General features: G+C 40.3%; 5 protein-coding genes across 5 annotated transcripts; 4 read left to right on the top strand and 1 right to left on the bottom strand.

The window, feature by feature from the left end:
• Positions 1-3,680: 3,680 nt before the first annotated feature.
• LOC309668785 (desmoglein-4-like) lies at positions 3,681-24,804 on the top strand (the record flags this gene model as incomplete). The annotated part of the gene is made up of 16 exons (XM_082479281.1): positions 3,681-3,728; positions 10,443-10,478; positions 10,844-10,972; positions 11,658-11,813; positions 11,960-12,107; positions 13,002-13,165; positions 13,430-13,564; positions 14,296-14,481; positions 14,664-14,923; positions 15,848-15,990; positions 16,144-16,362; positions 17,507-17,962; positions 19,836-19,984; positions 20,487-20,547; positions 22,141-22,349; positions 23,833-24,804. 16 exons carry the CDS (start codon positions 3,681-3,683, stop codon positions 24,802-24,804), a joined length of 3,471 nt encoding a protein of 1,156 aa, XP_082335407.1.
• Positions 24,805-39,981: 15,177 nt separating this feature from the next.
• On the top strand, positions 39,982-61,805 carry DSG2 (desmoglein 2; the record flags this gene model as incomplete). Its single annotated transcript, XM_082479283.1, has 15 exons — positions 39,982-40,026; positions 46,126-46,161; positions 47,101-47,235; positions 48,492-48,650; positions 48,924-49,068; positions 49,888-50,048; positions 50,892-51,026; positions 51,171-51,356; positions 52,329-52,588; positions 53,472-53,614; positions 54,289-54,516; positions 55,813-56,043; positions 57,071-57,199; positions 58,308-58,639; positions 60,783-61,805. 15 exons carry the CDS (start codon positions 39,982-39,984, stop codon positions 61,803-61,805), a joined length of 3,348 nt encoding a protein of 1,115 aa, XP_082335409.1.
• A 21,984-nt stretch (positions 61,806-83,789) lies between these two features.
• Positions 83,790-92,791, top strand: LOC309668928 (transthyretin-like; the record flags this gene model as incomplete). The annotated part of the gene is given in 6 exon segments (XM_082479469.1): positions 83,790-83,834; positions 83,837-83,879; positions 85,280-85,314; positions 86,122-86,261; positions 90,613-90,748; positions 92,684-92,791. Coding segments are annotated over 6 exon segments (507 nt in total).
• Positions 92,792-94,956: 2,165 nt separating this feature from the next.
• Positions 94,957-101,569, top strand: LOC309686745 (transthyretin-like; the record flags this gene model as incomplete). Its single annotated transcript, XM_082499493.1, has 4 exons — positions 94,957-95,025; positions 96,796-96,926; positions 99,544-99,679; positions 101,462-101,569. The coding sequence occupies 4 exons, from the start codon at positions 94,957-94,959 to the stop codon at positions 101,567-101,569; spliced, it is 444 nt and encodes a 147-aa protein (XP_082355619.1).
• A 4,710-nt stretch (positions 101,570-106,279) lies between these two features.
• Positions 106,280-136,364, bottom strand: B4GALT6 (beta-1,4-galactosyltransferase 6; the record flags this gene model as incomplete). The annotated part of the gene is made up of 9 exons (XM_082479447.1): positions 106,280-106,427; positions 107,673-107,774; positions 108,653-108,775; positions 111,043-111,230; positions 112,462-112,578; positions 113,113-113,237; positions 122,368-122,481; positions 122,856-122,972; positions 136,250-136,364. 9 exons carry the CDS (start codon positions 136,362-136,364, stop codon positions 106,280-106,282), a joined length of 1,149 nt encoding a protein of 382 aa, XP_082335573.1.
• Between the last annotated feature and the right edge of the window lie 7,815 nt (positions 136,365-144,179).

Below are 144,179 nucleotides of genomic sequence, written 5' to 3' on the forward strand. Positions count from 1 at the left end.
CAAAAATTTTTATCAAGTGAAAGATTTTATCATGTTTTGCCATCTACATGAGAAACAAAAGTCGTACTTAACCATCTAAACCTTAAGATAGTTTCTGTTGAAAGTCTTGGAGGCTTAAAAGCTTACGCCTCATTTTAAAAAATGACTCAAGAACAGTGTTTTAAAAGTAATGAGACCACTGCAGTAGGAAAAGGGTGACTTCTGAAGCACTCAAACATTTTAGTTACCTCGTGCAAACGGAAATCAGTGAGAAGTGGACTCTTATCTGGCTTTGCATTATCAGTAGATGCCTGACTGAATTTTTAGACACCAAAATATGTTTGAAAAATCTTTCCATGAAAAGTGAAATTATAATTAACTGCATCATATGCCAATTATATTTTGAATTGTCATAGAATAGTAGAATTGTCTAGGTTGGAAGGAACCTTTAAGATCATCGAGTCCAACCATGAACCTAACACTGCCAAGTCCACCACTAAACCATGTCCCTAAGCACCACATCTACCCGTCTTTTAAATACCTCCAGGGATGGTGATTCAACGACTTCCCTGGGCAGCCTGCCCCAATGTTTGATAACCCTTTCCGTGAAGAAGTTATTCCTAATGTACATCCTAAACCTCTCCTGGCACAACTTGAGGCCTTTTCCTCTTGTGCCATCACTTGTTACTTGGGAGAAGAGACCGACCTCCTACTCTCTAGAACCTCCTTTCAGGTAGTTGTAGAGAGCGATCAGGTCTCCCCTCAGACTCCTTTTCTCCAGACTAAACAACCCCAGTTCCTTCAGCTGGTCCTTGTAAGACTTGTGCTCCAGACCCCTCACCAGCTTTGTTGCCTTTCTCTGAACACACTCCAGAACCTCAATGCCTTTCTTGTAGCAACGGACCCAAAACTGAACACAGTATTATGCAGCTCTGTTTACACAATGATCTGTTTACACATTCTGCTGCTGTTCTGTAAAGTGCTTACAAGGGTAAAAGAAAAAACACAAAAATCTTCATGCAAAATCTAAAAGACGGAAAAGCTCCAAGAGCACAAAATGAGTGTTAGGTGGATGCCACCTTTCTGGCATTTTCTGTCTTAATAATTCCAGTATTCCCAAAGCGTAACGGTCAGGGGGTTAGGATTTCTCCTTCAAGCTAGATCAAACTACTGTACCTTTTTTGGTAATTTTTGCTTAGACTAAACTTTTTTTAAAAAAATATATTAATGTGCAAGTTATATTTTTGAAAGTCTGAACATGTGTTTTGAAATCCCATTTGAAATTACATGATAAGTTTTCTCATTGAACAACTGCTCTTATTTACCTTTTCTGACGAGTCCATTTGCACTCTTCTTCATAACGAGGTAGGGAACAGCGTAGCAGCTGGGGCTTTTGTTTTCATTTTTGTTGGGACTATTATTGTTGTTTTGTATTATGTATTGTTGTTTGAGGCATTTTATCATCTTCTATAGATCAAATTATATCTTCTGTTGCAATAAAAAAATTGACACAACAAAATTGAGATATTTTGATCTGTAAAAGAACATGCATATTTTACATTTGCAAGAAATAACTTCTATCCAGTGGTCAAAATGGAAATTCAGAACTGCCAGGAGCAACTTTGGAGTGGTACACACTTTCAGCCTTTCTTGGCTTTTTATCAAGGCTCCTATATAGCTTTCACATGCAGTGATTTCTCAATAATCTAAACATAATAATTTTTATCAATGTTCTTTCAAGGATACTCCAAAAATAGCCAATTGCCCCATCTCTCTGAAGATCTGTAGAGAAGTTTGAGTACTACTTATTCTGAAGCCATTATTCTGCCCTTATTCTACGTATTTCCCCTACGCAGAAAGTATAGATCTAACTCTGAAATGTCAGAATACTGGCCCACTGACTTCAACCACTGACTATTGCATTAGTAATATGGATATTTTACATGTTACTGCAATAAGGATGACATCAGTATGTTATGAAACATTAAAAAACATACAAAAATAATGTTAAAAATTCTGAAAAATAATTAAAAAAACCCTCCAAAGCAAATTTTTGAAAAGTGTAGAAGGAAAAACGTTTTAAAGTTGGCATCTTTTGGAATATTTTATTAAGCAAAAGTTCTGAAATAAGATGCTTTGGTTCATAAAAGAATACACCTATTTTATACGCACGACAAATAACTTTTCATTTTTACTTAATCCGAAAGGAAATTTCAGATGGTTGAAAGTTTCAGGAAAATTTCAGGGAAAATCTGGATGTGATCCATTTAACGTTCCGTGTCCCAGTTTGCCCCTCTGACTCACTGCTGGGCATGTCGAGCACAGTACCAAAAGCTGAGTGACAGCAGGGACATGCACGACTGGCTTTGGCAGCCCCAGCCAGCTGCAAGGCAGCAGAGCGCCCGTGCTGAGCGGCGTGTAGGCACGGCATGCTGCGGAGCTGCTTACCCAGCAGGAGCATGAACCCTCATCCCGGGAGGTGTTGAGTAACCCCAGAGGTGCTGAGCCCTCCCTTCCCAGCTTGAGTTCAGTCCTGGGAGATGCCCAGCACTGTGGTGGGCTTGGCAGGCTCAGGAGCACACCAGTTGTGTTGCGCTTTCAGAGACGAAGCGTGCGCCCTCCTCCCGGGCCCAGTGGCAGAGCAGAAGCTCACTCTATCTTTTTATTGCCCATTATGGGGCGGGTCAGGTGTCCCAAGGATGCAAGGAGGGACTTGCAACGCCTCTGCTGCAGAACGGAGGGACCTATTGCTGAGCAAAGTGGGGAATCCTCTTTGATTTCTCAGTCCCTCACATATTTGTGCTCTTGCCAGCCAAAATGAGGCCAGAAGTGTGCTGTGCAGCACATCCTCCCTTTGCTGGTGTTTTGAACAGCTCTCCAGTTTTGCTGGCACGGAGCGTGGGTACATCGCCCTCTCCACCGTGTCAGCGAGAGCACAACCCATAGGAAGGGAAAGGTATGGCATAAGGAGGCTTTGCAGTTGGTGAAAGCAGAATGTCTCCGTCCTCTGCTTCAGATATTCTTGTGGCCTAATGAATAAAACACTACTTTCCCCCCCCCTTAATATGTTACCTCTTTAATGCCAAGCCATTCTGCTCTGAGTGCCGCACTTCAGTGAACAGCGCGCATGGAACTGACTTCTTCGTGCCTGGGAGTAAACGAATGGACTTACGTTTTAATTCAAACTAACCATTTCCTAAAGTCCGTATTCTTTACAGCGATATGCATTAAGCTCTTCTATTATAGTTGGTGCAAGGAGAAAACTGGTAATTGCATTCGAAGCAATGATAAGTTACCATTTTAATGATTCCTTATGTTGTGAGTAATTTATAAATCACTCGGTATCTTCTCAGCAAAGCTTGCCTTCTGTTTTTAAAACGTACCCTTGCGTATCCAACAAAGGGTTTCAGTGCAATAAGAATTAAGGTGTGTCTCTCAGCTTTTACCTGCAAGCAATAATGATGTTGTCAAGCGTTTCAGGTGAGACCAGCCCAGGATTTTGGGGTGGGGAAAGACACTCTGTTATACAGCATCTTCGGTGCTTCCCTCAGAGGGAGGCAGAGACACCGTGAAGGGCTGAGTATAAGGACATCTACCGAGTGTCTATTTAAATAGACACCGTAGTTGGGGGGGGGGGAGGGGAAAAGGAACAGGCTTGTAACCATAACTCAGTTGGACTTGTATCCGAGAAGTCAGATGCCATGGATTGGCTCCCTCACCGAACGGCTGCTTTTCTGTTCCTTTTATTGGTAAGTCAGATTTTAAAACAGTATTTGTAAACTCTGTGATCAGGCCAGTTGAGTCTTCCTTGGCAGACCATTACATTCTACAGTGTCAACTACCCCCCAAAAAATCCTGTGAAATTTAGCATAAAAAAATAAAGCCGTGCTTATTTTAAACTGCACTTTTGAAGGTTCTATGTAAATAATTTAGTTTTTCATGAAATGCTGAAAAATGTTTCTTTTGATTATGACTTTCTGCAATCTGTTCAATATGTGACTTTCTATGTTTAATGCATGACTTTTCAGGTGAATGTTGTCTGTGCCTACTATTTAAGTAGTCGCAGCTATTAATAAAAATCTTATAATTATAAAAATCCTAATAACTAGACTGGATATTATTTAGTTCTATGTCTTTATTTTTTTTTAATCAATTGAGGAAATATGAAGAGCAAATCTCTTTTTCTAAACTGATTAGCAAGAGCTCTTCAGAGCTGGCCAATTCCTAGGGCTATATTTAATAGAAAAACATGAAATTTAATGCAGACCTTAGCTGAGTAAAAATGAAGACTTGGCCTATTATTTCCCATTACAAAGAATTCCTGTCTTGTAGTGCATTAGTGCCTGAGCCGCCATGTGCTGAGCAAGTGAACGCATGAGGAAAGTGTTGCTCTTCGGATTTGTTTTTCTCGCTGTAAAAGGAAAGTTGTGGTTGTAGTTGTACAATGTGTTCATCAAGGCATGGAGATTACCCAGAAAGGATTTAAAAGAATTATGGAGGACCTTCTACTCCTGCAATCTGATTTTTGTGTGGATTATTTTTACTCATCAGTGCTGCTTTTCTAAAACTAGGTAGAGGTTTAAGGCCCTGAAGATTGAAAGGAGTAGGATTTCTATTATAGCTGTGTCCTTCTGTGACTTTCATTTTACACAAGGTATTAGTAAGTGTAAATGTTTGCAAACTGCTTGTTACTGATCCCTCTAGAAATGTTATAGTCAGGGAAAAAGTATTTGTTGCTATAGAATATGAAATCCTAACACTCAATTTGAAAAGATAATCCATTAATTTTAGGTGACAGCTCTGCAGTCAGTAAAGCAGAACTAATCAACGCAGGGCAGCTGCCAAGCAAACAATGATAAAACTTGGCAAAAGCACGTTATGGTTCGAATGAGTTTCTGCTCGTTTAATGCAGCGCAGAGGTCTCTGAGATTGGTGTGTTGCACATCACATTAACACTTCTGGATTTTCGTGTAGCATTCGTGACTATTCATTTTACTTGGTTACCTGGTGATGCATACTCCTGATGTGTCGAAGTTCGGAAAAAAGTTGACTGCGGCGTATCTAGGATCTGTCCATTCCAAAGAGATTTTATTGCTTTACTTCTCTCGGCAACTCTGGAGCCATTTTCATTCTTTCAGTATATTATTATTACAATTGTGACTGATGGAAGGATATGTGTTGGGTCAGGAAAAAGGAGCTATTGTGAATACTTCCATTGTGTTTTGATGACTATCAAATATTTGAACTTTTACTACCCAGAGGAAACAATTGTTGTCCTTACTATGCCTTCCTCTGTGTCCTGTACAGCCTAATAGCATCTTTCAGCACTTTATAGAAAGCTGACGGATAAACTGTACAGATTAAATAAATTATAAATCATGTAGCCAATTTTAGTGCATTCGGAGAAACAGCCTTGGTTTTCAGCTTGATTAATCTTTCATGAAAATCACCTGCCTGAATGGTGTGTCTGGTTAGCATATTGCTAATAAGTTGTATCAAATAAAATTGCTGTGGAGTTATACATATTTTAGTACGCTACTACACTTTCAAAAAAAACCCCAAAACCCTACCAGCCCTGAAACTAATAATTTTCTATATGCATTTCACCACTGGTGGGACTGATTCTGCAACCCTTGCTCACGTGACTTCAAAGGCGTTATTCGCCTGAGTAAGGGAGTTCTGTTTGTGATACTTGCACAGACACGTTTTATGGAAATAACCTGTTTGATCAGGTATGACTCTTCTCCTGCCAGCTATCATGTGACGGCTAATAATTTTAAATTCACCGCATCTCTTATATGCGCTTTTGGCTGGCTACATTTTCCCATGTGTTATCTATGCTGCTCTTTTTTTTTTTTTTTTTTTTTTTTCCAGTGTTAGGCTATGGTTACACCTCTTACTCATAACTTGGTTGCACATAAAAATATTAAGAGGCCAAATCCTCTCCTTGAATATGCATCTGAAACCTCTGCCAGGATGCAGCCAGGAACCTGCAGGCTCCTCTGCCAATGAATTTTGTTGTAGAAATAGAAACTAAAGCAATTCTGCGTCCAGGAATTCTCACCTAAGATTAGGTTCTTAAGTCTGCAGTTTTTCATTCCTAAGTAAAAATGGGCCCTAAGCAAACGTGCGTTTGCAGCTAGAGCACTCTAAGCCATATCAGAATTCAGGTTTTATTGAAGAGATTTATTGAGGAGACTTAGCATGACGACTAATTTGAAAACCTCAAATTTTAATCATAATGGCATACGCCCTGTATTGAAACTGCTTTTCTGTTCATTTTTCTAATGGTTAAGATCAGTTACTGTATGGAAATTCATTCTGTCTGTATGACTCAGCAGAACAGAAAAAATCACAGCGAAAACTTTCCCAAAGTGGTCAGTTCTTCGAATAAACATATTTTAAAATAAATAAAACTTTGGAATATATTCTTCTGGCTGGCTTAAGTATTGTCATACTTCTGCTGAAATAGCAATGGATTCTCCATCCTTGGTGCAGTACAAAATATTGACATCAGTTGCTAACACAGGAAGCAATAGAAACGCCTGACTTCCACAGAATAAGAAAACAAAATGCCAGAAAAATCATCCTGAAAAACTTCCCCTTGAAATTGGAAGAAGCACATTCATTAGTGGCCTACAAAAATGAAAAGTATAGACAAAACCACATTGATGTTTCGATTTAAAAGTGATCAAATAGCTTCTTTTTTAAAATATCAGGTTTTGTCTTACGTTTCAACTCTGCGTCTAATTATTTCATCTGCACTTATTTATCATTTTTTAAAGAGATGCAGAATGAATAAAGGGAAGGCTTTGTTATTTCCACCCTTTACTAGTCAGAGCTTTGGCTGAGTAAGAAAGACGTAAAGTCCCAAAACGCTGACACAACCAGAGCTACCATGGAACCCTGATGACTAATACAATATGTGTGAATTCTCAGCACTCCTCCCATCCAGGCCAATAGCAATAGCACCGTTGACTTCAAAGAGAGAGGAGAAGCAGATCCAATATGAATAATGCTGGGAAGATGTTAAAGGCGTGTTCAGTCATTTAGATTTGAGTAGGTGGAGGAGGGAGGATTCCATAATTGCGTATAATATTGCTTGGCAGTCAATTAATGATTAGTTAATTCTTGTTTGTAAATTGCTTTGAAGGTGCAAAGAACTATACACATCCTATGGGCCTAATTCTGTTCCCAGTTACATCAGAATAAATCCAGAATAACTCCAGTGTGACTCTAAGGCGTCGTTTGGGACATAAGGTTCAGGCTCTGTATCATTACAATAAAAGACAAGCTTTCAGACATGCCACTGTGCAAATGACAGTCACTATAAACGCGTTTCCTGCCTGCACCTCTCCTAACCCAGAGCAGGAACAGCTTGTGCAAGGAGCTTCTAGCTTCTCCGCGGTTTCCATTTCTTCACAGTTTCTCGGAGACTAACAGGACAGCAAATTCTGATAGGCTTGCCTGCCCCGAGGTCCTCGGGATACATCCCACACATTCCTTTGGCTCCAATTACTTTAATTATTGCTAATTGCCGAATCTGTGGGAAGTACTGTACTCGGATACCAGTTTAGAAGGGAAATTTGTTCACTACCTAGAAGTGTGCTGGAGTTAGCTGCTAGGAGACAGTACTTCTCCACTGGAAATAGCACTAGATAAAAAGGGTTTGCATCGCAAAGCCTTCTAACTGCTGGTGATAGTGGAGAACTGGAAAACACTAGTTGAGGAGGCAGAGGAACCTCCATCCCTGGATCAAGTTAGATAGATGTCACTCCAGAATTGTTGATGTTTAGCTGGTGAACTAGACAACTTTGTCTGGTGTCTGCCTGCCTTCCTTCCTCTAACACCGCAGTAACTGAGAGAGACATATCAAATGCAGACAAGGAGTTCATCAGATCGGTCTTTTCAAATAATATCACAACAACTGCACTAAGGACCCTGGCTTCAAAACCATCAAGACTTCTTTCAAGATCTTCCATTAGCAACACGTAGCAGAATGCGTTTTTCCCTTGTTAGCACGGGACAAGTGTAGAAATACGGGGCCTAAACATTTAATCCCCAGGATTACTGATGAACTAGTTCCTGACATTCCTATTATTGCTGCTCAGAAATAAACATGAAACTCCAGTGTAAAATGAATATACTTCGCTACTGGAAAACTGAACTCCCTATAGGCTGAAATCAAGTGTTTTATGAATATTCATGTCCTTAGAGAGCAGCATTCTTTACAGGCATAATTCTTATTTCAGAGGCGCTCAACACATTTTTTCAGTTCGGCCTGATGAGCAGGAGAGCGATGTGGCTGGATATGAGATATTCGTTTCACTCTTAAATAACAGAATAGGCCACAGGATGCAGACAGCAGACAAGATTCACTAACACTGCACTGGGAGGTGTATACCCATACTTTTCTGGGTCAAGACAGTTGCTCGCATGCCAGAAGGGATTTCAGCCTAAGGGTGGAGACGATTTCGCTGTACTCGCCAAAGGAGGCTCTGCTCTGCCTGTGGGATCAACTGATAAGAGACAATGAATGAGTGCTATTTCTGGTGGGCTTCGTTACTCAGCTTCTCTGGCGAGGGTGTATTCTGCCCTTCTACTGTCCCATGTTTCACCAAGCTCCAAGGGGGATTATAAAAGGACAGGCCTGAGCTCCCACTGGACTGAAAAAAAAAACAAACCAGTTTAAACGGAGTCTGATATTGTCCCTTCTCTAAGATGAGTAATGGCTGCACATGAATCTGAACCCCATTCTGCAGCTGAAGATTTAAATAGTCACCAAGACATAAACTCAGATTAAAGACGTATTGATGCTTTTAGCAAAATATGAACATATTGTAACGATTTTCCTGCAGAGTATTTTTCTTAACCATTTATGTCAATAGCTTGCTCAAAGAAACAAGAAAAAAAAAAATCCTTACTCCAAAATCCTTACCCCATTAATAGTCTGATAAATTTCACGGTATATGCACTCCAAATGGGCATATCCACAGTCTAAATTCCCTCATTCAGAAGCAGATTAGGGCAGCCATTATGTGCCGAGGTCAAGGGAATGTTCTGGGGGAGATCAGATCATTGGAGACATCACTTTGTAAGTGACAGATGGTGGACCTCTTATGGCATATAGGTAAATGGGGAAAAGGAGGAAGAGAGAGGAAGGAGGGTGAAGCTGCTGTTCATTAATCTGTTGCATGTAAGAGGTTGTTTTAACAGGAAGTAAGCGGAAAAAAGTCTGTGCCCTTCTTCCAGCCTGACAGAACAATGCAATAAATTTGAAGTGAGGAAAGTCCCATGAGGTAAAGTTACCATAGAGAAAAAGCTTGTTACAGATTTTATCAAAGTATAACTGACATAAAACCCACCAGATAAAACATCAGACAAAAAGAAGCTACTGAACAGTACTGGGAAATGATAAGGAAAGTGGAAAATTAATAACTACAGCTGTTAACCACATTTGGTGAGAAAAGACAAACTCTGCAACACTTTTTGAGTCACTTGGTTATTTTATTTCTCCCAATGATGAATGAAACAACCATCCATTCCTGCAAATCCCATATTTTTCACCCTTTATCATCTGAAGAGAGCAGAGGCAGGTTCTAAACCCAAAAAAGATGTTCTGAAGAGGTAGATTCACCAAGTGAGCTTCATTTTCACACCTTACTGAGGAACAAGGTTAATTAAAGTGTGCCTTCTTTTAAGTTGTGCTAATCAAGATATTGGGGATTCTCAGTTATTTTAATTTTAATTTTAAAGTAAGTACATATTGCATCTGATCCTGCCACCTTTATTTAGTCAGGACTTTGGTTGCATAGGTGGACCTCAAATCAAAGCCCACTGCACTCTAGGGAAATCTGCCTCATGACTGCAGTTGGCTTCCCATCTTACATTGAATCTCTACAACCTCAGGGGGAAGTTTCAAGAAAACATTTTTGTTCTTTTTGGTTAAACCACATAGTTAAGTACTCCAGATCTACTGTGGTCTTCCTAAATCAGAAAAAAAAAAAAAAAAAAAAAAAAAGAATAAAGAACAAATTCTCTAGAATAAATAAATACTCCTTTCCTAGTTTCCTCAGCTTACTTTTTAATACCAACCCTTGCAACCAAGTCTCTCTTCAGCTATGGTGTTGCAACCTAAATATCTCTGTGAAAGTTGTATTTTGATGTAGGTATAACTTGAAATTTGCTATGGCACATCCATTCAAATTCAAAGTTCTGCCTTGAAAGACCGAATTAATTTTTAAGGTGTTAACTGTCAAGGAATGCAAGTGATGGATATAGAAAAAAAAATAAATGAATTGCACAAGGTAATTTATGGAAATCCTGTAGCTAGATAGATTATTGCAATAGACTTGAGAAAAAGTACTGTTCCAGTCCTGCAGTATAGCCATGTATGGCAGTTGGGTTTTGCTATCGCATTTTGTCCTGCATTTTATATGCCAATCTTCTTATTGTTCTTGCAGGTACTCTTGGATTTCAGCACAGGATTTCATGTAGAGGTAATATATATTTCTTTAGAAACTGATTTTGCAAACAAAATTCAACCAATGCGAGAATGAAATGGAAAATACTGAACTAAGACATTTATGAACTTGAAGATTGAAAACATATTTAAATATTACACAGTTGCAGGTAATAACCTGCTCATCCTCTCAAGAGAAGTTCTCTTGAACCTAAATAAGTATCTCATACACAGGAATAATTTTAAAGTATACATGTACAGTCTTAGAGTTTGGGACTCACATACATATAAAAAAGCATATGATCTATAAAAATCCCTTTTCTTGTTGGAAATTATAAATGTCTATTAATTTAAAATGGGTTGAGGTTACTGCTCATACGATACTGGAACTCTCTGTCAAAGGTAAAAGAATGGGATGAAAATGGAATGGCAAGATGGAAAACCTTCAGAAGACAAAAACGTGAATGGATCAAATTTGCTGCAGCTTGTAGAGAAGGGGAAGATAATTCTAAGAGGAATCCTATTGCCAAAGTAAGTAGAAACAAAAAAAAATGTTCACTGACAAATAATTTTTTCTAAAGACAGGCTGCAAAAGCAGAGAGATTTAAAAGTATATTTGCTTAGAGTAGTCAAAGCAAGGAAAGAAAGATGATGCAATATTTCCATCTCTGCTGAGACAGCCTCATAAAGTGAACCCGTGTGGCTGCTGAGAAATGACCAAAGGCTGCCTAGAACATTGCCATCAGTCTGCTTCCTGGACAGCTTCAACCATAGTCTCTTTGTGTGCAGCATTTGTGCACTACATCGCCATATTTTTCTTTTCTCTCTCACCCTGAGAAACCCCTGAGCAGAAGTTCAAGGATAGTGCACGACTCCTGTGGGCAGTAGAGCAAAGAAGATGTCTTCCTATCCTTCTCCTATCCTCCCCTTACTGAGGTCCAGCCATAGTGTGACACTCTTGGAAGTTTCTCTCTCCACTTCCCTGCCAGAGGATTTAAGAGAAATAGAAAACTTGTCCAGCAATTAAGGAGAGATGAATCTCTAAGCTGACTGTTTTGTAGAAGAGCCTTCCGTTGCTTCTGTCAATTGAACTTTGTGATATGTGGTTGAGAAAATGAAATTATACAGATTTTTTTTCAGGAACTAATAATAGGAAAACAAGCCCTTCAGGTGTCCTCAGTAAACTGGCATAAATTATTATCATCTATTATTGTAGATCCGATCAGATTGTGAAGAAAAACATCCAATCACATACAGCATCTCTGGAGTTGGAATTGATCGTGCCCCTTATGGAATATTTGTTGTTAACCCAAGAACGGGAGAAATTAATATAACATCGATAGTGGATAGGGAAGTAACCCCAGTATTTGTTGTAAGTACTCCCCTTTTTCTTTGACCTTTATAATGATGGATCCAGGGTGGGGCAGGGAGAGCAAAAGGAGACAAATTCCTTTATTTCAGATTGTTACTTTGCTTACCTCACTTTTGGTTTTAAAACGAGTAAATCTCTCTATCTAGATACATTGCTTTGCTAAACACTCAGTGACGGGTGTAGATTTGGAACCACCTCTTGAACTTCGAGTCAAAGTTCTGGATATAAATGATAACCCTCCTGTATTTACACAAACTGTATTTACAGGATCTGTGGAAGAAAGCAGTATGGACAGTAAGTAACTATGTTATGCCTATTACAGTACAGTAAACGAAGCTCACAGAATACAGTTAATATAAAACTAGGGTGCTCGTTCTACCTTTTCTTAGGCAGTGACAGATATTGGCCAGGGCTACTGCAGAGGAAGGAGTGGCAGATGGTTCTCCAAGTGCTATTCGAGCCAGGGCCCAAGCTCACTGCCTAAAATTAAGCAGTGATTCTTCCTTCCCCCTTTCCTCCCACACATGAACGCTGAATTTCCCAGTTTCCAATCATAACTTCATGCAAATTATTTCAGAAATGAAAATTTAAAATAAATCAGTTCATGCCTTCTCATTAAAAAAATTAACATTGCACTTAACACTTATTTCCTTTGGGGGTATATAAAATATGTTTTCTCCCATTTTTTCTATTTCAAATATTTGTATTTGTAGCCTGAGTATCACAGTTGCAGTAGAATATAAACCCTTACTTAAACCACTAAAATGGTTCTTTTTACCAAATGTACAGCAATCCACATTAGATATGCAAATAGCACTGATGCAATGGTGCCTAACACTCATTTTCTACTTTCTAGAAATTCTCATTTAAAACTGTGCAGATTTCTTACAGGAATATCTACAAGCTCAGTACTTAATGTTTTTATATAATCCCTATGGTGACTTAAAGATCAGTGAAAATCTGCGTTACTCTATCTGACCTTAATTTTAGATGCATTTTAAAGTCATCAACCTTCAGTCAGAATCAGTACTAGAAAATTAAACTTTTGTTTTTCTTTGTAAATGTCAATGAATAGATAGCATTCTATCATTTTTACGCACCAAGATTTAGCATTGTCTTGATGAGTTGTTTGCAGGAACAAACCAGGTTTTTTTATTTGTCTTTTTCATCATTATTTTTTATTTTTAGACACACTGGTGATGACAATAATTGCAACAGATGCAGATGAACCGAAGCAGTTGAATTCTAAAATTGCCTTCAAGATAGAGAGTCAAGAACCTTCAGGTCCACCCATGTTCATTATGAACAGAGATACTGGAGAACTCCATATTGCAAATTATCTTGACAGAGAGGTAACATTTCCCTTTCCAAAGTTAAGTAACATGATATTGTGGTGTATATGTGTTGGGAGGGGGGGAACGGAGGGAGGGAGAGAGGGAGAGAAAGGTTGTGGCTTTTACAAAAATTAGAGGAGCAATGCATTTTCTTCTATATGTTACAATGAAATGTCTAAGGCAAATTCCTGCATTAGGAAATAGTAGCAAGACAAGAGTGTTTATAACAATTAAGATGTACAGGTGGTCCTTTTAACACACTTATTTCTCTTTCTGTGACAGCAACATAGTAGCTACACTCTTGTTGTGAAGGCGTCAGACCGGAATGGAGCTGCAGATGGAATGTCATCCCTTTGTAGCTGTAACATTAAAGTTATTGATGTCAATGACAACTTCCCAACTCTTGCTCAAAGCTCTGTAAGTTTTTAATACCAAAAGCAACATCACTGTTTTAAAACCCTGTTCAAAAACCCTACTAACCCGTAGAGTGCTTTCACATTTGAATACTCCGCTGGATTAACAGGGTTGTTTCCCTCAAGCGTGCTCAAAATCCAATCCACTGCTTGCATAACAATTCTGATAACATGCACACAGAGTATTTTTGTATTCAGAGAAGTCAATCCTGACACTGAATTCTCTGTATTCAGAGAAATCCAGCCATTCAGGTGTCCAGACCCATGCAATACAGGCAGATTGCATAGATTAACCCAGTCTTTGTATGATCTTCTCTTATAGAAAACACAAATCCATTTCCTCTAAGTTGCCTCTGCAAACGCTTGAGGTGACACAGCCTTCAGATCTGCAACTAGAACCCGAGGGTGGTGAGACACCAGAGCAGGTTGCCCAGAGAAGCTGTGGATGCCCCATCCCTGAAGGTGTTCAAGGCCAGGCTGGATGGGGCTTTGAGCAACCTGGTCCAGTGGAAGGCGTCCCCGCCCAGGGCAGGGGTCTTGGAACTAGATGATCTTTAAGATCCCTTCCAACTCTAACCATTCTATGATTCTATGATGGCCACAATTTACCCAGAACACATGATTTTTTTTGAATTGGCATGGACTCTGGGCAGGACATCCTTCAAAAGAATCTCTGCAGTCAGCTTACATTGTAAATTTTAGTGTTTGCTAATAGGTATTTATCTGTCATTCCAGTTTTCAGCAAGTATTTCAGAAAATTCACTCAGTTCAGAACTGCTACGAATACAAGCTCTGGACGCTGATGAAGAGTTTACAGACAATTGGTTAGCAGAGTTTTTCTTTATATCCGGTAATGAAGATAACTGTTTTGAAATTGTTACAGATCGAGCTACAAATCAAGGAATCCTTAGAGTAATTAAGGTATGAATAAATATTGTGATTAAACTGTTGAAATAATAACCTTAAAATAGTTTTAATTAATTGTTAACAAAATTAAACAAGCAGTAAAAACACTGTCACTCAACCATTCAAAATAGAAAATATTTAAATAAAATTAAAGGAACTTTTATTTATTCTCTGGTTCTCTCTGGTTTATCTTTTAGGAACTGAATTATGAATATATCCAAACTCATTCACTGATTATTGGCGTCAGAAACGTAGCTGCCTTCCACCACTCTGTTGCACATGACTTCCGAATTTCTGGAACACCCCTCACAATAGAAGTAAAAAATGTGATTGAGCCGCCCAGATTTCAACCATCTTCAGTTGTGTTTTCTGTATCAGAAAGCACAAGAGCAAATTATGTTGTGGGAACATACACAGCCTTTGATGAGGACACAGGAACTATTGCATCAAACGTTGTGTAAGCTCTGCTCTGCTTAACTCCCTGTATGGAATAATTCTTTTAATTGAGATTTCAATGGGATGAGGAATAGGTATTTTAAAGGGTGCTTTAAAAAACAACTTAAAAAATGTAAATAGATTAGCAATAGAATAATAACAAGAGAATAGTATATTCTTCAGCCCGTTTTTATGCTATGATTGCTTTTGTTTCCTGAGCTTCTTTCCTTAGATTTGTGCACAAGACAAAGAAAATATAATTTTTAATATCAGGCTGTAAATTAAGTAAATCAGAACAGATTTTTTTTCTAACCCAAACTAAGAATATTTTATCTTGAAATGTTTACTACAAATAGGGAATTTGTTAGCATCTCTAAAAAAGCAAGCAGAAAAAACCCACAACTGGCAATATTATACCATCAGAATAGAAGAGGTCACTACGACTCATTCAATAGTAAAAAATAAAAAATAAATTGACATTTATTTCTGCTGAAATTAATGATGATTAATGGAACCATAATCTCCTTTTTAATATGTGCAGAAATAAATACATCCAATTTACAAAGGTTTGAAAAGTTTTCATAAAACAGAGAAATATGTTAGCAAATACAACTGTAGAATGTTAGAAGAAGAGCTGTGGATTTAACTACTGATATCAACAAGGGTTCTAGTAATGGTTTAATTGGGCCAGGAAGATTTTACTTTTAGCCTGTGATACACTTTCAAAATATAATGGATTTCTACGCATTTACTTTATTCCTAATTGTTTTTCCGGTCTGTATCTTTTGAAGTCTCCAGGGATTTTGCTTGAGCAGGTTGAAATGCAATAGGACCTACTGCGGCCTAAAGAAAAATACTGCAAAGTGACAAATATTATTTGCAAAATGGATATGTAATACATATATTCATAACATAATGCTGAGTATTTTTACTTCACCAAATACAGATATAGTATAGGACGTGATCCAGGTGCCTGGTTCAGAATCAATCCAAACACCGGTGAAATCACACTGAACAAAGTTATCAACCGGGAATCAATCTATATAACCAATGGGCAGTACAAAGCAGAGGTTCTGGCCATCACCAGAGGTAAGATGAGAGACTAAGTTTTCCGAAACAAAACTCTGTCCCAGCTTTCTCTCCTTTTTTTTTTTTTTTTCCTTGTTTCTAGTTTTCCCACCGGAACTGCACTATCTATAGTACCAATATTCCCTCCTGACCACAAATATCTTCTTCTTACAGGGGTTCCTCGATATACTGCTACTGGCACCATTGTGCTTTCAATACAAGACATGAATTACAATTGCCCAACTATTACTACTGAATTAAGGAAAGTATGTATGCATTCCCCATCAGTGATTATCACAGCCAAGGGTATGGATGGTGATTCGTATGCTTTCCCCTTTACATTCAGCATACACGGTGAACCTCAAACCACATGGATTATCAGATCAATAAATGGTAAATTAGCCTACATTTTATAACAGAATAAACCATAGTAATAAGCTCTTATCTAAGATAACAGATTAGGATAACCTTTTAATAACAAACAAAGCAGTTGTTAGAATCTATTCTAATCTCACTTAAATGTGATTTTATGCTCATATGAATCAAAGAAGTTGCTCTGGATTTACATAATATGTAAATAATATTAGAATTAGAATCAGAATTCTTACATTTTTTATCAAAAATAAATCAGCAAAACTGTACTGTACTTGAGTGTAGCTATGATAAGCACTTCTATTGGTCTAAACCTAATGAGGTAATTCAAAAGCAGTAGTGTGATACATTTTATTTTTATATTACCTAAAAAGTTCTAAGCATATTACAAAACTCCCAAATTTATTTAGTAGAGCATAAAGTTATTAGTTGGCAGAGCTTTACTTTTATGAGATTCATATTAAAATGGCAAATAAAGATGACAGTTTTTACAATTTATTGTACGAATTGTATTTACTTGTATTTCTAAGAAAAACATTTTAGTCAGTGCCCAGTGGAGCTTTTCCGGTTTCCTTCAATAGGACACAACAAACCAATGAATTAATCAAATATCATACATTCCTAAATGACAGAGTTTAAATAACTTACTGTATGCATAGAAGACTATCTTAAATGGTAAATATCACAGTTACAACTATTCTTGTGTCTCCTATCTGTCCTAAACAGATGCAAACGTGTTACTTTAACTATTTTAAAACTACGGAAAAAACTTTTGATAAACACATGTCAATTCCTTGTGATAGAATAAAAAACCTAGTAGAACTTGCAGTTTTTATGTTCACCATTGTGTGAATAAAAATCAGGAAAAGCAGTAGTAGATATTAAAAAGTGTATTTGCCCCTTTTATATTTCTCGGGTTAAGAAGTGATGACTAGATTGATCTGGCTCAGGTTTTCCAAAAGAAAGAACTAGCATAGCTGAATATCATAAGTTTCAGCTTTGAATAAGTACTGTAGACACATAAGTAACTGAAGATCTTAGAATGGGAAAACCTAGTCTTCGTTCTGTTCTATGAACATTATTCACAAAAATTATAGATTTGTACAGTATTTATAGTCAATGCACTTTAACCTAAATATTTTTTCTCTTTTTTTTTCCCCCAAAGCTTCCTCTGCAGAACTAGTGAGTCAGAACATTGACTTTTACATTTATAGGATCTATGTCAGTGTAAGAGATAGCCAAGGCCGATACTGCCCCAAACCACATATAATTCCTGTGCAAGCTTGTCAATGTGATAGTCGCAATTACTGCACCAGCGGGGCCACGAAAATAATTATCATCGGTGATGGTGGCAGTGGTGGTGATGGTGGCGATGGTGGTGAAGAAGAAAAAGGTGATGGACAAGAAGGTAGTGATAATGGTGGGCCTAGACCTGGAGACCGAGAACCTGAGGACTACACAGATGGGCAAGTTTACACGAGTGGATACAGTGATGGTGGTGACGGATATGCTCCAGTCACTGATTATGAATATGGAAATGGAGGCAGAAACACCCTATCTTCTACCACACTTAGCGGCGCTGCCATTGGCCTGATGTTTCTCGGTGGATTAATATTTGTTCGTAAGTGTAAAATTAAGAAAACAATTCTATTAATTTTCTAATGGTATTTTTTTAGTTCTTCTACAATAAGGTGACTTTCCTGGTTGGTTGTTAACCTGTTGACTCCCATGAGCCATTTGACAGAGAAAAAATTGTCTTTTAATTTATAATAATTTCTATATATTTTATATTCTACATATTTAATTCAGAAATAACTATTTCCTGCCTAAGACTTAGGGTTTTTATTTTCCTAAGGTGTTATCCTATTCTCAGACAAGCGGGCAAAAATGTTTAGTAGAAAATTCAGAAAATTTTGGGCAAGAGCTGTCACTTACACTTTGCAATTCGTACTTCTGTTATGGTACTAAAAGAAATGGACAAGTATCAGCTCCAAGTTGGGTATGAAAAGATGCAAACAGCAAACTCCCTTTGAACTCAAAGCCAAATTTCGGTAGTAGAACGGTAAATGTAATCATCTTAAATTTTCAACCTTCTGGTTATTGCTGCCAATCATTACATCCATTAAAAACAAGTTGCATTTGCGATAACAGGATCAAAACAGGCCATTCATTCATATGACCTAGTATTTTTGAAGAAAGACGAGTTTCAGGGATAAGAATGATTCGAGTCAGACTTTATGCAAGCAATTACTTCTCAGACTACTACAATCGGATATGATCATCTTTCTTTCATGGCCTGGGCAGCAAGCAATCCACATCTAAAATTTCCCAATGCAGAAATACTGCCTACAAAACCAGAGGAAACGGATTTTTTCCCCTCATTTTTTGGGGAGGGGGGTTTGTTTGGGTTTTTGATCTTTGATTAGTACAAATCAACAAACACAAAATTTTGAAGATGCAAAAGGCTGGGTTTTTTTGTAGTTCCCAGGGGGTTAATGTTACAGCGCAGACTCTTTTCCTGCCTTTGGAAATCTCTTCTAGTTGTGGCCTGGAGTAAACATGTCCTTAGTCATGCTGTGTGAGGTACCACTTTGGGCACTGTGTAGCTCTTTTCCCTTTTCTCTTCAGTTCACTTTGACGTTAAACCGAGAGTTTTAGATGCTCTGCTTAGTCTGGTGTAGGCAACTGTCTCCCTGCACTCGCTAGGTCACAAGGTTACTAACTTCGCCATCTTGGTTAAGGATGTAAAACCAGCCAGAAGTAATATTGCGGTGTCTTTCCAAAACGAGAAAAGTTTTCAATGTCGGCTTTTAAAGCATCCAGCAATTTCTAACACAGTTCTTGAAACAACTAAGCCTAATACGGCACACCTGACTCACTCTATGTAATCATTTGTTAGAACTGGGGTTTGGGGTTTGCCTCTATTGTGTTTTTTTTTTTTTTCAAATCAAGCATTTTGTATATGTGATGTGAAAAACTCAACTGGAGCCTTAGCCAAAGATCACTGTAGCCAGATGGATATCTCTCCACTGATTCTCATGTGTCTATTATTACTATAGTGTATTTCTTTTCAATTACAATATCTGAAGAGACAAATGTATGCTTATATATCAGTAATGAATATCACTGAATGCTATACTTAGCAAGACTGGTTCTGTTTGTTTAATTTTCATATGTATGCAATTTATATTCATTCAGCTGGGATAGATCAAAGTCTGTTCCCAGGTGTATAGACATAAATTTGGAGTTACAGCCCTACTCCACCCCCGCTTTGCTCTGTTAAAACTAAAAGTACAAATTATTCTGAATTCCCAAACACACACATTTCCAAAAGCAGCTCATGATTCTGAAAGCCAGACTTTCAGGCTGCTTGGTTTGAAACATTTTAAGACATGTTTTCAAAAGTTCTTGAGCACCTGCCCTCTGGGAAAACCAGCTATTCCTGTGAGGAAGAGATGTCCTAAATCCCTGTTTCCTGTTTCTTTCCTGTTAAGTGATTCCAATTTTGATGTCAATGAGTGACTGTTGTGGCTGTGGACCTGGCGCTGCAGCTGGAGTTGGAACTGGATTTGAACCTGTACCTGAATGCACAGAAGGGGCAATTCATCCATGGGGAATAGAAGGTGCCCAGCCTGAAGACAGGGTCAGTACATCCCATGTTTCTAAAAGCCACAGTAGCTCATATTTACAGAAAAGACTGCATTTGACTGGAAGCATGAAAGCGATCGTAGAACTGTGTCATCTTCTAAAAGAAGCCTGGCACTGTCAACAATTACCAGGCAGATATGAAAGGTGATTGATTGTTAATTAACACTTGCAGATGGCGTTTGTGTGTTTTAGGTTGTGTACAGTTAGCTTGGCCCTAAAGTTTGGTGTTACTATCCCTTCAGCTGAAACACAATAACTAGCAAGATTTTTCAGTGCGAAGTAGGACAAGGTAACACAAACTTTCTTCGCTTATCACCCATTATGTTGACAATGAAAAAAGCTTGAATGGAGGTTGGTTTTTTTTTTGATAGGGATGGTAATTAATAGCTATTGTTAACAGTTTAGACTGCTAATTCCTTAACATGATTCACAAAGTCTTGGTCTTCATATGGCAATTTCAATGTCATCATTCAAGGAGTCAAAATGTTGTTTTCTAGGATGTCTCACACATTCTTGCTCCAACGACAGCTGCAGGAGGTGATTTTGGTGAACCCTCTGGTAAGCGGATCCTAAAATTTTCTATGTGCACTGTCATAAAGCAATCTTTCAGACTTTCATGTCTTCTGATTCAAAAAGCACTTCGGTTTCACAGGTATAACCCAACCCTTCCAATCTTACATCTGCAGATAGTGAAACCGATGCTATTAGGACTTCCAGTGTGAATAAAGGATCTGAGGTTTGAGCTTTTGAGCAGATTCATTTCTGCAAAGTACATTTATTTTGAAATATCTGCCAAGGCTTCCAAATCTTAGGCAATTTTTCTTTATTATTCTCAGCTAGTGACAACAGTTTTAATAGAAATCAATATTGAGGGCAGAATGAGGAAATTTACTTTCATAACTCAGTGGTGAAAGGTTCAGTCCTACCCAGTTTCCCGGCTCTGCTTCCCACAAGGGAGAGTAGGACCCATCAAGTAGTCAGTTAATTACTGACCACTTGTGCACTAGCATAGACAGAAAGCTGGTACATAGCACAATAAATTTATGCTTCTGAGATAAGTTTCTCCCAGGAATTCGATGGCCATAGAGAGCAAGTCAAGCTGTGCAGTGTCACCTTCTCTTTTTCCCCATTCCTCACTTCACGACAGGAAGGAAGGATGCTGGCACAGATCTATTTGCACTAGCTTTTGACAGGAAGAAATGTCATTCTGCAAGACAACTTCTTTCATGACTACTGATTATTCAAAAATGTTCTTATCCTTAAGGTAAAATCAAAAGAGAACATTTTGGGGCACATACGTGAATTCAGTCTTCATTCTCAGGGAAGTTCTGCTGCCATGACAATTGAAGAGTTTAAGACTAACCTATGTGATTTACTTTATTTCCACGGTTCAGGACCATTGTGGTGAAAGCCCTTGGTTCAAATTCTATAAACGGAGGCTAATGAGATTAAATGAAAAGAACAATATAATTTAGCCTATGTTTCTTAATGTAATCATAGTTAAGACTACTGTATGCAACTGGTTTATTATATTACATGCTGGTATTTAAGACCCCTCATATCTTGTTATCATATATGAAAAAATCTGGAGAAGATAAAATCCTGTAAGTATGACTTTATAATTTATTGTAAAGGTCACTTTCATTCTCCATTATGAACACTCCCATATCCCCCCTAATAATCTAACAACTAGAAAATGTGAAAGCAGTTACAAAGCTATTTCTTTTAGAAATGAATTTAAGGCAAAACAATTTTAACCCTCATGTGATCATACATACACATTTATGTTTTTGCATAAATATGCATAAGCATTATCTCATTTTTGAATGCAAATCCTGTGACAGCATTTATGTACACCAGACAGAGGAATATCTCCAGTCAATTATACAAGTAGATCACTGATTTTCAAAAGCACATAAGCACATGCTGCCTGGCCTCAGGAATAAAATCAAGGTCTTAGGTGTCTGCTAATATGCATTTAATTTTTATTGCAGTTTCAATGTTTGGCACCTGTGCGTGGATCTGTGACTGAAATTAGTCTGAAATATGATTAGAAACTTAGTACTGTCATTGTACTAGTTGTAAAAACCACTGGCAAATTCTATGTAAATTTTCACAAAACACAGGAAGAATAACTTTTTCTGTTTTCAGACATATATACAAACACATATGGAGGAGGAGGAGTAGTAGCTTCTGGTGTTGAAGAAACTACAGGCGTTGGCTATGGCACTGGTACTGGTTACGGAACAGCTGGAGGAATTTCTGGAACAGGGGAAGTAAAAGGGTCAGTTGGAGGAACAATAAAAGAGTATCGAGAAGGAGGAGTGAACATGGCCTTCCTAGACAACTACTTCTCTGAGGTAACCACCTGATCTTCTTTGCATTATATCTGTGAGCCTACTGTTAGACTCTCCTCCCCAGATTACATGGTGGAAATCCCAAATAACTCCACTGAAATTGAAACTTCCGTAAGATAAGACTGGTGTGAGAGTAAAGCTGACCGTATCAGTAGGAAAAACTACGACACTAGTAGTACTGCTTTTGAGCCGCTGCCATCGTCGATTTGATTGCTCAATAGCCTGTGTGTAAAACTGATGGACACACCACAGATATGGGTAGCAAGCAATTAAATTATTTCAGTTTCATAACTGACCACCAAATTTATATACTTCCACCTTTTTCAGTGTATAAATAGATAATAACTTTGTGAAATTGTTCACACCTACTTCCTGTACAGCTTGTTTAAGTAAGTGACTTTAACCCTTTAAGAACTGTGAACACCAGTTCACTTTCTTCCTTATTTTTATTGCTATTTCTATTCCCTAAAAGACTTGTGAACTACGAGAGATACAAATACGCAGTTTTGTAATTGGCAATATATTAATTAGCCTTTACATATGGGATTAAAAAATGCTATGGAGTTTACATGATTCATGGATTAATGGGATATATTTTCATAATTAGCATGAACTGTGAGGCATAAATACTATAACTGCATATGTCACCAAAATATCAATTAATATATAAGGATTGTTGTATTCTGAAGTCTAAACAAGACTCATTGGAGGAGAGGACAGAGCAGTCCTGAAGTCCTGAGCATGGACTTCTCCCGAACTGCAATCTCCCTGCATGGGCTGGGAGCACCGCAAATCAATTGTCTGCCAGCCACAGGCCTCCACAGAGTACTCTCCTACTGACCATCTGTCTCCAAACCCTCTGCCTCTTCTTCCTGGGCCTCCCCTTCCGTCCTTCCCTGCTTCTTCCAACTTCACCCCACACTCACTTTAAATTCTCCTCTTTACTGCCCGATCCCTCCGCACTGGGCACCCCACCACCCCCAACTCCATCTCAAATCAGTGATCTCCATCCTGCTCAAAATGGATTCCCCTCTGGGCTCAATAAGCCTTCCCCATGGTGGCCAAGCCTCCCTCCCGTCCCTTCTGTCCTGGCCTCCCCACCGGTCCCCTTGCCATCCTGCTTCACTCTTCCTACTGCTTTGTTCAGATATTGCTGCCCAAAGGGTACATTTGTTCCCCAATCACTTTCGCTCTCTCCCTTCACCCCACAGTCAGACCCACTGACAACAGACCAAATTTGAGATGCTAAGTGTTGGCAGAAACAAAAATAAAACATCAGTAACGTTTGAATAAAACTTATTTCAAGGTTACAAAAATTTTGACGATATAATTTGTCCTGCTGATGTCCTGTTTTTCAAGTCAGCTGGGTCTTACTGTGATTAGGGAAAACTTACTGTTGTTTGAGTCTTCATGGTTAAAAACCCGATGAAAAGTCACTCTGTTCTTCCTTTCTTTTCTCTTTTGTGTGTGTTTTTGCAAACTACAGAAAGCATTTGTGTATGCAGATGAAGATGAAGGTCGGCCAGCAAATGACTGCCTATTAATATATGATCATGAAGGAGTCGGTACTCCTGTTGGCTCTGTGGGTTGCTGCAGCTTTATTGGAGAAGATATAGATGAAACGTATTTGGATACATTAGGACCAAAATTTAAGACCCTGGCAGAGATCTGCCTGGGCAAAGAGATCGAACCTTTCCCTGATGTCAACCCAACCTGGCCATGCGTTAACATCCCCTTTCCCAACCCTGAAAGTGATCTAAACCTCCCGCCACCTGGAACCACCATCGTTGTCAACGGATGTGCACCTATGCCTCCCCCAGTTGGCACCACAACGGTTGTTACTGAAAACACCTACACATCTGGGTCAACTATACAGCCCCCAAGGCCGATGCCAGATCCTTTGCTCCATGGCAACATGACGGTGACTGAGACCTACACCTCTGGCTCCCCCTCTCTTTGCGTTGACCCTCTGCGTGCATCCAACGTTGTTGTAACAGAAAGGGTTGTCGGTCCTGCATCTGCCTCTGATTTGCGCGGCATGCTAGATATCCCCGATCTCACAGATGGGTCCAATGTTATCGTCACAGAAAGATTAATCGCGCCTAACTCCCGGCTCCCGACCTCTTTGAGCATTCCCGATTTGGTAGACGGGTCGAATGTGGTGGTGACAGAAAGGGTTTTCAGGCCTGCCTCCGGCATGCCGGGCAGCTTAATAAATATTCCCTCAGAGTTATCGAATGCCCACAACGTGGTGGTCACCGAGAGGGTAGTGTCAGGGTCTGGGATGGGCACCCTGGGGGGGACAAGCCTAGGGGGAACAAATCTGGGAGGCCTGAGCAGCACAGGTCAGATGCTCAGCGCTGACTGTCACCTTGGCCAGGCAATGGGCACAGCATCCCCCGGCACCTCCCGGAGGAGAGTGACAAAGTACAGCACCGTGCAGTACTCCAATCAGTAAGGCCTCTGCCGGCACCCCTTCCTGCCGAAATTGCCATCTGCACCAACACTCATTAGCTGCCACCCACCAAGAATATTGTTATTATTTATAACTAGGAAATAGCGCTAAAGTTTCAGGGATTCCTACGTGTGTGAGGATCTCCGAAGGGTGCCCCGTTTCAAGGTCAAATGCAGGACTTTGTCAGTGAAGGGAAAGTTGAAATTAGCTTTAAATTTATTTCTTTCTCTCCACCTAGCACTGCAAGTGTACAAACAGATACGAATGTTTTCGGAGAGAGATGTGGTTAAGGAGCAGAGCAGTGAGAGGGGACCCTTGTGGGCATACAGTATCAGCATGAATTAATGTCATATAAAAAAGTGTTAAAATACTGTACTGCTGAGTGATCCCCCACAATAAGTAGATATGGGTTAATAGGCCCTCACTGACAAGACAGGAAAAGAATGTAATTAATAGTTAGTCACTCAAGACTAAATAAGCACTTTCAAATGCATCACTTGACTTTGCATGTAATTCAAGGAGCGCTACAAAATGGCACTTTCAATCATTTCTCCCATCACCAGCAATAGTTATAAATAATAATCATATAAACAGAATACATTTTCATCGCCTTCTGAAGTTCTCAGTATAACAAACACTCTGCCACGGTCTCCCATGTTGTTACTCTCATGGCGAGGAGCGTGACCAGCAATTCGCTGCAGCCAGCGCTGCTGCAATGACACTTTTCCCAAGGATGATGATGGCTTCATCTTTTATCCATTACCATTACAGCTTTACTTAAATCTGAAAGGACTTCAGTGACAACCAGGAGCGCTTAGCCAGATTTTTGTGCCAAACTATGGCTACCTTTTAAGTCTCCAATGTCAGGTTTTGTTAAGAGGGCTATAATATACCGTGCCAGTTCTAATACTGCCAAGAAAATAGAAGCTTTGTGATGAGGGGAGGCAATAGCAAGTATTGTATCACTGACACTGGTAGCTGAAGTCCTTCATGAAAAGAAAAAAAAAACACTTGGGAGCAATATAAATTCACTAATAAGCAATGTGGAGAATTGTTATTTCATATGTCAATGTATTTTGCATTGATATTTTGAAAGTTTATTTGAGTGTGTTAATTGAAAAAGACTTTATGATTCTATAAACTTAATTAAATCTGGCTTTTATTTTCCCACAAAACCAGCTCTACTGGACTCTGTTATTCTAATAATACCTTAACATGGCTTAGAATATGATCTGAAGGAGCAAAATACTGAAATATGGTACCTATCTCATTTTACTTCTGTATCATATGTATAGTAACCATAGCGTAGGCAACATCGCTTCAGTGTAAATACAATAGAGTTATACAGAGGGACTAGGTTTTTTTGCTAGACCACCAACTCAGGAGTTTTCCCTCAAATTTTGCTTCTTCACCTTTGATGGATAGGTTAGTGAAAAGTTTCAGAGTTGTCTGTCAAACTCCCACGCTATAAAATGGAGAAGAAACTTTCAGTTGTGTATCCAGGTTAACTCATCTCAGAAGAACTGGATGACAAGTTTCTGAGTCCAATATCAGGAAAAGGCTTTTGAAAAGATGCTTTTGGAAATGCGACCAGATCCACCAGCAAAGACAACCTGCAGTGCCCTCTGAGTCAATGCCACAGCCATTAACAACAGTAAGCCCCAGCAGTCATGACCAAATCCAAGGCTACCTCAAGAAAGGGTCCCTTCCATGGCTTCAAGTTTTTTTCTGAAGGGACTGAGCATGCTAGATGCTCTCCCTGTAATATCTGAAGTATGTTGTTTTTACTTCATCCTGTAGCCTTGCTTATCTTTAGTATCATTAAAATTGCATTGACTTCTGCGGGATAAGTCTCTCCTATACGTTATGTACCAACTGTAAGTACGGTTTCTGAAACCACTCTTTAAAGAAGGAAAATAGGTACTAATATATAAAGCTGTATTCGTTTATATCTGGAGAATTTGTGCTGAAATTCACTAAAATGCTGACAAGCTCCCTTTCATTTTGCTAAACACCTATTTACATAAAAAAGCAAATATTTGAAATATGTATGACTCTCAGGACATTTAGAAAGCCTATGCAATATAGCCAAAGCACATTAGATATATTTTTTAATGTAAAAAAAAAAAAATGAAGTCTTGTGTAAATATTTCCATAATCATCTTACGCAAACCAGAAATATTTTTCCTAATTGTGCTTCATAGTAATATCTAGTCTTCAGAAGCACATGAGGAATTCGTGACCCTCTTGAACAGGAATGCTGTGCGAAGTATGAGTGTCTGAACTAACTATGGTGTCTTGCATGCTTAGAAATAGAAAGGGGAAGAATTAATAGAAAAAAATGTTTTTTTAAAGTACAGCTTTTGGTTATGTAGTGGTTCTCTACTTCTAGTACTATCTTTTACCAACTCTTTAAAGATAAGCAGTGTATTATTTAATACAATTTCTTGAAATATCTCTAGCATTTTTTAATATCGGTGTCTCACATCAAACAGCAATAACAGCATTATCTCTCAGCACTTTTCGAGTGCATTTCTGAATATTAATTTCTACTGCTGTCTAATTTTTACAAACTTTCCTGGCATTGCTTTCTTAGTGAGATGTGGACATTTTTAGGTTACTGCAAATCGTGGAAGAAAAATGTATCTGAAGGTGTGAACAAATACTTTGTTCATTAAAAATTCTGTGCAAATTCTTTTTCTAGCTTTATTCTTAAAAAATAGCATATAGTTTAATCCTGACTAACAGACATTAGTTTTGTTTCTTTTGCTTCTGTTGTAATTTAGAAGCCTGCTTGCTGTCTACTTTTAATCATGTTGTTTAATAGTGAAGAATGAATGGTTTTCAGGAAAGAAAGGCAACTTTGAGTAGTGATATTAATCCTGCTCTAAACCATTCAAGCAAAAAACTCTTATTAAAGTGTCAGCAACATGCAACACCAAGTCTATGGCTTTCTTTTTTTACTTGGGTTTTGTAGAGCAGGATCCTACAATTTTACAGAGGCTCCCTGAGATCTTGGCAGCGTGAGAAGTATATTGCCATGAAAGAAAACAGAGCCACAAGCTGAGGGTCTCATCAGATTTCTATTTTGGGAACACTGTCTGAATTGGAACTGCAGGTTTTGATTCTTTTTACTCAGTCCTGATTTTGGGGTAATAAATAGGATACATAAACTGTTGTGAGCAGCACCTACTACTTGTAATATGAAAAGACCATACAATTTAAGCAAAATTTTTTTTAAGTCTGCTGTTTTGCTTGAATACAACTACATAATTCAAATGCTCCTCACTATTGAGTAACCAAATGCATCATTTTCATTCTATTTAAAATATAATTAATATTACAGTGTTATTGTGTTTTCATAAATAAAAATATTAGAGATTTGTTTGTAATAATTTCTGAATGGCACTGAAAAAATACAATAAATGATCATTTGGAACATCATGATTTAAGTAGAGTGGCTCAGGATATTTTTTTTTCCATTTATCAGTGGAAAATGTAGTTTCCTTAAAACTGCTGCTTTGTGCAGGAAAATTCTAGTTTTAATTTTCTTTCAGAAAAAAAAAAAAAGAAAAAAGAAACAAAAGGTCTTGATTTAGACAGCCAGGGCATCCCAGGGTGAAACTATTTCATGTATCAAATTGACTAAGATACTTGGGGTTACGTTGTCAAGGAGAAACTTGTGTCAGATCTCACAAGAATTACAGTACAAGCCATCCTCAAGCCATCATTCTCTGCGTTGTTCTTTCTCTTTAGAGGGCCTTTTCTGTGATAGCCTTCTGTTCTGCAGCTCTGAGTGCCTCAGAGGAGCTACAGATTAAGACTGGAGTACAAGCCACAGAGAAGAAAGAGAGCAAAAGACACTTGAATGACAGTATTTGGGCAGCACAGGCATCGCAGATACATTCAGTGCATACAGGTCAAGCTGAGCTGAGCCAAGCAAAACCACTTCGGTTCTAAAAGTAAAAAGACTACATTTTGACATTTCTGTATCAAATTTCTTTCTCATGTTCCAGGCCAGTATTCATGATAATAATGATTTTTTTGTACAGAGATTTTTCGAAAGGGTTTATTTGAATGCAGTAAAATATTGCTTTTAAAAAGATAATCATAGATTTGCTTCTAAGTCTAATGTATCATTTTATTATGCCTTAACATTTTGACATCTTTTTTCTCAGTACTTCATACAGCACGATTTTTGGCACTCACACATGTCTCAGATAATGATTTAAATATCTTTTCGGGAAGTTAAGTTAGAAAAAATCATTGTCCATCTTCCAAATTATAGCAATGATATTGCCATCAGTCTGATGACACTGCTAACTCCAATGCAACAAAGATAAGTTATCATTTCTTTTCTGCATATTTAGAATCTGCTTAAGTGGAAATAAAGCAAAATTCTGTTAAACAAAACCATTTGTTATGCCCAAGCAACTTTTGTTGAAATCTACAGGAGTGCACGTACAAGTCAAAAATGGGTCAAAAGACATAAAGTTCTTTCATATTCCAAGTGCACTGAAATTTTACAAAAAGGACAACAATGACAAAATTACAATTGTTGACAGTTTGGCACTTTGGTTTAATGGCAAATCTGTCAAATTTTCGTGTTGCGACCAGTAGTTAAACAGCATCTTGTAATTCAGGACACAGCACAATAAGGTATGAAGTGGAATAGTCATGAAAAGCCAGTTTAGGAAACAAAAGCTGCTTAACCGACATCCCTCATGTACCCTGACCTTTGATATTACTCATACACTGTTGGGCCTACCTACAAATTTAATTAGCTTAGCCATTCAGACCTTTTATTCTTCCTATTTTTTTCTTTAGGAAAGCTCTAAAAAATACCTTAAAATGCATACATTACTTCCAGGCTTTCTTCCAACTCATTCAATAAATATTTGATACAAGTCAGTCAAAATCTAGGTAAAATAAATAGTAATCTTGTACCCGTAGGCTTTGATCTTACAGTGATCCAGTACCAAAGATCCGGGCGAGGGTCTGTCCGTGTGCCAGTCAATGCAGGCTCAGGTTGTCAGGGAGGAGAAACGTCTTGTGACACTGGACCGGGACTCAGGAGACAAAGATGTCCCCAGGATTCCTTATGGGATGCCGGTAAGTTGTTTAGTTTTTCTGAATTTTCAATAAACTGTCTTTGAAAAGGGGAATGACAACTTAATCTCTTCCCCTTAGGAATATGATTATAAATTCATCACCTTTTGTAAGATGTTAAGGTGTTTTGGTAATATATATAAATACACTGCCCGCAATGTGCCTGTAGTATGCATACAGAGGACACTACTTGAGCCTCTGATGCTGAATGTCTATTCAAATGAATGCTATTTGACTGTAAAATCCACTCTAGATCAATTATTCATATATAAATAGCAAAATAACAGCTATTGGACATGCAACTTTTATTAATAATAGCAGGAAAGTAATGTTTTTCCTGTGTTGTTCCTGGGTATGTAAATCTGACTTTTATCTCCTTGATGTCCTTAGTTAATATATGACTGAATAAAAATGACCATGGTAGGCTGTAGGTGCATCATCAAGAGGCTTAGAAAGGGACTAGAGAAATTCATGTGTAACACATCTATCAATACAAACTGGCCTCGTCTGGTTGAGTACCAGGGGATGGGCTGCAAACAATGGCCAGGCTTGCACACCCTCACACGCTTTCTAAATGGCATCTCCCATCGCCATTGTTGGAGACAGAATGGAAAGCAATACACCCGTTTTTCTCTTAAGTCATATCAGTTACGCTCCACCGTCATGTGAGGAGGTGCTTTCAATTTTATTATGCCCAAGTTCAGAGTCTAATCCAAAAATTCAGCGGGAGTACTGCCAGTGATTGCAAAAAAGCCTTCTTTTTCACTTTTGAAAAGTTGCCTAGTTTCAGTTCTAGGAGTTTGTATGGGATCTATACTTTTCACAGAGGAATCGTCTGAAAGCATGTAAAATAGGCAAGTCTTAAAGGGAATTTGTTAAAATGGTTTGCACTTTCTCCCATTCATAGCTGTGTAACCATTAGGAACAAAATGTATGCAGCCCTTGGGCCATTTGGGATTTTTTGCCTTTGCCATCAAAATCGGAACACATTTTGATTCAACAGAATATCAGTGGTCTCAAGGTGGTGGGATATACATCCTGTAACCATCCCACACAAAAACATGCATGTCCACAGCCCACTGACAGAAATCTCACCAGAGCCAGCTCTTATATTGTGCTGTCACCATCTGTGATTCAGAGTAACTCTGTAATTGTTTTTATCAATATATTTTTATATTTCAAAAAGAAAATATTATTAGGGTGTGTGAAAACTACATTGGCATCACCCTTAACATTTCATTCCTCTAAGAAAAGCCTAGGTAGAATGGCTGTATTTTTAATAGTTGCATAAGCCCACTGGGGAATAAAAACGACAGGTCCAAAACGTGACAGACTTGCAGCACTTTACAGTACTTCATATGTGTGCATTTCAGTGTAATACATCACAAGCTGTGCCATACCACACACCATGAATGTCGCAGACAGAATCGTCAGCAAAAGTTTCATCTCAAAAGTTCAACTGGCTTCATTATACACACCATGAATTCAGAGCTTGCAGGACAAAGTTAGCTGATATCATGAAATATCTGAATACAACGTGCCCTGACTTTCCTCATACTGAGGTACCAAAAAATGTTAACTATGTCGAGAGCAGATCTTTCTCCCCTACAAAGCAAACTGTTGCGGATCTTTTTAACTTTACATTCAATTGAGCTCTCTGTTGAAATCAGCTGTGACTACATTGACTCACTTGATATTTTAAGCTCTTGAAACTATAGCTTGTTACTTCCTCACTTATCCTTAAAATAATTTCCTTGATTAAATTTAGCTAAGATTAAAGTATTTTCACTTGTGACAGGCCTTTGACACTAATATTTGATGACAGCCTTCTTCACAGCATTACTTCTTTCCTCTTTTGTCATCAGTAAGTACTTTTAAAGAGGGTCGGCCATGTGAAACCCCCACAGTATGAACGTAAAGAAGTGAAGAGTGAATCTAGGATTTGCAATAAAGCCCACAAGCAACAGTCAAGAGAACAGGGCCTGAGGTGCAAAGTTCACTCAAAACCAGGCAATATGGCAAATTCTTGGCAATATATATTCTTGTCTTGATTTGTAGGTGAAAAGAGAAAGAGAAGGTGAAAGAGTATCCAGACCTTTTCCTTGGTGGGAGTGGTGTGAGGGGACAAGAGGGGAAAAGAGAGGAGAAAAAAAAGTCAAATTCTGGGAAGTGCTTTAGACCTCAGCACCATCCATTGAAGTAATTACAAGAAAAATCAAGTGCACACAAAGTTATAGGGTCAGATTCTACATCCCCAATAACAAATGAACAGCACCTGCCTACACCAGCAGCCCCTCTCAGGTCACCTGGAGATGCTGAACAGGAAAGCCCAGTGGTTTAAAGGACAGGACCTCGCAGTCCCATCTAACTTGTTTGTGTTTTATTCACTCGAATTGCCTTTTGTTAATGAAAATGGGAACAGAAGGGACTCAACACAGGATCAACTCTACTGCTATCTTTCCTGACAAATGGTCATCCTAATCCTAAAATATTCCAGTAATGAGAACTGAACAGCCTCCTAGCTGATACAAGTCCTTTAATTACCACTGGAAAGTTCAACTGGTAGCTTACTTAAATCTTCCTTTTTGCAGTTTCTCATCCTCCGTAAATGCAGAGAACATATAAGCCCTTTTTAATGTACCTTTTAAATACCATGGAATCATAGAATGGTTTGGGTTGGAAGGGCCCTTCAAAAATTATCTGCTCCAGACCATGGGCTTGTGATTCATCCTGCCTTACTGAAGGTTCCTGGACTCTGTGAGGACATGGGAACCAAGATTTCCTTTTATCTTCAGATTGACCGGTTTATCTTTATTAGCTTGAATCATGTTACTCCTCCTGAGTGTCCTTCTCACTTTATAAATCAAAGACTTAGAAAATTTAAGAATATGTATATAGACTGTGTCCTGAGTTTTTTTGAGTTAACTTGGAATTATTTTTATTAATATATTGTTATATATTAATTATTAACTTCTTAAATATTGGCTTGGCCAAAGATGCATTCTCATTTATCCTGTGTAAAGCTTTTAGAAAACACTAGTAATTTTTTAGTGTAAATGCAACTAATTGCACTGTATTCCAAAATCAAACATTTCTTTGATAGTTTAGCTATGCAGAGCACCTCAGTGAAAAGAACAACCCAGCTAACTTCACTACAATGACTAACGTAAAAGCCAATTCATAAAGTACTGCAACAGTCCTTTAGGAAATCTTAAAAATAATGACAGAACAAATTTCAATTCCATACATTTTTTCAGCCTTGGGTATTTTCTATCATTTTAATAGATTTGTTTCTCATAAATATTTTACTTTTTTATGATGAACACCACCATAGATACATGTGAGGTAATTTCCATGTAAGGTGAGAGTGGTTATCTTTGCCAAGGCTTTTCGGGTGGTCTTAGATGGCTCTTTGCAGCTGGCATGAGATGAGTTATTTTAGGACTTTTTCTTCCTGGGGGCTGTGAGTTGATTTCTGGACTCATGTAACAATTTCAGGGTGGGCATTATAAGAGCATCAGCTCCAAATGGGTTAGTCTGTAACCTCACTGCAGCGCAGATAAATTACTAGGACAATTAAAAGCACAGACAGAGGTCAAAGTATCCTCTCCACTATACCATCATTAGCATAATTTAATGAGAGGTCTTTGCACTTGGATGGTATTGTGGTGACTCTCAGCTAAGAACATGAGTTAAATGTAGTGAAAACATATCCTAACACATCAGCCAGCTGCTACGCTTATGGATATGACAGACATGCCCTCTCCAACAAGCTAGCCAACGCTTGTAAAGAGGATGTTTTTCAGCAAGGTACTCTGCGGTGAAACGACCAAGGGTGAGGTTTTAGTCAGCATTCAGATGTTGCACACCAATGGAACTTTCAAACAGCCTTTTAAGTAAAGGTCCTTTTAGCAGGGCCTGTTCTAATAGGACAAGGGGTAAAGGTTTTAAACAAAAAGAAGGTAGATTCAATCTAGATACAAGGAATAAATTTGTTACGATGAGGGTGGTGAAACACCGGTACAGATTGCACAGAGAGGTGGTAGATCCTCCATCCCTGGAAGAATTCAGGGTCAGGCTGGACCTTGCTTTAAGCAACCTGATCTAGTTCAAGATGTCCCTGCTCACTGCTCAATGACTAGATTACATTTAAAGGTCCCTTCCAACCTAAGCCATTCTATGATTTCGTGATTCTATGATCCTACAATTCTATCAAAATTTGACCTTTCTTTGTTATCACACCCAGTCCATTGATAACTAGCAACCACAGTACAGAATCTCTCTTATGAGCTGACTGAAATCTGCCCCAAAAAACCAGCTGAGTTCTTGTCCCTGCATTTCCAAATGAAAGTCACCCCAAACCCCACCAATCTGAGGGTTCACTGTTCTTCTAATTTACAGCCTAAACTTCAGATCAGTTGATATCTGGTTTTGTGCCTGTGTTGTTCTTCACTTTTCAAATGCAGACCTCTTTTTTTGCTAAGCCAACCCCTTCTAAGGTTATCTGCTAACTTCGTGTCGAGGCATACACAATAATTTTAAGTGTATCAGCTCATGTACCTCAATTGTGACAGGAAAAATCATCACAAAATAATACTCTTTTTCTCCTGAGATGGGGACTGCCACATTCCTGTATCTATGGTCCCCAAAAAACTTACACTGTACTGCACCATTGCTGCTGATGCTGGACTTGACAAATTACAGCAAGAACAGCAGAGATTGCTCCCATAGCCCAAGCTGCAACTTTTCAAAATAATCTTCCTGTTGAATACAGTTCAGTTGTCCAGCATTGATTAAGATTCATGGACCAAAAAAAGGCTAATATTTCTACTTATGCCAAACACAAGTATAAGTTGGGAGAGGAGTGGCTGGAGAGCAGCCCTGCAGGAAGGGATCTGGGGGTGCTGGTTGACAGCAGGCTCAATGTGAGTCAGCAGCGTGCCTGGGCAGCCAAGAGGGAAAACCGCATCCTGAGGTGTATCAAACACAGCATAGCCAGCTGGTCAAAGGAGATGATTGTCCCACTGTATTCAGCCTTGGTGCAACCTCACCCTGAGTACTGTGTGCAGTTCTGGGGCCCACAATTCAAGAAGGATGTGAAGGTCCTTGAATGTGTCCAGAGTAGGAGGGCAACAAAGCTGGTAAAAGGGCTGGAAGGAATGTCCTATGAAGAGCAGCTAAGGACTTCAGGTTTGTCCAGTCTGGAGACAAGGAGACTGAGGGGTGACCTACAGCTTCCTGAGGAGGGGAAGTGGAGAGAGAGGTGCTGATCTCTTCTCCCTGGGATCCAGTGATAGGACACATGGGAATGGTTCAAAGCCACATCAGGGGAGGTTTAGAGTGGACATTAGGAAACATTTCTTTACAGAGAGGGTGGTCAAACACTGCAACAGGCTTTCTTGGGAGGTGGTCAATGTCCCAGGCCTGTCAGTGTTTAAGAGGCATTTGGATAATGCCCTTAATAACATGCTTTAACTTTTGGTCAGCCCTGGAGTGGTCAGGCTGTTGGACTAGATGATCGTTACAGGTCCCTTCCAACTGAACTATTCTGGTCTAGTCTAGTCTAGTCTGTCCTACCAGCTACACAGCTGAATCTGAGCAATTACTTGTATGTACCTAAATGCTCTGTCATGTCAGTTTTCCCAGAAAGAGAGTCACACTACTCTGAAAAAAAAAAACAGTCTACAGGCAACTTCAGAGCCGCCTTGGTTGCTAGGCAGAGGAAAACAACAAAAGAGTGGCTCTGCCACTCCTTGTTTTGTACACATAAAAGACGTATTTCATGCTGCGTTAGGGGAAGGATCTGGACTGTCTTTTTTACAGCTCCGCCAATCCCACAGCTCGCGGCTCGGCAGGCGTACTCATTTCTACAGCTGCAGCTGGCACCTGGCAAATTAAAAAACCCAGCCACACCGGAAAAGGCAGGCAGCAAACAGGAGAGTGGATTTAGGGAAAAGAGCTGAGGAGAGAAAGATAAGGAGAAAGCAACCGAGTGAGAGAGAGGAGGTAACGCAAAGAAAGGGGGGGGATTATTCCCGGTGGTTATAAGGCACTAAACAGCTTGTATTTGTCTAAGGAGTGTGACAGGAGGCATGGAGAATCAAAAACACAGTTAACGCACGCGGGAAAAAAAATGGCTCCATTCTGAGAGTGACAACTGTTTACTTAAAGTATCACACCCTGTCACTAATGTACGTCTCTCCTCAGACCGTTCATTTTTGCACCCCAAGGGCCCTGGTCCTGCAAGCACTTCGAAGCTGGTAACTGCAGCTAATGCAACCGCTCCACTCCCAAGAGCTGTCTGGGGGTTAGGAACCCTCTCTGTCACATGCATATTTTTTTACAGAATATGCACTATCCATTACATATTTGGAATAACTAAATGGAATGTTGATATATTCATGCATAGCCTCGATACATTGCTTTCTACTGGGGTCTTTTTCCCCAAAACTTAGCGGCAGCTGGGGCCACAGTGCAGTAAAGAACCTTTAAACAATGCAGAAAAGATCAATGACATTCATTTCAAACAATGTGAAGTATTTGCATATTAGCTTCATATGAATCATAAACCGATTTCAACATCTTCTTACTATGAATATACACTGGATTTTCCACTTTAACAGCATTAGTTAGATACTTCGCTTGTCTCATTTGGTTGTCTAAAAGAAGAAACTACTTTTCTAGAAAAAAAGAAAAGAAAAACAACCACCAAAACATACAGCTGTAGTAAAGTTACCTTTGCTTTTGTACGAAGCAGAGGTGGACTCTGCTGGTCTGATCATAGAATCATAGAATCATAGAATGGTTTGGGTTGGAAAGGACCTTGAAGATCATCGAGTTCCAACCCCCCTGCCATAGACAGGGACACCTCCCACTAGACCAGGTTGCTCAAAGCCCTTTCCAGCCTGGCCTTAAATGCCTCCAGGGATGGGGCCTCAACAACTTCTCTGGGAAACCTCTTCCAGTGCCTTACCACCCTCAAAGTGAAAAATTTCTTCCTAATGTTCAATCTGAACCTGCCCTCTTCTAGTTTAAAGCTTTTCCCCCTCATCCTATCGCTACATGCCCTAGTAAAAAGTCCTTCCCCAGCTCTCCTGTAGGCCCCCTTTAGGTACTGGAAGGCCACAATAAGACCTCCCCAGAGCCTTCTCTTCTCCAGGCTGAACAGCCCCAACTCTTTCAGCCTCTCCTCATAGGAGAGGTGCTCCAGCCCTCGGAACATCCTCGTGGCTCTCCTCTGGACATGCTCCAGCAGGTCCACGTCCTTCTTATGTTGGGGACTCCAGAGATGGATGCAGTACTCCAGGTGGGGTCTCATGAGAGTGGAGCAGAGGGGCAGAATCACCTCCTTTGACCTGCTGGCCACAATTGATCTAAAGCATGTCCCTGTCCTCCACCCCAGGGAAGCCAGCAGTTGCCTGGCACTGCTGTAGAGCATTACTCAGCATAAGGAGGGAGTGGCGGGCAGAGCTGGGGACAAGGCAAGGTTTCAGGGGAGTCACCCAGGGCTGGCCACTGTCCCTTATACCATGGCCACTCGACGCTATTGTAACTCACGAGAATACTTGTGCTGACAACTATTATACCTGAAAGTAAACTGTCCCCAGAAAAGTTAGGTTGTTTTAGATGGTCATTTATTTGCTGTTAAAAGTTTATCAAGAGAATTTAGACACTTGTTTGTACTCTGAGAAAAGAGCAACCCTGTGCGCACATCACACCTTGGAAAGCCCTTTTCCTCACCAGGCACCGAAGAAGGGCTCGGCTGCTTTTATGGTTTGAAAAGCAAAGATGAACTTCCTCTTTGTTCTGCGGTGTCAGTGACTCTGAACTGCTTCTGTCTCCAGAGGGAAAACAAAGATTGAGTGCTCCATGGATCCTCCCATGCAAACCGATTGTTGGGACAGAACTGCGGCTTGGTTGTGGGGGGAGCAGGAGTGTTTCGCAGCTGCCAGGTTAAAGTGGAGGAAAGCCAAAAAAGAAATTTGACTTTAGTGGTCAGTGACGCAGCTACTAGCTGTGTCAGAAACAAATTGATAGTTTGACATTTTTTCATAACTTTAGGCAAATTATTTCTGTAAGATATGAATAATAAAAGTTTTCCATACAAGGGAACTAAGTAAAAAAAAGCCCCCAATTTTTAATGGTGACTGAGGGTCTTGTGAGATGTGCAGGACATGTAGCTGACCCACATGAAAGTTATAAGCAACATAAGAACAGACATCTAAGTTCTGGCAAAATAATTTGCACAACAGCTTCTGTCTCTCTGTGGCCATTAAGCTCTGTGAAGAAGAGATGATTCTACTCATTCCTCCCGTAAACATGTAGGTAACTTCAAAGGAAAATCTGTGCTAAGGATTGTTCAAAGGAAATTAAATTAGCTTCTTACTCTATCATATCAGCATTAAAAAAATGGCAAATAGTTGTAAATATATATATAGTTGTAAATATATATATTTGCCAATATTTCATTAACTGATAGGCAATTTTGGATAGGCAACCAAAAACTTTTCCAGAATTCCAGGGAGCTAACTTCCAGTTTAAGAAGAAAGTCGCAAATAAAGGTTCTTCTCTTGCAGCCTTTTGATGTAAAGAAATACTTTCAAGTTACGATCAACCATCAGGCTAGGAAATGTAATATACACCTAGAATCAGAATCTACTTCTTAAATCACCAAATTAAAAGTAGTGTAATATGAAGGCTCTCCGATGCATGCTCTGCCTCATTTATCTCAAGGAGGAATTACTAAAAGAGATTTTTTTACTAACATTTTTTCTTTTACTAACATTAGCTGCACTAGCTCCATTGGCTGTTAAACCCGTACCAAACAATGCCCCTGCCCTTGAGACCCTGAAGAAGATCCTCAGAGGATCTCAGGGTGTATTCTTGTGCAAAAGTACACATTTCTGTTCGGTTACAAAGTGATCAGTCCAGCCCAGTGACTCAGTGGCAGAACCAAGAAAGAACACGGAAGCCCTTAATACTGTGCATTTCGTGCATAATGGCTTCTTTGTTTCTGCCTTTTGCTTTCTTTAAATTAAGAAAATTGTATTAATGCAAGGGTATTGGCAAACTTTGTAAATTCTGATATTCTAAGTAAATAATACAAACAGATGTACATAACTGCAGAATAAACTGTGAGGTGAAACTGTTTCCCTTGAGTTCCCCATACAAACTAGAATTGTTGCAACTGACATCACCTGCAATGCGAAATTATTTATCGCGCAGGGTAACAACGGTAACAAGGGGACATAATGTAAATGGAAAGACTCCCGCAAGGCCCGTTCCCTCCCCGAGTATCACACACAGTATCATAACCAGCCGCTTCAGGAGCTATTTACGACAACTGAGTGTGATCTTAGAAAGATTAATTAGGTAAGTACCTCAAAGAAGAGAGGGTGTACGGGATTTAATTGTTTTGCCATCGTGGAGAATCAGTTATGCCTTCATAAGCATCAATTAATCAGGTGTATCCAGGAAAGATCTCTGCCAGATAAGAGTAGGAAGGATATGGCTCGGAGCGCCTTAAAAAGAAGATTACAGGGAAGGTTATGCTAAAACAACTCAGAATTTTATTCTCCCACAAGACCGTAACACACCACCCCCCCATCAACTACTCGTTAATTTATCGTTTTGTTGTCACAGTGGCTTTGCACCACCTCCTACACCCTCCACTTCGCTTTCCTGAGCGGGGGACGGAGGGGGCGGGGGGGAGAAAGGGGAATAAAACTCAAACTTTGGAAGCCCTGGGGGAAATGGCGGCCGCCCGCCCGCCTGCCCGACGGGCCCTCAGCCGCCGGCGCGGCCTCCCGCGGGCGGGGCTCGGCGGGGCGGCGGTCGGGGCTCCCCGCCGCGGGCCGGGCCGGGGCCAGGCGGGGCCGGGGCCGGGGTGGGCCGGGCGCCACCTGCCCTTTCCCTTCCCTTCCCGGCGCGGCTCCCCGCCCGGCACACTCCACCCACCCGCGGCTACTTGTGCGCCCCTCGGCGGGCCGCCTCCATTTCCCCGTCGCGGGCGGCCCGAGGAGGTGACGCACACCCACACACCCCCCTCCACACACCTTGAGACGGTCGGCCATGTCGCGGGGTCCCGCCGCGGCCGTGCGGCTGCTGGCGCTGATGGTGAGTGCGGGCCCCGACGGGGCGCGCCTGGACGCGGGCGGCGGGAGGGGTGCCCCGGCGGTACCGGGGCGGGGGGAAGGCGCTGTCCTGCCGTGGGCAGCCGGGGGGGAGCTGCGGCGAGGCCGCGCGGGAAGGAAGGCGGGAGGGAAGGAGGGAGGCGAGGAAGAGCCCCGCGGGGCAGAGCGCGTCCCGTCGGGGCTTGGCAGCCCTCCCGCCGCCGGGCTGGTTGGGGCTGGGAACGGGTCTTCTCCCTTTCTTTGGAAAGTGGGTAAAAGCAGTCGCCGTTTGCTGTCCGAAAGCAGGTGAGGGTAGAAAAAAAAACCGATAAGAACGGTATCTCGAATGGGTGGGGGGTTTGCTTTATTTTGAGGCGCCGGGGAGGAACAGCAACACAGTGGAGCGTTAGTATTGTTGCGGTCTTTGTGTTCAACTAATTATATGTACTAATAAACTGTTTTACCTTTTTGAACGAATAGTGCCAGGAGGGAAAAATGGATCGTAAAGTGTCATTTAATGGAAGTCTTAATTGCCTTAGAAAAATGATCCCAAATTCTTAACAATCCAAGATATTTCAGGCTTTCTCCTTCTTGGCCCTCCCTCATTTTTAGCCATCAGCCTTTAGACCTCCCATCCTATGAAACACCTTTTCAGGCCAAAAGCAAGGAGTATTTCATAACAAACCGAGCGAGACCCAAGCGCCTGTTTTTTTTTTGATTTAGACCGATGCTTCCTAGCTGTTTCAAGATATTTTACAGGAAGCTCTCCTTCATATCTCCAGTGTTGCTCTTTAGCTCTTCACCTTTCCAGGCTGGCAAAATGCCTGCGGAAGTCGGGCCGCCGCCGCCGCTCAGACGAAGGCGAGGGTGGAGGCCAGGCCATGGGCTGCGCTGGGGAGCTGCCAAGGAGCTGGGCAGGGGTTCAGGAGCAGTTTGTTGCATGGTCAGGCCGGCAGGTTGCTGGAGATCAGCACCTCGCTCCCCCAGCTCCAGATCCTGCAAAATCAGGTTTGTTAGCTGTGGTGACCTGTTGCCCGAGAACTGTAATGTAGACTTGTGGGTGGCCACATGTCCGCCAGCAACAGTTAACCCTGTTCTTTGCAGCAAGCTGGGAGTTATGGTTTGGTTGGAAAATGTTTTATCCTCATTTTGCCCAAAAGAGCGATGAGGATTGCTACTTGTACAAAAGTTTTCACTGATTCTTTCTGTGGTACCTGAAGCTACAGCACTGTCCATTTTGGTGGGCTTGCACTGGCTCAGGATGCTCTTCGTTTTGCTTGAAGAAAAGAAGAAAATTGTTTTTCTCAATCCTCATCACCCTCAGTCTCAGCTAAAGCTGCGTACGTATACTAAGGGTGAACTCAGTTTGGTGGTTAAATGCCTCATTGTCAGATAGAATATGAGAGCAAATAAAGCTGCCTTAGTTGATTGATGTCAGAAGAGAGAGAGGCATTGCTGGGCTTTGCCTTTTTTGTTTGTTTAGGGTTTTGGTTTGTTTTTTTTCCCTGATCTGGACAAAGCCATGTGGCAGAAAGTCTAGTTGCTTGTTTAAGAGCATCGGATTAGGGTCATGTATGTCTTATGACATACAAAGATGGCACTGGTAACTTCAACACCTTAAGAAACTACTGAAAAACAAAACCAGTCTAAAAGCAGTGTTCCCCCAAAGTGTCTTCTACCTTAGAAGCATTGAGAACTAAAAGTTCTTCCTTTCCCTGTTTTTCCTGGAAGTACCTCTTGGTCATCTGTGCTCTCTCCCTGCCTGTGGGCTGCATCCCTGTATGGTCATCCCTGCATACCTTGCAGAGTACACAGCAGCTTTCCCCATGTCCCTGCCTCCGACCCTTTTCCAGGGATGTCCAGGCATGCCAGACAGTAGTGTACCCGTAGGGCTGGGTTTGACATGGCATGTGTCCAGGGAACACACCCAGAACCATGGGCCTGCCGGGCTGGCGCGGCTATCGAGGATTATTAGACTGGGAGGTTCCTCGGTCATTTCTGAAAGTGGTGGATATCACATCTTCAAGAGAGGAAGTTTTGGAACACTTCCGATGTTTGAGTGAAAAAAGAGTTGACAGAGATGTATGAATCTTACTATGCGAGTAGCAAAACTTATTTTTTCTCTGAATGTCATCACAGATTGTACTTCCTTGATGTTTGGGATGTTAGACTTAGGCTGGGTATGCTAAAATTCAGTCCAGAATGTGTTAGATCACTATTGTAATGTCAGAGCCAGTGGCAATTACTTTTCAGAATTCATAGAAACAAGTTACATTTAAAAAAAAATCAAACCACATGATGCTTAGTTTTAGAAAGAGCAAAGGTGAGATAATTTAAAGCAGCCTAGCTTCTATTGCCAGTAACATGCTGAAACACAGTAAAAATATTTATAAGCATCTGTGCCTGTATCCAGCAACTTAATACTGTTCCAAAAAGGTGGGGAAAACTAGCGCTATGGTGAGATATGAAAGCAAATGAGAAATACATAAGACCTAGTATTTTATCCATCCTATTGAATTAGAGTAGTGTATTATTTTGTACAACATACTTCAGAATAAAGTGAATCCACCCAGGAGATACTAGACGAAAGCAAATAATGCAGTGTAAATTCAGGAAGTCCTGTTTTATGGTTCTTTAAGTGAGATTAAAGAACTGGGAACTGAGAAAAGAAAGTGGGTAAGATGCATGATAAGTTCTCAGATATTTGAAGGGTAATTGTGAAGGGAATTACGGTGTTCGATGAGCGGATTATCAACATGGCGAAGAGGGAGGTCCAGTTTGAGGTTAGGAGATCTCAATATAGGTGTTGGAGTTTCTGTTATGATAAATGGAGATGCAGTGGAAGCAGGGTGCGCCTATTTGGTTGGATCAAATTGTGCTTTCTGAGCAAATCTCCAGAGTGTGTGAATCTGATCCCTCCTGGGTGAAACTGCATTGGGATATGCATCCGTCTGCTCGTGGGTGTTTGGTCTGTGGGATCATTCTACTTCTAGTCTGGAGTAAAAACCACAAAACACGGGTTGTCTAATGTTGGGTTCTCGGCAGCGACTGCTTTGCTCTACAAATCCTCTTATATTGGGCTTACAAACTAGACATAGCTCCAGTCAGTGAAGCCCAGAGAGAAATAGATGTGGGCTGGCTTTGGGGCAAGTTGAACTGCTCTCTGATCTCTTTGTCTGTATTGGCTGTATTTCTGTTGATTGTAACGGAAGTCTAGGTATTCATTTAGGCATGTAAATTTGTGTGCCTTAATCTGAAACTGAATCTCATCCAAACAGCAATATGATCAACTTGCAAAGAGCTAAAAATTAGGAAAATAAAATGAGGATAAAAATTAACAAAGACTTTCCATCTGTAAGACTATCTAGGCACCACCTTAGGTTAGCTAGTGAGGCTGTGGGACCTCCATCACTCATGTTTTTTACGAACAGGCTAAACAGTTGTCAGGAAGCACGTAGGTCATCCTGCCCCAGGGCCAGGAGATAGACTAGTAGATAACCTTGGATGGTGCCTTCAGCTTGCCTGTCTAAGTGTGGAAGATCTTCACTTGACCATCGTCTTCAACACCAAACTGACTCACAGGAGGCGCGAGATCCAAATCTCCCAACACACAGCATACATGGAAGACCATATTTTTAGGGCTTACTGTTTCATAGCGTAGCAAGTACAGACACATACCTTCTTGCTTACTCAGTTTTCATCTTTACAGTATAAAACTAAGCTGTGTGTTTAAAGTCTGTCCTTTAGTCTCTTCCTGACTGTACACGAACAACCGATTTGGGCAAGAGCAGCCTTGCATTCCCCATACATGGCAGTCACTCCCTTCTTTCCCCTGCCCTCTCGCCTAGTCCTGCTGCTTTCCTGTAGTATTTCATTCCATTTCCATTACTTCTACCTCATTTTCTGTAACCATCCGATTGTCTTCTGACAATGCCTTCTCAGCTCTGTGTCATCAACAGATATAATCAGTAGATGTCTCTTTTTTGGGCCAAGGCTATGACCCACGTCAAATGACAAGCAGGTTCTTCCTACTCTCACTAAGCCATTTAATAGAAGGCAGCTCTAGGATACTAAAAAAAAAGGTAAATTAAGAATGTATTTATTAATCTCGTAAATAGAATTGCTACTCTTAAACACCTTTTGTAGATATCTTAGAAGTCCCTTAAGGGATTCCCTGTAGACTATACATTGAAAAATCCAAAAATCTGTTTTAGCAATAAAACAATGTTTCAAGGCTGCTTGGCTCCTAAGCAAACAAATTGATTTTTACTTTTAGTTACCTTAGTGAAAGACTTTCTGTTTATAATGGCTAATGGAATTTTCTATGCATTTCAGTGGAAGACTTGCTTATTCTTGGAGTTCAGGTACTTTTGTTTATACTGCAGTTCTCAGGTTTCCAATACAAGGAAACTTCTGACCTTGTGCCTCTTGTCTCCATTCAGTGTGTTGACAGAAACACTTTTCCCATCAGTTTACCAGTAAGAACAAACAAGGATATTCATGATGACATCTTGTTAACTATTAACCTTCCAAAAGAGTTGCAGCTTCTATTGGAAAACCTTGACTATAAACCAAAATTCTCCTGTTGCTCTTGCTGGTACAATCTCGTTAATCATAAAAATAAATTTTAAAAATCCATATAACTAATAAAAACAAGCAAGATTAAGAATATTCATTAAAACAACTTGGTCTAAGATGTAAGGTCCTGTAGCTCTCACAATGCATGTCCATTAGGGAACTTAGTGCTTGCTGTTTTTTGTCTTCAGAATATATACATTAGGAAAATTGCCCTTTGAAAAACAGTTTTGTTGTGCAAGTTGAAACAGCAGTCTGCTGCATTGCTCAATACCATCCACTGTGTTGCTGCATTGTGTGGGAAAGAGATAACGTCTCTTTTTTAAAAAAAAAAAAAAGCTGTCATCGATACAGCAATCAAGGCTGAGTCAGAGGGATGAATAGGGAAAACCCAGTCAACAGTCCAGAAGCCAGTTAAAGAGGATATAAAGAAATACCCCCTGACTTATTTCAGTAGGAAATCACCTTTTCTGTGCCTGCTTTGCCTTAGGCATTAGAATTAACAACAAAAAAAAAAAATTACCCAAGATGCAAAACGTAGGTACATATAATAGTTCTGAAAACAAAAAAAGTATTCTCTTCCCTGCCTGTACAAAGCTCAAAAGCTTTATTTGTTGGTTTCACATGTTGTAATAACCTACTTTTTGTTATTGTTGTTTCCCAATGCCTGCATTTTTGCACTGTTTGAGGGTTTTTGTTACCTGCGGAGTCTTTGGCGCCTGAACAGTGGACGTAAACTCAAGGTCTCTGATAATTTGGCTGAGGCTCCAGTTCCTTCCAGCTAGGATCAGGCACCTAACTGAGGTGTTTAAGGGCATGCATAGCTGTCCTGGGCTGTCCTGGTGCATGGGCAGTCCCAACGCTGGATGTTGGCATATGAGACTTTGTCAGAGCAAGCATGATTTGCTTGTTAACATGCACATGTCTCAGCCTTGTTTAAGTAAGGGATGCATGTATGTCATTTATCCTCCCAGCAAGGCACTAAGTAGAGGGCTGCTTCTGTCGCCTATGCTTTAGCAGATGTTTTGATTAGTTTTTGCTTTTAAATGTTATTTAACCTGTTTTGTTCTCTGTTGTGGTTGGTAACCCACCACAGTCTGTGTAATCCATGATTTGCCCAGAGGAGGGAACTTCTCCAAGGTGCTGCTGGCAACCAAGACTTAACTTCCAATCAAGGGCAAATTCTCATTGCTTTGGAATACTGAAGCATTGTTCAGCACTAAAAAATGGTTGTTTAAAAATGACTATAAAGTCAGCACTTATTGGGGAAAATAAAAGTTATTAATTGCTTATGATCTGTTTCCTGCTGGGAGAAAAGGGCAAAACTTAATAGTGTGTGTTTTTAATGTGAATGGTTATGGGTAAATTTTTCAGAAGCTGTTACGGGTAAACAGTAAATATTACTTGGCAGAGGTCAGATGCCCTCTTCGTTTTTTCTTTGCTGTTCTTATGGGGAAGGTTATGTCAGTTAAGTTTTAGTACTGCTAAAGTGGCATAGAATTAATGTTTATCATAATTTCCATTGCAGATCTGTTTGAATTATGGAAATGGACTCTATGTGAAGGTAGGAAATAATGGAAAACTGCTTTTCTTTATCAGTGTCTGAAGAATGGTTCTCTGAGCAAATAGCAAGTGACAAAGGCATCTTTTAATTCAGTTGATATATATCTTGTTTTACTATTTTCTGAAACGTGAAAGCTGAGTGATGAATAATGAAAAGATGAAGTGTAAGTGAATAGATTCCTACATCCATCAAACTGGATGGCATTCAACTTTGAGAAACTTACTCTAAAATACTGAGTTTATAGATACCAGGTTTTTTAACTCTCTGTAAATGAAATCAACTGCTTTTTTGTGGAAGATGTTAATTGTTGAAACATTTCCAGATGTTAATCTGGAAGCCAACAGACGCAGTAGGGACTAAGCTGGACAGAAGAATGAAGGGTCTCATGCAGAGTGAGAATGAGGGGTGGTTGAGCAAGGATAGCAGAAACAGTGGATGGGTTGATTAGAGGCCTCCTGCTTCATGTATTCTGTTTCAGAGAGAAGGTTGAGTACAAGGCAGTGTTGGTGGGATGGCTAACAGGGTAATAAGGCAGAAACAGTGGTTTAAAACAGCCTTAGTGCCAAACCTCTTCCCACATCTAATGACAAGCACTTAAATCTTCCAGAACGGGTGTATTTTCACCAACCCACCATGGTGTATACACTGGTGTATTTTCACCAACCAATACAAGGGATCTTCCTCATGTGTTTAAAGCCTGTCTTACCTAATTCTGTCTTGATGAAAAGACTAGTGTAGTTTTCCTCTTCAAACGACTTGAGGAACATATAGCTCTTAGATCATGGTTTGGAAGGCTAATGCTGCTCCATGATTTCAAAGTTACCAGCTACTGAAAGAGCAAAAGCTATTCAGAAGTCTGGGCTACAGCAGCAATGAATCATACGTCTGAAATGGTTAAATGTAATGCTGACATTCAACTTTTTTTTTTTTTTTTCACAGGTTTATAATCGAAATGGCAGGAGTGGCGTGTTGTCTCACCCCAACAGCTTAGTCAGACAGAAGCGAGAATGGACAGTCCCTCCAGCTTTCATACGGGAAGAGGAGGACAATTCCTATAAGAACCCAATTGCTAAAGTAAGCCGAGAAAAGAGATAAATACAGAATACACATAAAAAATAGAGATGAAAATGTAAAATAAGGGCACAGCTGCCCTAAACACATGCACAAATTTTTCTTTAAGTTTAAAGGACTATTGAATGTCAGTTGAAGATTGGCACATTTCTTTCTCTTTCCTTCCACAGATGAGTTGCTCTTACAGTCTGATTTGGCTTAGTCTCTCATCTTTTCCCAGCCACCAGTTTTCATAAAACTTTTTGGAATGCAATATCTTTTTGATTTTTTTTTCACTCCACCACCCCTACACATCTGTGGTTGAACTTGGCAAGTGGGTCCCAAAACTGCTGGTGGTGACTGGGCAGAAGGGTGTACATGGAACATGATTATGTATGCCTAATGTTTTAGGAAAGAGAGTTTAAAAATAACCGAGGTGTTCTCCTTCGTGCAAAAGTGATACGTATTCGGTTCAGCACCAGTGTTGAAACCTGAATTCACCACACCTGTCACTTTGGCATATAAAGTAGCTACAGATGGTAGGAGGCTGTCACCCTCTGCTTGGGCTGCCCCTTGATGGCGATGCTGGCACAATGCACACCTGCTTTTCCAGATGTTTCAGATATTTGCTGACAGCAGAGGAAGGGTATGATCCCTAGTCTATGCAGCTGCTTCTCTCCAGCCCGTTCCTCTCCACATCTGACCTTTTTTCTTCCACCCTATTGTTTCCTCAGTCCTGGTCCTACTCATTAGCTTAGGTCTGATCTCCCTTAAAAAGTTATCATATTTTATTTCCAGGCTTTGCTGAAGTAACTTCAATCTCCTCTGTTCAACTGATTGTTCCAGACTTTTTTTTTTCCCCCTTGGTCTTTCTCCACATTTTATTTGTCCCCATCTGTTTTACCAGCCAGTTTCCTTCTTCCCTCACTCCAGCTTTTCCACCTTATCATGGTGGTTTTCCAGCCTTTCCTTGCGCTTGTATCCTATCCCACTCTCTTTGTCCAACCAGTCCCAATTTTCTTCTCCCACAGACCTCTCCACTCCACAGTTTTCAACTGTTGCACTGCCCATCATGTTACTCATCTCCCTGCACCGGATCCTCAGACAGAACATGCAGCTCTTCCTGCATTCATCTCAACGACTCCACACTCAAAGGAGTGCAGGAAAATGTTTACTATTATTTTTGCTTTTCATTACAAAAATAGCAAAAATATTCTCTTTGCGTTTTTAAATGTAGTTTTATTTACTGAATGCTATTTAATCTGTTGTATTCCTGCTAGATACATTCTGATCTTGAAGATACAGGGATAGTGGTAACTTATACTATATCTGGTCAAGGAGTAACAGAGCCCCCTTACGGATTATTTGTTATCAATGGAAAGACTGGAGACCTGAACATAACAGGAAGAGTTGACAGGGAAAAGACTCCAATGCTGCTTGTAAGTTGAATAGTAGCTTTTACCTTATAGGTGCCCTCCTATCCATTTTTTATTTATTTTGTTCAAATGTGTTTGCTTCAATTAGTTTTAATTCAGTTTCTGGATATTTGTGTATTGTATTTGTGCTTATATTTATAAGCGTATTATATGTGCTTATATAACGCTTACATTTTGTTACATATATCGTATATATTTCTATTTTCCATATGCATTTATATATATATTACAGTTACTCATAGTATTTGCTTATTGTTTCTGTGTCTATTATTTCAGCTCAGAGGTCATGCACTAGATAAGACTGGAGCAAAACTGGAAGAGCCAATAGACCTCCCAATTAAAATTGTGGATATAAATGACAATTTTCCAGTGTTTTCACATGAAGTTTTTGTTGGTTCAGTTGAAGAATTAAGTAAAACAGGTAACATTATATTTAAAATTGTGTTTTTTTTCATTTATCTTTTCCCCAACACATGCAAGGGGCACAAGTGAATGTACCCTTTGCAGCAGTATATCTGCAGCAACAAGGATGCATTCTCTTCCTTGCTTAGGCCAGGTTATCCACATAAGAATGCAAATTTTTATTCAGGGCTAGGTTGCGTGGTGTGATAGAGGGAAAGCGGCCACATAAAGGCATCAGGGAATAATTCCTCTTATGGAATTTATTGATCATCCGCTTCAGTGAGATAGTGAGTTCCCTCAGCTGTCTTTCAAGTCAGTAGCAGCTGCATGGTAATTGCTTCTTTGCCTGAATTCCAGCTAATGTACAGGCTTGGACACTGGATGCTGAGATACACCCTTTCCCAGAGGACAAAATCCTGTGCCATGAGTTATAGGGAGTTACACCATGGGGACCACCATGTATTTTGAGTGAAGCTGTTGGGAAATGCAGCTTGTTGTTCAAAACCAACTTCTTTCTTCTCTGTATGATATCTACAGTTTTCTGACAGAATTTTTGTGAGAATTCAACCTGTTGTGTAATCTTTGTGCATTGGTTTCTATGAGTTACATATATGCTGATACAGTCTTTTTGTTTGCTAGAGGATATACTTGTAACATATATTATGTGGATTTTAGGAATGTTTCTCCAGCTCTATTCATTAAATAAATAAAGGCAAGAGCATGAGAAAATTACGCAGCGCATCTGACAACTGTCTCTTAATCTGTGACATTGCAGTAAAAATACTTGGCAGTGCATAGCAGTGTAAACATACCATATTTTTTTTTTGCTTTTTTCCAGGTACAATTGTAATGAGGATAAATGCAACAGATGCAGATGAGCCAAATAACCTAAATTCCAAAATTGCTTTCAAGATCATTTCCCAAAGCCCTAGCACTGCATTCAGTATGAATAAGGATACCGGCGAGGTTCGAGTAGCAAAAATAAACCTTGACAGAGAGGTAAAAAAACTCTCCCGTTTTTAATCTGTTAACAGCGGTCTTCTGATGCCTGTTGTGTCACCTTCAGCTCATCCTGCCACGTTGATGAGCTGGCCCTCTTGCCTTCCTTCACCTCCCTTAGGATTAAAGCCTTGTCTGGCTGATACATGTTTTTCAGGGATTGGGGGGAAAGTTGTGATGGGATCAAGATTGTATTCCCCTGTCACCTTTCTAGCACAGCACCAGCTGTTGCTTTCTGGCCCTCCCATGCAGCCAGGGCAGCAGTTATATGAAGCGAGAGGTCATTTCTCTGTGCTGGAGAGCATATGGCAATGACAACAGAGATCACCATCTGCAAAGCTGCCCACTGCATCTGGATTTTTGTAGCCTGCTTTGCAAATCACAGTGCAAAGAGTTAGAATGGGTGCTGCTGCAAAACAGCATTGAAAGCCGCGTATTACCGGCAACTTTACCTGTGCTTGCATGAATTTTCACTGGCCAGCAGATGGTGATCTGGATGTTAGCTCTGCAGCTGAGGGCAACATCTCTGCCTCTAGCCCTGTCCTGACATGCAGGTGTCACTGGTCCTGGCTCTGTTTATGGCCACTGAAGTTTTTTCATTTGTCCTGTAAGTACAGTCTAACTCTTTGTGGGAAAGATGCAAAAGTCCCAAATCCTTTTCAGAGCCTCAGTTCTACTTCAGCAAAGCCTGTGAAGGTAGTTGCATGTGAGTTTTACTGCTAGCTAGAGAGAAGAGGAGTTATATTTGACTATGAGAGCGATTACCAAAATGTAATAGAGTTAATAGAACAAAGGCTAATTATTTTTTTTCCTGGTTTAAACACTCTTTTCTTATCATGGCAGACACAAAGTAGCTATTCTTTGGTGGTGGAAGCAAAAGACCGTGGTGGTGAATTAGGTGGGAATGCTGCAACATGTTCTGTAGAAATCAAGATTTTGGATGTCAATGACAATCTGCCTGTGGTCGAAAGTCGTGCAGTAAGTACATTTATCGCAATATTTGGCATGTTCCTATACCTGCCAGTATCCCTTTGCTTAATACGAGGTTGTGCAAACTTTCTGGCACTGATGAAATGAGATAAATCATGACATCTTTTTAAAGAAGGTGTTTTTTGATTCCAGTTTGAAGGAAGCGTTGAAGAAAACAGAGCAAATGTGGAAATTCTGCGAATAAAAGTATTTGACAAAGATGAGGAGTTTTCTGATAACTGGCTGGCAAACTTTTCATTTGTTTCTGGTAATGAAGGCAACTTTTTTCGTATAGTAACAGATACCCAAACAAATGAAGGAATTTTGACTCTTGTGAAGGTTAGTATATTCTTTAGAGAGTCTTCTTTAAATATTAGAATAATTTGTTCCCTTTAAGTTGACATACAAATTATTTATATTCAGTCAGTATGTAAATTGGAAATTTACATGGTGGACACTCCTCTTTTGGCATATTCTTTGTTGGTGTATTTAGTAATTCCAGGCAAAATAATAATTTTGTCCAGGTTTGCCACTTATATTCTGTGTAATCTCGAATATATCTAGTGAGGCAGAAGTCCCCGAACTTTTCTTGACGTTGGGCAACCGTGCTAACACATAGGCTGTAAACTTTCCCATATTTTTGCTTTCCTTTCTGGTCTCAGTTTAAATTTCCCGTGGCCACAGATACCGTTGCAGGCAGCACCTACTCCATGAACCACAGGCTACAGACTATCTTGTGAATTTCCATAAACTGAAATTATGAAAATGTTTTCCATAATTTGAAATGTGTACTTTATTAATTTTACTCCCCTTTACTCCACAATAACCGAAGATGCATAGTGCCCTAAGTAGTTTTTTTTCTTTTTTTTCTGCTCTGGTTTCCTTATCTGAAAACTGATAATTTGTAAAAAAAATTGATAAGCATTATGAAGTAAATGAATTGGTTTAAAAAAAAATAAAATTGGAAGAGCCAAGTAATATTGAGCACTGATTCACTGAAAGCAAAGACAGAATATATGAGTAGGACTCATTGCTACTTAACCTTAAATTCATTTAAATTCAGTAATATAAAGACATACCTATGTTGCCATCCATTAAAAATAAGAAGAGCAATCTTCTTTATGTGCTTTTAGAGAGTTGAACCATTCTGTATTGAGGGTAACATGTTAACCAACAGTTCTTCTTTGCACGGTAGCATCTTTATTATTTAAATTATTTAATAATATTATTTAAATATTAAATTTATGAGTGTTGTCTAGGTATCAGATTTGTCAAATTGTGAGTAAATTATTTTTTTTTTTATTGCTCTAGGAACTGGATTATGAAAAAATGCAAAGCCTAAACTTGGGCATTGTTGTTACAAACAAAGCAGAGTTCCACGAGTCAATTAAACACAGTTATAAAGCACAAACAATTCCAATCAAAATTAATGTGATTAATGTGCGGGAAGGCCCTATATTCCCCGGTGGCACAAAAATTATTGAAGCAAGTGAGAAGCTGCAGATAAGACAGGTTATTGGACAGTATCAAGCCTATGATGAAGACACTGGAAAAGTAGCAGAGTACATTAGGTAAGAATCTTTTTATAGCCATCATAACTGAGTATGTCAGAAATCACATCTTGCTGTAAAAATGTGTATATTGAACTGACATAATTTCAGAGGCAATCATTTTCTACTATGCATAATTCAAACCTAAAACAATGTCATCGTCACCGATATTCTGTTATGCAGAAAATAGCTGACTTGCAAATCCTACTTGTTCAGTCATATATGGCGAGACACGGGTGTTTGTGCTGAAATTGTCCATGCTTGCATGCTGTTTGTCATGCCTGTCTACTTTTGAGCGCAGATTTATTTGTCTGACTTCATCGTCTGCAGAAATGTTATGAAAAAATACACAGAAACATCTGGCAATTAGGCAGAAAGGGTGTAAAGTAGATAAGTCTGCATGTGCGTGTGTGTGTTTAGCTTTTGAGTCATAGCTCTTCAGCTAAAATGTTGTTGATCCACCACCATGGCTTTTACAAGTGGAGCAGAGCAGCAGAGGTGCATACCCAACGGTGGACCCCTCTCCCCCATGCCTGTAAAACAGTCCGGCCCAGGTGGCTGCTGCTCAGCTTTTGCTGGGAGCAGGGATGGAGGGGAAGAGGATGATGACTGGCAGCAGAGCTCCCTCTCCTGCTCCGTTCTCGCTCCCTGAATCTTCTTTGTGTAATACTCCACATCTAAGTCCTGGGTCTAGAGGGAAAAAGCATGTTTCAACATTTAGGCTAGGTTTATAATACTAGGTTTATAGTTGAAACCAATTCCAGCAGCAGGAGTGTCAGACCTCAGACCTAGGGATTTGTTCTCTGCTTTAAATGAAGCGTAAACATACTGTCAAGCTGCTTTTTCCGCTAATGGTTGTTTCTTCATTATAAATCTGTACATCTTTATATGCAATTTTAATCAGATACGCAAAAGGAGGAGATACAGCAGACTGGATCACAATAGACTCAGTCACAGGTGAAATTCGACTTGCCAAAAATCTTGATTACGAATCCTCTCATGTAGTAAACGGTACCTACACTATCACCATGTTGGGTGTAACTACTGGTAAGTTGAGAGCGTTTTGGTTTTGCACTAATTGGTTTGTTTAGGGTTTAGTTTGCCTTTCTACAGCTATAGTGGGCATAACTTCCTTATCTTTAACTCCCTAAAAGTTAGGCGCCTAGTGCAGTTTCCCATAGGCTGTGTATTTGGAGGAGAGACATGGGCAACTAAGTGAAATAGGATGAACCTTGGAATGGGTTCCCAAGGTGCCCCTTTCTCTTCTTTGACTAGATGGAAGTGAAATTTTTGTAAAGGTTTTGCAAAGACTGAATCTGATACGACCATCCCTTGTCAAGGTGGAAATTGCCGGTATCTCAGTATGCTAATGGACAGACTTCAGAATCTTAAGTTTTCTTGAACACTAAACAAGGCTCCCTGAACTTCTTGTGTATCTAATTAGAATTCTTCTTTTACAATCTGCATGTTATCATGTAAACATACACAAGAAATACTTTTTTTTTAAGTTAAAATAGTAAAACAGCTCGCATTCAGAAGAACTTTGTCAGTATGTTTATTAACATTAGGAATGAAATACTGCTGCCATAAGCTCCAGGGAGAGCTCTTTCAACTTATTTCAGCAATGTGTGTGTGTTTTGGAAAATACCAATTTTTTTTATTTTAAGATTAAATTTTTGCACTTTTAAATCAATTTAATTTTTCATGTTTTAAAATCTTAGATTTTCCTAAGAAAACAGTCACCGGCACAGTCGTTATTCAAGTTAAAGACGAGAATGATAACTGCCCAGTTATTGTGAACCCTGTGCAGACTGTGTGTTCAGATGCAAAATTAGTTGATGTTACAGCCAATGATTTGGATGGTTACCCAAACAGTGATCCCTTCAGCTTTACTGTCATTGATGAGCCAGAAGGAACAGCAAAGAAATGGATGATTGCATCCAGAAACAGTAAGTAAATACATTTTAATTACTTTCAGTTCTTTAGAGTCCTGGTGTTGTTACTTCTTAATTTCAGTCAAATTGACAGTTTGGCTGATCCAGACCAAAAAACCCCATGTATACGGAGTCAGGCATGAAGACACATCACTTGTGTTCTGCTCCCTTCTCTCTAGTGGCTATAAAAGCACAGTCATGACTTCTGGAGCCTGTCACCTTCCCTCAGTTGGACCATTTTTGCATAGCTTGATGACCCACATGAGGTGACCGGGGTTCTGTGGGTAATGCTGGGATCAAGCCGTTCTCATCTTCCCATGAAAAGCATGCACTGATGGAGGATGCTTTTTGTTAAAACTGAGCTTGGAGATGTGGTTGTGTTACTGGCTTAAGTTGCTCTAACTTACAAATAAATACATAAATCTGTCTGCACAGTGGGCCTTGAAAAGGGGAAATACAGTGTAACCTGTATAAGGTTGTCCAGCACGGTAGGAACAAAAATAGGTCAGAAATCATAAATAATCTTAATTAGTATTTCAAACTGAGATAAGAATTTTCTTTTTATATTTCTGCTCATATAAGCCTGGGAAATGCTTGAAGGAAATGCCTCAGGTAGACTGAAGGCACCAGAAACCACTTTTTTCTTCTCAGACTTGTTATCCTGTCCTCCATAATCCTACAGCATAACACTGCAAAGCAATTAGCAGAGTCATCCTAATGGCCAGGTTTAGGACCAAGAAGGAATCTTCTTAACTTTCCTCAAGCTGCATGCAGCTAGACCAGCAGTAATTGTAGGGAACACAACTTTTCCAAAGAGGGTGGCGTTCCCCAACTGGGAACATCTGTGCATCTCTTGCCTAGTTGTGTCCTTGACATGACATGGCCAGAGGAGCAGGTGGTATGTTGGTTCTCTGGTCTCTGCCTGTGGCCTACGATAGATTAATCTCCTAAAGACTGAAGCTGGGGTTTTTTGCGAATTCAGCCTTTAGCTATCTGAGTGACGTGAAGGTTAACGCTATATAGGTGGTTGGGCTGTATTCCACGAGAAGTCTCTGCTGGTGTGAAACTTTGCAGTTATCTGAGACTGCAAGTGAGCATGGCTGCTTTGTTAGCATGAATTAATTGATAAAAATAAGAGCATATACACTGTAGCAGCAGCTAGTTAAACTTAATTCCATTGCATTGGGTGGACTTAACTGGAGGGGGCTCGTTGGGAGGCTGTGAGGGTTTTATTTCCATTAGTTTACAGGAGTCAGCTTTCTCTCTACTCATTTCCTATTTGTCTTTTTCTTTCACCTCCTGCTTCTTCAGGCACCAGTATACAGCTGGTACCACAAAACCTGAAGCCGGGCAGAACTGAAGTTCCCATCCTAATAAAGGATTACCAAGGGTTCAGCTGTGCTGAAGCACAGTCTCTGCAACTGACTGTTTGTAAATGTGAGGATGACGGCGTATGCAGAGATAAAATGACTGGCGATAAGTCAGTGGGTCTGGGACCAGGAGCGGTTGCACTAATCATCTTGGCGTTTTTACTTTTGCTGCGTAAGTAATTGTTTCACATTATCTCAGAAGCACTGTAAGTATGGTCTGCAAGGCATCAGGAAAGAAACAGTCCGGCTCCTGGGTTTTATCATCTTGATATATTCTGTGTAAACTCCTAGTCTGTGTGAAGTCATGGCAAATCCCCAACTAATTTTGGTAACATCAGCATTTCACCCTCAAAGGATTTCAAGCTGTGCATTTTAAAATTAATTTGTACAACTTTAATATTTGTTTATGGTGCTGTAAATAACAGGTGGGGAAGCAGTAAGGAATCCTTTTGGTGTTTCCCACACCTCCCCATGTGAGCCCTAACTCTTCCCACTCAAACCGCAGTGCTCTCTCCACTCTCTTCTCCCTCACTGTAGACCCAGGTCTGGTGCCTTGCTCTGAGCAGCATGTGACATTGTTCTTTGGTAAGACAAAAGAGAAGCTTGAAAATAAGAGAAGAATGCTTGTAGTCAGGGCATGGCTGTGTGTACCAGTGCTGCATTTAAAATGGCAATAGTTTTTGGCTTGTACTAGTAGCAATCTAGCTACAAAGTTCATGCCACTCGAATATGCTCTGCTCCTGAAACTGGATTGTTTTAAGTTCCCCAGGCAACGCTCTAGACTGGTCACAGGAGTGGTGAGGTGGAATTTACATGACGCCATGTCGTTATCTAGTAGTAAAGGAACAGGAGGGGTTAGAAATGCTGAGGTTGTACAGTGATATTTAGGGCTTGGTTGTGGTGTATGAGATCTTCAGTAGAAGTATAGCTATATATATGTGTGATCATCTGCAGGATTGAGGCCCTAACAGGTTAATTGTCAGTTTGGTATCTAGAAAACCATCCTGGTATATATGTATATCAAGGAAATACCTTGAATATTTGGAACGCGTATTCAGTCGTTATCAGCCCTCATACTGATGACTAGCTCACTACAGGTACGTTTTTATATGAGAGCTAGCCAAACTTCAATACTGACTGTTAGCATGCTTTGACCCTAATCATTGCATAGTTAATGGCAAACCCGTGTTTCCCTGTAGTTCTTCCGCTGTTACTGCTGCTGTGTCCCTGCGGTTCAGGAGCGAAGGGATTTGCTGCGATACCAGACTACAGTGAAGCGATGTTGCGTCAGTGGAACAGCGAAGGGGCAGCTCCTGAGGAGAAGGCATGTATCCCTAATAGCATTTCTCTTTGATTTCTATCCAAGTGTTCAGTTTGGCACTTGGCATCTCTTCCACATTATGGACTGATGTTTCAGGGCTGTGAAACCACACATGAACATTAATTAAAATTAACCCTGTGAGGCTCAGTGAAGGATGCAAGGAAGATGAATTCCACCAGCAGCTCTAGAAACACCAGCCATGGTGTTTAAATCCCAAAGTAAGGGGAAAGCAATCAAGCAAATGTCGATGGTATCTGAGCAGGGGATAGGAGTGTGGGAAAAGCATTGACGCTGTAAAGAGTGAAGCATTTGCATTTGCAAGCCTGGAATGTTCTGCGCCCTTTTGGGAGCACGGTAAAGCAGCGAAAGAATAGCTTGTAAATCTTAGCTTCTAGTTTAAAGTTTCAGGTTGCATTTTAAATTACTTCCCTGTGCCTTCTTAAACAGAGTAAACTCTTTTAAAAAAGTGGGCAGAAAAAAGTGCAAATCTGTAGAGGGAACAGTAAATGGCAGTAGAAGTTTGCCCTTTCTTGTTATGCTACAAAACCCAGTTTTCAAAAAATAAGGGCATGACACTGGCATGCTTTTGCGTAATAACAAAGAAACAGAAGTAAGGTAAAAGACTTTGATTTGGGGCCAATGCTCACACCAAATTCTTGATAAAAGACAATTAGGTGGGAAGCCAGACTGCTAGAAAAGAAGAAAGGGCCAGGCAACACCACAGAGGCAGCAGTCAGTGCATGCTCCCCCACTTTGTGTCTGGGGAAAGCTGGGCAGAGTCTGTCTTGGAACAGCTGAGCTCCCTTTAGGTTTGGAAGACTTTTTTGGTGTTTTTTTTTTTCCTGTTTTCACTCCCAACCCTTTCAGTTTCAAGGAAATAATGATCTATAGAAGCATTTCTACGATCCTCCTTGGGAACACAGTTGTGGAAGCTGCACCCTGTTTCAGGGGGCCCTTTACTCTTTGCAGCAACATGTATAAGTGCAAATTCGAACAAGTCCTAAGACGGCACACTCCCAGGTCCCACCCAGCCCCGCTGCTGGTTTGGTGAGTTCCATGTGCTAGACAGCACCGCTTTCATGTCACGTTGTAATCTGTGTTATTTATTTAGCCAGTGCTAAGCGTCATCCCATCCACTGCACTGGGGAACTCGAGAGGAGCAACCAGCGGAGCAGCAACAGCAGCAGCAGGAATGAGTGGAGAGGAAACTGCAGCAGGAGGAGGCAGCTCTGCCTCTTGTGTAGGAGACTATCGCAACACTATGACCAAGGAAAGATGGGAAGAGCAAAGACATCTCCTTTCTGGTGCTGAATATGGAGCCATGGCAGCTGGAGTGGCTGGAGCCATGGCAGGTGTAGAAGGCAAGACAGTGGTGGCTGGAGGAGGAGTCACAGTGGGAGCGGCAGGAGCCATGAATGAAGAGTTTTTAAGAGACTACTTCAATGATGTAAGCATATGACCCGCGAGTAACAGTATTTTGATATTTACACTTAGTACCATGAAATGCTGTTCATGTTATTACAAACACAGATGAGTAGATATGTATATATAAACAGTCCTGATACAGTGGCCAGTGTTGTGTGCATGTGGAGTTGGGGGCATTAAGGACGTCCTCACATGTAGGACTGAAGAGCATTGCAGCGCTTGGTCTTATAGCACCGGCTGCTTAGAAAGTCTCCCACAAGGAGACCCTTCTCTCAAAGGAGGTACTTGGGAATGGGATCCAGAATATTCGGCAATAAGCAAGGCGCCCCTTGCCCAGGAAGAAGCCACAAGAAACACTCTGTGATATAAATCTCAGGGACTTAAGCACATTAAACTGGCCTGTAGGGAGCTACCTATGACTCATCATGAGTCACAGCTACAAACTATAATGGAGCAGGTTTTTGAAAGATAAGCCATAGATGTCAAACGGTAGAGGGTGGGTCTGCATTTTCAAAGTAGCTGATGAAGTAAGCGGTGCTGGACTTGTCTCTTTGTCCAATAGCCTGGCTGTTCATCAGAAGTGTAAGAGGCACATGTTGCAATCCCCTTTCTGACTGTTTGTTTGTTTGTTTGGGGTTTTTTGTGGTGACCTAACCATTGACCAATAGGCTATACCTACTCATTGCAGCTATTTCTCTTTGCATGATGCACATCATTAGTCCTTAGGCTGGTGAACTCCTTGTAGTGGAAGTTTAACTTCCATATGGCAGGGAATGTACGTATTGTCCGTCACCCGTAGAAATAAAACATCTTCACACCCTACAGCTGGCTGATAACAGGGCTCTCTAGAGGAGCAGCTGTGCAGCTTTGAATCACCACCTCAGGCCAGGGAAGGATTTGAGCTTATGACACTTGTATGTCTCCTGAGTGCTCTAGCTACTGGTCTTCTGGGTGAACAGATGCAACAGTAGCAGTTCTACTTTCCTTACGCTCTTTGCACTTCCTAATATTAAGAGATACTTTAAACATAGCTGCGTGCTGAAGTCCTGCAGGAGGGCTTTGTAAAATCATACTAGAGTAAACTTTACAACTTTTGGGAAGCTAAACAGACTACAGGAAAGAAAAGAAAAAAAAAAACCAAACAAACAAACAAAACAACAACAACAACAAAAAAAAAACAACAAAAACCAACCAACCCAGGCAAGTTACCAAACCACAGTTTCAGATGTGTGCTGATTTTCGTAGAAGCATATCAAGTAATGTGCCTATTTCCAGGATCAAACACAGATAAGCATACAGAGTCAGTTTGGGTCTGGATATATACCACATTACACAGATGCCTGTGCTAATATACACTCCAAAACTTCAAATGTGGCAGAAAAGTGGTTCTGACCACAAGCCAGCAACTGTATTAGGTAAAGCTGGTTCAGCAGGTCCAGAGGATTTGTCTGTCTTAACTCCTGGAACTGGAGCTGGTGCAAGCATGTACACGGATATTTGTGCTAGCACTGGCAGCAGCTCCATTGCAGACACTGCTTTCAACCTGATCTGGCCCTGGAAGTCAGAAGCCATGAGCCCTCCGTGTTGCAAAGTGGCCTGCATAGAGCCTAAAAATGTATATGCTGGACTATGTTCTCATACTTATAAAGCCATTTAACTTGGTGATTTGTTTGCTGTTGGGCTCCTTGGGTGTGATCCTGCAGGCTATGCTAGTGAAAAGGGCCATGACAGGTGATGACATGTCAGCATGTACTCATTAAATGTATGTTTAAATGTTAGGATACTCTCAGGCTTGGTTTTGGCACTCTCCCACAAACACCTAGTTACAGGTGAAGGTCATTCACTGAACTAAAATAAAAGCAATCTGTGAGGATGGAGCAGTATCACAAATGGCACAGTTCCTGATAGGAGTAGCAGCAGGTGGTGATAGTACCCAAGGTTTTCAATTTCATTTCAGATTTTTCTTCTCATCAAGTGTACTGTCAAGTTCAGACTAACTTCAAAAAAGCAAAAAGCACTTTTAGGAACTGCCCTTGGTTGGTTGACAGTTTCTGTGGGTTAAATGTTCTTATTTTAACCTTTTTGACCAAGCATTCCTGATTTTCAGATTTATTTAGAGCTGACATTAATGAACTTTTGCTTGCTTTTTTGTTTTCTGTCTGTAGAAAGCTGTCTCTTTTGCGGATGAAGATGAAGCCCAAGCTGCAAATGACTGTCTGCTGGTTTATTCCCAGGGAGAGTCAGGCTCTCCCCATGGCTCCATTGGCTGCTGCAGCTTTATTGAGGGTGATCTTGACGACCACTTTCTTGATGATTTAGGAGACAAATTTAAGACTTTAGCAGAAATATGCATAGGCAGACAAATCAACATGAAAGACAATAGCTCCAGGAATGAATCAGGTTCTGGTCTTGACACAAAGTCATGGTTCTTAGATCAGCAAAATGCTTCCAGCTCGGAACAAGCCTTTGCCTCAGGCAGCCACTTCCAGACCACCCCACTGGTGCATGCAGGTGGTGGTGGCGCAGTAGAAGACACCGTGTCCAAGGAGGTGGTCACAGAAACAACTTTTGCATCCCGCTCTGGGCAACATGACACCCGGCCCCTTCCCAGGACCCATGCAGAGACCAATTTCACCATGACGGAAACGTCCTATTCTGCAGGGGCTCCTGCCCGCTCGGCCACTGTCTTCCTAGACCCCCAGTTTAAGGAGAACGTAGTGGTAACAGAGAGAGTGCTGGCACCGGCGTCGAGCTTGCAGGGTATGGTGGAAATCCCCGATTTGCCTCACGGAAGTAACGTGGTGGTTACGGAAAGGATGGTGAAGTCGGAGGGCACTGGGCCAGGAGCCCTGGTGGTTCAGGATCTACCCGACTCCCAGTATGTTGTGGTGAGGGAGCGGGAGAGGGTGCTTGTGCCCGCTGCAGAGCAGGGCTCTCTCAGCTTCCCCACTTCAGCAGAGGGGCACAATGTGGTGGTGAACAAAAGAGTGGTGACAGCCTCGGGGATGCAGAGCAGAGCCGAACAGGTGGTGGGTGCCGGCTCAGGAAGGCAAGAGCATGTGTTAATCACAGACTCCCTGCTTAACCAGGCGGGGTCCAAATTAGAGGGGCCGCCTCCTGCCAGCACCACTCTGAGCAAGTCTTCCAGGGTCACCAAATACAGCACAGTGCAGTACACTCGCTCATAGCCTGGGCCCCTTGCAGGGATGGTGGTGTCCGGCACCCTTGTGTCCGCCTGCATCTCACTTCAGGCGTTTTTCTTGAAACCCAAATTTGCTGGAGGTTTCAGAATGACATGGACTTGTTTGCGGTAGTTTGTATAAATAAGGATTGTTACCAAGAAGTGAGTGAGGAAAACTGCTGTTGTTATTGTGTAACATTTCGCAGTGATGTTTTTGAAGTGTAAAGATGTGGGAAATACATATTTTTTTTTCCCTGTTTGCAATTTTTGTAATTGCTTTTTATTATTCAGTTAGTGTAATAATACCTCATAACCACAGCTGCATAACTATGGGAAAGCAGAAAAAAAACCTAAATGTCGTGATGGATAGTAGCATATATAGCACAAGTTGGGTTTTCTGAACTGCTGTTTGGTGTATCTGCTGAAGTCACCCCTAAGGGGGACTCCCTGCAATTTCTCATTGCGTGTTTCCCATCTATTACTTTGTGGGCCAGGGCAGCTCCTCCTGAGCTGCAGATCTCTGCACCTTGATGAATTGATAAGAAATCTCTCCTGCCTGAGAAGCCCAAGCCACCAAAGTCAGTACATCCTCAGGGCAGTGGGGTGTTGATCTCCTGGGAGGATGTCACAATTCCGGGTTATCAGCATTTGTACCTTAAGCAATCAATACTTGCACATCAGCACAGGGGTTAAAGAGAGCAAGTAGCAAAAAAGCTGAGAACTGAAATTTTTTGGTACCTTGATGTAAAAATTCCATTACTTGGTGTGGGTCTAGGCTGACGTGTACAAGTAAGCATTTGCATTGTATAGATTTTTCACTGGCTCCTAACCCGTCCTTTAATAGTTTATGAGAAACAGCCAAAACTTACCTTAGCTTTAGAGCCAGAGATTCAGTCAGTGGCTTTGCTAGCAGAGTTTATGGCCCTTAGACATCTGTAGGATCTGATTTACTAATGCAATTGACTGAGTGATATTAATTCTGTTTGTGAACTCAGAGATACAAGAGCATAGAAATGCAGCCTGGTGTGTGTGTGAGTGAGGTTCTGCTGGCTCCAGTACCAGAGCTCGGCTAGCCCATGTGGTGCTGTATAATGGCACCTTTCCTTAGCACTGACAAGAGAAAGCTCCCTGTACTTGTGCAACACTTAGAAATTTCACGGAAAGAAAAGTAATTTTGTGGTAAAAGATGACAACAGTACTGCACTGTTTGGTGCCATGTATATATGCATATGTAAATATTTATTTGTATGCAGTTGGAAACATTTTAAAGTTAATTTTATAGAGGAAAAACTGCTATACACTCCTCATGTTTTCTCAGAGTAGAAAGAAGCGGTTTAGGTCAGGTATTGATACTGTGTTTATCAGCAAGCTGGTCATATGGGAATGCAAAGCCCATGCGCCTGCAGAGCTTTCTGGTTGTCTCCATCCCTCTTGGAGTTTTCCTGCGTCTGCAGTGTTATGTTTTCCACTGATATGTTTTGCCTTTCACTAGACATGCTTTCAGTATATTTGATTTGAGTGATAAGGATGTAAAAGTTGATTCAAAAACTTAAAACATAAAAAGTAGGTACTATGGTGGTGCTCAACAGGGTGTACCCAGACAGATGGGCCGTTACATTAAGTGGAGGAGTACTTCCAAGCAAGTCAAAACTACTCACTTGCTTGGACCTGTTGTTTTTTTTTATGTCTTGAACTTCATTTTGAAAGTACATGTATTTACTTCTAAGCAAGCATGCAGTTTTAAGTGGTGACCATGCAGTAAGAGGGGGTGAACTTATTTCTGACCTTTTAGTGGAGTACTTCTGTGGTTTTATGCAACCTTACAATAAAGAACTCTACTGTATTTTTTTTTCATTCTTCATTCTTCACAGCTGCCCCGGTGAAAACACTGGCTTTCCTACTGCAAATGAAAAGCTCAAAGGTAGAATGAGGACTGGGATTTCCCAAACAGCCTCAGGGAATATCTGAAAGATACAGGTGTAATAAAAGTTGGTGTCCTGCTAATTTAAAGATTCTGAGAAAAATGTGAATTCTGCCTGCTGGTTAAGCACATCATTAAATTTTGTAAGAACTTGATGCAAGACAACAGCATCCCATCCACAGATTTACTAGGCTTTGAGTCACTTTTCTAATCAGTTTACACATCCAGAGTACATTACAAACCACAGGGCATAAAATATTGTCTCAGTTTTATAGTTGTTAAAACTGAGACCCAGAAGAGGATGTATGAGTCAGGACTGTGTCACAGAAATCCTGAATTCTCTGTGCATTGTTTATATATAACTTTTATCACAGATTTGCTAATGCTCTAAAGAGTCTATTTGAATAGATTTGTTAGGTGTGAATCTCCATTATTTGGCTTAGTCTTGTTCCAAGACTTCAGATGGTATCAGCATGTGCTACTGCTGGCAGAACATTGATCAGATTAAATAGGTAGCTTCTAATGGAGATGTGTTCTGCAAATAATGGTGGCTGGTGGGAGGAATGTACAGACCCAAAGTAATGGAAACGCCTGGTTAGCATCCAACCACTAGGTAACCCTGACACAGGGACTAGCCCTAGACACTTATCTTTGTGAGAGATGCCTCATTCTGACTTCAAAAGTAAAAACAAAGTCTGTAATTTTCTTATCTAAAAATAACAGAACACAATTTTGCTGAAATACCAGTGTGACAGGGACTGTATCCATGCTATTCTGCCGTGATTTGTGTTTCCTGCAAATCCTTGCTAAATACATCAATCTCCAAGAGTATGAACCAGTGTGCCACAACAAGGATGTGGCTGTCCCCAGCAGGACAGCAAGTGGAGCACCTGTCCCAAGCGCCCACAAGAAAGTATTTCCTTTGTCATGCCTTGGCATATACTTGGAGCCAGGCTAGACTTTGTTAGACAGGACGATCTCTTCCAGGCTCCATTCTTTCTGGGGAATTGGACCATCGCCCACCATCAAAGGCTTGAAGCTTGTTGGGGTTATCAGTAGTAAATCAGTTTTTAAAAAGTTAAATAAATCAGCTGCTCTCCATAGGAGAGTGATGGTAAGTGTTTATGGCCCTGAGGCATCCCAAAAATGCATCACTCCCTCTGCTTGCGCTGTGGTAATAGAGCTAGTAGCTCTGACTGTCTCCTCTACAGGCCCCTCCTCCCTCCTGGTGGCCTTTGAGCTCCCCTTGAGCTCAAAAGGCAGGGACAGCCATCTGTTCTTCCCACCTTGTGGGCAGGAAAGCCGCCCTCTGCCTGGCATCGGCACGGGCTTTCAAATGTGTTCCTCCAGCTGAACCAACCTGGGGGGAAAGCAGGAGGGGGTTGCAAAAAATCGGTTTTAAACTCCTTTTGTGTGAGGATGTGGGGCTGGGCTGGCCAGGGCCCCCAAGGGCTCTGAGTGCCAGTCGGGTGCTGTTTGTGAGCCCATCTTGAAGCACAGGAGCTAGGAAGGTCAGCCCATAGGTGCCTGAGGTCCTGTAAGTGATTAGTGTATCATGCATAATTTGCCAGTGCACCCTGAGCTGCAGAGCAGGCCACCAGACAGGATCTCGTTTTGTTGGCACAACAGGCAAAATGGCTCCTGTCCACCTGGGCCTGTTCAGGCTTTGGCCCAGAGGCCAAAAGACCGCAGCTTGCAAGCATGCTTATCCAACCCTGCCCACCCCGACCATGGCTGGAGCCTGGTGGTGGGGCCGTCACTGGGCTGTGTTGTTGCTGGGGGTGGTGGCGGGCAGAGCACAGCCAAGGACTCAGGATTTTTGGCCGTTCCTTGAGGAGTATGAATCCACTGATCTCCCATCCTGGGATGCTCCATGTGGGAATGGACAGCACATCTTCTGCCTCCACAGTCCACACCAGTACCTGAAGCACACCCTCCATTACAGAAGCTTCTGTGAATGACAGAGTTTGTGCACATTCAAGGCACAAGCATATGGAACAGCAAGCCATCGGGGGTTACTGAATACACGAAATGGCTTCCAGCTCTGGAAAAAACTGATAGCTGAGAGTCCTGGTGGGAAGACCCTCTTTCCTAGGCATCACCTTGTGGTGACTGCTGATGACAAGATACTGGACTAAAAGTACTCTTGGCATGATGCAGGAGAGGTTCAATGTCAGGGGAGAACAGGACAGCATCCACCTAAGGCAAAAGGACAGTAGATTAGGGAGGTGACTGGATGAGGAGAAAGAGGGTGTTTTGCTCTCCCTGCAGAGACAGCAATCACTGAACAAAAAACGGATGCGGGGCAGGGCCCTGATTGCCAGATAAGCCATGCCCATTGCCCCAACCCTCTGGTGAGAGTGTCTGCCAAGAAACAGCTGCGCAAACGTGACGGTTGTGACCCTTGAACCTCACAAAGCAGTTGCAGTCTCCAGCTCCCAGTTTCTCAGGGTGGCCTCACCTCAGGAGCCAGCACTGCAGGTGGTCAAGTCTCCTGCACAGCACCCTGGCAGCTGAAAATCAAACTCAGGACCGCCACCCCAAGAAGGGGATAGATGGCAATACAGTCTATGAAGAACAGTTGCTGAAGGCTGCTCCCAAAAATGGGTACTTTATTTAACATTAGGTGCTGCCTCACAGAGTATCGCCATGTCCACAGCTCTGCTGACTGCCTGCCACGAAGGACAACTCCCTGAGCAGTACTGAGTGCTGGAGGGTCTCAGGTTTCCCAGTCCAAGAGGATACGGACAAAATAAGTTGTACTGGTAGTTGGTACCAGTCGCCCATGCCATCCTCTTCACTGCACCATGTCTTTATTTCTACAGCTGGAAAAAACACCAAAGTAGGCAAAACTGCAGATGTAATTCTGTGGCAGAGCAGGGCTGGGTACCTCTTCCCTTGCTGCATGGGGCGGCGGGGGTGACAGGAGGTGTCATCCTCATTTTTACAGCTCCTCATACATAGACCCACTGAGGCTGTAATGAAAGGGGGCATGAGGGCAGGAGCCACAGCTGAAAACTGTATTTTTATTTAATACTAAGCAATTTTTTTTTGACGTACCAAATACTAAGGGAAACGTCCATCATTACCTTGTATTAGCCAGGGAAGCCCAGGGAGAGAGGTATTCAGGCTATGCAGATGTTCCCTCTAGTTACATTATTTTCTTTTAGTTACTGAAATACGCACACAAAGTTGTTAGCACTGGTTTTAAAATTGCCGTGAAACCCATTTCCTTGAAATATATAACAGAAAGCGTCTTCAGCCGAACCAGAAGGTGCTGCAGACCTGCTGGGGGAAAACCGCATGGCAAACAGTTTGTTCTGCCGGGCGCTGGGGGCGGGAGGGTTTATAGCCCTCCTGCCTCAGCTCCAAGCTGGTTTCTGACCTACTATTCAAACGTTTCATCAGAGTACTCCTCTTAGATCTGTTATCTCTAGCAAATAAAACTCAGAGATGAGATACCACCTCCCAGTGATTAAGCAACAAACTGCGTTGATTCCCTGGCTAATGATTATCTGAGATATTTGGAGCGTGGCTAAACTTTAAGCCCTGGGGAAGCGCAGGAGTGTGAGAGGACAGTGCTGGTACCAACAGAAGGGTCTCCCTCAGGCCTGGAATCCAGCCTCCTGAAGCCGCCAACTACCCTTCTCCTGCTGGGGATGGGATATCTGGGGGCAGCTGTGGGACATAGGATGGTGGCAGACACTGAGCTGCTGGGAGTAGCTCGGTGGCCATGACGTGGCTCTGGGCAGCAGGAGGTCATGGGCTGCAGCAGTGCCCTGGGCTGGGTACCAGGGGCAGGGCTGCGATAGCCTCCCTGGGTGACCTCCAGCCTGGCTGGTTGCCTTGGCTGCCTTCTCCTGCCACCCACGCTGGTCAAGCTGGTGCTTTCCTCACGTCCCTCGATTTCTTCCCCTTGTGAAAAACTCTCTAATGTAAGGCAGATTTTATTTTCTTTTTTAAAATCTGCAAGCATTACCAATTACTCCTTTCTTGAAAAGAAAAATAAAGCAGAGCTTCCAAGTAGAAGGAATTACATACTTAGGGCATCAGCTTTTAGATGGAGCCAAATCCATTCTTCTAGATGATGCGTTGTGCTTGATGTGAGGCACATCTGACCACACAGCTAGTGCTGGTGGGGCGAGACTTGCTCTGTGTGCAAGGGTGCTCACTGTTTTGCCATTTATCATCCTGTGATACACCCAACACTTTTGTCCTGTAGCCAGCAAGCTTGACTTTTGCATCAGCAGGAAAGACAGAAAGCCTCTCACACTCCTTTTGAATCAGGACTCTAGAGAGGCACTGTCAAAATAATAGATCTGTTAAGGAAAAGCTGCTTTGTCGTCCATTCTGCCTTTGTTTTCTTCCTGTAAGAGGGGGAGAACTGAAATACAGATCCATACAAATATTTAATTTTCCATAGTCCTGGTAACTTGGAGAGGGGCTGTTCCTCCTTCCTACACTCTGCCTCACTGGAATAAAATATTTTTCCATAACACAAACCAAACCATGTCCATTTAGAGTTCTATGAGAGGTTTTTCAGGCATCTCTTAAAACAAACAAGCAAAATAGATGTGATATCAGATGGGTAAAATTGTGGTTGCCTCCTAAATGCCTCAAATACCCTTTTCCAGGTTAAATACCACCCTAATGAGTGGGGATAGTGGAATTAGTAGTTGAGCTTCCTGAGCTTTGGATAAATGGCTGTCAGCTGGGACAGATGAAGCCCAGACTACAGCGGGTGAACAGCTGGAGCAGATCTCAAGGACGTGTTCTGAACAAGGGGTGGAGGATCATTCTCACACCCCCTATTCTTTGAATTAATGAGCATTTAAATATTTTATATCCTGTGAAACGAGTCCAAGCAGAGTGACCTTACAGCATCCTTGAATCTGTTAGTTTGGATGCTCTCATCAAGGAAAGGGAGGATAGGATGGAACTGAACACAGGTCTTCTCTTACATGAAAATCTCCCCCACAACTTGAATAGAGGCAACCATCATTACAAATTCTGCTAATTTTTCTGGCTCACTCTGCTCATGTTACTTCATAAGATTAGTTCAAAATACTTGTGAGACATTCAGAATCAATTTTTTTTAAAACATATAGTTGAAAAAAAAACCAAACCTTAGCTGCCTTTAAATCCTCACGCCTTCCTGTTGTGTTTGCTTCCTTTCAAATCCAAGAAAATTCCTGCAAATTGGTTTAAAATTAAAAGAAGACGTAAGTACCTTGCTCCTGTTGAGCATAACACAGTGTTAGGAGCTGGGAAAGCAACCACAATAAAACTGGACTCATAAATTAAGCCAGGTCAGTATAGATGTATAATTAGCTGCTCAGGATTAAGTCAGTCTTTCAAAGGAGATATTTAAGCAAACGTCCTGCTAAAAAATCCTGAGCATTCAAGGCCCCCACTAAGCCACTTGTAAGAGCCATTTCAGTATAATTTATGAAAAATCTCACCATTTCATTGTGATCCCCTTCCTACGAATCCCACTGGTAACTTCTAGTGCAGTCTGGCATCCCACTGTACTGGTTTTGGCTGGGATAGAATTAACTTTCTACATAGTAGCTCCTATGGCGCTATGTTTTGGATTTGTGCCGCAAACAGTGTTGATAACACAGGGATGCGTTAGTTATTGCTGAGCAGTGCTTGCACAGCATCAAGGCTTTTTCTGCTTCTCACATTGCCCGGCCAGCGAGTAGGCTGGGGGTGGACAAGAAGCTGGGAGGGGACACAGCTGGGACACTACTCCCACAGTGCAAAATCCAAAAGGAAGGGCAGAATATGGTGCTGTTCCAGAGTGTCTTTACTTACTTTTGAGCTATCCTATTGAGGTTTTTCACTGAGAAGGAGTATCCTGCCCTCTGATAAAACAAAAAGAACAGTACTTTTGAAGCATATGAATGAAACAGAAACATTCTTTATGTGATCTGATGTGAGGCGCAAGAAAATAATTTGAGGTAGAAAGCTCCAGAGTACTGAGGTTCTGCTGTAAACATGATTTTAGGCTCCTGAAAGCTGATTTGTTGCATCAGCTGAAGTTTGGGATTAGCAGAAAAGGACAATGTGACACAATATGTGATGGCATGGAAGAAGGAGAGAAGCTGTTATTTTAAAAATTGTTTTTGGAAGAGAATGTGCTGAACGTACCGCTCAGTCTGAGCTTCTAAAATTATCTGCTGCGTGTTAGAGAGAAATAATCTATGAGGAATGTTTACTGCACTGGAAGGAGTTTGTACCACAAATGAATTAGCAGTCAGTACCACCAGGGTTCATTTCAGAGAGAGCCTCCTTTGAAAAGCCCTGCCCCTCAGATAACCCCTCTTTGTTTCTCTCCCACCTCTACCTTTTCCTGCTGTGTTCTATAGCCGGATTAAGGGATCAACAGGAATCGCAATACTCCACCGTGTTGCCTACTCGTCCAGCGGACTCGGTGCTTTTTTGTTTAGCAGAGTTGGAGTGTGACAATATCTGACCTATCTGAGTGCATTGTTTGTTTGCGGCGCATCAGGAAAGCAATCCTGGCTTTCAAAGGGAAGGGAAATCTGACTTCAGCATTTTTTTTTCTTTGTTTACCTTGGTGACAGAATGATTTTTAGGGTTTTTTATGGCTGGCTCTGTCTGCCACGACAGATAAGCTTCTGAATCACAGTGACAGAGGAACGGCAGGCCTTTTCCCTGGTGTCTTTGAGAAGAGAATTGGTTTATTATCTTTACTACCAATGTATGACCAGCTACTTCCCTAGAGGGACCAAGGCTGTAACACATTTCTTGGAGCAGAACCATTAAATCTTTCCTTCTGTACAGGAAAGCAGGACACCCGCTTCCCTGCCCGACGGGGCGGCCGGCAGGCAGCAGCCCCGGCGCTTCCTGCCGCACCGCCTGGGAAAGACGGGATTTTTCCCGGAGCTGGTGGAAAAAAACACAGTGGTGGGAGGTGGAGGCGTAGGGACGCCTGAGGCCACCAGGTGGCAGCCTGCGATCGCGCGTGTCCCCTGCCTCCCGGCGCGCAAAAATCCCCAGTGACATTAGGGATGCTGAGAGAGGCTCAGCCAAGCCGGGGGCGTGGGCCGGGTGACACGGCGGTACCCGAAAACGCGGTGTTACAGAGGCTCCTGCAAGGGGTGGGCAGCAGAGCCGCTGGTAGAAGCGCCTTCACTCCCAGCAGCGCGATGGGACCGCCAGCGAGGTTTTTCCAGCACCACTGCACCTGAAAGATTTTTGGTTTGGTTAGAAACAAAAATCTTTATTGGCATTTGTCCTGGTTTGAAGTAAAACAGAACCAATTTTCTGTTCAGTAACTTTGCTTTTTAGCTAAGCCTCTTCTAACTACTAAAATTAACAGCATATTGTGCAGAAAACTCTTCGCACTCAGAGTGATAAGACCTGTGTTTATAGTTGATGCTAAGGAATGGTATTTATTGCTATAACAGCCAAGGGCAGCTAACTTTTGTTATGTGCCCTGTTGGGGTCAGAAGCAGAAAAGCATAGAGGGGTCGCACCTGTCGGGAGGTAATGTAACCAGTTGTGCTCAGTAAAGCTCATGGGAATAAAGAACAAGGTCCTGGACTGCAATACAGCCTGTCTTTTCTAGTGTTTCATGTAGGTAACAAATCCCTTCCAAAGAACAATGATTTCCCAGCTTTGTCATCGATCTCTTAAATAAGATGTACTCTGGCAAGATACCAACACTTTCCTGTTCTCAAAGGACAAATCCCTTAGGAAGCACTTATGGCATTTTCCTTTCGAAGTTTTGACAGTTTTTGTAATCAAAATATATTCAACCTGATTAACAGAACTGCAGCTAACAAAAGTGCCCTGGGAGAGCAGTAAGTTTCCTTATTGGTCATATTCATCGAGTAATGCTGGAGCAAAGTCTCCAGCAGCGCCTCTCCATCCACCTTTTCTTTTCTCTTCTTCCTCTCAACTTTGCATGGTTTTAACCTGAGGCAGCTCTACCAGTGTTCTGGGCTTATACAGGGGATCAGTCAAGCTACAGCGGGGGGCGAGGGGGAAAGACATCCCAGCATCCCAGTTCACTGTGTGATGGTTTCCGCATGACTGTCACCCTAACTCAAAGGGAAAAACCAATCAGTGACACCTTTAAAAAAAAGACCTATTATGGATGTATTTTTTTTTTTAACAGCAAAAATTAAGATGGGAACAAAGCAAAAAATTACCCAAAGCACCACAGGAGGTTCCCTCCCTCAGAAAGCTAACAGTCTTCTTATGTGTTATGCAACACAGTATATTTTTCACCCCTTTTCTCTCTCCTTGCTTTGTAGGTTTTTCACAGAAAGCTGCTTTTCGTGGCCCATCCTTTCCGTTCTACTATGCTGGAAGAGTGATAAGAGGAGACTAGACTTGACCCAGGGTCAAGACTAGACCCTATTTGCCACGAAAGGCACTATTGCGTTTGCTTCCTCAGGGTTCACTTGGTATTTTCCTCAGCATCTAGGCAAGGGCACCACGGGAGAGTCCAGCAATTCCTTTTCCTTCCGAGCAGAGCTCAGCCTGGGGTGAAAGGCAAGTGTAATTCTAATGGGAGTCACTTTGTTAATCACAGCAGTCATATAGGGAAATGTACATAATTATGAGGTCAGGGACAAATCAGTCACCCTGTCATAAACGGATATTCTGACAAATAGTGAGGCTGCCATGGTCCTTTTTCATGGGTGCAAGGAATTTAGTATTTGACAACTCTGGTCAAAGGTGGAGTTTAGACTGCGAACGACTAATCACAAAGACAGTAGGATGTCTGTAGGAGTGAAAAGAGAATGCTCTCTGTTTTCATCCTTCCAGAATTACTTCAGATGAAGGGCCCTCCCTGATCTGAGGCAACGCTTTTTTTTCCAAAAGCAGACTGCTCATTGGGGCAGCAGTCAAAAACAGAGGCTGTGCATACCACTGCTCAGAAGTACACACTGGTCCCCCTGCCTGCTCACTTCTCTGCTTTCCACCATATCCATGTTGCAAGCCCTCCCAGGCCCCTGCTTCTGGAGCAGTCCGTGGGCACTGCCGTGATGAAGTTGACACTACCCCTTCAGACTGAAATCCCCAAACCTATGACTCAGAGCTGAAGGTCCAAATGGACTCAGATGGGAAGGAAAGAAAGGGAGCAACCTTCTGTCCTCATCTCCAATATTGTGTGCTGTGCCAAAACAAAAGAGCCGCAAGGGCAGCAAACGTGTCCTGCAGCTTGCTGGTATGGATGAAGAGAAATCAAAACTGATTCTCCTCTTCGAGTCTGGAGACCTATTACATACACAGGGAAAACCTGTTCTAGAGTGGGAACTGCAAAGTGAATGTTTGCCTTGTGTTTGATCAGCTGAATTAGCATGCGCCAGCAAGAGGAGTCCCATTTTTGGACCCACTAGTCTAGTCACTAGCTACCCTGGTGTGCCCGCTGAGCTAAAACCTATCTTAGCAAAGACAGTGTCCTGTTTGAAAACAGCACAGCTACCTCCAAAGAGAAATCACATGCAAAGCTAAGGCAGACTGGGGAAACAGGAGAATTACACAAGCTCTTCAGAAAAAAAGGACAGTGCGTATTCATTCCTTCTAAAATTTGACACCAAAAGAAATCCCCAGTCTCCTTGGCAAGGTGCTCCATCAAGCGGGATGTCCATCAAACACAAGGCCTTGAGTAAGCACACGGGCAGCACATGTTTAATGTCAGCTACAGTTTGAAATACAGAGACTGCCCCAGAAGATATTATTTCAGCCTTGTTTCTTCTTATGTTACTGCTTCCCTGGGACACTCAAACATAAAAGACATTGAAGATACCAGTCCCCTGGAAAGCAGGTGTATTGAACTGCCCACAGAATTGCTTTTCTATGCATTGCTACTTTCTGTTTCTGTGTTTCACTTGCATGACAGTCTGCATCTATCACATCTGTCATCCTGAAAGTGTATCCTTTTGTTTACCTCTCTCCCTCCACACATCCTTCCATTCTGGTGTTTTTGCAGCTCTTATTTCTCACCATCCCTTCATGCCGTTCCTACCTTTTACTTCCTTTTTAGCCAGGCATTTCTTCTCCTCCCCTCCTTCCCCACTCTTAATAAATGCTCAGCTCGCATTCCTTCCTCCTCCTCAGTCCCAGGGATGGGTCCTTGCGCAGCTCTGCCCTTCTTCCTGTCTCCTCTTCATCGCATGGTTCTCCTTGGTGCAGCTTTTCTACTTAAAATAATGTAAACTGCTTTCCTACATGAGGACACCTTTGGTCCTCATGCTTCTGTGAATGCACGTGCTGTGCATGACCATCCCCTCCTCCCAGCTGAGAAATTACATCTCCTTCCCAGACTCCCTTTCTGTCTGTGTCACCAACACCAGCCAGCTGTGCTGTTTCCTTATTTTTCTGTGCCCTTTTCACTGCTTCCCTCTCAAAACCCTCTCTAAGCAATTTCTGCCAGAGGTTCACCCTTAACATTTAATAATTACCTTTGCCACTCAGGTTTGTTTCTTCTTCCACTTTCTGAAGCTGCTTGACCACTTTTGCTTGAGAGAGTGGAACTACGTTGGCTGGGAAAAGAGAAACAGAAAAGGGGAATTTCTTGATGAAGGAAGCAAATGGGCGACCTCTGAAAGATCTGAACTCTCTAAACCGTTTTATACACTCATTCCTGCTTTCTCCCAAAATAAAACATTCAGAAGGACTAGAGAAGAACTTTAGTTTCTGACACCCCTCTAAGAGCAGAGATCTTTGGGGTACCCCAGGAGGCAGAGCCACCCCAGGGCGCAGAGGCTGAGCACGGAAAGGAAGGGCAAGTGGTTCCCTGAGGGTCCTGACCAGCCCCTGAGGAGAACAGATCTCGGGGGTGGGTGAGGGTGGGGTAGCAGTACAGCAGCTAAAAATCAGTTCTCAAATAAGTAATTGAAATGTATAATTACACAAGAGCACTGAATAGAGGTTTCTGTTAATCTGTGATCCGATAATCTTCTTTTGTTGCCACTTAGCAACAGAATTACAAACTGAGGATGGAAAGCCAGGTTGACTTAAAATACCTCTTGTTGCTGAGCAGAGAGGAGAAAAGGTCCCTCTCTGGGCAGGCACAACAGGTTTTCCAGGTACTGCCTATATTGTGCCTTTCAGCACTCTTATGCAGACACCTGAATTTCAAGTTGCCCAAAGTCCAGATCAGCTGGGCAAATAAAATTGTTTATAAGAATTAGCAAACTTTACTCACAGAAACACAGTATTAATCCAAACAAATACATCCACAGACTGCATTAAGATCATATGTTGTAAACAGGAGGAATGTGGAAGAAGGCAGCAGTGGGCCAAAACCGCTGCACTGGAAATTACTCCCAACTGGTGGGTGTATACAACAGTCATCACACCTTTTGGGCGATTCTCAATGTCACAGAGATGCCCAGAGAGTGGCGCAGGAGGGTTTTATCCTACTGCAACCATGCCTACCCAGAGCCACTGGCCCTCATCATCCTATCTTTGAGAGACACTGTGCACCAGACAGTGCCAGCCTACCTCAGCCCTCTCCAAGGTTCAGCTATTTTCATGAACATCACAAGAAATATTGGATTTAGGTGCCTACCACCACACTCTTTACATCTCAGCCTCTTTTTTCCATCTCCTTCTTACCTTTTTTTCCTTCTTCTTCTTCTTCTTCTTCTTCCCTTTTTTACTTCTCCTGTGCTTTTTACCTAAAGCAGCCAGACAAGCCATCATCTTTTGTAACGTTGTCATGAATCTGGGGGCAGAGAGGCAGGTAAAAGACATGCTATAAGCTGCCTGACTGCCAGGCTCAGCCGCATCTCGGAGCAGCTGGTAAGACTGCACGCCCTGCTTGTCATTCAAACCATCAGCAGATTCTCCCCCATAGTCCAGCTCAGATGCCTTTTTCTTTGCATGCGTTGTGATCCTCAGGGACAAGACTCCAGCATCGAGAGCTTCCTCCCACCTTGAGCAACTTGCTCCCAGTACTGCAGGCTCCCATCCTGGCGGTGCTGCCCATCAGCAGAGGAGAGAAGAGAGATACTCCAGCCAAAGGCCAACAGACCCAAGGGTGCGGTTAAAATGAAAGTTTAATTTAATATTTACATTTTAAAAGGATTAACTTTGTTTTGCTGGGTTTGTTTATCTTCAGTCAAGGACATGGCTTTTTTTCATTTTTACAGTCATGTTTTGCTCTGAAACTGAGCAGCCAAGGCCTGCCCATGCCAGACCCATGAACCCTGTTCAACAGAGTCTCTTTGTACCACGACACAACACTGCTCCAGGTTGCTGGAGCTGTTTATTCCCAGGCCAAACTCACGGCAGTGGCATGGGTCTGGCCGAGGGGGCTGCAGAGCTCCACGACTGCTGGGTGCCCTCCTGCCACGGGCCACGGGACAGGGTCCCCTCGGGAAGCAGCTGACAGGCAGGTAAATGGGAAGAGCAGAATGAGGCACTCTGCTACCTCCACTTTTGGGGTTGTTGGGTGGAAGGAACAGCCAGAGGAGTTCTGGCTTTCAGAAGAGCCCGGAGGGTCATTTCTCAAAGCAATTACGCTTGTGTTGGTAGATGTTACTAGAGTACTTACAGACCTCTGCAGGAAATAAATCCACCATCCACAAGCCAGCTGTGTGTATGCGGCGTGCAGCTGTGCATGCCGCTTCAGGCAGTAGGCAAAAAAATGTCTAATAAGCCATGTATAGCCCAGTGCTTTCATGCACTGAGTTTTTCCCGACTTCTGCATGCCAACCCTGGGTTTAAAAAAAAAAAGACAAATTGCTCAACAGAAAGGAGTGTGACGAGCAATTACACACTTTCCCTGCTATTTACAGCCTTCCTCACATAATGGTACAAAGAGGGAGCAAAATTAGCATGTGTTCATCTTTTTATGTGACTCTGTACTTTGTAGAGGAACTTCAATAGACTCATCAAGCTGGTACTAAGAAAAGATCTACGGTTCTGCCTACAGTCAAATATTCGCCAGATAATAGTAATGGGCTGGAGTTATTTGCTGGTTTTGTCCATCTCAGGCTATGCTTCTTTTATCATTTTTCAAAGACTAAAGCTCTTGTTGAGTACCATCTTTAAAGAAAAAGCTAAAATTCACTTTTTCCCAGTCACCAGGAGCCCAGTAGCTAACAACGTCAAGCTCATGGGAAATCATCAGTACAAAGTAGTACCTGATAGTGTTGAGAAGTCTAACACTGAGGACAGAGGAAATCTTTTAGATTGCATGAGGGAAAGCAGAATAAAGAAAATAATCCAGAGTGCATAAGTTTTTGTGCTCTGCTGGGGGAGAATGCTAATTAGCAAGGGTGGATAAGGACTTCAATCTGACATTTCAAAGAATTTTGAGGCATCCAAGGACTTGTCTATTTGGCCACAGTTGAGAGTTACTTAATGCAGTATGCGAATGTAAAGCATGGTAACTATTTTGCTAGGTGCAGACAAGTTTCCAGCCTTGGTGCCTTTTCTGGCCTACATGAAAGGGGATTAAAATTCCTTTGAAACACACTTAGAGGGGAAAATCACATAGATGAAGAGGATTAAACAAATTTAGTTTACCAGTACATATTTCCCTAAGCTGGTTTCCAGTGGCTCCAATATTATGGGCTGAGATGCAGTTTCAGGAAGAGGTGGGGTGCTGTGCACTGCGTCGTGTAGTAGCGAAGGGACTGTAGTGCTGCCCTACAAACAGGGAGGGCACTGCCTGGCAGATGCCTTTGGGCAAGAGGCCTCGTTCGGCCGCCAGATCAGCTCTGCATGAACGCTGGGGCGATGAGGAGCAGGAGCGGTCCCTGAGCTGTGGTCTGAGAACTGCTGTTAGAAGGGCCAGTACAACAGTCCCAGTTCATACTGTAAGGACTCCAGAGTTTCTTGGAGTAGTTTAGCCAAGCAACACTGAATCTCCTCAGTAATTTAAACAAACAAACAAACAAACAAACAAAAAACCCCCAAAACCCCACCCCAACCTCAACCTCTGAGGGAAAAAATGTCCCAAAAGGTAAAACACGACCTAGGCACGTTTCACTGGTAGGTTCTACAACACAATCTGCATTATAGAATTTATAGATTTTAGAGCCAAGCGAGGAGAAAGGTTTAGGCTAATGGTCTGAATATGAAAGACCTGTGGGCTTACATTGAAGTTAAATCATTGATATATAGCATTTAGTGGACAAACATCCATCAAGAGTGGACAGCTCTGCTACTAACTTGAATTGCTGCAGGTCTTGGCTGCTCAGTTTCAGAGCAAAACGTGACTGTAAAATGACAATGGGACAATGAGCCTTCATAGAAGGTTGCTTGAGACCTCCACATCCCGTGACAGTGGGCAGCAGGGATAATTTTCCAAAATAGTCCCATGCTCATCCAGCACCGTGGATCACTCCTCTTGCACGGTGGTTTTTTGCGCATTTAAAATCACTATGTGGACTCCAGGTTTGTAAAACAAGCCGGTGGACTCAGGAACTCAAACTTCCTGCCTCTCTGACTTGAGTACAGGCTTACTTCTCTTTTCCTAACTATAGCAGAGATCCGACTGGCTGCTGCACGCCAGCTACTCTTTCACCCCTGGACACTACGTACTGCATGACACAAACAGGATCTGCTGGATAAGGTGGCTGTTGTTCTGCTTGAGTTTTACCTAAACACACAGCAGACCTCTGCTTCATTATTGTTATTGATAAAGCATCCCTGGATGCAAAACAAGTCCTGAATAGTCCTGTGACTGAACAGTTTCTCAGCAATGGTATGTGGTGGGCCCATATACTATGCAAACCAAGGAAGAGAAGCTATACACTCCTCAGGAAGAACATACACAGACACAGAGCAGGGGTAAAATGCATACCCCAACTGCAAAAAGCAGCTTTTATAACAACTGCGATTGTAGATCTAGAACAGTGGCACAAAGACCATACATAGAGCTAAGTTGCAGCCTCAGCCACTATATTTTGTGCTGCAAGAGGTGTTCTGAACCTAGTTCAGAGATAGTGAGCAAAGACACTGCTATTTTTGTTCTCAGCAAGTGCTGCGTGGAACTATTCACAAGCTTGCACTCTATACACCTGAGCATGTACCTGTTACGTGATCAGAATTCAGTCTCCCAGCTTGGCTCGCAGTAGGTAAACGGAGTTGTAACCACAGAGGCTTAATCAGAAAAAAATATACACATATTGCCTCTATTCATCCATTTAAAGCAGAGATCTGTGTTTGCAATTATGTAAAGTGGACAGAACTTCATAAAGAACACATACGGGAGAGTTTGTGCATTTACATATACAAAAACGCAAACAAGCTAAATTTGCCCTTACAATATAAGAAGTCACGACTGCAGGCTCATGTAGCCCACACCGTTGCAAAGCGTACATATGATTTTTGTCCCAGGTAGTACAAGACTAGCTCGATTTACTGGCAATGTGGTGAGAAGCACTTAGGAATCTCAGAGCTACTCATACTTTTTATAGTGCACCTCCACCACGGTCCAACACGTTTGTAGTACGCTCACGGAGTTAGCTTTCACATCTACTACAGGTATAACCAGCAACAGCTTTTGGCTCAGGTAAGCTAGTCTAAGAGCAGTGGCTGGTCTACAACAGCTATTAACTCTTTCCTTCTGCTTATGCATCACACTGGTTGCTGGCTCTGCAACATAGAATTGCCCAGTCCTTCTTCAACAGTTTTTCTCTTTAAAATGCGGTACACTTTGTTCTTGTTCTTAAGAGTTGAGGAAGAGCAAAAAGACAAAAGCAAAGGAAGTCTAGGTGTTATTCCTGTATTGTACCTAAGGGTCATAAGCTGCCCTGTTCCTGCCCTTTTGAGATACCTCTTTCTTTTTGTCCCTCAAAAGATACAAGGTTGTTTCCTCTCAGATCCATTTTCATGTGGTACACGTTCGTTTTTGCCAGACCAGTGACACTGGCAAATGTACTTGGAAACTGATGCAAAAGTTCAGTGAAGGCCGTGGTAGATATAGGAACGCTGTTTATGAGATGAAATGATTAGTACAGCGTTTCCTCCGTGCTTTTGGCAGGCAGCAGGCACTGGTTCAATTGATAAAAAGAAAGAAAGGCATAGATGTGTGACTGTCACTGTAACTTGGTAGCTTCCCACTCAACGGTATGCCCAGTGGATTTTATTCCAGGGCAGATGGGGATCTTACTCTGAGGTGGGGCAGATGGGCAGGAGGGGTATAGGGGCTGTGCAGCCCAGGACACATGGCAGAGCATAAAGGCACTCACAGGCACTCCACCGACAGTTTACATCCCAACTGCATCCAGGTGAGTCCACATGGTGAGCTCCATATATTGATCTCCACTAAAGAAAGAACTGAGTAATTTAAATGACATTATAGGATGATTAACCATTAACCAATGGCTAATTTGGACCTGTGCAAATTTGAAGAAGCTCTTGAAGAGACTACCCAGGTGGCCCTGCATGCTGGAAAAACAGGCATTTCCACACACCTATTTGTATTCAGGTACCAGAATGAAGTGCCTTAGACTCAGCATTTTACAATCTTGAACAGCAAGATGCTGAGCAAAGTACATAGCTGCAATAGCTTTAGCAAATATATATATAACCTAGGAAAAGATTATAATTTAACCCTACAGAATTTTTTTAATGGTCATAATAGCTAGGGGAAGATTTTCATTGTCATGGCTGATCTAATTATTCATTTGACATCTGCAGTCCTTTGAGAATAAATGGGGAATTTATGAGAATAAATGGAGAATTTATGGAGATTCCCTTAAAAAATGTCATACACTCCCAAAAGAGCCTAGCCAGGACCGTAGGAAAATAGTGGCCTCTGGTAGTGTTTCTTACTATATCAGAAACATTTGCATCAAGTTGCAGATTTACTGTGTATCTCTTAGTGTAAGAAGGGGACAAAAAATAAATTTATTACCTAAACCATCTAATCATTTTGCTAACAAAGAATTTGACCTTTAAAAACATCGATCTCATGGCAAGTTCCAAGCATCTTTCAGCAATAGGAAAGGTTAAGGCATCAGGGCTGGCACCAGGTTATTCAGTGAGCTTTGGGTATACATTGATTTGGGGATTTTTTTGCAATCGCTTGTCTAGACTGATGGATTAGTACGTAGACATGAATACATATTAAAGCTGAAGAAGAGAAGTTTGGTTTAGAGGGATCACAGGGCCTACGGGGGCAGCTAATGAAGTAGTACCTCATAGTGATCAGTGCCCAGTGACCTTGGAGTTTAAACACTTCAGAGCAAACGCCTGCTGAGATGAGCAGGTGCCAGGTGAATTCGTACATTACAAATGCCCCAAAGCAACAATCATCTATTTAGATGTTTCTTTTTTTTGGACTTTGGGCTATGTCCCAGGATGCTCCCCAGACATAACCTTGAAATGATCAAAACCTGTGATTTTATACCTGAAGCCCAACCCAACCCATGTGTCTTCTAAATTGTTTGTTGACAGTTTACACTTCCTCCTTTTTAAATTAACTGGATTTGATATAGGATACAAGATAAGATTGATTTTCTTATTTTTCTGTTTATGATCAGTAATGTTTCTTTGTTTCCCATTAAAACAGCCAGTGTTAGTCCTATGAGCAAAGAAAATTGAGAACGATCATTAAAACTCTAAAAACAAACATACTCCTCGTAGAAAACCAAAGTGGGCAGCAGGCTGACAAACACGCACACCACACACACCTGAAATGCCATTATTTTTTAATGCAATTCTTTCCAAATTGAAATTCAAGCTCAAACATGAACCTCCCTGAGCACATTTTTTAATTAGAAAAGTATTATCCCTGGCTTTGCAGAGAGGGAAAACGTTACATAATTAGCAAGTAGTGAAATCAATGGAAAATCTCTCTCTGGCTTCAGCAGTTACTGCATTGAGCACTCGCTGATGTGCCAAAGCTCTGCCACAGCATCTCAGTGGCAGACTCGTGAAGTAAAAATCAGAGTTCTCGACACTAGTTCAGAAAATTCAGGCAAACTACTTTGACAGGTAAATCTCATGTCTTTTCCTATAAATCCCTATGGAATGTTACTCCAGGAAAGTGATAGAAGGCGTCACATTCAGGTCTCTATACTATAGAAAGGATTTTTTCAGAGCTCAGGAATTCATTAATTCTTTGGAAAGTGCTAGGGAAATCTATCCGGATTACTGAATGGCTTACCATCTATCAGCCCCTTTCACTCCAATGTCACAGGAGAAGCTTACAAGTTTTTCTGGTCAAAGTCAGATATTCCAGCCTGTCTGAGCATTTTGTCATGTAGAGGCAGTTGGCTTTCTAAATAAAATCAAATAGAAGGGAATGGAGCAGAGAATAAGGAGCTTATCTATGTAAAGCAAGCATAAATGTGTGAGACTATGCAGAAGAGAGAAAAATACTGTAGCGCAGTTGGAAAAATCCTTGACATAAACAAGAGTATTAGTGGGACGTGTTTGTTCTTGACCTGAACACTGTAATGCTTCCAAGCAGGGAACATGCTTTCATTAAAATTAGGTATTAATTCTAATTCTTTACAGATGAACTTCAACTGATTTGGAATTCAGATAAGCCTTAAAGCATTTACATATTTGAGGATTATCTAAATTTTTCCATAACTGGGGGTCTCATACTTCTTGGCTTCCATAAGGCTGAGGTCACTGTGCACACCAGGGACTTTTTGCCATTCTCTTCTCCAGCCCTCTAATCACCCTGTATGCTGGGTGATCACCCCTTCTTCTGGGTTTTGTCTGTCCCCTAGACCCCAAATTGCCTTATGCTATCTCTGTATTAGCTATGGAACCCTGCTGTTTCTTCCACACCAGGATTCCTAAATATCTCTTTCCGAGGAGTTGTCAGTGACTCTGTTTACTGTTTTCTTACAGTAGGGCTTTTATGCTATTGCTCTGTGCTCGGGCTCTGTGTTGCGCCACTTTCCTTGCGGCATGTATCCTGCCGGCAGTCTCTGGGAGCTGCCCTGCTCTTCGTGGCAGCTTCTCTACTCCTTCATAACGCCTCCTTACTCCTCAGGGCTCAGTCTCCTGTCATTTCATGTTCCCATATTTTTTTAATCTGGGACAAGTTATTCAGTTTATAAGCTTCAGACTCCCATTGCACAGAAAAGGTTTAACAGAAACAGACAACAGTCAATCAGCACTTGGATGCTCAGCAGTTATCCATTCCCTTTCTCCTTTGCCCTCCCACAATCACGTGTTTTGATTCTCCTCCAAGGGAGAATCATTCTTCCCAGCCAGCTATTCCAAATTCCTGAGCCCCCCCATACAGTTTACAGAAAGCATTAGCATATTGTGCTAACAGGTTGAGGCTGACAATGGAAGGAGGAAGATCTACCTAGGATTGGTTTCACTAGGCTACCGTAATTTTAAATGAGGTTCACATGGGATTTTAATAAATTCTGTGTAAATTCTAGATGCTCCACGGTCTTCCAGATTGGAGAAAATTTTTTTGGAGACTTTTTTTTTAACATTCTCACGGAGTCCACTCGTATCTTAGAACTTACAGAAATAATCTATTTATCTGCAAAATGTGTGAATGGAGATTCACAAACACACAAAATCTCATTTCCCTTCAAAATGGTGACCCTGCTAACAGTCAAAGGATCCCTATCGAGGCTATGTATGGGACAGTAAGAGTTGAAAAAGACAGCAAATGAAGGACAAGAAAAAAAAACTCAACTTTGGGGTTCGAATTTTCCGTGCTCCTTATTCACTTAAAAAACCAGCTGCCAAAAAGTCAATGTTATAAAAGAGGAAAGTAAAATAGATAATATGGACAGCTGAAATGTACTATCCCCGTAGACCTGATTTTTCAGAAACATCTACCTTGCAGCAAAACCTAGGAAAAATAATTAGTTTTTGAAGTCATTCTCCCATAGAAGAGCAATTTCACATGCAGGCATTAGCTCCTTGGCATTATTTCCTTGCAGAACAGCTGACAGCAAATGTCAAGACAGTACTAGAATACAGATAATTTCTCTTCCTAACATACAAAGCAGTACTGCTTCCAAGAAATATTTACAAACAATGAGAGAAAAATAATGAAATAAAGTGTCGATGCACAGATGTAAGAGCACTATTTACCTTTCCAAGATCTGAATACAGCCCCAAGCACTAAACTGCAGCATGATTTGTTACTGCTGGGCACCTTGCATTGACTTTTATGTGTATGCAAAGCGAGCGTAGAATGCTACCTACGTATCAGCCTGCTTTGCTGTAAGTACAAAGGGCACTTTGATTCCAGTTCAGGAGATTACTGTAATATAGATTTTTTCAAAAACCAACTTTGCCTGAAGAGAACAACTGCATAAAGCAGCCTGAAGGCATGAAAACCACTGGAGAAATAGCGTCCATGACTTCTCTCCAAGACCTTCATCATAACCCTACTCAAGTTAAGAGGCAAAATTGCTTTTTGTTAGAATACTATGAAATCAGTAAAAACTAAGTGTGCCAGCTCCTGAGAACAGAATTGTAGACTCAGGGTTGTTTAGGACACAGGGAGAAGGAAATGCCAAACAGGGCTGTTTCTTTGTCTCTCAACTAGAACAGAGTACAGTATGGACAATTTTTCCATGATGCAGCTGGAGATACCCATCTTCACCATGCCTACTCCCCCAGTTGACATCTTCCCCTTTCCAACATAGGCTGGGGACTAGTCCAGCCCTGAAAAACCTCAAACCTAAATGTACATTTCAGAGCATAACAATAACATTTCCAGTATAATAAGAGTTTCACAACTAGAACGTTAGCTAGGTGTTAACATAAGCTACCAGTCTACGCTAGTTGCCTTGGCTCCTTCTGGGGAACATGGAGCAATAGAGGGCTCATTTCACTTTTCTGAGACTGTTATCTTCCCAAGGGAACAGATCTCTCCAGGTCTTTTCCCAGTGACAAGAGGAAACCTCAATGTCTACCTGAAGATTAGGCGAGATGAATCCTTAGGAACTACTGGTGAGAGGCAGATGTTGTCAGATCCTATCTAAACTAGGTTTCAAAAAGAAACATTGCTCCTTTTCAAGAAGCAGGGGAACTGCTTGGGAATCTGTCTCCCAGCATGGACCATTACCACTGCTTGAGCCAGACAATGAACAAACTCCATCACCCATATACTGAGTCTGCATCTATATGTGGGAACTGGTCTTCAGAAAGCATCGAATACATTGAGAAGAAACATGGAGCGGGCACAGAGAAAGCATTGGGTCATTATCGTGCACAACCTGAGGGCAAGGTAAAGAAGATCTCCTAGAACTGGTTGGATTTCTGGGCAAACAAAGGTCATTTACATTATTTTGTGGAGGGCTTTCTACGAGTCTAATCTCCCCAGGCAAGGGTCATGTTTGTGTCCGTTACTTATTCTCTTTGCTCTAGTGATCCTGCAGTCCTTCCATTGACTGCAATGGCAGCGCTATTCATGGACTGACTCTAGGATTGGACTGTTTACTAAGCAAATAATCAGAATCAGCAGATTTGGAGTCATATGGGCACCCAATAAGCAGCCTGTTTTGTTGTAGGATTGGGTATAAAATCCCAAATCCTCTCAGCTCCTAGCTGCTGGCACCAAGGCTCACTAACAGCAAGCAGAATGGCCTTTCACTCTGTGCTCTTTGTTTTCTTAGCTGGACTCGTATTTTTCTCTGAAGCTGCACCACTGGTGAGTCTCTTTTTATTCAAACTCAATCATTACAAGAATGATAAGCTAGATTTTCTAGATGACTAGCATCCTCCTCATCCATGAAATTCTGTAACCATTAGGCTTTGCTGGAGTGTTATTTTACCACCATTTTTTAAGAAACTTCTTCAGAATTCTTAAAACTTGTCTCTTTTTTTGCCGTTTACCCATCTATTTTAGGATATTAAGGAAGGGTCAGGGATCTAGGAGGTGTGACCTTTTATTTCTCTCTGTTTCTGTGAGTTCATGACTCACATCCATATCTTCAATATAGAGGTAGCTTTACCTTCTTCACCAAAAAAGTGCTTCTATAAAGCAGAAAAGGATATTTTTCAACTATTACTAAGTATTCCTTATAGTGTAATGAGCTTAAGAAACAAACATTCTTTGAGCCCTAGGGATGTAACAGGTATTTATTTGTTGGCTTCCTAGGCTAACTTACTCTTCCTGCACTTATAATAATTTACTATTTTCTTATTTGTGACCTCATGAAAAAGGTGTACTTTATAACATTTGCCCAGGGCCATATGCAACTCTAAATATTTATCAAGCAATCTGTGTGTGTGTGTGTGTGTGTGTGTGTGTGTGTAATAAAGTGATCAGTATAAAGCTCTAAGACACTCTGCTTTAAGAAACAGATGTTTGAGAACTAGCTTTGAATACCATTTGGCAAGGAACTTGCTTTTAAGTCAGCATTAATTCTGCAATAAGAAACCATCTTTTCTTTGAAAGAAGGCTTTTGCGGGGCTGGTGAACAGCTCCTATTCAACCTCTCCTGCTTTTCCCAAGGTCTCCCATGGCTCTGTTGATTCCAAATGCCCTCTCATGGTGAAAGTGCTGGATGCAGTCAGAGGAAGTCCTGCAGCTAACGTAGCTGTTAAAGTCTTTAAAAAGGCTGCAGACGGAAGCTGGCAGGACTTTGCTACCGGGTAAGTTACGCGCTCTTATGGAGCCATTTTCAAGGTGCCTTGGGCAAACACTTGAGAAGTAAAGGGAATGGAGTTCTGATCAAAAAAGCAATATGTTTTCTAGTACATCTGTCACACTATCACTGTTAACAGTACATGAATTCAGGTCTAAAAGCCAACCGATTCATGGGGAACTTAACCATAACTGAAATACACGTTAATTGTGAAAACGTGTTGAGATGCTTATCTTATCTTTGTAAAGGAATAGGTTTAATAATATTTTTTTTCGGCTAGCATCAGTATTATCTTTCCTTTCTATAAAAAGAAAAAAAAAAAAAGCCTATTTACCAGACTTCTGTAGGTAATCCACGCTAACCTACTGTCTTCTTATGCAATGGATACAAAGCTTTATTTGCAGCAGTCACACACAAAATCCTCTCTGTAAGCTTTGTCTGTACGCATGCAAATAATAAGCACATTAGTCTTCTCCTGTGTAACAAATGTGCTGCTTGGAAGAAACTCCTTGACCACAAACTTTTAAAGAGCCCCATTGTAAAACACAACACAGAAGCACAATCTCAGCATTTTTGTGGGCATTTCTATAGATCTGCATGGCTTTTGCTAGAACGACAGCTTAATACTTACAAAGCATCCTCAGAACATCACTAAGGGGCAGGCAATAATACTATTATCTTCAGTCTGTGGGAAAAGTATGGGTAACAGGGGAATACAGTTTACTAACATTTGAATAGCTGAAGTATTCAGTTCTTTAAGTTTCATTGTAGCAACTCATTAAATCAGATTTTTAAATAAGTCAAGGGATACCTCTAGTAACAGCAGAATATTCAAGCACTGAATGACAAGCACAACCATGGACAGGAGCCACCAGAGCATCCAAATGTCTTTTACTAGCATTTTTATAGCATGATTTACATAAAAGCTGCAGAAAGAAACAGAGGAGAAGACTATAAGGAGAGGGGTACCTTTCTCTCCATCTGAAGGGTTTCTTTTTATAAAACTCAAACCAAAAAATACTTTTCCCCATTGAAAAGGAACAAGAAAGGTTGGGAGACTGAAGGAGAAACAAACACCTCCACTCCCAAATGCTGACTGTTAGTCTAGAAACAAATGACTCTTGGAATGGATTTATATACTTTAACAAACAGAGAAACCCCATTGCAAAATGACATGTTTTCAAGGGAAGTGGAGACAAGGATAACATCTTGTCCCTAGTGAGTATTTCTGCCAGTATTAGGAAACCCAGATTATTTCAAACGTTTCATCAAGTACATGTAATATAAATTAGAATTTACAGAGGAATAAGATAAATGTAACACCAGTGTTAAACGCCCTCACTTTTGGGGCATAACAGCGTTTTCTTGTTCAGTTGCAACGCTGCTCTCAGCAAGCCCGAGGAGACAAAGCCACAGTTCTTCTTAGCCAAGTTCTGCTGACACTTAGGTCAGTACACCACTGTGAAAATCAAATCACTTCTTAAATATAAGTTGACGGGATTAACCTTAGGCAAGTGAGAAGCGTCTTGCTGGGGGAAGGCAGTGGAAGAACATTAAACCACCACTCTTCTTGCAGGTAAAGTTTTCAACCTTTCCCTTGACTTGCATCTTAACCAAGCTGCTTTCAGCGATACCATTGACTTTAGCTCATGACACTCGTTTGAACTGTTTTCTCACATGTGGTTGCAATTATTTTTTGGGGGGGGGAAATCAGAGTTTCTCTGTGTTAAAGATGATAAAAATATGAATGCAAACAAGGAACACAATCTGTAACTACTCCTGTCAGATTAATATTATTTTTAAGTTACAGTACCTAACAGATGCATATGGAAAGTTAATTTTGTACAAATTTCTATAGAAGTTATTTTTGTACCTTTTTTTTGTTGTTTTTACTTTGCTAACACATTTTAGGGAATTAGACAAACACATCTAACAACTACTGAATTTGCAGTAATAGTATTTAAAAGGCAGGGAGGAAGTTAGCATAGCAACAGCTGACTTTATTGAGGCTTGTTTCAAAATTAGTCTAGCCAAAAATATTCAGAGATAACTGGAGCCGAGACACATTCTGAGGAAGGCCTTAGGGCACAGAAACCTGGGAAGCATGTGATTTGGGTTCTTTATGAGCTCCTTCCATGACTAGCTTTGACCTTCTCGCTCCTCACATGCTTTTGGAAATCTAGGTCTTATCACATAGTTCAAGAGTTGCATTCACCAAACATAGTTCTCATGTGATCTAGGTTGTAAATAAATAAATAAAATAATAATAAACCACCCTGTTTCTGCATATTCGAATTGATTCCCCCCACCCCCTTTTTTTTTTTTTTTAAAAGAAACTCCGAAATAATAATTCGTGTTCCCGAGATATTGCCTCAGCAGTCTGCATCTGAGGGCAGAGTTTCTCTCAGTGCAGTATGTGTCCCAAGAGTTCATTACAGTCATTGCACAGATAGAGTAGATTTCACCTGGTCACAACATGCAACTAAGGTCCAGACGGTGAAAAAGAGGATCAGGATTGCAGTCTAGGCTGGAGTCATAGTAACTTAAACAGTGGTTTGCCAATTTTTTGCTGGAAAATGGCAGCTTTAACTTAATCGTCCATCTTACAGCAGATGCTAGCAGTCTACATCCAATTAGGAATAAGCAACCATACTATATTTATTCCCCCACTCCGACAGAAATGCAAGTGCTACTCAGAAGGAATCACTTGTAGCGTTTTGCTACCAGGGCTGAATGCAGGGCATCCTCTGCCTTGAGCTTATCCCATCCAGGTGCTCCAGTAATGCTGAAGGGTTTGTTTGCGAGACCACTCGCATTGAATGGCTGTCACTTAACTAAAATTAAGAAAGTGCCATTAACTCCTGATAGCAGGCAAGAGTCTTCAAGGGAGGTTTTGTTTCCAGTTTCCCAACTGTTCTGGATGGTTAACATCTGCAACTCTGCGTCAACCAATTATGGAAAGCAGCATTCGAGCTACATCCATGCTTTTCTTAAATTAAAACTTATTTGTTTACCTCAACAAGTATTTTGAGGCAGACACCATTTTTCCTTTTAATTGGTTTGTGTCTAGACTATCCAACTTATAAGCAGATGTATATGAATGCTAAATTGCACTCTAAACACTTCTGCAGAATCTCAGCAATTCTGTTTCACGGTTTCAAGGACGCTCGCCAATGAATTCTTTGTCCTTTTACCTATTGCCGGCAATACAGGTTAAGCCAGGAAGTACTAACTAAATCAAAAGAAAACAGATGTGTACACTTCACAAGTTGTCTGTGAGCCATGTGTCAAACAGGGCTTGGATTCTCTGCAGGTTTGGTCTGCCCTGAATACAGTGGATTGATTTCTTTTGTATTGGACCAGTGAGACTTCTGTCAGTCTTCAAAGTGCTAAAGTTGAAATATAAGAAAACTTGAAGATTAGCGTGGGGTCCTCAATCCTGTTACTTCTTAATTTAAGCAAAAGCTCTGTCATTCAGACTTTTTTGATTCACCACCATTAACCAAAGATGACAAATAAGATGAAGGAGGAGGCAGAGGCTGCAAAATAAAAGCTGCAATAAATAAAAGGAGGCAAAAGAGATAAATGGGGTTTAGGACCTAAGGATGTAATTATGCCATCGTACAAAGCTTGCTCATTTTCAAACAAATAGGGTGCAATGTCAGCTATATTTCCTTCTTGCTTCTCAACTTCATTCACCCATAGTTTTTTCTTACGACCCGAGTACATAATCTCTCTGAGCTGGGAATTCCTATTGCTCATTTACGTAGCACTCGGTGGAAAAGGTGCCTGCTCTTTGACCAAGGCATTGTTAATTCAAATTAATAAAACCTTGTAATACTAAATTGCTATTCCAAGACACTACCACTCAGGGTCACATAAAAATGGATCAGTGTACAGATGTAAAACCTATAGCCTCAGTGCTAATAAGAAGAGAAATGATTTTCCACTAAAATCTCCCTTCTCTCTTTAATTATAATTTGAGATTTGGCACCTTGCCTTTCATGACAATCCTTTTCCTAAGCCACTAACATTTGGTTCCAGAGGGCACTTGGTACAAGTTAAACATCATATTAAAAGAGGGGCCTTAACTATAATCCCTGCTGTAGCAACAGAAATGACCAAAAAAAAGCCAGCCAGCTTTGATTTGTGACGTACACGGATGAGTTGGTAGCAAGGACAGGATCTGCAATATGGAAACATACACTACATAGGAGGAGGGAATTATTCCAAGTGATTAGAAGCCATTCAGTGCAGGCTGTGCAGCACCTCTGCTATTAAATATTCCACATTGACTGTTTCTGTTTAGCATCTAAATGACAGTATAAAATATTTATGGAGATATTTTACCGTTACAGGAAAACCACAGAGTATGGGGAGATCCATGAGCTCACAACAGAAGAACAGTTTGTAGAAGGAATATACAGGGTTGAGTTTGACACCAGCTCTTACTGGAAGGGACTTGGCCTTTCCCCATTCCATGAATACGCTGATGTAAGTATTTGCAAATATACCTCATAAACTATACATTGTGTAGTGGCATCAGCTGGAAAGAACAAATACAGTCCTTTAATACTGAAAGAGCAGCATAATTTGGTGAAACGGTTCACTGCCACAAAAGATTGGGTAAATAAAGGCAGTATATAGCCTTTGGCTAAGCCCAAGGAAGTAGCCAACTTCCATGCAAATATTGCCGCAGCTCTTCTAAAGTGAAGCTGTGCCCATTCACCCATTCAGAGCAGAAGGGACCTTTGTTCAAAAAGAGCTACATTATTCAAAAGCACGTAGCATTTAAAAAACAAACAAGGGAAAAAAAAAAAGATTGCTTTTATCATTGCTGAAGGAATATAGGGATTTGAAAACCGTCATTTTATAGGAAATGAGCTCTTCTTTAATCAGAGGAATTTCCATCATATCAGTCACCTGGAAATACACGAATTCTAGTATGACCTGTAATTACAGGGCAAAATGTGTTGTTTGGTTGGTTGGCTTTGTTTGTTGTTTTTTTTTTTTTTTAATATTGCTCAGTACTGAAATATGCAATAGAAAAAAAGGCATAAAAATATAAAGAAATAATCATAGCGGGAAAGGAAAAGTAGGCTGTTTCATCAACACCCGAATTTCATAAGCAGGTCAGCAATATAATCATGTCTTGTGCTTCCCTTTGCTCTCAGCCCTACACTGGTTTATTGTGTGCTCAATTCTATCACATTTACTTGGCACTTCCAAAAATGTTGTTTGAATTCTTCAGGGTTAATTTGCCATTACATTTAAGTTTCCCCAAATTAACTGGTCTGGAATAGCTGCAGGTTGCATTGTAGAATGATTTAAACCGCAACTCTATGAAGCTCTGTGGAAGACCAAAACAAATGACTTGGGCCCAGGTCCCCAAAAATCTGAGGTGCGGCTTGGGTCATTTTGGTCCAATAAACAATCCTAAAAAAACCATTCCCTAACCATTTGGATGTCTGAAAGCTGCTGGGGCCTGTGCCTACAGAAGGGCTTCATCTCAAAAGGTACTTCAAAGCATCTGGTTGGGACTGTTCCAGCCAGGCTGCTGAGGATTATTTTCTTTGATGTAATAGCCTCCAGGTCAACAAATTAGCCTGGGAAGTGGGCAGAGTTCAATGACTGCCTGCGTACAAGGTAACTGAAGCCTACATTCCTCACGTCTCAGCAGCTTAGACTTTGGCAGGACCAGGATGTAGGAGGGAACTCTCTAGTCCCCTTGTAGAAAGTATGTCATGGTTAAGAAAATAGATCAACTATTAGGCTAAAGAGAGCCAAAGAAAGGGGCAGCTTAACCCAGGTGATGACACTTTCCTGGTAACTGGGTGTCCCAAGTTCTAGGGACTGATTTAGAGAGGAGCAAATTTGAACCATCTTAGGACAAGGGTCTCTCCCTGTTTTGGCATGTCTAGCTGCTCTTCTTGCTCTTAACGCAAGAACTGACCCATCACCAGCTGTGTTAAAAAAAACGGAGTGAGGCACTGAAGTACAGAAAGCAGATTTGGGCTTCAACTGCCTACCTTGCTTGGACACCTCGCACAGAGGTTGTATTTAAGTTCACTAGATGGGATTTCATCACTCTGTCTTTCTTATTGGTTGGTTGAGATACCTCCCCTTCATCCTCCCATTCCACATCACAAACTAGAAATACGCATGCCTGACTCAGGTGCTAGGTAGCTCCATGTAGCTTCACCACAGCTGAGGCTCCTTGCAGACCTGGGTCCAAACCTCACAAATTTCTCAGTTTTCAGTGAGCATCACAAAGAAACGCGGAGTGCTACCCTTCAGAAGGGTAAAATCACCGATTGAACAGAACTGGCAAAGTAGTCTGCAGAGAATACGGAGTGTGCTTCCTAATTCTTAATAAGGTAGTTTTGAATGTACGTTGTTCATTGTGATCACAAGTTTTCTCTTTTCCAGGTGGTGTTCACTGCTAACGATTCTGGTCACCGCCACTATACCATTGCCGCTCTCCTCAGTCCTTTCTCTTATTCAACCACTGCTGTTGTCAGTGATCCCCAGGAATAAACATTATGCAAGCACCCTCCTCCGCTAGAACTATCATAGGCTTTTAGGAGAAAGGTTTTTCCTACTGCTAATGCATAACTTTTTGCTACGTTAGTGGTTGGTTGGTTTTTTTTTTTTCCCCATTTTGTAACCTGGCAACTTCAGTCAAGTCAATAAAATGTTACTACTTTAAAATAGTTTTGATTCTATTGGTGAAGTTTTATTGTGTTCTAAGGCATCATGATGTTCAAGTGCAAAGGACATCTGGAAGCCACGCATAGCATATGGAAGCAAATTAGCACTTTGTTTGGTTCTATTATCTTCCTCCATTACCTTAAAAATGCATTGGCTCAAAGTAAGAAAGTTATAGAGTTGTGCTACCTTAATAAATTGACTAAAGACTTTCCCACTATCAACTAGGTGACAGGATAAATAGGAGAAAATCTGAATACCTAGCAGCAGAACAAACAATGCAGGAAGATTTTTGAAATACATACATATATATATATATATATATATATGTATATCCGGAGAGCTGAAAGGGTTAAAATCTGTGTCCCCTTACTTAAAACTTCAGGTAAACCTCAACACTTTGTGTCTTCAAGAAAAAAGTTTGCTGCTCAATCAATCTTGGAAGTTCTAAAGCAATTTCAATTAGCACTGTTTTTAATGACTTTGATCTTTAACCCAGTTGGCTACTGTATTCAGATGCATTCTAATTAAATCTCTAATAAGTCAAATCTCTAGCCATTATTAAAAAAAGTCCTAAAATAGAAGCACCATCTTAAGACTTTCTTCATATTTTTAGAAACAGGAAAAGGTAAGCTGTAGAGTGACTATGATTCAAACAACGTTGATAAACTGACCAAGGAGTTTGAGGGCTTTGGCAGCGATTTCTGCAGCCTGACGACCTATTGTATTTAAGATACCCTGAAGCAGAGAAAATGTTGTTTAATGCTATTACAGAACCTACAGAGACCGTTACCCGAAATCATGCCATTCAGAAACCAGCAGCGCTCACCTGCCACTGACCTTGGAGTTTATCTCTACACCCAGAGCCTGCTGGGATGACTGCATACCAAGAGAATTCACAAGTTACAAAAGCTTGCCTTTAATGTATCACTATCTGGTTACTTTTTTCCCCGATTCCTGGACACTATTGTGGTTACACAACTCTCGTAGCAGTTCAAATAGGTCCAAAACAGCACCCATCTTAAAGCATGCAGATTTCATGGGACATTGCTATTCCTGGAGCTTGAAAAACGGCAAGTTTGATTTGCAGTGGGGTATGCCTAGTCCTCGAAATCGGACATAAATATGTTCATACAAGTGTAGTCTTTAAAAACAAAACAAAAAACTGCTCTGCATGTAGTCATCTACCTGAGGACAGGACAAACCTAGTAGAGAGTGCACAAGCGTGTCTACCCAAAGACCAAAATGACTTCACTTCAAGAAATAACATTTCCCTAAAATGAAGCAGATGCTTCTGGTGGGGGCTGACTTGCAGTTGTACAGGGAAAGTCCCGAGCCTGTACTGAATCTAAGGCACAAGTAAAGTGACAGGACTTAAAACACTGTTTCACTGTGCTCCAGAAATGGATATGTAGGTATATAGTTATCGTGCTGGAAACCAAAAGTAACATCTTTTTTGTCCAGGGGAATGCATAAGATAACTAGATAGCCAGCACACTATCCACTTACCTTTTATCAGAGGTGGGGGCGAGGCCACCACAGGGAGACATCTCATAATACATAAACATGGGCGAGTCAATTAAGCCAAGCTATAACCACAGAGAAATTCTCACTGATACTAAAATTTCTGAGTTGACATCAAATTTTTATTTCTCTCAACTATGAGATCTATCCAGCATCATTCTTCAACAAAAAGAGAAAAATAAAACAGAATAGACATTGTTTCCAAGAAACAGATCATAGCAGTTGAGCTAGGCAATATTCACAATATTTCCACAGGCAATGATAGAAGAGACTTATTTTTGCAGACAAGGTTCATGTTTGTATGGGTTACTTATTTCCTCATTGTTTACTAAGTAAATAGTGTGAATTGGCATGTTGAAAGTCATGCAGGTTTTCTGATAAGTAGCCTCATTTTAGAGGCCTTGATATAAAAATCACAGATCCCACCAGTTTCTGCTTGCTGACACTGAGACTTCCTAGTGGTAGGCAAAATGGCTTTTCATTCAGTATTTCTTGTTTTCTTAGCTGGCCTGGCATTTTTCTCCGAAGCTGCACCACCGGTAAGTGTCTCAGGATTGAGGTCCTTCGTACTGATGTAGTCCCAGCTTGCCTTTTTTTTTTTTTTTTTTAATACTTTAATTGGTGTAAATGAAAAATAGAATATTCCATTTTATTGCAATTATTTTGATTTTATGGTATGTATTCACTATAGTTCTCTCCTCCTGCTCTTTTTCTGGTCCTTCTTTCTCCTTCTCTAGTGATTAGTGAGAGGGCTTTATGGTTAGAGAAGCAGCACTTGGCATTAGACTCAGCAACTATGTGAAAAACAATGTAAGAGAAGAAAGGAAAAAAATATCATATTCCCTACACAAAAGCCTTGGGCCTGTTGAAAAGTAACTAACAGCCCTTATAAGACAATGAACAAGCGCCTGTTGTGAGGGGTTTCATCTCCTGTCGTGAGATCCATGCTGAAGAAACACCTGTAGACCTCTCCCTTACTCCTCTACGCACTACAGCTCTACCCCACGCAAGCAAGACGGGATCTCAACACTCATTGATGCAAGCAAAGAACAGAGCCAAAGCCAAGATCCCACCACCTCCAGAGGCCTCATTTATTCCAGCAAAGCAAGCTAGAGGCACAGACGCTTCAGCTTGAAATCCTCCTAGGACAGACCTCTCTTTCTTCCTTCCTACTCGTTCTTCCAGTCAAGCTCTGATCTTTGGTAAAACGAACACCTGACCAACCTTTGTGAGGAAGCAGACTTTGACTGAGCTCCCAGAAGTGTAAAAGCCAGGAAAACAGGTGGTGGCACTAGAGTGTTCCTCGTCAATGTCTCAAAAGAAACGGTAGCGAGGAGCCTGTGCATTCCAGAAAGGAAGCCTGAAGAGCCAGGGGTACAAGCAGCACAGACACATGCCGATATGCTGGTCTGACATAGGACAGGGTTCCTGGCCGATGGGAGGGTTCAGCACACCACAGACTGTAAGAAGGGATGTAAGAGAGGGCTCTTAGTTTTTAATATCTCCATCACAATTCATTAAGCAGTTATTAAATGGAGATCAATGATTACTATTTTGAGATCTTCCCTGATTAGCACCTTCCACAAAGCTCTATTGTCTCACTTTTCACCTACAGAATTAGGTAATGGAAGGTCAAAGCCCTGATTCAACTTACCTTTGAACAGGTAAAACATCAGGGCATAACCATTGCTTGTGATGAAAATGTTGGGAGTAAAACTACAGCCATCCCACCCTTGAAGGAAGGTTTTCCTCTTTTATCTCTGCACAGCTGCCAAGGGCTGACAAATCTGATCCAATATGGTATTAGGAGAGAGTCCCCACGTGGTGCTCAAGTTTACAGCAGAATTAAGATAACTACGTCAACAAGACATCAGAGGCTCTCAAATCCAGAAAGTTGTGCTCGAATTGCCACTTCAAAGTACAGAGGAAGAGTTGCCAGATTTTTAAACATTCCTACAACCTTTGATGATTTAATTATTTCCTGTTGAGGTCACAAGTTAGTTACCACTTCATGCTGGAGATGATGTGTAGCTAAGCCATGCCAAAGAGAAAACAGAAATGGGTTCTCACACACAGCCACAGTGCCTCCCCCAGCGCACATGACTACCCTCCTCCCGACATCTTCCTCCCGGGTTCCACTGGATCCAGCCCCCAGAGAGCTTCAGGCTATATTTCTTCAGTACACAGCGATCTCTTTGAGGAAAATACAGTATATTCTGTAGATCTAAAGAATAATGTTCCTTGCTGCTTTATTGCACGCAATTGCTTGCCTTTCTTACAACATAAAAATTTTCTCTTCCTACCTGAAGGACTCTGCTGACTCCACGCATCCTCTTTTTATAAAAATTCTGGATTCAGTTCGAGGAAGTCCAGCTCAAAATGTTCCAGTTAAGTTATATAAAGAAGCTGAAGATGGATCTTGGCAACTGTTAAATTCAAAGTAAGTCATACCAAAATAATGAGTGAAAGAAGGGAAAGGCAATGGGAAGAGGCCAAATAGTTGAAAACAGTTTCATATTCTCTAACAAACATGTCTCTCTTACTCAGAGGAAATATAACATACTATTGAATGAACTTGCTGCAGACTGGCTTTTAACTGTACTACAATTTCAACTACCAAAATGGTTTTATAATGTTTTATAATTACTGTGAGCACAAGAAAGTACGTGAAACTATCCTTTAATTCAATCATCGCTTCTCTTCAATTTCATTACAAAGGATTGTATTACCTTTTAGTACCCACTAAGGAACTGCTGTATTGTTACCAGAAGAATCAGGAAGACCCTTTTAGTTTGTTTGAAACTAAGACTCTGGTTGAGAATCCTCCCTTTATTGTCTGTTTTCCTTCTTTCTAACTGATTTTCATTTCACACAACACTACAGCCTTAAAAAGAAAACACGGACCTGTTTTGAACATATACCACATCATAATTGATAGCCTTCTTTGCGGCAAGAAAATGGAATCAGTCAAAAAGAAAATCTGGGGATAAAGCTTTCTCACCTCCTCCCCCACAGAGAAGTAATTACATCTTAAAAATAAAAAAGAATCTCCCAGATATTTAAATGCTGCCATGTCTTTTAAAAAATACAATTGTAGAATTTCAAATGTAGACTACTTATGTAAAAATTCCCTCGATTTTAGTATATCTTAACACTTTAAAAACTCAAAACCAATTTTTACTTGAAGTATAATCTGAAATGAAGTTGAAAAAATTATTTGGGAGTACACAGAATGTACAGTCTTTACTCGATAAGCAACATCCCACTTCCACACTTATCTCCTCAAGATAGTTGCAAGCCTCACCTGAGACCTTTCCAGGTCTGTTAACAGTATGTTCTAGCTAAAATGTGAGATGGGGCTCATAAGGGCTAAAGCTGGCATAGCGCAGGAATCTCAATAGTAGGATCCCAGACTCAGACACATTTCTAGAAGGCCCACGAGAAACTGTTCGTAAGTGGCTCTTTGGTGCCATAGAGCAGTGGCCCAGCAGAAGCAACAGCGCTCTCATGTGTCTCCTTGAAAAATATAGCTACAGTGAAGGCCACACGTATTTGTACAAGGTGGGGAAGAACAATCTATTCACCTTGTCCTACCTGAATTGCCCCTTAAGCGAAAAGATAGCTTCATACATATTCTGTCACTGGGAATGTGTGAAATTTTCCATTGAGGGTGTTCAGTTCACTTATCTTCAAATCTGATCTTAGAGGCTTTAGATAAAAGACACTCAGCTGAACAGCTAGATGTTGACTGAAGCCTTAAAAATATACTTAACATTTGAAACAAAGAACATAGTAACCTTAAGATGAGGTATGTAAAAGTCATGATAATACTAAATCAACTTCTTCAGCCTTGTTAATTTGTAAATAATTGAATGACAGCAAGAGATTCTGAAATAACTTTTCAGTTAAAGATATGTTTGGTTTCAGCTGAGAAAGCTTATTAGCGAAATGAGCAGTTATCTAACAATGATCAATCTATGACAAAGAAAAAATAGAGACATTTGGAACAGATAAAAAAAATCTGATAACTGACTACAGAGCATCTTGTAAGATACAAGTAGTGTTCTATGACTTCATAGTTCTAAGCTATATTAAAGCCCAAATTCTAAGTAATGCACTGGGCAATGACATAAAAACCCTTCAATTCTTTATTTTTCTCTGTGTGCAATTTGCGTAAAATATGTTCAGAAAAAGATTTGGCAGCTAAACCACAAAACAATGTTTTGTGACTGCTAAAACCAGGCACTAGCAGCAGTGTTAGTTGCGGACAACCTACCCAACCGCAAAACTAGTATTATATAACTTATTTCACAGAAATAGGTCTAATCCAAGAGACATGTTTGAGAGACAGCATTCAATATTGGTTCTGGAGTCCCAGAGTGGTTGGCGTTCAAAGGTCTATAGTTTCAAGTCAGTACTATGGCCTTGAAGAGCACTGAAAGCGTCTTTCAATCAAACCAACCCATCTGTTTGTTGAGGATGGAAAACCAACTGATCAATACAGACAACGGGGAATTCCACAGACTACGCTGTTGGGCGACCTACCATCATTTCAAATAGCAGCTCTCAAATTTCAGATAGCCAACTGTAAAAAATATTCATACTGATAAAACAACTCAATGCATTTAAATAAATAAGAAAACTATGGGAAAATCAAGACAGTTGACCCTCCTTGCTAGCACAGTAAGTGCATCATAGAGCTTCCACATTGTTTACAGTGGTGGTGAAGTTTTCCCTCTGAGTGGGTTCATTTAATTAACTCCAAGACTCTGCCAAGAGCCTATGAACAATAATGCCAGCTTCTGGCTCACCCCCAAACCATGCAGAGTAGTGACATGGCAGGCAGCCATCTGCTGTGGCAATCGTGGAAGTAGCAAATGCCAAGATAAGCTCTGAAGCATCCATAATACAGATGGACCTAAGCCATTCCAGATCAATAGAAGTATTCATCATATTACTTAAGCTACGCGACATCACTCAAGTTCAATTGCTAAGAACTGCATTTTTCTCAGGATTTTAACCAAAATATAAGAGTGCATTCTTCTGCCACCACACAGACAAACCAATGACAACGGAGAGTCCCATGAACTCACAACTAAAGAACAATTTGCAGCAGGGATATACAAGATTGAGCTTGACACAGCCTCGTATTGGAAGAGACTGGGTTTGAATCCCTTCCATCACCATGCTGATGTGAGTATTCATTTTCTCCTGTACTTTAATTGCAAAGAATAAAGATACTTTATATGTCTAGGCTTCAATTACTAATTGCACGTTTTGAACTTTTTCACTTTAAAATATTTTCACATTAACACTTTAAATCCACAGTCTCAAAGCTTTGTAACAACATATGCATGAGAGAACCTAGTTACTAGCTTCCCAGTAACAATCACTAAGCTCTTACATGCATTAGTTACAAAGGTTTTCCATCCTACCTTTCTACCTCTACTTCAGCCTGCAATTCTTTCTGTGACTATTTCTAGACACCTGAGGGAGAACAACAGGTGGAGTTCTTTGTCAAGTCTCTTGGGAATAGGATTTTTTTGCCTTTTGGATCCCGTATTTGTACAGCTGCAGATAAAGTTTAGATTTTTAAAGACAATGGAAGTATGAACTGTGTTCTGGATGCTTGGATCCTCAGTTTGCAACAGGAAAAAAAAAAAAAAAAAAAAAAAAAAAAAGTGTAACAGGCCTTTTTAGCTTGCATGGAACAGAGAGACTGGTTAGATGAAGGTGGTCCAAACCAGCTACCGAGGTCTGCTGCAGGGTTTGGGATGTCCCCTTCCCCTCCACAGCATCAGTCCTATCATATGTGACAGATCAGTGAGCACCACCAGCTGTACCATTTGCAACTGCTGCTCTAACAGCCATTCCTCATCCCCTTGGAGAGAAGGTGGCCAACACGTGGCTTAAATTTTGTTTCTGCCTCCCTGAAATCGATGACTTCCTTATTCTAGACAAAAATGAAGGTTAATGCTGGACAGTCTTGCCTTCTGTGATAGCTGAAATAAGAGGTAAGATGAAAAATCTACAGCATGCAAGTAAACTGATTATACATCAAGATAATGTTTAAGTCTATATTCCAAGCTAGAAATTAATTCAACCCACAGTGTAACAGCCTCCTTTCTTAAAAATAAGTCTCAGTAGGGATCACGTTTTGGTCATTTCGCTGGTTGTTTCATATGCATCTTTTTTATTAATGTTGAAAGGAACACATGCTACACATCACAGAATGTTATTAAACTGCATCTATTTCAAAAGTTGACAACCATTGCCTCACAACACAAAATCATCTGCTATGTACAGGGAGAAATCAAAGCATAGGACATAAGCTGGTGGGCGAGATGTTAAAAGGGCTGTTGTAAATCATGCATACAGAAGGTCATTATCATGTTGCGGCCAAAAGACAAATGCAGTCCTTCTCTATAATCCTACTTACACACCTAGTAGAAAAACTCATTGCTTCATATTTTGGCCTGATGATAGTTACTGTAGCACTATGTTTAATTTCTGTTCCTCAAAGTTCAGAAAAAACATTCAAATACTTGAAAGAATGATTTGGTGTGTTTTTGGTTGTTTGTTTTTTTGTTTTCTTTTTGTTTTTTTTTTTCTTTTTGTTTTTTTTTTTTTTTTTTAAATGAAGACAAATCAGTGGGGTTCAATGCAGATCTTCAATAAGAAAAAAAATATGGTTGCCATTTTTGAGTACAAACAAGGAAACCCCACTTTGGATAATAAATACATCTGATAAAATTTTAAATATAAATTACATGTATGCTTCTAACAAAGGATACTTAACAAGTGGAGAAACTGTGTGTGACAGGCAGTCACAGATCACACTGATCAAATCACCACAAGACAAGGTATTTCCAAAGTTTTGTAGGAGGTTAGATAAAATTATCACAATGGTTCCCATCTAGGCTTGTATCTAGAGATCACTTCTAATTTTCTTGTATTTTTTTTTTCTTTTTCCAGGTGGTGTTCACAGCTAACGATGCCGGTTATCGACATTACTCCATTGCTGTTCTCCTCAGTCCCTTTTCTTACTCAACTACAGCAGTCGTTAGTGAGCCAGTGGAATAGAAGCTGAAATTATGCATGAACATTTAGATGTTTCCATAAATGATAAGAACTTAAGTTTCTGACTGTATCAACAGCTTTAGATTTCATAGTAAATCACTAACAGTAACAGTCACTTATTCATTTTATTAACTTTAGGAAGAATGTGTGTTGACTTTGTTTTCAAATACTCTTCTGAATAAAAGTATTCTGTATTTCTGTAATCTGTACTGTTCTTCTGAATAAAATTTTAGGGTTTGAAAAAACACATTAAGCTTAGAAAAACTGCATTGAAACTCCATTACAGGGATTCTGAGAATAAACCAGTGTCTTCCAAGAAGTTAATAGACTACATTCCTTCTTGCAAAGGAAGCGAACAAAACACATCTAAAAGGCGTCTCATGAAAAGTACGAACACAGGAAATGCAATCCACCGTCTATACTTGCCCACAATAGATGATGTCACATGGGACTAACTACCCAGGGCCCCACATAATCACCAGATAAACTCACCTCCCAAGTCTGATTTTTGAGATATAAAGCAAAAACATCTTAAAAGTGACAGCAAGGTAGAAGAGCATTTAGGGATGCTACACATACTTAAAATGCCTTCTTTCCAATATATTATAACTGGTAACACTTTCAAGGAGAGTCCATATCCAGTGTTGTAGAAAACTATATTCATCAAACATACTTGAAGAAGTTTATTTGTGTATTTTCACAAAATTCTGCAAATACCTTTGTCCCCAGCTGAAGTACTCCCAAAAATTACTAGCACACAGTTATTACAAAAGTGTCCGATGGTTAGAGGAAGACACAAAGAAAAATAGGAAGGGTAACTGATGTTTCCTGAGAAAACCAGCTCCCTATTTAATGCCAGGAGAAATACAGATGAATCCTATTTCCCATTCTTGTAGTCCATATATAAGGAAGAAGACTACTCCTAAACAGAAATAAGCATACAGAAGAGGTATTAGGAGATTCAAAAGAATAGCAACCCTATCTTGGAAAAGTACACAAAACTGTTGAGTCACTTAGACCAATATAACCAAAAGCTGAAAGCATATAAATAGCAACACACGGAAAATAGTTTGTTAGCCTAATGCTTGATCCCATCACAGCCTAACCTGATGTATTCGCTGGCCAGGTTTCCCCTCCTTTTGTTGCCACTTTGAGGAACTGAGCACTAGAAAAATGAGCACTTTGGCTATAAACAAAACACAAAGAAGATATGTTCTCCGCAGAACCTCAGAATAAACAAACCAACACAATCTTTAGAATATTATATTTCATAAAAGACAATGATAAAAAAGTACAAACATTTTCATGAACAACAAAAACCAAAATTATGATAGTACACAGGAAATTCCCAGCATTTGTTTCAGTGCATTTTTCATTAAGCCTATCTTACACACCTCTACAAATAAAATAATTTTAAGTACACTTTCTCTTGCTGATACGCATTGGATCATCTTAATATTTTTAAATAACTGGCTTATTAGTAACCCACTACAACACAGTCATTAGTAAACATAATGATAGAAAAATAGACTGGCAAGATCCAAGAAAAAGGACATTTTGCACTTGCTTTTCAATATGCTGCCTATTGCAAAATGGATTTTGTATTTTATACTCTCCTACTTAAACTTGAAATACAGCAAATGGGCTTAAAAGTATCTTAGCATATCAGCCAGATTCCACCGTTAATATTTCTGTAATGTTTTTACTTGTTAATTCACAAGACCTTCAGAATCTTGTAAAATACTCCCGTTTTCTTCTCTCTCCTTGTTAACTCCTTAAAGAGAAGTCATCCTTAATTTGTCTTGTCAGCAAAAAGCCAATGCGATTGGCTTCTCTCTACATTTTACAAGAATCATGAAAATACCAAAAGGAACGTGCACAACTGTTAGTTCTGCATCGCATTTATTTTGCTTGAAGGCACTGTCTATGTTAAAATTCACTACAGAGTAGGACTGAATTCAAGCAGGTAGTATACAAACACTATTTTGATGCAATTTAAGATGGCACCTTTTAAAACTTCGCAACAAAGCCATAAAAGGTATTTAGAGAAGAGTGTTGGTTAACAATTCATAATTTAACATCCATCGCTTTGGGGCACCAAAATGTAAACTTTTTAAGAAGTCAGCTATATGTCATAATCCATTCCATATACTGGCTTAAATCACATTTTTCTAAGACCACACATGATTAATCACTTAGAGCTGTAAAGTTATATTAGTTCAGCCACAGCATATGTGTAATATTGAACGTATATATGTATGTATATATACATATATATGCATTAGAATTTTCTTAAATTGCACATTAATTTCACAGAATGTCTAACAAATGGGCACAAAAGCATGCTTCAGAAAACAGTACAGACCTACAGTACCAAAGGATGTTTCATGATCGTAGGTGTTAAATTGTAGGTGAACTTGTACTGAAAACCAGAAACCACTTCAAAATTACATCAGGGATTTAAAAATTTATTCAACAGTTCTTAAAGAATTGTATTAGTCATTTCATAACAGACTAACTTTATTTTGAAGATATAATTGTTTGTACAGAATACTGATTATCTCCCCTTTATCCATATGCTTCAGAATATTCTATACACTCAGTTATAGAAAAATATATCTGGAGGTGATCAAGCCACTTAAGCATGCTTTTGAAGGATCTTTTGTTCGCTTTATGCTCACTTTTTGTTATTTTCATTGCATTATGTCATTCCTCAAGCATATTAGCTTAACTGGTAGATTTTAAGGTAATTCCAGTACAATTTAAAATACCCCTTACAATTGTTCTGAACTACTTAAATTAAATCATTACATTTCTACTGAATATTTGGAATATCTCTAACTAAGCTCATAACTTTACTGAAGAATGGCTAAGGGCAAAATTTGCTGCTGGGATGTCAAAGAAACAGAAGACATTTATGGCAAACAAACTCAGATATACAAAGCACCACACCATCTGTGGCAGCAATTCAGGAAACCAACACACAGTAACGAGTTAAAGTTAGTATTCTCTGTCAACACTCTTACAGAACACTCTATGGATAAACAATCCTTATTATATACTGCTTTCCATTCTTCATGGGAGCAGAAGTCAGTCTTTGGTTCCTAAAGAGTTGAGTAACTGTGACAAACAAAACAGTTTAGTAGATCTTGGTCAATATCTTTGCATTAACATAGAAAATAAATGATCCGGTCCTTTAACTTAGTATTAACAAGGAGCGTAAAAAAAAAAAAAATATTAGGAAAAGATAATAACGCTTAGCAGTGGGATACTTTTAGGCAGCATAACATTACAAGCAAACAGAAAATAAGAAGGTATGTTTTTCATTATAAGCCAAGGAAAGAGGCTAGTTACTCATACATATAACACCACAAAAATAGAGAAACAGACAGGACCAATCCTTAGTGGGACTGTGCAACCTCAATCTCATTGGAAGTCATCGACTTGAGGATACTTAGTGCATCATAGAAGCACTCAGCACTCTACCAGAATAGGCCCTTAAATAGCTATATTGATTAATATATTATGAGTGGAATTTTAAAAAGCACTTGGGATTGGCCTGCTTTCAGTTCTGCTTATGCCATCAGCACCAACAGCAGAACAGTTTGACCAACACCGTGGTTCTAAAAATCCCACACTGCAGGCATTAGAACTATTAGAACTATGTTTTATTATTTTCTTAAAAATCTAACTTTAATATTCTTCCAATGAAGACACATTTTTGGCTCTTCTGATTTTGGAGGAATAAAAGTGCTGTTTACTAGGATTTTTTTTAAAAAAGAACAATACCAAAATACTGTACGCACCCAGACACATTGTTTTAGGCATTAAAATCCCTGACACTGACACTAGTGGCACACTTGGAAACAGTTAAAGAGTTCCTGTAGATCATAATACGCAACAACTGCAAGATTTTCCATAATACACATGCAATATGCATATAAATAGGATTTAGATGGCAGGCAGGGTATCATAGAATTTTGCTGGCAATAAATAAAATTAAAAGCTTTCTTTGTAGCAAGTTCTTCTACGAAATTGATTCGTCTATATAGATATGCAGAAGGCCTAGAGCTCAAAACTAGTATAACAGTTTACAGTCATAGCTGGCCAACAATTAGTATTTCCTTCATTTCACCTAAGGTATAACCTTTTTTAAGCATACTTACATTTTACACTTGTTCATTCATGCTAATAAAAACATTCCTATAGAATTCAAACGAGAACACACTCAAATACATACTGAAGCATAAAATACTAAGCAATTTAAAAGCAATGTACACACATGAATTTACATCACGTATTTACAAAACACATTTTAAAAAGAAACAAAAGCATTCATTAAATATGCAGGGAGGAGGGTTTAGTATAAAAAACTCCTGGAAGAAGAGGCCTCTGCCCCTGCTTCCAGAGAAGCTACAAGTCTGTCTTCTGCCGTTTATTTAGCTGAGCAGTTAAGATAGATAATATGAAGAATGAAGGCTTGAACAGTAGTCTCATGCTGTAAACATCTGAGTGGTAGCTGCTGGCTTTTCTTTCAGAACAAAATGCATGGTACATACAATCACTTCTCATCTCAAATATGCATCATCAAATGGTCAAAAATCTCTAATTCTAAGTTGCTGTTTGTTGGTTTGGTTTTGTTTTACAGTGTCTATTAGTAGCTTCCAGTGTTAAAAGTTTATTCTGGTAGGGTAGCTTGTCTTTCCACCTCCATCAATAGTCTCTAACAGGAGCAAGTTCTGGTATGAGATTAACAGTTATATTTTTATACAATTTACTGACAAGTATTTTAGGAGTATATATTAAATTGTTCAAGCCATCAATATACTGACGTTCTCTGGAATACCTCAGAAGTTTATATCTGCAGAGGGAGTTGGAAGAAGAAAACATGAGAAAAATTTGCAAGAAACAATTCAGTTGGTGTTAGACATGATACTGTAACAGTCATTTTATTTCAAAATATGCTTTAAATTCTGAAACTACCTCTCAGCCCTTTGAAATTACCAAATTACCTATCTAAGCTCTAAAAGCAAGCCACTTCCATTTTTTTAATACACTTAGATTTTATGTTCACATACACAAGTTAATACTAAGACTAAATAACAAAAAAAGGTATTTAATATGTTTACTCGTATGGTCCCAAACTAAACTGATTTTTAATCAATTTGAGCTATAAAGCTCAATATGGAGCTCAGAAAAGAGCCTTTACTGTTCATCATTATACATTTAAATGTCTGAATTGTTTTTTGTTTCCTTCTTGAGACTACTGCATTTGCAAACATCTAAATTTGAGGTGGTTAAAACAACAGTTCCCCTCCCCCAGATTACTGATACATACATTTTAGTTTCATATCACATATTTACTCGTGTCTACTGTACGTGTCTACTTTCTGCTTTATTCATAATTTTTAAATAAAGATGTTCCCAGAGAGACACCCATTGATAACAGAACTGAGCAATATTTCTAATTATCTGAAAACACATACCATAAACCCTATATTTTGCATTTCTCATTCTAATTTTTGTGTAGCTCATTTACTGCATTCTAGTTGCTATTCCAATCTACTGCAGCCATAACCTACTGACCAGTTAAAGTGTTTTGCATATCTGTAGCAAAGGAAAGGAACCCCTAAAGAAAAAGTTCACATAATGTAAGCAGGAAGTGAGACGACCTGTATCTCAGAAAAGAATTAAATATAATGGAAGAAACCAATCCTTGAGGAGTTTTAAAGTCTTTTTTCACACAGGAGTCGATTCCCCTAGTTGTACTGCTTCCTTTTGCAGAATATACAAACTAACCAACTAATGGAGCCCTGTCAGCACTAATGCCTGAAGTATTAAGAAACAATAACATTCTGCATCAAAGGTTGATGCATATGATGATAATATCTTCTAACACACAAACTCAGTTTCTCTTATGGTTAAATAAGAAATATTTGAACACCAAATATAATGTGTTTATGAAAATACAAAGTTTAGCACTAAAGAGGGAGTAACACTGCTAAGCACAGACTGCTTATTTGTATGTGTGGAAGATTTGCATGTGTGTAAGGAAAAAAAAAAATACATCTTTAGCTCTAGTTTTGAACAGTTCTTGTTTTCTTACCGTCCCAAGAATTGGACTTCACCTCTGTGATGATGAGGAATGGATTTGTACTTCCCTAAATCTCCCTCTGGTCTTGTTACATTGTATCCAGCATAGTGAACCCTGCAGTATAAAACAAACATTTGTATGAAGAGTATTAAAAAGATGTTTTTACAAGTTACAGCAAAAGTGAAAAATATACATCCAAATCTTTTAAAGCTAAGTCTTCGCATTCACTGACATTCTCTCCCTAAAATAAAAACAAAGCAATTAAAAAAGCTGGCAAAACCAATAAAGTATCAAATAACGGTAATTTCTTATTTAGTATATCCTGCTTTGTTAAAGCACAACAGCATAAAAATATGACAATAATAAGGAAAAAGAATAAAAATCTACAAACTCTTCCTTTAAAATATATCTCCTTATATATAAACTCATGCAGACACTTTGTTTCAACAGCTCAACTAGAACGTTACAGTTGTTTACTGCGAGCAGCTGGTAATACAGTGAGTGGTGTTGTCCATTGTCCAATTTGTGACTGTCAATATAGTCACAAATTCACCTCTCTCAGACACTGCTCCTAAGATATGAAAGATACTTAAACTCATGCCTACTTTACACATCTGTGGGATGGTATTTCATAATGCTAGCAGCAAGTCAGACAAAAAAATCAAAAAGCAACGCACAGAAGACTCAGAGTAATGAGAACAGATATGCTTAAAACTGTCATCTGTCATCACACCCATTATTTGTTAGACCTATCTCTTAAAAGCCTGTTAACTGTCGCCAGGCCAATAAAAAAGAACATCATACTTATCCCTTCAAATGGTATGTTCTGATATTTCTAAAGTTAACTCTTTAGAAATGATAGAATTTGTTAATTTAAAACAAATTAAAAAAAAAAAAAAAGAAGGTAACAAACGAGAGAAAACCACCTAATTGCTCTCCGAGGGGTGGATACCACAGAACAGTGAGAAAGACATAACCACTGAACAACTCACCTGTTCCAAAGATCATCATCTTCTCCACCCCACCCCCAAAAGGCATTTGGAAACCCATTGATCTTCTTGAATTGTTCCACTGTCAGGCCACTGACACCACCAAAGAACTCATTGTATGGAAGACTGAAAACAAAAGACAAATTCTGTATTAGCTGAACTTCGATAGGTAGCCCTCTGTTTGAACAATACCTTTCAAAAAAACCCAAGAAACACCCCAAACTAAGGACATGAACAGATGCTGAATGTATTCACTGAGGGAAACTGGTTCACAGATTGCTGTCATTAACTAACATATACAGGAGTTGAATAAAATGTTTGCAGGAGTGTCTGATTTGCATAAAAAGTACTCTTGGACTGTACCTCAAATTAGTATCACCACATGAAACAAAAGTCTATCACATACTTCAGAGAACTAATTTAGACTCAAAACTGTAGTGTAAAGTATGCACTCAAACTACTGTATTTTGACACTATTCAACTGAAAGAAAACTCTAATCAACTGAAAAAAATACAAATCAGTAATGCATCAATTCAGTAATTTTAAGTCATTACTGTATTCTACAGAACTGTTAAAACTTGATAGGAACAGTTTAACAGTACATATTCAACTACAGTGAAATATACACTTATTTAAAAAACAATTTTCCTGTTTTTAGAAGCTAAATTTTTGAATCAAAAGGATCTATAGGCCTTTTTGTCATTAAGCCTACAGTAATTACTAACACATTATTAAGTAATAAGCAGCTGGCCAACACAAACAGCAACTATAGCTATATAACATAACATAGTAAGGCCCAGGCAATGTGATTTCCAGCTCTCAAAAGGCTTTGTCAATCTAAATATATACACATATATTTAAGTATCTATATTTACTTCCACCAATACTGACTTGCATCCTTAACCCAGAAGCTGCTACAGTAAAGTGTGTTCCTCTTTCAGAAACAGCACACAGTTTCAAAATAAAAGTCAAACGCATCTCTCAGGAGATGCTTCCAAATTTGGAACCTTCAAGGAGTTAGGACTATCTACAGAAAGATTTACCATTGCTTAGGACACAATTGCCACACTGAAGGACAAATAACTCCAGAACGCAAGAGGAAAGAAAAAGAAATACGCAATCATGCAATTTTTGATCTCTGTGGAAACACAGGATTCAACCAAATCCTAATTGCTTTTGGGGAAGGGTGTTACTATATAGTCCTTTCAATATTAACTGAAATAACAGGTATTCTAAACACCTCCCCCCCCCAAACACACCCTACCCTCCAAAAATCAACAAAAAAAACACCAACAACCCAAAAGCAACCCACCAACCAAAAATAAAAACAATTGGGGTATGACAGTTTATGCAACTGCTTTTTATTCATACGTATGTGTGTGGTGCGCATGCACTTTTTTGTATATATACAGAAATATATATTTATTTTTATATTTTATAAACATGTATTTATACCTTAGACATTTTATAAATTTCATAAATGTGTGTATAAACATATAAAGTATTTTATAAATACATATAAAGACAGATGAAATCTCATATATTTATGTATTTATACATTTTTAAATACATGTAAAATCTTTAAAGGTTTGACTACTAATCGGCCAACAACCTGAAGTCCAAACACAGAGTCGTGTTCTCAATGCATTGCTTTTGATCTGTCAGGTTGACCAAGTTGGCAAGTTGATCAACTTCACAAATAAAATCTCAGGATGGCAAATACGAACATCCAGCAAGCAGTAAGGTACAGCTTTATGTGAAGTGATTAGAAGAGTGTCATGAGATAAAAGTGTTAAAAAGCAAGTGAAACTTCATTAATGTAAAAAAGCAGAAGAAAAGGAGGTAACAAAACTGCAGGACCCACTACATTCATCAAATTTCAATAGAGACTGAATACAAGATACAAAATGGTCTAGCAGGAAGAAAATCTGTTTAAAAAGCAGTACAAAGCAGAAATAAATTGTACATTTATGAGAAAATTAAGACAGTTTTTCCTATGGTATTTTGCTGTAAATAAACTGCTTATCTTTGTTAACAGTCACCCCAAAGGCTTACGTAGCCCAAAAAGATTTCTAATAAGTAAGGTAAGTTTTCCCCCCCTCGACACACATAGCCATCTTTTTTTTTTTTTTTTTTTTTTTAAAGATCAACCTCACTGCAACAAGTTCAACACTGAAAATTATAAATAATATCTTCAAATTAGCAACATATCAAATGTAGGCACTAAATTTAAATCTTCCTTTTAATAACTAGATATTAATTTATGTAAATAGCATGGTAGGAGGCCGTTTTATTGGTTTCACCTACCATCCCTGCTGCCACAAAATTCATGCACACTTTAAGAGTGTTTCTGGGTCTTTAAGAAACAACATGAATAAAGCTAATTACTTACATGTACATGTATTTGTCAAGCTTTGCTGCAAAATGGCGTGGCATTTCTCCACATCCATAATAATTTCGGTCATTTTCAGGTAAGTGATCCACATCATGAAATATTATGCAGTCCCAGACAGCATCCTTCATAGCCTCTTTGAAGCCAACATTAAAGAGCATTGCACGATTAAAAGGTTGTGTACCTGTCTTCAAACAGAAAACAAAGGAGACATTGTAAGAATCAAAAAGAAAGAGACAAAATTTCAATACTATAAGAAATGCATCCCCTACCACTCAAAAAAAAAAAAAAAAAAAAAAGCATTGACAATGATGTCTGTTATTCCTCTAGCTAATAGCTCTGGTTAACACCAACTACATCAACAGTACTAGCACCTTATAGCACTAGTAACTCTGAAGTATCAAAATGTGAGTGGTTTGGATTAAAACAGGGTGATGTTATGAGTTAAAGAAATACTGACACAAACTAAGAAACATTATTTTGTTTTTGTTAAAAGTCAACTACTGAAAGACTTCTGATGCTGTGAAAATGCCTACAGCTTGGTTACATAATTATAATTAACCTTATATTAGCACTTACTTCCAGTTTCTTAGAAACTTCAATAGATTCAAATAATTTTTATTTCTAGTACAATTTAAATCTCCTCATGTATGTTTTGAGGAAACAAGACAACATAAGACCTTTCGATATAGCAAATGCATCCTACGTGCCTCTTTTTAAATGACAATTTAGAGGAACTTTTGTTTTCCGCAAACTTCTCACTTTGTCACCTGAAAATAGTGCATTACAAAAACCATGAAAAATAAGTCCTGTAATTTGTTTAGGGATCTAGCTATCTACTACAGCCAACAACAGTGCAAATTCCTTAAGCTACCCATCTGAACTACTTCATTCCTTGATTGTGGCTTGCAGAAATTTTTTCTTTTTTAAGCTTTTTTTTTCCCTCCATATCCACTCCTCTCTTTCTGAAGAGACCCCTATCCAAGGTACTAGTTGGTAATTTCATATTATTAATGCCTCCATTATATTTCAAATATATTAACTGGATAGTACACACTTCAATACTATTGTCTTCAACTAGATTTCAGTGAGCATGTGCTGTAAAGTGACCTTCTGTAAATGATTGTTTCCAATTTTTACAGATAAAACCTTTTTTTTTTTCTTCCTTGAAAACTTAGACAATAGATTCAAAGAAGCTGTGTTATCGCTTATAAAATATCAGCCCATATTTAAAGGAAACATATATGTGGCCACTGCTTAAACTGGGGAATGGAGCTGAACTTTCCTTTTTCATTCAAAGGGTTAGAACGGCAGAGTAACAATTTTTAAATTCTGTATTCATCCAAATCTTGACAAGAATATCAAATCCCCTTTAGGTAAATAATCATGAAGGGTGACTTTTCAAGTAAATGCTGTTACCTGTTCAACAACATAGAAGGCAAATTCCAGCCGCTGCTTCTGCAACATAGGTATCAGGTGACGGAAAAAAATTGGAAGATGCTCATGGCGATTCCGAAAAGGAATAAGGATCGCCACCTTCAAAAAATTATATATATTAAGCTATTATATTAGCATTTTTAAATTTTAATGTTTCAATACAGATCAAATCTCCCATGGATTGTATAGGCTTTTCAACTTTTAAATTTAAATTGGCTCAGCGTGTTAACACTCTCATTCCTGCTAGGAAAGTGTGTTGCAAATTTGCTCAAAATATTAAAAAAGAGAAAAAATCTGAGTAAAATATAAGTAAGATTTTCCTTTTATGTTTACTTGCTTCTAATTTTACTTTAAGCAACACACATAGAGGACAAGTTTGCAGACATGTGACAAAATGTTTATTAACAACAGTTAATGAACCTTTAGAAGCTTTTGACAATCCATTTCAAGTTTTTCTTCAAGCTTTAGTCTCTTCTTGAGCACAGATATCATAATACATATACTATAACATACTACATATTATATAAAATATATAGCAGTAAAAGACTGAGTGCTTGCAATGGTAAACTATTCTTTTACACCAACAGGAGAAAAAAAAAAAAAAAAAAAAAAAGCAGAAAAGCAGCATCTCACCTTCCACCGTGGCTTACAGTCTTTTGGTTTCCAGTGTCCTCCTGGTTTAATGTCTAAGTCTTTCGAAAACAGTTGCTGAATTTCATCAAAACTAATTTCACTCATATTGACATCGATAAGGCCTCCTAAATTGATGAAAAGAATTTTATTTATTAATTTCAATTAAGACAACAGATCTAACACTACAAGGTATATCATAGGCGAATAGCATCAGAAATTTGTATTTACAGTACCTACAAGTAAAAAAAACAATTTATACTAGCCTTTTAATATTCAGTTTTTTCAGAATTAATTTCAGCATTTCCCAATATAAACATCCCTTCAATAAATCCTATGAGCAAAATACTCCTTTCAGGGGACACAGAACAAGCAAAGTAATTTGAATTTTGTGTCTATTCCAGAAAATTAGTCATCTTTCATTTCAAGTGCCACTGGTAACAATCCCACATCACCTCTACTACTGAACTGATACTCAAATTCTGGGTGTCTTCCTACCTGCACTTCCACAAAAAAAGAAAACGCATCATCACTACACTCAACAAGATTCCTTAATTTACATCCTAGATAATACACACATTTCATGTACAGCCTTCATCCAATAATTCACCACTGCCTGCAACAAATCAATTTATAGCAAGCAGCTGGATTTGAGCATACCACCGATAAAATTAATTAGCCTAATGGGAAAAGCATTGGCAAATGGCTACTGATTAGAGTGGAATTCAGCAAGATATTGAATAAAGACCACAATATGGTAGCAAAAAAATCAGGTTAGTACTTTTTATGAGAAAATATTTATACTTAGTTGATAGCTAAAAACTTGCCTGTCCTAAGCTTATGCATGTGTCTAAATTTCAAAACTGGAGATGATTCATAGTAAATACTCTACCCTCAAAAACAGAAGTAGGAGTCAAGAAAATTTGAGAAGGAAAGTGTAACACTTTAACCAGAAGCTCAAGTTGTTCTTCAGCAATTACTATACTAGATCATCAAATAAAAATCTTGCAATAACTATCTGACACACCATAAAATATTCTACTTTTTTTGTCTAAAAATTTAAGTCTTTTGGTGAGGGTTGGAATTTTAAAGTAAATGAAAAAAATCACTCCCATTTTCTCCCCCGGGCCCGTACACAAAAGATCATATTTGTGTCAAAAAGATTGCTTCATGTTGTAACACTGAATTGACTAGCTATTGAAATCTTTTGGAAAGATTGAAATTTTTGGAGCATGCTGGGAGTAACTACTGCTTTCAGAAGAAAGAAGAAGATACTGCAAGAGCTATTTTAGTTTTGGATACAATTAAATGTAGAACTACTTGTAAATGTAGAAGGTAACTTTAAAAAAAGGAAAATTATGGGAAAAAAGGATGAGGAACAGCATCATACAGAGATCTTCTAAGAGCAAATTTAAAAAAAACTCACATTTACTTATTTATTTTAAAAGAGAAACCTGGCAGTTGCTGAAAAAAAGACTCTATAAATATACACTAGAACAAGCTAATCCTGCAGAGCTTTTAAAAAAATAAATAAATAAAAAAATAAGTGACGTTAGATGATCATTATGGTTGTATCTGAAATTCTTCAATAACCAGAAAACAAAACCTTATAAAAAGTACAAACAGGCAATCATCAAAGGACCAGTATATGTATAAACATCTCTAAATTAAATTAAAAAAAAATAATCACTAAATCAATTTCAACTACCAAGAGACAGAGAAGCAACAAGAACCTTTTAGTTTATTCATAGAATCTAATAGGAAAATAAAGATAAATAAAGGTCAATGACTACACCAGAAAAGGAAGCAAACAACACATGACGCAAGAGACTTGGATGCTTTAGTCTTCTGATAAAAGTTTAGATGTGATCAAATGCTTACAGAGTTTAAACAACAAAAAAATAAATTAAAAAAAAAAAAAGGAGGAATGGTAAAACAGCATTTATGTAAGGCAGGTGCCTTAAGGCGGGGGGGGGGGGAGGGGGGGGGGGAATACTAGGAAAAGCTTAACTATTAATGGATCACTGTCCATCAACTATTGATGGAATACTAAAATATACTACTTCTGGAGACAGTAGAGCTTCCTCCACTGATGACTTTTTTTTTCTTGTTTAAATACAAAATATATTTTTCTAATATCTATTTTAAATGGTTTAGGTATTTTCAACACCAGCGTATTGTGGTGATCAAACTAGAAGATCTGGATATTTCTTATAGCTCATTAAGTACCAGTTCAGACAAACCATGAAGTGACTTGGGTAGACTGCTAAAAAATTCTTAACACAAGGGCTTTATTTGATATCACTAAAAAAATGGATCTGCTTTCCATTTACCTCTCAAGTCATATTAAAATTATGCTGATTAAATACTCTTTTGTACTGCTTTCTATCTTGAAGTAGATGTGTCTTGCTTGTGAATTAGCACAGCAGCGTTCAACCAGTGGGTTATAACTTGAAAGACTGAATCACAAATAAAAGGCACTAGTTGGTCCTATTTTAAGAACATGTGTAGTTGGGACAAAACATGATTTACCACACTCCTTCCACAATACAAATTTGGCAAGCTGAGATAAAGAAGAGTAGTCGACTTCTATAATAACCTTAGACTTCAGCAGGTCAAAATACATGATTCAAGAAGCTTCTTTCCTTTGGTATCTCAGGACAACCTACAACATTTCATTGCATAAAATAATCCTTAGAGAAGTTTAATTTAAATAAAATACAGAGATGGTTATTAAAAAGGTATAGATGAAAACCAAAGGGCAAGACATACATCTCTTTGCTGAACAGTAATTTGTCCAGTGAACTACTTTTTATTAAAATCATGATTTCTCTATTAAATTCGGCAGGACAGAGTAAGTACAAAGAGACTACTAACAAAAAAGATGGAAAAGACAGCAGCAATAAAGAGACCTACAGAGAAATTCTGGTAGAATGACATATAGCCAATGAGGCTGACAGCAAGAATAGCCGAGTACAATGCATCCCTACTCTGGCAATTCTAAGTACCTGTCAGTGCAAACAAACCTGCATCAATGATTTAAGGTAACGTGCTATATGTAGGCTGACCTACTAAAGTACCTTAGTACCTTCTAACTAGCCTCATCCCCCCACTCCTGGACAGCAGACTAACAAGTAGAACAGGTAGCAGAAGCCAATACAGTTTTGAAGTAATCTAGCAGAATTCAACTGCCACATCCCTTGAAAGTTACATTAAAAATACTAATTTATATGCATTTTTCAATCAGCATAATAATCATTCTTGTTTCTCTGGTTATCCAGAGGCGACATTTTCCGAACTTTTTGTGTCCCAAAGTAGCTAAATTATTTACTATTAGAATAATTTAGTTTTATTTGTTGACATGTGCAATATTACAGAAAAGAACATCCACATGATTTTGAAAGTCAAACCCTATTTCTAGAGGGAAAGAGATTGAAATAAGGATATAATCACACCGTGGCTAATTGCTACTTGGCTTAAGACAGTTTTCTACATTATTTAAGTTCATAAGGGATGGCAACTGATTTATATTTCTGGCTATATGTCCGTATTTTTACAATATAAGAGATACAAGTTTAGAATTTGGAGTCATTGAAAAGAAATACAGATAACAAGCACTGTTACTGTACTCTTCACTGGATAAACTTCTCTGTTAAGATTTAAAAAGAAGTTATAATAGATTAGCCTAATAAATTCCACTATTTTTCTTTGAAGAAAAAGTGATCAGCAACTCAGTTTGGCTGTCAGCAACTTTGTTGGGTTTGATATGGATCTGAACTGCTATATTAAATACTTAATCACTTGCTCATGCTGAATAACAGCCCACAGCTTAAGTCAGGTGTTAACCTAAAAGACAAGAGATTAGAATTCTCAGAGGTGTCACAAATGTCTTCAGAAACTATTTTGAATTTTCTCTTTCACAAATCAGTAGTTTACTAACACATTAGCATAATAGATACTTCCAGATACTGATGAACAGTCACTGCTAGTAACATATTTAACACTTATTTACAGACAGTTGTTGATTATTCTTCTCTAGTTGGTACATTCTGACACCAAATGAGACATTGCAATTTAACTAATTAGTTTTGAGAGCTATACTAATGCTACTATTTAGTTCTTCACTCAAAAATATTGTCTGTCTACAAAACATATACTAAAAAAGAAGTCATTCCATGGATTACTGACTCCAGTTATGATTTCTTCCAAATGCAGAGCACAAAAAAAAAAAAAAAAAATAAATTTAGACTTAATCATCCCTTGCTTCCTACAGAAACTCTGGTAGTGTAACAATTCCTAACATAGAGAGAAAAGCAGAAAATTCAACAGTGGTTTCTAAGAAGGAACTGTTTTAGCCAAGGGACTGCAATTTTATAAAGGTTAAATATAAGAACTATCACTAATAGCAATCAGTCAGTGGTGAAGGTCAAGGTAAAGCAGTCACCACCAGAACTGATTTGCCTCTTTTCTTTTGATGTTCAAAACTGGTCCTAACACTTCTTGGTCTTTAAGGATTGCTTTCTCTATAAGCCAGAGGAGAGCAAACAATGCCCAGAATTTTGTCTGAATCTGAAAAATGGCAAGTCAGCAGGAAAGGGCAATTCACATGAAAGTCTACGGCTCTTAACAAGAATTTTTAAGACTATTCCTAAAACTGTACTTTGTCTACAGAAAGACTATAAAAAAGTGATGCCAACAGCCTTTAAGTCACATTATTAAATCAGGTTAAGGACACTGATTTAACATCAAGGAACTCTTCCGATCTCAGTTTGTGTAACTGCTTTAATAGTGCAATACCTGCTTATAAGACTTTCTACATACACTGGGATATTGCTACTTAGGACAGCTATGATATTACAGGTTTTATAAAATAAAAAAACAGCATATCAAAACAGCAACAGTGCCAAAGTACTCAACTCAGTTTCTTATTTCTGCATGATACTCCCCTGCAACTAAACGCTTTCAAACAAAATAATTAGAAGTTTAGATTCTAAGCTTAAAGCCAAATAAAGTTAGGGTTACCAAATCAAGTTCTACTTAATAGCTTGGGATCTTAAACATCTGGGCTTGAAAGCTTAATTTTAAAAGTTCCTGAGGTCACAAACTTTTACTTGTTATGTAAGTATTATTTCCTCATTATGACAGGGCTTTAGCACCTTCTTACCTCCATCAATTCTCACTGCACTACACCATCGTACTCAGAATCACAGAATAGTCAGGGTTGGAAGGGACCTCTGGAGATCATCTAGTCCAACCCCCTTGCCAGAGCAGGGTCACCTACAGCAGGTTGCACAGGACAGCGTCCAGGCGGGTTTTGAACGTCTCCAGAGTGGGAGACTCCACAACCTCTCTGGGCAGCCTGTGCCAGTGCTCCACTACCCTCAAAGTGAAGAAGTTCCTCCTCATGTTAAGATGGAACTTCCTATGTTCAAGCTTGAGCCCATTACCCCTCGTCCTATCAATGGGCACCACTGAAAAAAGACTCCTCCCATCCCTCTGGCATCCTCCCTTTAAGTATTTGAAAGCATTAATAAGATCCCCCCTCATTCTTCTTTTCTCTAGACTAAAGAGACCCAAGTTCCTCAGCCTTTCCTCATATGAAAGATGTTCTAATCCCCTAATCATCTTCGTAGCCCTTTGCTGGACCCTCTCCAGCAGATCTGTCTTTCTTGAACTGGGGAGCCCAGAACTGGATGCAGTACTCCAGATGCGGCCTCACCAGGGCAGAGTAGAGGGGGAGGATGGCCTCCCTCGACCTGCTGGCCACACTCTTCTTGATGCACCCCAGGATGCCATTGGCCCTCTTGGCTGCCAGGGCACATTTGTGGCTCATGGTCATCCTGTTGTCCACCAGGACTCCCAGGTCCCTTTCCACAGAGCTGCTCTCCAGGAGGTCAGTCCCCAACCTGTACTGATGTGTGGGGTTATTCCTCCCCAGATGCAGTACCCTACATTTACCCTTGTTGAATTTCATAAGGTTCCTCCCTGCCCAACTCTCCAGCCTGTCCAGGTCACACTGTAAAGCAGCACAGCCTTCTGGCGTGTCAGCCACTCCTCCCAGTTTAGTGTCATCAGCAAACTTGCTGATGGTACACTCTATCCCTTCATCCAGATCATCGATGAATATATTGAACAGGACTGGACCCAGTACTGACCCTTGAGGGACACCACTTGTTACTGACCTCCAACTAGACTCTGCACCACTACCCACAACCCTCTGAGCTCTATCTGTCAGCCAGTTCTCAATCCACCCCACTGTCCATTCATCTAGCCCGCACTTCCTAAGCTTGCATGTGAGGATGATGTGGGAGACAGCGTCGAAAGCCATCCACTGCCCTCCCCTCATCCACCCATCTAGTCACTTCATCATAGAATGCTATCAGATTAGTCAGACACTACTTCCCCTTAGTGAATCCATGTTGACTACTTCTGATAACCTTCTTTTCATCCAGGTGCTTTGAGATGATACCCAGCACAAGCTGTTTCATCATCTTTCCAGGGATGGAGGTGAGGCTGACCGGCCTGTAGTTTCCCGGGTCATCCTTCTTGCCCTTTTTGAAGACTGGAGTGACATTAGCTATCCTCCAGTCCTCAGGCACCTCACCTGTCCTCCAGGACCTTTCAAAGATGATGGAGAGTGGCCCAGCAATGACTTCCCCCAGCTCCCTCAGCACTCGAGGGTGCATCCCATCAGGCCCCATGGATTTGTGGATATCCAGTTTATCTAACTGAGCTCTAACTTGCTCCTCGTCAACCAAAGGAAAGTCTTGCTCCCTCCAGACTTTCTCTGTTACCTGCAAAGTCTGGGTTTCCAAAGTCTGGGTTTCCCTGAGGACTGGCCCGAACAGTGAAGACAGAAGCGAAGAATGCATTTAGCAACTCCGCCTTCTCTGCATCATCTGTCACCACGGCACATGTCTCGTTCAACAGTGGGCCCACATTTTCCCTAGTTTTCCTTTTGTCTCCTATATACTTAAAGAAACCCTTCCTGTTGGCCTTGACATCCCTCGCCAGGTTCAAGCCAAGGCAGCCTTGGAATTTCCTTGTTTCCTCCCTGCATACCCTGACAGCATTCTTGTATTCCTCCCAAGCAGTCAGCCCCTTCTTCCACCTATTGTAAACTCCCTTCTTCCACCTGAGCTTTTTCAGAAGGTCCCTGCTTAGCCATGCAGGTCTCCTTCTTCCCTTGCCTGATTTCTTTCTCTTTGGGATGCACTGATCCTGAGCTTGGAGGAAGTGACGCTTAAATAGCGGCCAGCTCTCTTGAGCCCCCTTACCCTCTAGAGCCCTCTCCCATGGGATTTCTCCAAGCAACTCCTTGAAACGATCAAAGTTAGCCCTCCTGAAGTTTAAGGTTTCAACTCTACTTGTCATTTTGTCTATACTACACTTAATCCTGAATTCTATCTTCTCATGATCACTGCAGCCCAGTCTGCCCCCAACCTTTACATCCTCCACCAGTCCCTCTGTGTTGGTTAATACTAGGTCCAGTAAAGCACCTTTCCTTGTAGGCTCCTCCACCACCTGAGTCAAAAAGTTGTCATCAATGCACTGGAGGAACCTCCTGGACTGTACATGCCTAGCTGTGTGGCCTTCCCAGCAGATATCAGGGTAGTTGAAGTCCCCCATGAGAATCAAGGCCTGTGATTGCGAGGCGATTTTCACCTGTCTGTAGAAGGCCTCATCAACTACCCCATCCTGATCAGGTGGCCTGTAATGGACACTCACAACAGTGTCTCTCATATTACCCTGGCCCTTGATCCTTACCCACAAGCTCTCAACTTGCTCTTCATCCGCTCCCAGGGAGAGCTCAATACATTCCAGTTGCTCTCTCACATAAAGAGCAACTCTACTGCCTCACCTCGCCAGCTTATCTTTCCTAAAGAGAACATAGCCCACCATGACAGTGTTCCAGTCATGTGAGCCATCCCACCACATCTCAGTAACTGCAATGAGATCATGGTCCTGTGACCGCACACAGATCTCTAACTCCTCCTGTTTATTCCCCATGTTACACGCGTTGGTGTACAGGCATTTCAGAAAAGCCAATGAGTGTGTAGTTTTTGCCCTTGAAGAGTGGTGGGCCTTCTGATTCTCAAAAGTACTAGCTCAGTTTTCTATGCATTGAAGTAACTGTGACTAGCTGATGAAGATTTGAGAATTAGTTTTGACTCATGAAATTTTGTATTACGAATATGCTGACCTCCTGGAAAGCAGCTCTGTGGAAAGGGACCTGGGAGACCTGGTGGGCAACAGGATGACCATGAGCCAGCAATGAGCCCTGATGGCCAGAAAGGCCAATGGCATCCTGGGGCGCATCAAGAAGAGTGTGGCCAGCAGGTTCTCCCCCTCTACTCTGATCTGTTCAGGCCGCAGCTGGGTATTGTGTGCAGTTCTGGGCTCCCCGGTTCAAGAAGGACAGGGAACTGCTGGAGAGGGTCCAGCAAAGGGCTATGAAGATGATCAGGGGATTGGAGCATCTTTCTTATGAGGAAAGGCTGAGGGACTCAGGTCTTTTTAGTCTAGAGAAAAGAAGACTGAGGGGGGATCTTATTAATGCTTGTAAATATTTAAAGGGAGGGTGCCAGAGGGATGGGAGGAGTCTTTTTTCAGTGGTGCCCAGTGATAGGACAAGAGGTAACGGACACAAGCTTGAACATAGGAAATTCCCTCTCAACATAAGGAAAAGCTTCTTTACTTTGAAGGTGGCAGAGCACTGGGACAGGCTACCCAGAGAGGTGGTGGAGTCTCCAACTCTAGAGACATTCAAGACCCACCCAGGCGCCATCCTGTGCAACCTGCTGTAGGTGACCCTGCTCTGGCAGGGGGGTTGGACTAGATGATCTCCAGAGGTCCCTTCCAATCTGGACCATTCCGTGATTCTGTGCATACCATTTCCAAAAAGGATTTTTTTAACTATCCTTCAAAATACACAACTCTGAATGGATACTTTATATAAAGTTGGAATATTCCTCCATATTAATAAAAACATTTAATATTTAATTTGTAAAAAGTAAAATATTTATAAATAAAATTTAAAACATAGTAGGTGATTAGTAAAGAGGCCAAAAGTTTTAATAACACAATGGTTACAGGCAAAATTCTGCTAAGCATTACTGTCTATTCATATGTTTTATTCACTATTTTTTGCTATATATTTGGACTCCTTACAATTATATTTTACATTAAAATAATTGTATTTTGGTTTAAGTACAATCCAATTTACTAGATAAACATTGAGGTCAGTTTAAAACTTACTCATATAAGGCAGCTTCTCTGGACAAGCCTGGTAAGGAGAGTACGTGAAGTTTTCTGGAAGATACATTGTTGTTTGAGCAACACAGTCACTAGAATTGTTTCCTTCAGGATAATCTTAAAAAGAGGAATTGATTTTCGTAAAAACCTATGTTATCCACTGAATTTGTAACAAATCATCATGCAGGTGAGAGCATTAACGTTGTAAGTAACACATTTTTAGCAGCATGATTAAAAAAAAAGCCAAAACATTTTACTGCACTAAAGGAACAGTAATTAAATTAAGATATATTTGCTACAGCTATGACAAATATTTCCAGCTGAAGTAAACTGATAAAGAGTGACTATTTGGCCTTCACTCCAGTTACAGAGGAGGACTTGAGTCTAGGTTTTCATAATTAAGCTATTTCATTAAGGTTTGGTATGTTTGTTGTTTATTTTTTTTTCATAAAGCTCTCTTAAAAATGAAATTAAATCAGAAATACTCTTACCTGTGCCGTTCAGTGTAGTATTTTTGTTAGTGTACAATCTGATCATGTGTCCTATTGTTTTTACATTTTCTCTCAACATTATACCACGAGCTTGCACCATAAAGAGATATGTGTTTGCTGATAAAACAAAAAGCAATTTTGAATTTTAATTAAAATAAGGTATTTCCAAATTACTCTAACAAGCATTAGTAATGCGTTCAATATTTGTTACTACGTCTGAAACAATAGTTAGTGAACATTAATCCTTTGAGGTAAAGGCTCACAAAGAGTAAAACCTACACAGCAACAAAACACAAGAATAAAACGGATTTATATCCACAGGTCTATATAAAAAACCCAAAATTATAAAATGTCAATACACACTTTATATGACACTTTCATTTCTCTTTAACTTTCAAAGAGCATCTGACAGTGAATTTACCAATAAAAAGGTTCTGATATGTAGATATATTCCTCATATGCATTTACATATACATCATAGAAATACAGGACAAAAAATGTCTAGAAAATCTTTTAGTCCCATAGAACAGTCCACCTTTTACCTCATTAGTTAATACAACTTTCAGTCAAAATGTATTGCATTCATTCACCCCCAACAGCTGTTTCATAATACAACTGCTACAAATCACTGCCAATCTCAAAGTATTAATGTTTGATAATTATATGTGAAATATTTATTATAGGCATCAAGGGTGTGTAAATCAACATTCTGAGTAATTAAGCAACTCGCTAATAACAACAGCAGGAAATATTACTCTGTCTCAGCCTTATACTCAACGTCCCAAATCTGATCTCAATACAATTCTTTGTCCTAAACAGAAGAGAGTGAGTTGGAAAAGAAGCTGCATTTATGTCTGAGTAAGCAAATGTCTATCCAAGACTTGCAGACCTCAAAAAAAACAATGTAAAAGGAAGGACAAATCCCCTTTGCAAAACAGTTTTTACTCTGGGTAGCAACAAGGATCAAAGGGATCATCTGTCACTTCACCTATGTTAAGCACCCATTTGCCTGGCAGATATTTGGCTCACTGTAACTAGCAACCACCCTAATCCAGAAATGCCCTGAGACTTTGCAGGAAAGAACTAAACATAACAGAAAAACTACAGATTAATCTTAATCTGTCCTAAAGAGATTAAAGAAAGTTAGAAAATTATCCCAGGAACTCCACTTCATCAGATGATCCAGCACCAGGGGCATGACACAAATAACTCCAGATCAGTTGATATCTTCTTACATCCCAACACAAAGAGACTACAGAGAACTGTTTATAAAGGACTGGGGTATTTCCAGAGGAAAATACAGTGACTAATTCCACCACATTAGCAAACAATACGACAGACACCCACAGAGATACAAATACCAACATAATTTTTTAAGGAATATTATTTGCAAATGCTACAATAATATTTTTGCTTTTAAAAGAATGAATGGGGGTGGCCTCCTGGCTTTCAAAGAACTCCTTATTAAAACAAGAACTATTATCACTTAAAAGACAGACTATGAATATGTCAGGTGCTATACATGGCGCGTAATTCTCACTCTTGGCCAGCGTGACTAGCTGTCAAAAATTAGAACAAACACACCAGACCTTTATGAGACACAAAGCTAGAAAAGACATCTCTTTCAAAATCAGACATCATGAAAAGACAATTAAAAAAAAAAACAACCAGGAAAAGTCTGCTGCCACCTTGGCCGAAGTATTCAAGAGCTGCTTTTGCTAACAGGAAGATCCAGCCCTGCCATGTTTTCATCCAGCTATTCTTGTAGTCTACCCCAACCCAACACCTCCTCTTCCTGGCTGATCTGCCTCTCAACTCACCGTACAGTTCTACCCAAATACATAAACACAATGAAGTATCTTCCTTTCTGTGCACTCTTTGTCTCGGCTACCTGGCTCTCCAGCACAATTATAGTTACAAGTACAGACCTGACCAGTTTATTCCACTGTCATCCAACAGCTGCTTAGGCAGTAGCAGATGCTTGAGTAGCCAATTAATTACTTCAGAAGCTAAAAACGTAATGCAAAAGCTAAATATACTAATTTAGTCATAAAAATCCCTCATCTACTGGTGCAGGTTTGTGGGCAGAGACCTGTGAAAAAGAGCATAGTTCACATGTCACATCAACCAGCAGCAACAGCAACAAATCATTCGAGATAAACCACAATAACCAGAAGCGTAACAGAGAAATACATCTCTCCTGCTAGTGTGGTGAGGGAAAATGACTGAAAGCAGAATACCGAGGGCTGGAGTTTGATGACTTCCACAGCAATCCTTTTTTCAGCTGTCACTGGTACTTTTAATACCCGTCATCCTCCTGAGCTTGGCATGGGTTTCCACAAGCCTTATCTATGCTGTTATGAATATGACCCCTAACATGCTGGGGTGCCCCTCAAGTGCCTGTATACTGATGCACACAGTATGTGGGATAAACATGATGACTTAAGATATACATGTGCAGTTCCAGGGCTACAATCTTATTGGGATGGATCCCATCACCAGGGAATTTCAAGGGAGGGATACAGGCTGCTTAGGGAGGACAGGAAGGGAAGACAAAGAGGAGGACTTATCCTTCACGTGAGAGAGCAGCTGTAGCTCAGGGAGCTCTGCCTGGGGATGGAAGAGGGGCCAACCGGTAGCTTATGGGTTAGGATTAAAGGTGACACTATAGTGGGTGCCTGCTATAGTCCACCTGACCAGGAAGAACAAGTGGATCATGCCCTCTACAGACAGATATGAAAACATTCTCACATTCACAGGCCCTGGTCCTCATGGAGGGCTTCAACCACGCCAGTGTCTGTTGGAAGGACAACACAGACAGATAAAACCAGGCCAGGAGGTCCCTGGAGTGCATTGACAGTAACTTTCTGACAAAAGTGGTAGAGAAGCCAATGAGAGGAGGTGCTCTGCTGGACCTCATACTCACTAGAAGGAGGGGCTTTTCAGCGGTGTGAAGGTCCAAGGCAGCTTTGGCTGCAGTGACCATGAGATGGTGAAGTTCAGGATGCTACAGGCAGGAAGGAGGAAAAGCAAGCTTGCAACCCTGGACTTCAAGAGAACAGGCTTTAGCCTCTTCAAAGATCTGCTCGCAAGAGTCCCATGGGATAAGGCCCTCGAAGGAAGAGAGGGGGACAAGAAAGATGGATAATATTCAAGGATCACCTCCTCTAAGCTCAAGGGAGCTCTATCTCAATGAATATGAAGTCAGGCAAAAATGCCAGGAAGCCTGCATGAATGAACAAAGAGTTCCTAACCAAACTCAAACACAAAACGGAAGCATACAGAAGGTGGAAGTAAGGACAGGTAATGTGGGAGTAATACAGAAACACTGTCTGAGCATCCAGGGATGCAGTTAGGAAAGCTAAAGCCCAAATGGAATTGAATCTGGCCAGGGATGTCAAAGACAAGAAGGTTTTCTATAAGTACATCAGTAACAAAAAGAAGACTAGGTCCCATCCAATCTCAACTATTCTGTGATTTTTTTTCACTATTGTCTTTCTGCGTTTGTACCAACCATCACTCTTGTCACAGTGCAACACAATGCACAAACCAGGAAGGCAAAATTTCAAATTTAACCAAAGAAAACATCTAAAAACGTAACCACCTAGAACTAATTTTACTCATATTCTCCTTATTTCACTGTACATGGTCCACAGTAAGTAAGAAACAGCACTTCCGATTCAAGAAACATACAGAATCCAGACTGTCCCACAGTGTACAAGGTAAGCAAATGGGAAGTGCAATGCAGGATATAAAACAGCACACTCATATAGAACACCTTGGAATAAATACTGTACTAAATATTTCACCTAAAGCAACTGCAATGTGAGCATGAGTTCGTACCCAATTCAGATGAAATTTTCACTAGCAATTGATCCAGATCTATATCAGTAATCATGGACACACAGCTACACATCAGTCATCAAAAGTCCTGGTTTCAGGGCATTATTTAAAACTCATTCTGATAAAACACACGGGGCATTAAAAGGGATCATCCTGTATTTCAGAGGAGATGTTAAAAATATCAGACAGATCATTTTTTGTCTCCAGTTTTTATAGCTCACTCACTATTAATAGTTTTGTTTTAAACTGAAAACAAGACCACTGGGGGGCGGACGCATTACTTCTTAAAAATATCTGTAAAAATGGCTCAATGTTTTACCTCAGGTAGCTTCCTGTTATTTAAATATTCACCCAAGGACTATATACACCTTTTGTAAAGAAAAAAGTCCCATTCACAGATCTCTCTCCATCAAGCTCCTTCCAGGAGTACACCAAAAATTAAAACACTTATTCACAACACCACATTAGTTTATCATCCCTTAGCTTCACAGAAAAAGTACAAAACTCAGTTTTATATAGAAACTTAGTAATTTATCATGCTGTACACATACACCAAAGCCTAACCAATGTGCCATGCGCTTAGAAGCAACCAACATAGTAAAGTACACAGCAGAACAACTGAATTTAAAACCAGATCAATGACTAACATTCTGAAGAACAGCAGGAAGTTTGAACTGTAATTATTTTAACAAGATAGTCAGAAAAGCATTAGTGAGATTACAAACTATGATTTCTTAAATGCCAAAAGAAGAAAATATGAACAGACTTGGAGATCACAAATTTCATTTAAAAATGCAGCTTTTATCAGACAAAAAAAAAAACAAACTAAAACCAAAACCAAAAACACACAAGAAAAAAGCGCCTTAAATCAAGAACACTTTCAAAGCAATTAGCAAAAAACTTCACGCCCCCATACTTAAAAAGCAAGATCATCATCAGAGCAGCTCTAGCAACATTATAAGAAAAAAAGAAAAAAAAAATATTGAAAAGCTCAGATAGGAAGTACTTCATAGAGAATCCAAGGACACTGTAAAATTCAAATGCAATAAACACAGCTCTGCAGAAAATAGGTCTTGCCAAATGATCATTGCCCCTACTGTTACGCATCTGCTAGTCAACACCTGCTTTCACAGGACTTCTGAAAAGCAGTCAACACATTGCACAAACATTGACATGGATTCGAATGGGTTAACAGAAAGTTCTCCATTATTAATTGTAAATGGGGAATCATCTCATGGGGATATTTCTAGAACAAGTCCCACATGGATCTCTTCTCATCTCAAGGTTATATGATATTATTCTCAGCAATATGAGAGTTATAAATACACTATTGGCAGAGTTCATGCATGGCAAATTAACACAAAAGTGTTAAAGACTAAATTCTACAAACTAATCTGAATATACAGTAAGTAGAGCTCAGCTGAAGATTGCTTCCAAAACATCACAGTCACGATTTTAGGAGGCAGTAATATTTTCCACAACCACAGGATAGGTACTTTAGTCTGTAAAACAGACTCATTAAACAGTTTTGCAGTGAAGGACAATACTCAAAGTAATGTAAGACTACTGTAAACTGGTTCCTGGTCACAAACAAATCGACGGAGAACATAGATAAATCCTATGGTAAGTGCTCAACTTCCATAGGGTTTTATTTATTGTTACACATTTGCTGTTAATCAGAAGTTGTTTCTAAAGCATATGCAACCACCAGAAAAAAAATACTATGCCTTGAAACATTATTTTTATTTGATTTGTTGTTGAATATTTAATACGAGTTTTGCACTATTTGTGATTTAACAATAAATACAAACTTACGTCACTTTGAGTCTGCATATGTATACCTCCTTGTATGGAAAATATATTAGAAAGACACAGATTACCTCAACCCACTGAAAATATCAACAACTACAGATGTTTCTGCAGGTTAATAGGGATCATTCATACAGTGCAGACGGATAAATCTCTACCGGCTAGAACACAGAGTCTTCAAAATTGTTTTTAGAGGTGGTGTTTTTCAATACTCCAGACAATGTATACTCACTGCCACAAAGATGAGTCCTCTAACTACAAGTCTGAAGGACTCAATAATTGTCAGTTCACTGTCTACTGGAGCCAGTAAAAGAGGAAGTCTCATTCATCAGATCTCCATTTATCAGTGAAGAAAAAAAAATACCAAAATTTCTTTCTCTAGCAGTTTTTTTAAGCATCATGCATGACACAATGTTTAGTACAATTTCTAACACATTTCATACTATTCTATCTTCCAGTCTCAGGGCTATTAGTTGATTATATAGCAAGTTAGAAATAATTCAATAGCCCATTCTGAAACAGTATCCAACAGAAGTTTAAAGAGCAGCATTGCTATAACCACTAAAAATGAAACTTAAATATTTATTTTGGTTGGTTTTTTCCTTTACCCAAGGCAGATTCAATTAGGAAAGCAAGTATTTTTACTTATTTTTTTCATTTACATTTCTACTACTTTAGCAAAATTTCAACTCTGACTTTAAAATACTTAATTAAATTTCATTAAGACATTTGTACAATGAAGACTGTTCTAGACAGGATGACCCTGGACACCAAACATTAAACGGTTTTATAGTGACACTTTAAGCCTAGGTTTTGTCAATTCTTCCAGAATTTTAACAAGTTCAGTTATTGATAAAAATAGAAAACTGTAGTATCTGTAAATCAAATATTCCCAGGTATCATCATAAATTAAATTTTAAGAAAAGACTACACACAGAATAATGCAAAGGTAAAGAAGGACAACTGCATATTTAAGAAAGTAAGCTGACCATTTGGCATACCTTGCAAAAAGACATCTTTAGTATACGATAGCCCTGAAACCAATCTCAGCACTGTATTCACACAAATCTAGCACTGGATCCCACACAATGCACAACCATTGCATGCTGCTCTCCATAACATCATTGCATCATTTGAACACAAATGACTACCCAAAACAGACTAAGAACTGTAGAAAAACAAGCAGAGACAGTCACTTGTAGAAACAGTCTTAGTAATGAAAAGCCAGTAGATAAGCTATCTTTCACCACAGACAGATGTGGAAATGGTTAAAGACCGAGCCATGTCAGTGAAGCATCATAGCTCAAATAAATATTTCCAGGGCATACAGTTTCCCCTGCTCAATGGATGAGAACACCACATTCAAATAACCGTCTGGCTTAAGTGAAAACTCATTTCACCCGAGGTCTCATAATTACTTTGTCCTTGTGAACTTAGCTGCGCACTGTAAGTCCCTGTATTACTTTCCCTTTTCTGACTAAAAGCAAAGATCACAGAAACGAGTACTCCATGATATCTTATGCAGGCAAGCCCTCAACTAAGTATACCTAAGGGCTTTAGGAAAACTATCAGATAAAGATGCAAAACAAGTGATTCAGAAAGAAATATGCGTGTATAGTCAACGCTTATCTGTTGGTAAAAGTGAAATACAGTCATGAATGACTGAACTACAATAATTTATTCAGCATCAGGTGCTAGGAATGACTGCTGGGCCAACATAATGAAAAAAATCTTTGCACCTCCCAGAATAAGGCACAAAACTTACCCATGAAACTGCCCGAGTGCATAATGAGCTCAAGCCATTAGTCAGAATGCCAACAAACTTAAAGGGAAGACGTTATTCATCAGAAAGTTGACTAAAATGTTTCTTTTAAAGGGTTTGGTTGTAATTCGTGGAACTGAAGTGAAAAGCTGCACTGCAAGCATGAAAAAGAGCACTGCCTTCAAATTAAGCCTTTAACAACAGGTGAACCTTAATAAAGGAACATAGTTGAAAACAGATCCCAAACAACAACCATGTCTGTAGTAAAGACATTTCCCTGCAGAAATTATGAAAGAAAGGGACAGACAAGTTTCATTCAAAAAACTTTTAAGAAACCCACGTGAACAATTCCCTACAAAGGAGAAAAAGAAGGCAATAGCAGCAAAACACGAACACCTACCGCATCCCGCAAAACCCATCAGTCTTTTATCAGGTGGTATTTCCACACAGCGCCAAAGAAGGAGAGTAACAAATGCTTTGTTTTGTTTTAAACAGGCTAGCTGTATTATTCCTATTTCCGTGCAGCCCTTGGGCTACTGGCTTGAAGACACAGGCTCTATTACCAGACCCTCAGACAAGATATTTTCATCCCTGTATCATTGTGGCAAACACAGTCAACAGTATGTCACCCTGTATTAGCAACAGCATAACCAGCATATCAACAGGATCAACTATTCTCTACTCAGCAATTTGTGAAACCATATTTGGGGTACTGTGTCCAGTTTGGAGATCCCAGTAAGAGACAGACATTATACATACCAGAGGAAAGCTTCCAATATAGAGCATATGATGTATGAGTAGAAACTGAAAGAAATTAGTTTGTTCAGTCTTAAGTGGAAATGACTAAGGGGAGGATGATTATTTATTTTTTTTCTGTCTTCAACTATGTAGTAGAATTGTATAGAGAAGATGAAATGGAACACTTGGAGATACACAGAGAAAAGACACAAGGCAACAAACACAAGGTGTAAGATGGGAAATTACAATTTTCTCACAGTTGTCAAACACTTTAAAAGGTTTCCCAGAGACTGCAGAACCTCCATCCCTGGAGTTATTCAAAACTCAAGTGGACGTGGCCCTGAGCAATCTGATCTAGTAAGATCTGCTTTCAGCAGGAGGCCGGATCAGATGACTTCCAGAGGTCCCTGCCAATCTAAATTTTTCTATGATCAAACAGCAAGTCTTTAGAAATACCACAACTGCCACAGATGCCAGGAACAAAGAGTATTAGCGCAAAGGCTGTGCCCACATCTACAGGCTCAGCAGCTGGAAGCACTGGCAACCGTTTATCCTGTGGATAGCTTTTTCAGCTCTTTCCTCCATTTCTGCACAAGTTCAAAAAGGAGTGATATCACCTTTTCCTATTAGGAAAATTATTTTCTAATAACAGAGTAGGAAGTAGATTGATATCAAATTGCGGGCTAAAACCAATGGAGATGTTTCCAAGTTCCACCTAGCCTCCAGAACTGCCCTTTGGTTAGGATTGCCAGAGAAGTAGTGAGGTTTTAGTAAGAGAAGCAGAAGACCAGAAAAGAGAAAAAAGTAGCTGTTTTTTTTTCTTCCTCAATCTCATTCCACTGTTCATGATTTCTAGTTACTGATGTCAAAGACAGACTGCATCTTCCCTGATCACTGCACTGTTCCATAACTAGTTCTTACGAGAACTACAAGGGTCACGATGTCCAAGCCGGCCAAGTTAGACTGCAATTGACTAAAATATTGAGAGCTCTAAGGTACTTTTCCTCCCAATCTGGTAAAGGTTCTTTGCTGCAGTCAGACAGAAAGGAATAACCCAGAGATGAGTAAGAGATCATTTTCTGAGATCACTTATGTTGTCCAATGTGATTTCATTATGATGCTGATAGAAAATGGGAAAAGCAAAGAAAAAAATTCTCTAGCAATGCTCAGATTGGCTTGGCAGTAAAATAAGATCAGCAAACGTTCTCTCTTGGTCACCACTGCCTTGCTACTTTGTCATATTCTCCTCATCTTTGGATCCTTTCCATGACGTAAACTTGAATCGAAATACGTGTTCTGAATAGCTGTCAGCACCAGACATTGACTATTCAAGTCCCTTTTATTAGTACTGTTATCTACAACACTGAAAAAGAACGTATTGGTGCCAAGGACTCCTGCTCTCAGCTAAATTCTTCAGTCTGTAACTGCAGTATACACAGATATTTCTAACTTCCAGTGAAGTTTCAGAATCACAGTCCATCTTCATTAACTAATTAAAAAACAACAGCTTCAGTTTGTATCTTGTCATTTCATGTAACAGAGAAGGAGCATCAGATGAAGTACTGTCAGAAAAGCGGTCTTTCCAGAGAAAGCACCTTTTATCTGCTTCCATCAAATACTTAAGACTATCACATAGAAGTATCATTTAAACGTTTAAATGAGATTTTTAAATTTTAAATATTTAAAATGTTTTCTACCATTTTACCTTGCTATCAACTCAATTAAACAGGGAAAATGAAAACCAGTAAAATTGATTTCTAACTGCTGATTAGAGAAGACATCTGTTTCTGTGTTTGAGCTCTTCTGACTATCAAAAGACCACTGGGGTGCTAATGCAGCCACCTCCTGTTCTTACAGAAGAGGGGAAAGGAGGCACATGAACAACCCCGACATAGTATATGAATTCTTCTCGACCATACAAACCCTACATTTTTATATTACGTGGAATATTATGTCTTCATCTCAAAACACAGAACAGTGTTTGAAAACCCGAAATTTAAATGCTTTTCCACTCCTTATATTCTGAAATAGAAAGGATAACAAAAGTTTCTATTTCTCAAGAAACTAACATTCTGCACAGCCTCTAAAAAAAGTGATATACAAGTAATTATTGTGCAAATAAAACCATTAAATATTAGACAGAAATAATTGAAGACCTTAAAATAAGTAATTAAGATTGATCCATCTAAACACATGGTCAACATTCCAAATTGACCCAAACTCCATTTGTCACAAAATCTGCAATTTCACTAAAAAAAATGCAGTAACTATTTTCAAAGTAGCATGAAGGACAGAGGGAATGTGATAATGACCTCTTTGAGAATTCTCCCAGTGCTAAGGGCTTACTTGTGCAGACATCTGCTCCCTTTGATAAGCCATGAACTGCTTGCTAGGAGGGAATTCCACTGTATTAGCCCATAAGAATTCAAATTTTCATTCAGCTTTAACATCTCAGGAAGCTGTTCCGATATGTACCCACTTATTTTTCCCCCTCCCACCATCCAGTACACTGCTGTTCCATAAAACATTTAGGAACCCAGCTTCTCCCTCTCTTTTTAGTTCCTCTGACTATCAGGAAGAGAAACCAGCCAGGGAGCAGCTCCAGTTCCCTACAACACAATTAGAACTTTCCTCCTCTTTGTCACTGCGCCTTGTAGCTTGTTGAGGAAGAAAGTGTTCTGATGAACCAAAATATCTTCACTAAAACATATCTGCACACATAAATTATGACAGATAGCAACCATTTATGACTAAACTGCGGAATATATTTAATGAAAAGCTGCTAACAGGTAACATGGCTGCACTTCCATAAGTAATCTTAAGCTCTCCTCCTCTCCACACTGACAATCAGCTTTGACTTAGATACACCTATGTCATCACACTCAGCAGAAAGCAGCAAGCACACTGAAATATTCTATCACAATATACAAATGGTATGAGCATACAGCACAGGATTATTAGATGAATAATCTGCCTATAAACTTGGGAGGTGGGGTGTTACTGAGTTTTTTTTAAAAGTCTTCCATTCTTACAAGTTACATTTTCCCCAAGAACACATCCAGGATGCCTGTTGGTTTCAAGATAATATTTGACCTTCTTTCCCTCCATTCTATAAAATAACATTTCCAGAAGCAAACTCCTGGAAAATCAGCATCACATTTGCAAGCTGACAGTCTTAGATTACCAGCGTAAACCTTTCCTATTGCCCTTTTCTTTACCATTTTCTATATTCCCTCCCCCAGTAAGACCAGCACAGCATGGCAGCATTTTGAACTGGATCCAAGAAATGCCACAAAGAATAATTCCAATATTGTAGGGTTTTGATTTGTTTAAGCTAGATGAGTTTACAACACAACTGCACACAGAGTTAGGGCAGCGCTCCATTGAACAGTAGCAGCCAGGAAGAGCTGTCATCTTAAACTCTTGCAACTACTGCAAATTTTTGTATTGTTAATCCACAGCTTGAAAGGGCTAACTTTCAAGCTAACATATATACATTTGAGATAGCAGGAGAGACCAGTTTGAGTATGACTGTTTTCCCCTAAGGTTGATCAGACCTAAATAACCTTCCCCAAGAATACTTTTGATGCATACTGTTGATTTCATTTCACTCCTGGTACAAAGAAAATCAAACACACACGTAAACCCCAATAGCTGAGCAGCAAGACGAAGTCAGGAAAGAAAAATCTCAGCACTAGAGGCTCTGATTCTGAATAAGGTAATGCATAAGCCTTGTTTAGTAAGAAGAGGATGTACTTCTTAGGAGATATCCATTGAATAAGAAACATTTAAATAACGAAGTAAAACTCCAGCTGCATACATTATGTAAGATGTTAGTAGTTTCACTTACTTATAAAGATGTGGAAACCGCACTTTGCTTTCCAAATCATCCACCAACTGCTTGCAATTAAAGTCTACTCTGATATTGCACTAGCATCTTATAGAACTAAGATGTCTAAATGGACCCTAGTAGCATCATTCTCTCACTTGCAAGATTAAGTTACATCCCTTTCAGCAGGGAAACACTGATAAAACACTCAAGAACCCAACTCACTATATACTCCCTGATATTATTTAGTATTTATTTGAACTGTAATAATAATTTACAGGTATGTCAATATTGTATGAAGTGCTGTAAGTATGGGAGAAGAAGGAAGAAACCTTAAAAGGGTTTGCAAGCTAAATAGAAGATTGTGAACAAGAAGAAGCCAAACAGCATAAAGACACCAGTCAATGGGAAACAATTAACATGGACATTTTGTAGTAATGACCGCAGAAAGGAGTTTTAAGCACTGATGACAAACAGCCAGGTAGTTTTACAGGTATTTAGGTAGCACTTGATAAGTAAGAAGAGCAGGAGAAAGTGTCAATGTTCCCTGGAAAAAAAGGAAAACATTGCCTAGCCAACAGACACCCAACAGAGGGAAACACCACAGAGCACCAGATAGGATACGGCTTGCCTTAGCTCAGGGGTAAGGCTAACCAGTTCTGAAAGGATCATCCAGTGAGAAAAAGCCCGATGGTCTCCCAAAAACAGACGAAGAGCAAACTAAGGAAAACAGCACAATTTTTTGTCTGACCCACACTTGCACTGGTGTATTATGTACTTTTTCTTAAGAAACGGTCTGTCTCCCCTTTGAAGTCGTTCTTTCAGAAGTGGAAGTAAAAAAAAACTGTAAAACCTGTGAAGAGAGATCCCACTGACAAAAGTCAACAACAAATATTCAAATTAGTTCTTAATTTCTGTTCACACGTGCTTTATTATTAATGCAATTGCTAACGATCTAAAAGCTGAACGCATTCAAATGACTCCAGCAGGCAGTTTCGCAGTTCTTTCCTGCTTCCTACCGTTAATTTATAACACGATGAAACGCCGAGCTGCTTTTTTTGCCTCACTTTTCCGGCCTGGGAAGCAAGAACAGCGTTCACCTACCTCGCCGACGGCAGATGAATCTTCTAGAGCGTTTGAAGCCGACAGAACAGAGATGCCAGATTAACACACGTTACCGCCGCCCCTCGTCAGCCGCCCCGACCCTCCCTCGGCACCCGAGAGGCCCCTCACCCGGCGCCGCCCGTGCCCTCCTCACTGTGACAGGCCGGGGGGAAGGGGGGGGTCGGGGGGAGGCGGGTGCGCACCGCCGCGGCCGCCCCGCAGCGCCCACCGCCCCCCGGGGGCCGCGGCGCCCACCCCAGCCCTCACCTCACCGCCCCCCACCCCCGGAGGGGGCGGCTCCCGACTCACCGATCCCGGGGGCCACATAGATGAAGTAGAGGCAGGAGGAGGAGAAGGAGAAGAAGAAGATGAAGGCGAGCATGGAGCGATTGGAAACCCGCAGCACCTTCCGGAGCAGTGGCATCCTCCCCCTCCGCGCCGGCGGCCGGCCGCTCCGCTCAATCCCGGCGAGCCGCGGCGGCGCTTCCCAGAGGGAGGCGGCCCACTCCTCCCATGGATCAGGCAGCGAGAAGGTGACGAGGGGGCTCCGCTCGCCCCGCCGCCTCCCCGGGAGCCGGCGGGCCGGCGGCGGCCGGCAGGGGCGGCGGCGCTTTGTGGCCGGTCCGGCTGCCTGCCCGCCTTCGCGCTGCGCCTCCGGGTGCGCTGAACCCGCCGCCGCGGCTCGCAGGTGGCGGCCGGAGCGGGGAAGATCCCCCCCACCCCCTAGCGCTTCCGCGGGGCTCGGGCAACGTCCCCGCCGCTGCTCATGCCGCCGGGCGCCCCGGCCGCCCGCTCTCCCGCCTGCTGCCCCCTCACAAGCAGCGGCGGCGGTGGCGGCGGCAGTAGCGGCGGCAGCATCCCCGCTGCCGGTGGCCAGTCACCTCCGCGCCCAGCCCAGCCCAGCCCAGCCCCGCCGCGCCGCTCCCACCCCCCACCTCTCCTCCTCCTCCTCCTCCTCCTCCTCCTCCCGCACCGGCGGGGAGCGCGCTGCAGGCGCGCGGCGCGGCCCGGCCCCGCCCCGCCGAGACGCGACCACTGCGGCGGTTTGGAACGTGCGCGAGCCCCGGCAGCGGCGGCGGACTGCAGAACTGCGGCGGGCGGGCGCGCGCGCTCGCCCCGCGCTCCGGCGGAGGGAGCCGGGGGAAGGGGGCGGGGGGGAGGAGGAGGAAACGCCGGCGGTGCCGCCCTGCCCCGCGGACCAATGGGAAGCCAGGGAGAAGAGAGCCCGCTCTCCCGATTGGCTGGCGGGTTGGAGGAGCGTTTGTATCAGCAGGGCGGGGTGGGAGGATGAGGTGGGGTTGGGGTCTGGCAGGGTCCCCGCTGTCCTTACGTGAGAGGGGGGCGGTGGGGAGAGCCGCTGGGGAGAGGCGGGCGGTGAGGGGATGAGAGAGGAGAGGGCGACCCTCGCTCCGGTCGTGCCCGGTTGTCAGGAGGGGGGATACCTTCCCCATGCCTCTCCACTTTGGCTTTTTGTGGGAGGCGGCGGGGCGAAGGGCCGGGTCCCGGCGGCGGCGGCACTGCTGGGGCCCGTCTGGAGCTCGTCCAACCTCGGCCGTGCCAGCTTTCCAGTGATGGTGCCGTCGTCCCCCTTGTCTTCCACTTCGCAGTCGGTACTGCCCCTCTGCCAAGTGCAGCCACAGGCATTATCTCTCACTTCAGTGCACGACGGTTGGAAATGGGAGTCAGAGCTAGCAGACCCAACAGCTCTCCACAGGGCAGATTAGAAAACATTTCCTGAAGAATTGGCTGCCCTCGCCCTTTCACATTTACTGAGTTCGTATGTGAGAATCTCCACGCTCCGTTAGCAGTTTGCTCGCAAGCCCATTGCACGAAAAAGGTATTTTAAAAGTCGGTAATACAAGCTTCACGCCAAGTAGCTGTTCTTCCTTGCTTTAGCAGCTAACCTTGGCTACCACGAGTTGCTAGGTGATCTGGTCAATTCAGTGATCTCTCCATTCCTCTGCAGAATTGCTGTCACGGACGGGAAGGCGCATGCCAAGGGGCTGGCAGCTGGCCAGGATGTGCCTGAGCACACCTGAGATGGCAGCAGGATCCGGTTGCGTAAGAACTCAGGTCTGTGTTGTGAACATGTGTTGAGTTCATTCAGACATAGGGTAAAAAGAATGGAGTTACAGAATTGCTCCCTTAGCCCCCCTTTCCCAAATACAATTTCATCTCAGTCACTGTACTCCCACTATGGTTTTTATGCAGTAGGCATTATTGATAACTTCATTTTATTTCAGTAATAATTGAGACAAATTATTTTGTTCATCAAGCACAGCTCACGGTCAAGTAGAGTTTTTCCTTTAGGCTGAGAGGATAACCTTATCACTTCCTTCACTTCAGTCACAGGCAAACAGGTTCCAAACACTCTGCAGGCTTCCATATCAGTATTTTTGCATCATAAATGTAAAAAGCCTAAGTCAATTGATGTATAAGTGTCAGAGCTAGAAATACAAAATTATTGGTTCATCAGTGAAGTAGTGATGCAAATAAGTGATAGTAATAACAAAACCGCAGGTTTAAAAGACCTTTTACTTAAACAGTCAAAAACAGCTTACTCTATCCTCCAATCTTGCTAGATGTTGAATGCGAATATTTCTATGTACAGTAGAATACAGCACACACAGTAACTATCTATAGGCACATCATGGAATTTCCTGGTTGTCACTTTGGTGCAGAGCATAGACATAAGAATTTCCCAGTAAGGATTTCTATAGGAGAGAAAGAAATACTGCACCTTCAGCTCTGAAACAGAGATTTGTCAGTAATGTTTTGATGGATGTTGTTGTAATGGGTATCAGATAAGTGGATAGACTGAATGATGCATTTTGTCACCAAATTGTTTCTGAATTGCCAGTAGTGGCTATGTAACTTGATGTATGTCATTTATTTTATTGAGCAGAGTGTAAAACTAGCTATAAAAATACAACATTGAACTACTGTATACATATATGACTTAAATTTGAAGCTTCAGCTGACTGTAGTATAGAGGGTCCCTATGGCCATGAACTTGGGTTTATGAAGCAAAAATGTACTGTATCTTTATGTCTTGTTACTATCTTACATTAAAGTAAAATTTATTTTATATGTGATGCAGTGTTATTACTGCTTTATTTTTACATATTAAAGCTATTGATTTACTGTATTAACTGTAATAACTTATTAGTAATTGACACATGCTTCTCTGGTATTCCACTTTTATTAGTGGTTTTGGTATTATTTTAGATTTTTTTCTATGCTGTAAAAATAGAGGACATTAGAAAATCAATACAGCGACAACTTGCAGTATCTTATCAGAGGCATGAGTGCGATCCATGGCACATGAAATCTTAAGACCGGCCCTAACTTTTGTGTAGGGGAATGTTAGGTGGTGCTGTACACATCACTGTCTCAGCGTCACTAAAAGCAAGTGCCACGTCTTCAGCTCAACGGTATTAATTTTTTTTTTAATTACTTAGACTCTTAGGTGCACTTTTGTAAGACTTTAAATGATATTGTGATAAGCATGAGAAAACCTGTGGAATAATATCTTAAATATATAGAGGTATTTGTGGAAGAATATCAAAATGGAATATCAAAAGATAGATGTGTCATGTTTAATTGAATCTCCAGCAGCAGGACGCTGCAGGAGCAGCCAGCATGACTCACACACAGTTGTGGCACACAACTAGGCCCAGGTCTCTGCTCTGAAAAGAGTACTTGAAACATCCTCCATCTTCTTGAAATACTACATTCTTCAGTAAAAAGATCATTGCACAATAAGTAGATCACTTCTCTGAATAAGTCACAATATTGCCATTTACTTATTATTGTGAGAAAAGGAAATTCCATTGAATATACATTGTTCTTTGCTGTGTTTCATCCTGCAATGGAATTTGTGCAGAAAAGTTCTTAACAATTGTAGCTTACTGTGGAAGAAGATGATTGATAGTTAAAAAAAAATCCCTCCTCATTCCTATTTTAAAACTAACCATCCAAAAGCTAATTTTCTATGGATCAGAAAACACGACATCAAACAAGATCTCACCAGAGCAACAACTGCAAAACCATCCATGTCTCCAGAGCTACAATAATCAACACATCCGTCAGTTGTTCCAAAAGGTCATATATTCCATCAAGTCCAGAAAGTGCTGCTATAGGAAGTACATGCATGAAGCTAAACGAACATGCTTCCTGTGTTGCATTGGCACAATTGTGAATGATGATGTTCTGTTAACAAAATCAGGGCACCGGAACAAATTGCCCAGGGAAGCTGTGGGTTCCAAGGCCAGGTTTGATGGGGCTTTGAGCAACCTGGTCTAGTGGAAATTGTCCCTGGCCATGGCAGCGGGGATGGAACTAGATGACCTTTAAGGTCCCTTCCAACCTAAACCATTCTATGATCTGTTGGAGAAAAGTAACAGCAGGGATAGGGCAAGAGGGAGAGGTTTCATGATTTTTCATCTGGGTCACTTCTGGAATCCATTTGAAAGAGTGACACCCCGAAACCATTGTGGCTTCATAGTTGTGGACATAGGGTGCTGTGAGACAACAGCAGGAAGGAATGCCAGAAGACCTTGAGAGAACAAAAATATCTTAAGCTACTGTAGTCACTGAATGTAGAACCTGAGCCTGACACGAGCCTCACTGAAGCTGTGTCAGAGGTTCCAATATCCAAGTAAGCAGAAAGTGGTATTCTGCTTAAATCATTTGTTAGAGTTGAGGGTTAAAACAATACATGTATGAATGTGCTCTTCATATATCGAGTTTTACAGTCTGCAATACTAATTTAAAATGTCACATTTTGTTCTCCAGGTCATTTACTGCTGCCTGTTTATGTTATTTCTTATTGCTTATACCCAGTCTTTGAATCAGGTGTAGTAAACTATTGTTTAACTGTCTTTTTTTTCTCTCCTGCATAACTATCTTGAGTCTGTCTTTCCTCCAATTAATACTCCTGTACACATTGCCAGGTTTTACCTGGCTGCCTCCATATTCTGTATTGTTCAGGCAGAAAGACTGTGTGACTGTGTCACAAATTTTCTTGTCATTTATCTGTTTAAAACGCTTTTTATCAACAATAAAGTGCTGAAGTACCACATAAATCTTGCAACTTTTGCATTGTCTTCTTTGTTTCTGCAAGTTTAATCATTAACACCGACATCATTGTGTCTTCCCTACACCCTACCTTTAAATTCCAATACAGTTGTGTTTATTTGCTCTCTGGTTGCTGACTGTCACTTTGTTTTCACTTTCAGCCAGGCCAGCCCAATTGCCTTGTGTAGCCTGGAGTTAATTGCCCATCAAGCAGAACAGTTCCTTCACACTCTTTGCAAGAACTCTCTCCCACTCACAACACCTATTCCCCAAACAAGCCCGGTGAACTGCAGCCAAGCCACAAACCTCCCTTGGTTCCAAGCAGCCCCCTGAGCCACAGACAAAAAGTACATGATCAGCTTTCTCCTCACCACCGGGAATTGCATGAAATCTTCCCCGTGGCTTGGCTTCTTAAATCTTTTGCCATTACTGCTTTGGTTTTCTTCCTTGCCTTTTCTGTTTTCCTAAATGATAGTAATAAAAATAGATAAAAGAGCATAACGTGGTTTCATTATTAATCCTACATGTAGCAGTTACTTTGTTGTTACTACTCATAAGTACCTTTCGTTTTTCATTCACTTGGATTTAGCAGCTTGATTTTTATCAATAATACTTTGTTATACAAGGCAGCAGCATTTCAGGATCCTGTACAATAGTTGATATGTAATCCTTCTTGCAAGGTCAACAAGGAGTTAAAGTGCCTTGAGTTGAAAGCTCAGGGTAAGAAGCATGAGAACAAGCCTGACAATTCCAAGAAAATGCACAGTCTGTGTAAGATTTTTAAAGATTAAGATTTTTAAAGATTAAGATAAAGATTAATTATGATTAAAGATTAAATCAAGTTATGTCAGGGTGATCTAGACTGTAATTTATCACAGAAAGTTAGTGTCCTTCAGAGAACTAGACTAATGTACTTAAGTTTTTGGGTCATGTTACCTAACCTCATTACATCGGTTGTAATCCCATTATTAAATCAAATGTCAAATTGGAAGTATTTTGTGAATGTTTGGGATTTTTCTGGTAGTACAACTTTGGACCTGAAACTTATTTTGAATAACTGCAGTCTGTGAGCTCTACATTCAAAAATGTTTGTACGTGTGTTGTAGTTGCTATCATAAAAGAGTAATATCCAATAAGAAGGGCTGTGAATCTGTTTTCTTTCACAGGTGGAATGAAAAAAATGAAACATTGGGCAAGGCCTTGCATTCTTTGCTTCCAGCATTTCTCCCAGATGTTTCCCAGGCTGTGACATTTTGCAAAGTCATACTCTTTTATCTTCAATTAAGTTAATAGATAACAACTAGGCTCATAGTTCACTCATATTTAAGTTTTCTAGCCCGTAATGCTTATTTTGGTTTGAAGTAGATCCAGATGCCATTTCTTATAAAAAGCATCAACTACTACTTTAGGAAAGATTACGTCCATGGAATGAAAGACACCTTTTTCTGATGTTAAACTTGAACCTGTAGATCGCAAGCAGTGTCCATTCTGGAGCTAACCCATGCAACATGCAGAAAAGGGAGGAAAGCTGTTAGTTTTCATAAAGAGGCTCACCCTAGGATCTCATATTGTTTTAACACTGCAGATAACCCAAAATAAAGTCATTTCTCTCAGAAAAAGTTAAAACAGAAATTGGAAAAAACAATTTTGGAGGCAAGGATTGCTTTTGAAATTTTTATGCTAAATGTTAGAAAGCTACTTCCATTAAAATCATTTAATAGCCATTTTATATCCATTCTACTAATAACTATAAAAGACGCAAAACTCCTCAGCCAAGTTGTAACACCCAGTTTAGTAAAGTCAAGAGAAATATATAATAAACTATTGCATGCCATATTAATATTTTACAAAAGAAAATATAGCATGTAGTTGGGGGGAGTTAAGTTTTAAACTCAACAAATGAAGTTAAAATATTCCTATTTAAGAATTTGTCAAGAATTTTCTGCCAGCAGAAGCCCAGTTCATGGAAGCCAAAATACTGGAACATACTAGTTTGAGTGAAACTTTTCTTGGAAAATGTGTCCGAAGTTCAGAATGCCATTTCAGAGGATTTCAATCCTTATATACCTTATTTCAGGTGAGCATCAAACAGACACTAGTCAACAATTTGGCAATTGCAGGATTTCAGGGACAGGGGTATGTCTGTCTGTGTGTGCGTGCATCCATTCCACTAGAGAACGAGAATGTTTTCCTTGTTGGAGGGTTGGAGTTTGGTGCCCTGGAACACTTTTTATTTTTATACTTTGATGAAATCTATCATGAGAAGGAAGTCTTAGCTGTCTTATCTTTCCAATGATAAAGCACTGGTGTTCAATTAATTTCTCAGAGTCAGTCCAGAGCAGTTAGTAGTTTTTACCACTAACAAACTTCTGTAGTACTGAAAGGGACAAATGAAGGAAGACACAGTAAATAAAAGAATTGTCACCTTTGGATTTACAGATCTCGTACCAAAATCGGTAGGAGCAAGGGATTGACATTTCTGAGTATCATATGATCAAAAAACCCGTTATCATCACTACACATCAGCAAACTCTGTGGCTGAGTATGCCTCTCGCCTTTTCCCCCATAGATCAGAGCCACAGAACACATGTTCTTGTGCAATTCTTTATAGATATTAGTTAAAAAGAGTAAAGAGAGACCTGTGCAATAAGACAGAGGGGATAATCCTGTCACGTAACTTTAGGCTATTTTACATAATTAACCAAGAGAAAGAAGCACCTCATCTACATTTTACAGACTTTACTGCTGGCATAGGGAGCCTCAGTTGACTAGGCTGTGTGATTATTCTCCATGTTATCAGAGGTACATGAGATATCCAGAATCACAAACAGTCAGTCATTACTGTAAGAAAACACTCATTGTCTAAACCAGGGCCGTCACGTACCTTAAAAAGAGTGAATTTAATAAGGATTATCTTCTTGAGATTAGGCAATTTCTAAATTTTTCTGTGGCGTAGATATAGCTATTTGCTATGCATCTTACGTGGAAAAGACAGTATCTTGCATTAGATCATGTACAGATTTCTTTAAAATGGTGCATGCATGGTTGTTTGAAATCTACGTAGCAAGGATAATGTGCCAGTAAAAAATATTTTTATTGCTGTAAAAGTGCAGTAGGAAGAGAGATTGATAAAAGAGCAGTTTTACTATTTGGGTATCAT

This window comes from Vanellus vanellus (genome assembly GCF_965231255.1).
Source record: "Vanellus vanellus genome assembly, chromosome: 2".
In the NCBI taxonomy this organism is placed as follows: Eukaryota; Metazoa; Chordata; class Aves; order Charadriiformes; family Charadriidae; genus Vanellus; species Vanellus vanellus.